The sequence below is a fragment of the Oncorhynchus keta genome, chromosome 8 (genome assembly GCF_023373465.1).
Source record: "Oncorhynchus keta strain PuntledgeMale-10-30-2019 chromosome 8, Oket_V2, whole genome shotgun sequence".
Classification (NCBI taxonomy): Eukaryota; Metazoa; Chordata; class Actinopteri; order Salmoniformes; family Salmonidae; genus Oncorhynchus; species Oncorhynchus keta.
Window position 1 is genome coordinate 43323290 of NC_068428.1, and position 141582 is coordinate 43464871.

The 141582-nt window shown below is 44.3% G+C and overlaps 3 protein-coding genes and 1 long non-coding RNA gene across 11 annotated transcripts; 2 read left to right on the forward strand and 2 right to left on the reverse strand.

Annotated features, from left to right (window-relative positions):
• Nucleotides 1-20224: 20224 nt before the first annotated feature.
• Nucleotides 20225-24577, reverse strand: LOC118380800 (vertnin-like). Of its 3 annotated transcripts, none has more exons than XM_052524325.1 (6): nt 24317-24577; nt 23105-23418; nt 22234-22850; nt 21909-22001; nt 21339-21677; nt 20225-21185 (listed from the first exon to the last, which is right to left on the reverse strand). In XM_052524325.1, the coding sequence occupies exons 2-6, from the start codon at nt 23414-23416 to the stop codon at nt 20324-20326; spliced, it is 2223 nt and encodes a 740-aa protein (XP_052380285.1). In that variant the 5' UTR covers nt 23417-23418; nt 24317-24577; the 3' UTR covers nt 20225-20323. The 3 variants fall into 3 exon arrangements, with proteins under 3 accessions (XP_052380285.1, XP_035623669.2, XP_052380286.1); XM_035767776.2 differs by having other exon boundaries at nt 23105-23421; XM_052524326.1 differs by lacking the exon at nt 24317-24577 and adding an exon at nt 23947-24029 and having other exon boundaries at nt 23105-23421.
• Nucleotides 24578-24611: 34 nt separating this feature from the next.
• Nucleotides 24612-83796, forward strand: LOC127931470 (uncharacterized). 3 transcript variants are annotated; one of them, XM_052524329.1, is made up of 3 exons: nt 24612-24701; nt 64600-64745; nt 83055-83796. In XM_052524329.1, the coding sequence occupies exon 3, from the start codon at nt 83093-83095 to the stop codon at nt 83693-83695; it is 603 nt and encodes a 200-aa protein (XP_052380289.1). In that variant the 5' UTR covers nt 24612-24701; nt 64600-64745; nt 83055-83092; the 3' UTR covers nt 83696-83796. The 3 variants fall into 3 exon arrangements, with proteins under 3 accessions (XP_052380289.1, XP_052380288.1, XP_052380287.1); XM_052524328.1 differs by having other exon boundaries at nt 24626-24712; XM_052524327.1 differs by lacking the exon at nt 64600-64745 and having other exon boundaries at nt 24635-24712.
• A 15660-nt stretch (nt 83797-99456) lies between these two features.
• LOC118376702 (stathmin-4-like) lies at nt 99457-121383 on the forward strand. The gene is made up of 8 exons (XM_052524330.1): nt 99457-99586; nt 103447-103518; nt 110280-110378; nt 113223-113428; nt 113967-114158; nt 119385-119636; nt 119887-120078; nt 121089-121383. The coding sequence occupies exons 2-8, from the start codon at nt 103506-103508 to the stop codon at nt 121146-121148; spliced, it is 1014 nt and encodes a 337-aa protein (XP_052380290.1). The 5' UTR covers nt 99457-99586; nt 103447-103505; the 3' UTR covers nt 121149-121383.
• A 2305-nt stretch (nt 121384-123688) lies between these two features.
• Nucleotides 123689-124995, reverse strand: LOC127931471 (uncharacterized). 4 transcript variants are annotated; one of them, XR_008141331.1, is made up of 2 exons: nt 124394-124995; nt 123689-124162 (listed from the first exon to the last, which is right to left on the reverse strand). It is a non-coding gene; the product is annotated as an uncharacterized LOC127931471 (long non-coding RNA). The 4 variants fall into 4 exon arrangements; XR_008141328.1 differs by having other exon boundaries at nt 123689-124116; nt 124348-124995; XR_008141329.1 differs by having other exon boundaries at nt 124348-124995.
• Between the last annotated feature and the right edge of the window lie 16587 nt (nt 124996-141582).

Here is a 141582-nt window from a genome sequence, read left to right on the forward strand (position 1 = left end):
GATGTTAGGAGTAGTGAATAAAGATGTTAGGAGTAGTGAATAAGGATGTAGTGAATAAGGATGTTAGGAGTAGTGAATAAGGATGTTAGGAGTAGTGAATAAAGATGTTAGGAGTAGTGAATAAGGATGTAGTGAATAAGGATGTTGGGAGTAGTGAATAAGGATGTAGTGAATAAGGATGTAGTGAATAAAGATGTTAGGAGTAGTGAATAAGGATGTAGTGAATAATGATGTTAGGAGTAGTGAATAAGGATGTAGTGAATAAGGATGTTAGGAGTAGTGAATAAAGATGTTAGGAGTAGTGGATAAGGATGTAGTGAATAAGGATGTTAGGAGTAGTGAATAAGGATGTAGTGAATAAGGATGTTAGGAGTAGTGGATAAGGATGTAGTGGATAAGGATGTTAGGAGTAGTGAATAAGGATGTTAGGAGTAGTCGATAAGGATGTAGTGAATAAGGATGTTAGGAGTAGTGGATAAGGATGTAGTGAATAAGGATGTTAGGAGTAGTGGATAAGGATGTAGTGAATAAGGATGTTAGGAGTAGTGGATAAAGATGTAGTGAATAAGGATGTTAGGAGTAGCGAATAAGGATGTTAGGAGTAGTGAATAAAGATGTTAGGAGTAGTGAATAAGGATGGTAGGAGTAGTGAATAAGGATGTTAGGAGTAGTGAATAAGGATGTAGTGAATAAGGATGTTAGGAGAAGTGGATGAGGACAAGAGGAGAAATGGATAAAGATGTCCCTCTCTCCGCTCTTTCTCCCCCCCTTAATCTCCAGCCTCTCTCTCCCCCTCTTCCTCTCTTAATTTTCTCCCCCCCTCAATTTCTCATCTATTTGGTGTAAAACGAGACACCTAATTATCCATGCAGTTAATTTTTATTCAAATCAGAAACAAGCAATTAACAGCCTCCTCCCTCCACTGCAGCGACAGACTGAAACACACCAGCCCCTCCCTCCACTGCAGCAACAGACTGAAACACACCAGCCCCTCCCTCCACTGCAGCAACAGACTGAAACACACCAGCCCCTCCCTCCACTGCAGCGACAGACTGAAACACACCAGCCCCTCCCTCCACTGCAGCAACAGACTGAAACACACCAGCCCCTCCCTCCACTGCAGCGACAGACTGAAACACACCAGCCCCTCCCTCCACTGCAGCAACAGACTGAAACACACCAGCCCCTCCACTGCAACGACAAACTGAAACACACCAGCCCCTCCACTGCAGCGACAGACTGAAACACACCAGCCCCTCCCTCCACTGCAGCGACAGACTGAAACACACCAGCTCCTCCACTGCAACGACAGACTGAAACACACCAGCCCCTCCCTCCACTGCAGCGACAGACTGAAACACACCAGTCCCTCCACTGCAGCGACAGACTGAAACACACCAGCCCCTCCCTCCACTGCAGCGACAGACTGAAACACACCAGCCCCTCCACTGCAACGACAGACTGAAACACACCAGCCCCTCCACTGCAGCGACAGACTGAAACACACCAGACCCTCCACTGCAGTAACAGACTGAAACACACCAGCCCCTCCCTCCACTGCAGCGACAGACTGAAACACACCAGCCCCTCCACTGCAACGACAGACTGAAACACACCAGCCCCTCCCTCCACTGCAGCGACAGACTGAAACACACCAGCCCCTCCCTCCACTGCAGCGACAGACTGAAACACACCAACCCCTCCACTGCAACGACAGACTGAAACACACCAGCCCCTCCACTGCAACGACAGACTGAAACACACCAGCCCCTCCCTCCACTGCAACGACAGACTAAAACATGCCAGCCCCCTCCCACCACTGCAGCGACAGACTGAAACACACCAGCCCCTCCCTCCACTGCAACGACAGACTGAAACACGCCAGCCCCCTCCCTCCAGTGCAGCGACAGACTGAAACACACCAGCTTCCTCCCTCCACTGCAGCGACAGACTGAAACACACCAGCCCCTCCCTCCACTGCAGCGACAGACTGAAACACACCAGCCCCTCCACTGCAGCGACAGACTGAAACACACCAGCCCCTCCACTGCAAAGAAAGACTGAAACACACCAGCCTCTCCACTGCAATGACAGACTGAAACACACCAGCCCCTGCACTGCAGCGACAGACTGAAACACACCAGCCCCTCCCTCCACTGCAGCGACAGACTGAAACACACCAGCCCCTCCACTGCAATGACAGACTGAAACACACCAGCCCCTCCCTCCACTGCAGCGACAGACTGAAACACACCAGCCCCTCCACTGCAGCGACAGACTGAAACACACCAGCCCCTCCCTCCACTGCAACGACAGACTGAAACACACCAGCCCCTCCACTGCAACGACAGACTGAAACACACCAGCCCCTCCACTGCAACGACAGACTGAAACACACCAGCCCCTCCCACCACTGCAACGACAGACTGAAACACACCAGCCCCTCCACTGCAGCGACAGACTGAAACACACCAGCCCCTCCCTCCACTGCAACGACAGACTGAAACACACCAGCCCCTCCACTGCAACGACAGACTGAAACACACCAGCCCCTCCACTGCAACGACAGACTGAAACACGCCAGCCCCCTCCCTCCACTGCAGCGACAGACTGAAACACACCAGCTTCCTCCCTCCACTGCAGCGACAGACTGAAACACACCAGCCCCTCCCTCCACTGCAGCAACAGACTGAAACACACCAGCCCCTCCCTCCACTGCAGCGACAGACTGAAACACACCTGCCCCTCCACTGCAACGACAGACTGAAACACACCAGCCCCCTCCCACCACTGCAACGACAGACTGAAACACGCCAGCCCCCTCCCTCCACTGCAGCGGCAGACTGAAACACACCAGCTTCCTCCCTCCACTGCAGCGACAGACTGAAACACACCAGCCCCTCCCTCCACTGCAGCAACAGACTGAAACACACCAGCCCCTCCACTGCAGCGACAGACTGAAACACACCAGCCCCTCCACTGCAACGACAGACTGAAACACACCAGCCCCTCCACTGCAGCGACAGACTGAAACACACCAGCCCCTCCACTGCAGCGACAGACTGAAACACACCAGCCCCTCCACTGCAGCGACAGACTGAAACACACCAGCCCCTCCACTGCAGCGACAGACTGAAACACACCAGCCCCTCCACTGCAGCGACAGACTGAAACACACCAGCCCCTCCCTCCACTGCAGCGACAGACTGAAACACACCAGCCCCTCCACTGCAACGACAGACTGAAACACACCAGCCCCTCCCTCCACTGCAGCGACAGACTGAAACACACCAGCCCCTCCACTGCAGCAACAGACTGAAACACACCAGCCCCTCCCTCCACTGCAGCGACAGACTGAAACACACCAGCCCCCTCCACTGCAGCGACAGACTGAAACACACCAGCCCCTCCACTGCAGCGACAGACTGAAACACACCAGCCCCTCCACTGCAAAGAAAGACTGAAACACACCAGCCTCCCACCACTGCAATGACAGACTGAAACACACCAGCCCCTGCACTGCAGCGACAGACTGAAACACACCAGCCTCTCCCTCCACTGCAGCGACAGACTGAAACACACCAGCCCCCTCCACTGCAATGACAGACTGAAACACACCAGCCCCTCCCTCCACTGCAGCGACAGACTGAAACACACCAGCCCCTCCACTGCAGCGACAGACTGAAACACACCAGCCCCTCCCTCCACTGCAGCGACAGACTGAAACACACCAGCCCCTCCACTGCAACGACAGACTGAAACACACCAGCCCCTCCACTGCAACGACAGACTGAAACACACCAGCCCCTCCCTCCACTGCAACGACAGACTGAAACACACCAGCCCCTCCCTCCACTGCAGCGACAGACTGAAACACACCAGCCCCTCCTCCACTGCAACGACAGACTGAAACACACCAGCCCCTCCACTGCAACGACAGACTGAAACACACCAGCCCATCCCTCCACTGCAACGACAGACTGAAACAAGCCAGCCCCCTCCCTCCACTGCAGCGACAGACTGAAACACACCAGCTTCCTCCCTCCACTGCAGCGACAGACTGAAACACACCAGCCCCTCCCTCCACTGCAGCAACAGACTGAAACACACCAGCCCCTCCCTCCACTGCAGCGACAGACTGAAACACACCTGCCCCTCCACTGCAACGACAGACTGAAACACACCAGCCCCCTCCCACCACTGCAACGACAGACTGAAACACGCCAGCCCCTCCACTGCAGCGACAGACTGAAACACACCAGCTTCCTCCCTCCACTGCAGCAACAGACTGAAACACACCAGCCCCTCCCTCCACTGCAGCGACAGACTGAAACACACCTGCCCCTCCACTGCAACGATAGACTGAAACACACCAGCCCCTCCACTGCAATGACAGACTGAAACACACCAGCCCCTCCACTGCAGCGACAGACTGAAACACACCAGCCCCTCCACTGCAGCGACAGACTGAAACACACCAGCCCCTCCACTGCAGCGACAGACTGAAACACACCAGCCCCTCCACTGCAGCGACAGACTGAAACACACCAGCCCCTCCACTGCAGCGACAGACTGAAACACACCAGCCCCTCCCTCCACTGCAGCGACAGACTGAAACACACCAGCCCCTCCACTGCAACGACAGACTGAAACACACCAGCCCCTCCCTCCACTGCAGCGACAGACTGAAACACACCAGCCCCTCCACTGCAGCGACAGACTGAAACACACCAGCTTCCTCCTTCCACTGCAATGACAGACTGAAACACACCAGCTTCCTCCCTCCACTGCAGCGACAGACTGAAACACACCAGCCCCTCCCTCCACTGCAGCGACAGACTGAAACACACCAGCTTCCTCCCTCCACTGCAACGACAGACTGAAACACACCAGCCCCTCCCTCCACTGCAGCAACAGACTCATAAACAAAGTAGAATAGTGTAACAGTATAACTTTAGTCCGTCCCCTCGCCCATACCTGGGCTCGAACCAGGGACCCTCTGCACACATCAACTACTGACACCCACGAAGCATCGTTACCCAATTCTCCACAATAGCTGTGGCCCTTGCAGAGCAAGGGGAACCACTACTTCAAGGTCTCAGAGCAAGTGACGTTACCGATTGAAACGCTATTAGCGCGCACCACCGCTAACTAGCTAGCCAATTCACATCCATTACAATAGCATCTGTAATACAGTATTATAAAGTACTGACACACACATACAGTAATGACTCACAGTATTATACAGTACTCGCACACACATACTGTCACGCTCGTCGTACGAACTGGAAATATAATCAGACCAACGTGCAGCATGATTTGGGTTTTAAATAAGGAAACTCACAAAAAAAACAAAAAACAGCAAACGAAACGTGAAGTCCAAGCAGTGCTCACAGGCAACTACAACAGAACAAGACCCTACAAAACCAGTGGGGAAATGGCTGCCTAAATATGATCCCAAATCAGAAACAACAATAAACAGCTGCCTCTGATTGGGAACCATACCAGGCCAACATAGAAATAAATGCACTGGATATCATCTCCGGATGCTCTGGTCACTATCTCCGGATGCTCTGGAATAGAGAATAAAAAGGCTCTCTATGGTCAGGGTGTGACAGTACACTGGGAACTATCTCCGGATGCTCTGGACTGGGAACTATCTCCGGATGCTCTGGACTGGGAACTATCTCCGGATGCTCTGGACTGGGAACTATCTCCGGATGCTCTGGACTGGGAACTATCTCCGGATGCTCTGGACTGGGAACTATCTCCGGATGCTCTGGACTGGGAACTATCTCCGGATGCTCTGGACTGGGAACTATCTCCGGATGCTCTGGACTGGGAACTATCTCCGGATGCTCTGGACTGGGGATCTTCAAAGGAAGCCTGGTGCATACTGGAGGACTGATGCGTGGGGCAGGTACAGATGGTACCGGACTGGTGACATGCACTTCAAGGCGAGTACGGGGAGGCGGCACAGGACGTACTAGGCTGTGGATGCGCACTGGAGACCTAGTGCGTAGAGCTGGCACAGATGGTGCCGGAACGATGACACACTTCGAGATGGAGGGAGGATGTGTGGATGGATGGAGGGAGGGAGGGTGGATGGATTTAGGGAGGGAGGGTGGATGGATGGAGGGTGGGAGGGAGGGTGGATGGAGTGCAGACGGAGGGACGGCAGATAGAGGGAGGGCGGATGGGTGAATGGATGGAGGGTGGATAGATGGAGGGAGGGAGGGAGGGAGGGAGGGAGGGAGGGAGGGAGGGAGGGAGGGAGGGAGGGAGGGTGGGTGGGTGCATGGGCACTACTAACTATCCTATTCCCTCATGCTCTATTGTTCTTTCCTGTGATATTGACTAAGATTCTGGATGATGTTTTATGGAGATTTCAAGCTATTTAGGAACACTAGGCTTCCACCCCAGCCAAAGGTACAACACGATACCACAAGCAATAGGATAATTGATTAATTGTCTAAATCAATGTGTGTGTGACCGAGCCGAGAGCTCACCTTTCCACACAGCCAGAGAGTTGAGTTCACCTTTCTACACAGCCAGCCCAGCACTCTTCATCATTGTGGGGTGAGGAGCATCACTACCCCCTAGTGGACAAATAATGCACATACAGTACCTCTTTGTCTCTAGTAAAATGTTGGTTGATGAGTGGACTGCTGTAGTATTGTATTTAGAGATTGTAGTTTATGATGGTAGTTCTCATGTTTTATTTGTTTACTGAGAAGCTAATTGGTATCCATGAAAACAGCTTTACCGCTCAGTCTGAGAGACACAAACGTTTATGCACGCCACACACACACACACACACACACACACACACACACACACACACACACACACACACACACACACACACAACTCTCTCTGTTATATGCTAATGCAGGAAGGCTCCAACTCCCACAGCCCCCAGCCAAACCAGATAAACAAAGTGCTGTTTAGCACCTCAGACAGACTCTATAATCTGGGGGGGGAGAACAGTGTGATTAGAAATGATTAGATTGGGGTACACAAGATTGGCGGGGGGGACTCCACATTTATGGTGACCAGAAAAGGTTACAGAAGATGGTGAAATTACCTAGCCTATCAGAGGCCAAGTTGGAGCCATTACCTATATGTCCTATACTGAAGTTTTGGAAAAGGAGTTTCTCCTGACCACATGACCATATAAGGAAAACCATCTGTTCAAGTTGGTCAGTACATGAAGTGTGTCGGCAGTGTGGTTTACTAGGTGTTGCAAGGTCAAGCAAAAAGAGAGTCCACCACTCCTCGATAGTCTCCTCCCAGCGAGGAAGTTCAAGTGTGTCCAGCTCTCTATCACAGGAAGACTTTGGTATTTGATTAGGATCCCCCATTAGCTGTTGCAAAAAAAAACAGCAGCTACTCTTCCTGGAGTCAACATGAAACATGATATAATACAGAACATTAATAGACAAGAACAGGACAGAACTACATCAAAACAATGTTTTAAATGCACACGCAGCCTACATACCAATACATACACACACTATCTACAATGGCAAGAAAAAAGTATGTGAACCTGTTTGATATTACATGGATTTCTGCATATATTTCATCATAAAATTTGATCTGATCTTCATCTAAGTCACAATAATAGACTAACAGTCTGCTTAAACTATTAACAGACCATATTGTCCATATTGAATACATACATCATTTAAATATTCACAGTGTGGGTTGGGGGAAAGTATGTGAACCCCTAGCTAGGCTAATGACTTCTCCAAAACCTAAATGGAGTCAGTAGTCAGCTAACCTTTAGTCCAATCAATGAGATGAGATCGGAGATGTTGATTAGAGCTGCCCTGCCCTATAAAAAACACTCACAAAATTTGAGCTTGCTATTCACAAGAAGCATTGCCTGATGTGAACCATGCCTCGGACAAAAGAGGTCTCAGAAGAACTAAAAGTAAGAATTGTTGACTTGCATAAAGCTGGAAAGGGTTACAAAAGTATCTCTAAAAGCCTTGGATGTTCATCAGTCCACGGAAAGACAAATTGTCTATAAATGGAGAAAGTTCAGCACAGTTGCTACTCCCTAGGAGTGGCTGTCCTGCAAAGATGGCTGCAAGACCACAGCACAGAAAGCTCAATGAGGTTAGGAAGAATCCTAGCGTGCTGCTAAAGACTTACAGAAATCTCTGGAACATGCTAACATCTCTGTTGACGAGTCTACGATACGTAAAACACTAAACAAGAATGTTCATGGGAGGACACCACGGAAAAAGCCACTGCTGTCCAAAAAAACATTGCTGCACGTCTGAAGTTTGCAAAAGAGCACCTGGATGTTCCACAGCGCTACTGGAACAATATCCTGTGGACAGATGAAACTACAGTTGTTTGGAAGGAACACACAGTAGTTTGTGTGGAGAAGAAAAAGGCACAGCACACCAATATTAAAACCCCATCCCAATGGTAAAGTTTGGTGGAGGGAGCATGATGTCCTGACTTAGAGCATCTGGACGGTTCGGACTTATATGTGTGAACAACTACAAATACGCAGGTGTCTGGCTAGACTGTAAACTCTCCTTCCAGACTCATTAAGCATCTCCAATCAAAAAATTAAATCCAGAATAGGCTTCCTATTTCACAACAAAGCATCCTTCACTCATGCTGCCAAACATACCCTCGTAAAACTGACTATCCTACCGATCCTTGACTTCGGCGATGTCATTTACAAAATAGCCTCCAACACTCTACTCAGAAAATTGGATGCAGTCTATCACAGTGCCTTTCGTTTTGTCACCAAAGCCTCAAATACTACCCACCACTGCAACCTGTACGCTCTTGCTGGCTGGCCCTCGCTTCATACTCGTCGCCAAACCCACTGGCTCCAGGTCATCTACAAGACCCTGCTAGGTAAAGCCCCGCATTATCTCAGCTCACTGGTCACTATAACAACACCCACCCGTAGCACGCGCTCCAGCAGGTATATCTCACTGGTCACTATAACAACACCCACCCGTAGCACGCGCTCCAGCAGGTATATCTCACTGGTCACTATAACAAGCAGGTATATTCACTGGTCACCCACCCTCCAGCAGGTATATCTCACTGGTCACTATAACAACACCCACCCATAGCACGCTCCAGCAGGTATATTTCACTGGTCACTATAACAACACCCACCCATAACAACGCACGCGCCAGCAGGTATATCTCACTGGTCACTATAACAAAATCCACCAGTAGCACGCGCTCCAGCAGGTATATCTCACTGGTCACCATAACAACACCCACCCGTAGCACGCGCTCCAGCAGGTATATCTCACTGGTCACCATAACAACACCCACCCGTAGCACGCGCTCCAGCAGGTATATTTCACTGGTCACTATAACAACACCCACCCGTAGCACGCGCTCCAGCAGGTATATCTCACTGGTCACTATAACAACATCCACCCGTAGCACGCGCTCCAGCAGGTATATCTCACTGGTCACTATAACAACATCCACCCGTAGCAGGCGCTCCAGCAGGTATATTTCACTGGTCACTATAACAACACTCACCCGTAGCACGCGCTCCAGCAGGTATATTTCACTGGTCACCATAACAACACCCACCCGTAGCACGCGCTCCAGCAGGTATATTTCACTGGTCACCATAACAACACTCACCCGTAGGACGCGCTCCAGCAGGTATATTTCACTGGTCACCATAACAACACCCACCAGCAGGTATATCTCACTGGTCACATAACAACACCCACCCGCGCTCCAGCAGGTATATCTCACTGGTCACTATAACAACATCCACCCGTAGCACGCGCTCCAGCAGGTATATCTCACTGGTCACTATAACAACACCCACCCGTAGCACGCGCTCCAGCAGGTATATTTCACTGGTCACCATAACAACACTCACCCGTAGGACGCGCTCCAGCAGGTATATTTCACTGGTCACCATAACAACACCCACCAGTAGCACGCGCTCCAGCAGGTATATCTCACTGGTCACTATAACAACATCCACCCGTAGCACGCGCTCCAGCAGGTATATCTCACTGGTCACTATAACAACACCCACCCGTAGCACGCGCTCCAGCAGGTATATCTCACTGGTCACTATAACAACACCCACCCGTAGTACGCGCTCCAGCAGGTATATCTCACTGGTCACTATAACAACATCCACCCGTAGCACGCGCTCCAGCAGGTATATCTCACTGGTCACTATAACAACACCCACCCGTAGCACGCGCTCCAGCAGGTATATCTCACTGGTCACCATAACAACACTCACCCGTAGCACGCGCTCCAGCAGGTATATCTCACTGGTCACCATAACAACACTCACCCGTAGCACGCGCTCCAGCAGGTATATCTCACTGGTCACCATAACAACATCCACCCATAGCACGCGCTCCAGCAGGTATATCTCACTGGTCACCATAACAACACCACCCGTCACCCCAGCAGGTATATTTCACTGGTCACTATAACAACACCACCCGTAGCTCCAGCAGGTATATTTCACTGGTCACTATAACAACATCCACCCATAGCACGCGCTCCAGCAGGTATATCTCACTGGTCACCATAACGCGCTCCAGCAGGTATATTTCACTCACCCAACACCCACCAGTAGCACGCGCTCCAGCAGGTATATTTCACTGGTCACTATAACAACACCCACCCGTAGCACGCGCTCCAGCAGGTATATCTCACTGGTCACCATAACAACATCCACCCATAGCACGCGCTCCAGCAGGTATATCTCACTGGTCACCATAACAACACTCACCCGTAGCACGTGCTCCAGCAGGTATATTTCACTGGTCAACATAACAACATCCACCCATACCGCGCGCTCCAGCAGGTATATCTCACTGGTCACCATAACAACACTCACCCGTAGCACGCGCTCCAGCAGGTATATTTCACTGGTCACTATAACAACACCCACCCGTAGCACGCGCTCCAGCAGGTATATCTCACTGGTTACTATAACAACATCCACCCATAGTACACGCTCCAGCAGGTATATCTCACTGGTCACCATAACAACACTCACCCGTAGCACGCGCTCCAGCAGGTATATCTCACTGGTCACCATAACAACACTCACCCGTAGCACGCGCTCCAGCAGGTATATTTCACTGGTCACTATAACAACACCCACCCGTAGCACGCGCTCCAGCAGGTATATCTCACTGGTTACTATAACAACATCCACCCGTAGCACGCGCTCCAGCAGGTATATCTCACTGGTTACTATAACAACACTCACCCGTAGCACGCGCTCCAGCAGGTATATCTCACTGGTCACTATAACAACACCCACCCATAGCACGCACTCCAGCAGGTATATCTCACTGGTCACTATAACAACATCCACACGTAGCACGCGCTCCAGCAGGTATATCTCACTGGTCACTATAACAACATCCACCCGTAGCACGCGCTCCAGCAGGTATATCTCACTGGTCACTATAACAACACCCACACGTAGCACGCGCTCCAGCAGGTATATCTCACTGGTCACTATAACAACACTCACCCGTAGCACGCGCTCCAGCAGGTATATCTCACGGGTCACTATAACAACACTCACCCATAGTACACGCTCCAGCAGGTATATTTCACTGGTCACTATAACAAAATCCACCAGTAGCACGCGCTCCAGCAGGTATATTTCACTGGTCACTATAACAAAATCCACCCGTAGCACGCGCTCCAGCAGGTATATTTCACTGGTCACTATAACAACACCCACCCGTAGTACGCGCTCCAGCAGGTATATCTCACTGGTCACTATAACAACACCCACAGGTAGCACGTGCTCCAGCAGGTATATCTCACGGGTCACCATAACAACATCCACCCGTAGCACGCGCTCCAGCAGGTATCTCTCACTGGTCACCATAACAACACCCACCCGTAGCAGGCGCTCCAGCAGGTATATTTCACTGGTCACCATAACAACACTCACCCGTAGCACGCGCTCCAGCAGGTATATTTCACTGGTCACTATAACAACACCCACCCATAGCACGCGCTCCAGCAGGTATATCTCACTGGTCACCATAACAACACCCACCCGTCCAGCACGGTCACTATAACATCCCACCCGCTCCAGCAAGTATATCTCACTGGTCACCATAACAACATCCACCCGTAGTACGCGCTCCAGCAGGTATATCTCACTGGTCACTATAACAACACCCACCCGTAGCACGCGCTCCAGCAGGTATATCTCACTGGTCACTATAACAACACCCACCCGTAGCACGCGCTCCAGCAGGTATATTTCACTGGTCACCATAACAACACTCACCCGTAGCACGCGCTCCAGCAGGTATATCTCACTGGTCACTATAACAACACTCACCCGTAGCATGCGCTCCAGCAGGTATATTTCACTGGTCACCATAACAACACCCACCCGTAGCACGCACTCCAGCAGGTATATCTCACTAGTCACTATAACAACATCCACCCGTAGCACGCGCTCCAGCAGGTATATCTCACTGGTCACCATAACAACACCCACCCGTAGCACGCACTCCAGCAGGTATATCTCACTAGTCACTATAACAACATCCACCCGTAGCATGCGCTCCAGCAAGTATATTTCACTGGTCACCATAACAACACCCACCCGTAGCACGCGCTCCAGCAGGTATATCTCACTGGTCACCACAACAACACCCACCCGTAGCACGCGCTCCAGCAGGTATATTTCACTGGTCACCATAACAACACCCACCCGTAGCACGCGCTCCAGCAGGTATATCTCACTGGTCACTATAACAACACCCACCCGTAGCACGCACTCCAGCAGGTATATCTCACTGGTCACCACAACAACACCCACCCGCGCTCCAGCAGGTATATTTCACTGGTCACTCCACCCACCCGCAGGTATATTTCACTGGTCACCATAACAACACCCACCCGTAGCACGCGCTCCAGCAGGTATATCTCACTGGTCACTATAACAACACCCACCCGTAGCACGCGCTCCAGCAGGTATATCTCACGGGTCACCCCCAAAGATAACACCTATTTTGCCATCTTTCCTTCCAGTTCTCTGCTGCTGATGACTGGAACTAATTGCAAAAATAAATTGGAGACATATCTCCCTTACTTAACGTTAAGCATCAGCTGTCAACACAGCCCGTCTGTAAATAGCCCATCCAACTACCTACCTCATCCCTATATTTGTTTTTGTCTTTCTACTCTTTTGCACACCAGTATTTGTACTTGCACATTATCACTCCAGTGTTAATTTGCTAAATTGTAATTACTTCGCCACTATGGCCTATTTATTGCCTTACTTCATTTTCACTGTATACATATTTTTCTATTGTGTTATTGTTATATTGACTGTACATTTGTTTATCCCATGTGTAACTCTGTGTTGTTGTTTGTGTCGCACTGCTTTGCTTTATCTTGGCCAGGTCACAGTTGTAAATGAGAACTTGTTCTCAACTGGCCTTCCTGGTTAAATAAAGGTGAAATAAATTTTTAAAAATACATTTTTTTTTTTTTATGTTTTGGGGCTGCTTTGCAGCGTCAAGGCCTGGACAGTTTGCTATCAGACAGAAAAGTGAATACCCAAGTTTATCAAGACATTTTGCAGGAGAATGTTAGGCCATCTGTCTGCCAATTGAAGCTCAAAAGGAAGTTGGGTGATGCAACAGGACAACGACTGTCTCAGCCTCCAGTATTTATGCTGCAGTAGTTTATGTGTCGGGGGGCTAGGGTCAGTTTGTTATATCTGGAGTACTTCTCCTGTCCTATTCGGTGTCCTGTGTGAATCTAAGTGTGCGTTCTCTAATTCTCTCCTCTCTTTCTTTCTCTCTCTCGGAGGACCTGAGCCCTAGGACCATGCCCCAGGACTACCTGACATGATGACTCCTTGCTGTCCCCAGTCCACCTGGCCATGCTGCTGCTCCAGTTTCAACTGGCCTGGGCCCTAGGACCATGTCCCAGGACTACCTGACATGATGACTCCTTGCTGTCCCCAGTCCACCTGGCCATGCTGCTGCTCCAGTTTCAACTGTTCTGCCTTACTATTATTCAACCATGCTGGTCATTTATGAACATTTGAACATCTTGGCCACGTTCTGTTATAATCTCCACCCGGCACAGCCAGAAGAGGACTGGCCACCCCACATAGCCTGGTTCCTCTCTAGGTTTCTTCTATAGGTTTTGGCCTTTCTAGGGAGTTTTTCCTAGCCACTGTGCTTCTACACCTGCATTGTTTGCTGTTTGGGGTTTTAGGCTGGGTTTCTGTACAGCACTTTGAGATATCAGCTGATGTACGAAGGGCTATATAAATACATTTGATTTGATTTGACCCAAAACACAGAAGTAAATCAACAACAAGAAAAATACTGGAGTGGACCAGAGTCTGACCGTTTGAGATGCTGTGGCATGACCTCAAGAGAGGGGTTCACACCAGACATCCCAATAATATTGTGGTACTGAAACAGTTTTGTAAAGAGGAATGTTCCAAAATTCCCCCTGACCGTTGTGCCAGTCTGATCTGAAACTACAGAAAACGTTTGGTTGAGGTTATTGCTGCCAAAGGAGGGTCAACCAGTTATTAAATCCAAGGGTTCACATACTTTTCCCAACCTGCACTGTGAAGGTTTACACGGTGTGTTCAATAAAGACATGAAAACATATAATTGTTTGTGTGTTAGTTTAAGCACACTGTCTATTGTTGTGACCTAGATGAAGATCAGATCTCATTTGATGATAGAATTACCTGGATTTCTGCATAAATTGTAAAGGGCTCACATACTTTTTCTCGCCACTGTAGGTTAAAAATCTGCCACACTGTCTTTGAATCAGCTGTTGTTTTCTCAGAGAAGAAACACATTTACAATTGGCTCATTCATCCCCCTCCCCTCCCCTGTAGCTATTCCCCAGGTCGTTGCTGCAAATGAGAACGTGTTCTCAGTCAACTTACCTGGTAAAATAACAGATAAATAAATAAATAAATAATTGTTTTAAAATCAAAACCACACACTACTTATCCTTTTATGTATGCAAGGTCTTTCACAACGAGCTCAATTCCTTTTCATTATTTACACATTTCTTTGGGATTCCACCTATATAAACGGAATTTGCCTTATGACGCATCAGCAGAGGAGGAGTTATTTCATGCCAATGCGTTTGTTTCCATGTTTTCCTCTCCTCCATTACCTTTGACCTTTTTCAAAGTGTTGAGGAGAGGACGGAGGACAGGAGGCAAAGCAAAACCAAAACTGGGATCCTTTCACAGCGGAAGCTCCACAAGATGGCGAAAGCTATCCGAGGGAACGACGGAGCTATTTTCACGTGAGTAGAAAATACTGTACAAGGCCAATCTGTTCAGATCAACAGAACACGAGGAGCCTTTGGATAGGCTGTAGGGTTCTCTGATGGCCCTCCTGATACCCAATCTGGTCTCTCCCTCCCACAAAGATTGGATAGGTTTCCCCTTCCTCCCCCACCATCACTACCCAGGCCCCAGATCTTTCTCTCTGCACCTCTGGAACTCTCATCTACTTACACCTCTCTCCCCATGCATACAATTACACCCCCACCCCTCCCCAATGCATACAATTACACCCCCACCCCTCCCCGCATACAATTACACCCCTCCCCTCCCCGCCAGACATTCCCTTCATTAGCACAAGTACAGTAGAGCAGACAGAAAGGAGACTAGGCAGAAATCATCATGGTCAAAGATTGAGTTGTGCATTTCATGCACTGTAAATCCCTATGGGGGTGGGGGGGAAAACAGAGTTGCTGAGTTTGGCTTTACTACCATCTCTCTCTTATGCGGTCAGACAATCTCGTCTGAACGTTAAGACAATTAAATAAACACCATGGTTGTGTACCTGTAATACGACCGGAGCATTAGACAATAGAAACACTATGGTTGTGTACCTGTAATACGACCGGAGCATTAGACAATAGAAACACTATGGTTGTGTACCTGTAATACGACCGGAGCATTAGACAATAGAAACACTATGGTTGTGTACCTGTAATACGACCGGAGCATTAGACAATACAATAGAAACACTATGGTTGTGTACCTGTAATACGACCGGAGCATTAGACAATAGAAACACCATGGTTGTGTACCTGTAATACGACCGGAGCATTAGACAATAGAAACACTATGGTTGTGTACCTGTAATACGACCGGAGCATTAGACAATAGAAACACTATGGTTGTGTACCTGTAATACGACCGGAGCATTAGACAATAGAAACACTATGGTTGTGTACCTGTAATACGACCGGAGCATTAGACAATACAATAGACCTGAAGAACCTATCTATTCCTACTTCCTCACACCATTTGCACACAATGTATATAGACTTTTTCTATTGTGTTATTGACTGTACGTTTGTTTATTCCAGGTGTAACTCTGTTGTTGTTGTTGTTGTCACACTGCTTTTGCTTTATCTTGGACAGGTCCTAGTTGTAAATGAGAACTTGTTCTTAACTGGCCTACCTGGTTAAATAAAGGTGAAATAAATAAATAAAATTCAACTGGTCCACTGCCCTCAGCTTTGATAATGGTAATTATGACATGATATACACATTACATTCTGCCACTCAGAAATCATGATGGGTGAGAAAAATCTGTTGATTTTTTGAGCATAGTTAAAAAGAGACATTTAGAAAATGAACAACCAAACTATGACTCATTGACATAGCAGTGGGAGAAAGCCATTAATTGAGAACACCCCCCCTTGAAGCGGATTGGTCAATACCACTGACGCAGAAGCGGATTGGTCAATACCACTGACGCCGAAGCGGATTGGTCAATACCACTGACGCCGAAGCAGATTGGTCAATACCACTGACGCCGAAGCGGATTGGTCAATACCACTGACGCCGAAGCAGATTGGTCAATACCACTGACGCCGAAGCGGATTGGTCAATACCACTGACGCCGAAGCGGATTGGTCAATACCACTGACGCCGAAGCAGGTTGGTCAATACCACTGACGCCGAAGCAGGTTGGTCAATACCACTGACGCCGAAGCGGATTGGTCAATACCACTGACGCCGAAGCAGATTGGTCAATACCACTGACGCCGAAGCGGATTGGTCAATACCACTGACGCCGAAGCGGATTGGTCAATACCACTGTGATCACTGTATTTTGTGTCTTTTAAACAGATTAGTCCATCATAGTCTCCTCAAGATAGGGGGACAATGAACTACAACAGAATAAAATCACACTAAACTAAAGCAAGATAACCTGCTGCCAGGTATATGAATGGAGCTTGAAGCTCTAGGAGTCATCCAATCAAGAACAAGCAGCGTTTGAGTTGGTGGTTTATTGTTATTCTGCCTTGCAGCAACAAAAGAACATTTTAAAAGAAAATATTTAAAAAAAAAAAAAAATGGAGAAAACAATATTTTCACTTTGTGAGTGAAAAAAATATAGTTGTTGTACACTCCAACAGACAAAACAAATAAATATGCAGAAATTGAAATGTAAAAATGTTTGGTTAAGTTTGATGGCAGTTATACACCAGTGTCTAAAATGTCAGAAAAAAAATGTTTTGAGATATAACTGGACATTTTAAAAAATGTAAAAGACAAAAACATAATTAAATCAAAACTAACATACCACAGTTTAAGACATTTACATTACATTTACATTTAAGTCATTTAGCAGACGCTCTTATCCAGAGCGACTTACAAATTGGTGCATACACCTTATGACAACCAGTGGAACAGCCACTTGCATCTAAATCTTGTTGGGGGTGAAAGGGGGTGAGAAGGATTACTTACCCTTACTTACCCTATCCTAGGTATTCCTTGAAGAGGTGGGGTTTCAGGTGTCTCCGGAAGGTGGTGATTGACTCCGCTGTCCTGGCGTCGTGAGGGAGTTTGTTCCACCATTGGGGGCCAGAGCAGCGAACAGTTTTGACTGGGCTGAGCGGGAACTGTACTTCCTCAGTGGTAGGGAGGCGAGCAGGCCAGAGGTGGATGAACGCAGTGTCCTTGTTTGGGTGTAGGGCCTGATCAGAGCCTGGAGGTACTGAGGTGCCGTTCCCCTCACAGCTCCGTGGCGATTACCATGGTCTTGTAGCGGATGCGAGCTTCAACTGGAAGCCAGTGGAGAGAGCGGAGGAGCGGGGTGACGTGAGAGAACTTGGGAAGGTTGAACACCAGACGGGCTGCGGCGTTCTGGATGAGTTGTAGGGTTTAATGGCACAGGCAGGGTAGCCCAGCCAACAGCGAAACAGTAATCAAGACGGGAGATGACAAGTGCCTGGATTAGGACCTGCGCCGCTTCCTGTGTGAGGCAGGGTCGTACTCTGCGGATGTTGTAGAGCATGAACCTACAGGAACGGGACACCGCCTTGATGTTCACATGTCAAGAAGATACTTCACAGTATAGTTACCAGATAAAAATATTGGTAGTTAAAAAATAAAAAGCATGGTAAATCAGCAAGAAAATAGAGATTCATAACAGAAATATATACTTAAATGAGGCCAATTAGTACATTCTAAGTACATGTTCTGGTAGTGAGTCCAGAAGTGTTGTAAAACCTTCATTAGTAAACAAATCAATGAAAATAAAACAAAATGTCTTGAACCCTGTAACATATGCTGGAAAACCAATGAACCCTCTCATACTGTAAGTAGCATTGGGGTGGCAGGTAGCCTAGTGGTGAAAGCATTGGACTAGTAACCGAAAGGTTGCTAGATCGAATCCCTGAGCTGACAAGGTAGAAATCTGTCATTCTGCCCCTTGAACAAGGCAGTGGATGAACACTTCAATTGTTAAAAAAAATGTGTGTGGGTGGAATCAAAACTCGGTGTTTGCAGAACACGCTTGGAAAACGCTTGGAAAACAAAAGGGAGTTAAACAATAAAGGAGAAACTTGATTCCTGAAGCCTTTCCCGATAAGACTTCTTTCAACGCTTCACATTTTAAACAAAATCTAATAAAAAAAAGGTCAACCACTATGAATCTTCTAGAACAGATAGACATCAAATGGATGAACAAAAACAGCACACCTTGAGAAACAATTAACGAACTAAAATGAGAACATGGACATAAAGTGGTGCTGAACACAAAATACTGAGAGATGAAAACCCATCATACTGAGAGAGGAATTAAAACCAACATTACTGAGAGATAAAAACCCATCATACTGAGAGAGGAATTAAAACCAACATTACTGAGAGATAAAAACCCATCATACTGAGAGAGGAATTAAAACCAACATTACTGAGAGATGAAAACCCATCAGAATGAGAGAGAGATGGGATTATAAAACCCATCATGAGAGAGATGGGATTAAAACGAATCATACTGAGAGAGAGATGGGATTAAAACAAAGACTCGAGAGACAAGAGAAGCAGAAACAACCAGCCTCAAACAAAGAGCCATTTAAATAAAGCGCCACTGTCACCATCATGGTGACTTTCAACTGCCTTTTGCCTGGAGGCCAGCGGAACATTAGTGGAACAGTGTCTTTTCACACACATGCAAATGTCCATGAGCTGAAGGTGATAGGTAAAGGAATGGAGGGAGGAGGGGAACAGACAAGGAGAGAAGGACAAATGAAGATTAAAGATGCATTTAGCTACAATTCCAATGCATTAGGCTTCACCCATGTGCTCTACCCAAACAAATAGTGTGTCCAGTTGAAGAAAAATCAACATTTTTAAAGAGGGTGAGATGATACTGATGGCTCTGTTTGAGGAAGTGAAGGAGGGAGAAGGGATTGTTTAGGATTCTGAAGAGACAAGAGAGCATTTCAGTTTGTTACAGGGGCATCGTTCTGCTTAAATCTAGTGTAACAGAGTATGCCCTCTCTCTCTCAGCCATGCCCTCTCCCTCTCTCTCTCAGCCATGCCCCCTCTCTCAGCCATGCCCTCTCTCTCAGCCATGCCCTCTCTCTCTCTCTCAGCCATGCCCTCTCTCTCTCTCTCTCAGCCATGCCCTCTCTCTCTCTCTCTCAGCCATGCCCTCTCTCTCTCTCACCCATGCCCTCTCTCTCTCTCAGCCATGCCCTCTCTCTCTCTCTCAGCCATGCCCTCTCTCTCTCTCAGCCATGCCCGCTCTCTCTCTCTCAGCCATGCCCTCTCTCTCTCTCAGCCATGCCCTCTCTCTCTCAGCCATGCCCTCTCTCTCTCTCTCTCTCTTAGCCATGCCCTCTCTCAGCCATGCCCTCTCTCAGCCATGCCCTCTCTCTCAGCCATGCCCTCTCTCTCTCAGCCATGCCCTCTCTCAGCCATGCCCTCTCTCAGCCATGCCCTCTCTCTCTCTCTCTCAGCCATGCCCTCTCTCTCAGCCATGCCCTCTCTCTCTCAGCCATGTACCAGTGGCACTCCGTGATGCAGGGCTCTCTTCCACATATAGTAGGTGGAACGGGGAGTCAGGGGGAAGAAGGACCTGAACTCTTTGAAGGTGGGGAAGGACTTCTCCTCGAAGCGTTTCTGGAGGAACAGTTTGGCCTTGGCCTTGAAGTTAGCCAGGGCCACCAGATCCATCACAAACATCTGGTCGTCTGTTGTGGTGGTGGTGGTAGACATCTTGGTTGGGTTGGGGAGGGGCAAAGGGGACATGGGTAAAGGGAGGGGAGCATCGAACGTGGGTGTCACGAAAGTCATTGTGGAAGGGCCTCTCAGACCCTCTGTTGGATCCCCCCCCAAGAACAACACGTCCTGAGTCACGTCCTGAGTCACGTCCTGAGTCAGACCCCTCGGCTTTATCTCCGTCTCGCCGTTAACATTCTCCGTTACTGCGTTGTTGTTTTCCATAATATTCTCAGGCCTGTTCACCTCTAGAGACAGAGACGGATGGGTGCTTTTCTCCTTCCCGTTTTGACTCGGGCCGTTGCGCCACATCCAATAGAAACAGAGTGACAGGGAGGGGTAGTTCACTTTGAACTTGGACATCGGCCATCTTGACATCCACACCTTCGCCTTGGCTGCTTCTCTCAGCTTCTTCCTGTGTAGGAACGCCATCCTGAACCCTTTGTGGTTGTTTCTACAGATCTTCATTCTGGGGAAGACAGCAGCAGCATGACCATGTCTCTCAGTACCTCCGACAGGGGACAGTCCACCAGTGGAACTACTCTTATCCACATCAGAGTTGTCTTCACTACTCCTAGCCTTGTAGCCTCTATTGAACAGCATGGCTTCCCTTCTCCAGTTGTAGTAAGTGGATCTGTATTCATTCAAATTAAACTTGTGTTAAATTGCATTTAAAATTGTAACACACTTAGTAAAATCTATAAAATGAAGGAGATGAATAAAATAACAAAAAGACAATGATTGATTAAAGGCCACGCTATATAGCAGTTAAATCCTTGTCACTGACCTGGAGATGCCTGGGAAGCTCCTCTTGAAGATCCTGAAGGGGAACGAGGTGTTCATAGCGATGCAGTTCTGAAGAACTTTCTTGGCTTCCTGCATCAGCGCCAGGTTCTGGGCCCGTTCCCCGTCCACCTTATCATTGTTGTAGTTCAGGCCGAACATACCGGCCACGCTGTCTTGGTGCTCTGGGTCTGGCTCTACCTCTTTGTCCTCCTCCTGCCTGGGCTTGGACTCTGGGGAGGACCAGGACTCTTGCTCCGTGCTGTCCCCTGGACTCACCTCGTCCGTGGAGAAACTACCACCGGACGAGATCAGCTCGTGCTTCCAGGCATAGTAGGTGGACCTGGGAGAGAATGACATTGTTGTTGTCCCAAAAGGAAAGGTAATTCAGAGGCAACAGAAGTATACAAGACAGCGGTAGCATAACTACAGCATTCTGGGCACAGAAAAGTCAAGTTAAAAATCTCGATATTTTTTTAACCATTTAAGTTTTTTTTTTGTAAATACATCATAAATACATCATGCCATGTGGTGATCTCAACTGTATTGACAATGCTTTCAGTATCTTATTTACCGGGAGATCTCAGGGAAGAACTCTTTAAACTGGTGCAGAGGCATAAGTTTCCCTTTCAGATAACACGCCTGGACGAAGTGCTTGGCCTCGTACCTTCATAGAAAGAGATTGAATTAGTATTCAATCTGTCTATGTCAGCAGAAGGTTAAATATACAGACCAAACGACACCACAATAAACACAGCACCACAAACACCAGAAAAAAACACCACAACAAAATACCACAACAAAACACAAGCCATTGAAGTGCGAATGACCCAGAGTGCCGTGACGCCGTCACCACTATCTACGACTGATAAAGAGTATTGAGCTGTATAGACGTGGACCTGGCAGCTGATTTCTTGCGGTGCTCCTGTGTCTGCCGTCTCCAGCGGTAGAAGGTACTCTTGGTGACGTTGTACTTGTCCTTCAGACTGGAGTAGGATAGGCGAGAGTCCTGCTTGAGAAGCTCCTGGGTCTTCAACAGAGGGGGGGCCCTCTTTTCCGTGTTAGGACTGCCCATCCGGAGGTCACTAGCCTGGACTAACGCTACAAAGATTATGGGTCTAAATCTGGAGCTGGTGGAGCCCACCTCTAGCTCTCCAGACCACATAATGTGCAAGGTGATAGGATCCATGTCTTTGGGGTAGGACCTGGGTCTTATCAGGCGGTTGAAGTAGGGTCGTATCTTGAGGTTATACATGGGGTAGACAGAATAGATGTTGCACTGGAGGACAGAGGAGAGGGCATAGAGGTGCCACATGTTGGCGTAGGATCCAGAGAAGCAGGAGGCTTTGACATCAGCGTCAAATATAGCCTCGAGGACGGACAGGGGCAGGTTGAGCATGTCCTGGGACTCCTCGGCACACAAGCTGAACCTGGCTGCCTGCAGCATCACCTTAGAGTCGATCATACCACACAAGTAGTACCTCTTCCACAGCAGCATGTCGACCACTGTACGCACCTGGAGGGGACAGAGTACATGTTTCTGTACTTGTCAAAATACAGATTAGGCTACAAACCAGTATAGTAACTAATTATATATTTCTAAAATGCGTTGTCAGAATACAGTATTTTTTTTTATTTTGAAAACACAGAAAAATTACATTTTTTTTTATCTCCGAGTTATCCACATTCAAAAGGACATAATTATAACCTTCATGCCTTGGAAATACAAATCCACAGAAGCAAATACAATGTGAAACACTTGCTGCTCACCTGTAGCTCCAGACTGAGACTAGTCGTCCCTACTAGCAGCATGCTGGCTGCATCAAACAACAGGTTCCCCTCTCCCTTACAGACCAGAGGCAGCAGGCCTCTGGGGGCGTCAGCAGGGTACAGGCTATGGGCTACGCCGTCGATGCCCGCCCAGCCGGGGAACTCCTGGCAAGGGGAGGAGGGCAGGGTGAAGGGGGTCAGTACCTGGTGGACCTCCAGGGCTACCCTGGTGAGGGAGTGCAGGCCGGAGCTCTCTGTAGCATCCTGAAGCTGTCCTAGAACTGACAGAACCACATCCTTCCTCTGAATCATACCTGCTGGGATACGGAGACAGAACAGAGATCGTTATATAGGAAGATGCACAAAAACCTTACAGAAAGATATTGTACAGAAACTGGACAGAAACTTTCCAGTAAATTAATTCAATGTAGTGTTGTCTCTCTTGTCATGATGTGCGTTTTGTCCTATATTTATATTTTGAATCAGACCCTGTCCCCGCAGGAGGCCTTATGCTTTTTAGTAGGCCTTCATTGTAAATAAGAAAACTGACGTGCCTAGTCAAGGCAAAATAAATAAAATGAATGAAAAATGTAATTCTGCTGTTGCATGAAACATTTTCAAGAGTAGACTTAACAAGACAACAGTTTACGGTTTTTATTGAATAGGCCTTGACATGTATGACATACATACATTTATAACTGACTGCGAATGATTGAATTCTAGTGTCCCGATGAATGTTCAAACTAACGAGAACTACACTGTTTCGTGAAGGCATATGTCTGTGACAATGTTGTTTTAAAGCATTTAAAATATGTATTAAATTCCATATTAGAAAATGTAACCTGTGCAAAACACCCAATAGCAGTCTCCACCGAGATAAGTCGTTTATTTACCGTACTAAGTGAAGTGCAATAATTTCAGCCTAATGCAACGCACGAAGAAGACGTGTGGCACGCAGTACAATAATACGTGCTGAACCGAGGAACTATGGGTCATTACAATTATAATTATTTAATTAAAAAAGGAAACAAACAATCTCTACACTACTGATTCATGGTCATTAATAAACGCGTGCGCAAAATTGCACCAGCCAACTTGGCCTGAAAACAGTTTCGGACTATGTGCCAATTTTTTCTCCCGATTAGATCTCTGCGGTACTTTAAACACTGCAACAGCAACAACAAAAAATAGTCATTCGGGCACATTCCTTACCTGAAATATTTGGTATAAATAGTTTTCCAAGAGGACGTCACTCACTTCTGGAGTGGTAAAATGCACAGCATAGATTTTGAGCTTTCGTTCCAGTTTCCCCCTCAGATAGTTAGTCCATTGTGTGTGCGTGTAACAATGTAATCTGCGTGCTTGCGCCAATTCAGCCAACCTAGGTCCACTCCAGATGGGTCACTTTGGAGAGAAATTTGAGAGTGATTGGCCCAACCTCCCTTCAGGAAATTGTCAATTGCTTAATAGTTTTTTTTTTTTTTTAGCCTGTGGCTTCCGCACTCCTTCCTTCGCTCAGGGCCACGGTCAATATCAACGTGAAGTGTGAACAAAAGCCACGGTGTCAAAGGCTATCTGTAGAGGAACAGTTATATGGGTATATATCGGGTTGGTGACTTACTTTAGGATTTTTACAATGTTGTTATGGGTTTGTTTTGTTTGGAGTGTTTATGTTTGTGGGTTTTTTTCACGCTGTTGCTTAATAATTAGGCCTGGTTCATTTACAAGTTTATTTCATTTACAAGTTCTAGGGCTTTCCCAAAACATACATGTTTTACTCATCATGCTTGTAGAATATTGAATAATTTACACAGAACATGGATTCTTTAACTTGAGTTTACAACAGCACATGTTGTGATGTGTGGTGACCTGGCCTCCCTGTTTCTCCTTAGACAAGGCCTTCTTCATGGAAGTGCAGAAAAGTCCTCCGAATAACAGTGACCTCACTTTGTACTTTCTGTAACTTGTGCATATTAACATTGATATTCTGATGACTCATGTCCAACCTCTCCCATTGACACGTCAGGCCAGTATCACTCTCAGAACCTGTACTGAACAGACTAGAGGCATTGTCCCATGTGGCTCAGTTGGTAGAGCATGGCATTTGCAAAGCAAGGGTTGTGGGTTTGATTTCCATGGAGGACCAGTATGAAAATGTATGCACTCACTACTGTAGTGGCTCTGGATAACAGAGTCTGCTGAATGACTCACTACTGTCGTGGCTCTGGGCAAGAGAGTCTGTTAAATGACTCACTACTGTAGTGGCTCTGGGTAAGAGAGTCTGTTAAATGACTCACTACTGTAGTGGCTCTGGGTAAGAGAGTCTGTTAAATGACTCACTACTGTAAGTGACTGGGTAAGAGAGTCTGTTAATTAAATGACTCACTACTGTAGTGGCTCTGGATAAGAGAGTCTGTTAAATGACTCACTACTGTAGTGGCTCTGGGTAAGAGAGTCTGTTAAATGACTCACTACTGTAGTGGCTCTGGGTAAGAGAGTCTGTTAAATGACTCTACTGTAGTGGCTCTGGGTAAGAGAGTCTGTTAAATGACTCACTACTGTAGTGTCTCTGGATAAGAGAGTCTGTTAAATGACTCTACTGTAGTGGCTCTGGATAAGAGAGTCTGTTAAATGACTCTACTGTAGTGGCTCTGGATAAGAGAGTCTGTTAAATGACTCACTACTGTAGTGGCTCTGGATAAGAGAGTCTGTTAAATGACTCACTACTGTAGTGGCTCTGGATAAGAGAGTCTGTTAATTAAATGACTCACTACTGTAGTGGCTCTGGATAAGAGAGTCTGCTAAATGACTCACTACTGTAGTGGCTCTGGATAAGAGAGTCTGTTAAATGACTCACTACTGTAGTGGCTCTGGGTAAGAGAGTCTGTTAAATGACTCACTACTGTAGTGGCTCTGGATGAGAGAGTCTGTTAAATGACTCTACTGTAGTGGCTCTGGATAAGAGAGTCTGTTAAATGACTCACTACTGTAGTGGCTCTGGGTAAGAGAGTCTGTTAAATGACTCTACTGTAGTGGCTCTGGGTAAGAGAGTCTGTTAAATGACTCACTACTGTAGTGGCTCTGGATAAGAGAGTCTGTTAAATGACTCACTACTGTAGTGGCTCTGGATGAAGAGAGTCTGTTAAATGACTCTACTGTAGTGGCTCTGGATGAGAGAGTCTGTTAAATGACTCACTACTGTAGTGGCTCTGGATGAGAGAGTCTGTTAAATGACTCTACTGTAGTGGCTCTGGGTAAGAGAGTCTGTTAAATGACTCTACTTAGTGGCTCTGGGTAAGAGAGTCTGTTAAATTACTCTACTGTAGTGGCTCTGGATAAGAGAGTCTGTTAAATGACTCACTACTGTAGTGGCTCTGGATGAGAGAGTCTGTTAAATGACTCTACTGTAGTGGCTCTGGGTAAGAGAGTCTGTTAAATGACTCTACTGTAGTGGCTCTGGGTAAGAGAGTCTGTTAAATGACTCTACTGTAGTGGCTCTGGGTAAGAGAGTCTGTTAAATGACTCACTACTGTAGTGGCTCTGGATGAGAGAGTCTGTTAAATGACTCTCTGTAGTGGCTCTGGATAAGAGTCTGTTAAATGACTCTCTACTGTAGTGGCTCTGGGTAAGAGAGTCTGCTAAATGACTACTGTAGTGGCTCTGGATAAGAGAGTCTGCTAAATGACTCACTACTGTAGTGGCTCTGGATAAGAGAGTCTGTTAAATGACACAGTACTGTAGTGGCTCTGGATAAGAGAGTCTGTTAAATGACTCTACTGTAGTGGCTCTGGATAAGAGAGTCTGTTAAATGACTCTACTGTAGTGGCTCTGGATAAGAGAGTCTGTTAAATGACTCTAAAATGACTCACTACTGTAGTGGCTCTGGATAAGAGTGTCTGTTAAATGACTCACTACTGTAGTGGCTCTGGGTCAGAGAGTCTGTTAAATGACTCACTACTGTAGTGGCTCTGGATAAGAGAGTCTGTTAATTAAACGACTCACTACTGTAGTGGCTCTGGATAAGAGAGTCTGTTAAATGACTCACTACTGTAGTGGCTCTGGATAAGAGAGTCTGTTAATTAAATGACTCACTACTGTAGTGGCTCTGGATAAGAGAGTCTGTTAAATGACTCACTACTGTAGTGGCTCTGGATAAGAGAGTCTGTTAATTAAATGACTCTCTACTGTAGTGGCTCTGGGTAAGAGAGTCTGTTAAATGACTCACTACTGTAGTGGCTCTGGGTAAGAGTGTCTGTTAAATGACTCACTACTGTAGTGGCTCTGGATAAGAGTGTCTGCTAAATGACTCACTACTGTAGTGGCTCTGGGTAAGAGAGTCTGTTAAATGACACACTACTGTAGTGGCTCTGGATAAGAGAGTCTGTTAAATGACTCACTACTGTAGTGGCTCTGGATAAGAGAGTCTGTTAATTAAATGACTCACTACTGTAGTGGCTCTGGATAAGAGAGTCTGTTAAATGACTCACTACTGTAGTGGCTCTGGATAAGAGAGTCTGTTAATTAAATGACTCTCTACTGTAGTGGCTCTGGGTAAGAGAGTCTGTTAAATGACTCACTACTGTAGTGTCTCTGGATAAGAGAGTCTGTTAAATGACTCACTACTGTAGTGGCTCTGGGTAAGAGAGTCTGTTAATTAAATGACTCACTACTGTAGTGGCTCTGGATAAGAGAGTCTGTTAATTAAATGACTCACTACTGTAGTGGCTCTGGGTAAGAGAGTCTGTTAATTAAATTATTCACTACTGTAGTGGCTCTGGATAAGAGAGTCTGTTAAATGACTCACTACTGTAGTGGCTCTGGATAAGAGAGTCTGTTAAATGACTCACTACTGTAGTGGCTCTGGGTAAGAGAGTCTGTTAATTAAATGACTCACTACTGTAGTGGCTCTGGATAAGAGAGTCTGTTAATTAAATGACTCACTACTGTAGTGGCTCTGGGTAAGAGAGTCTGTTAATTAAATTATTCACTACTGTAGTGGCTCTGGATAAGAGAGTCTGTTAATTAAATGACTCACTGCTGTAGTGGCTCTGGGTAAGAGAGTCTGTTAATTAAATGACTCACTACTGTAGTGGCTCTGGATAAGAGAGTCTGTTAAATGACTCACTACTGTAGTGGCTCTGGATGAGAGAGTCTGTTAAATGACTCACTACTGTAGTGGCTCTGGATAAGAGAGTCTGTTAAATGACTCACTACTGTAGTGGCTCTGGATAAGAGAGTCTGCTAAATGACTCACTACTGTAGTGGCTCTGGGTAAGAGAGTCTGCTAAATGACTACTGTAGTGGCTCTGGATCAGAGAGTCTGTTAAATGACTCACTACTGTAGTGGCTCTGGGTAAGAGAGTCTGTTAAATGACTCACTACTGTAGTGGCTCTGGATAAGAGAGTCTGCTAAATGACTCTACTGTAGTGGCTCTGGGTAAGAGAGTCTGCTAAATGACTCACTACTGTAGTGGCTCTGGGTAAGAGAGTCTGTTAAATGACTCACTACTGTAGTGGCTCTGGGTAAGAGTGTCTGTTAAATGACTCACTACTGTAGTGGCTCTGGATAAGAGAGTCTGTTAAATGACTCACTACTGTAGTGGCTCTGGATAAGAGAGTCTGTTAATTAAATGACTCACTACTGTAGTGGCTCTGGGTAAGAGAGTCTGTTAAATGACTCACTACTGTAGTGGCTCTGGGTAAGAGAGTCTGTTAAATGACTCTACTGTAGTGGCTCTGGGTAAGAGAGTCTGTTAAATGACTCTACTGTAGTGGCTCTGGGTAAGAGAGTCTGTTAAATGACTCACTACTGTAGTGGCTCTGGATAAGAGAGTCTGTTAAATGACTCACTACTGTAGTGGCTCTGGATGAGAGAGTCTGTTAAATGACTCTACTGTAGTGGCTCTGGATGAGAGAGTCTGTTAAATGACTCACTACTGTAGTGGCTCTGGATGAGAGAGTCTGTTAAATGACTCTACTGTAGTGGCTCTGGGTAAGAGAGTCTGTTAAATGACTCTACTGTAGTGGCTCTGGGTAAGAGAGTCTGTTAAATTACTCTACTGTAGTGGCTCTGGATAAGAGAGTCTGTTAAATGACTCACTACTGTAGTGGCTCTGGATGAGAGAGTCTGTTAAATGACTCTACTGTAGTGGCTCTGGGTAAGAGAGTCTGTTAAATGACTCTACTGTAGTGGCTCTGGATGAGAGAGTCTGTTAAATGACTCTACTGTAGTGGCTCTGGGTAAGAGAGTCTGTTAAATGACTCACTACTGTAGTGGCTCTGGATGAGAGAGTCTGTTAAATGACTCTACTGTAGTGGCTCTGGATGAGAGAGTCTGTTAAATGACTCACTACTGTAGTGGCTCTGGATAAGAGAGTCTGTTAAATGACTCACTACTGTAGTGGCTCTGGATAAGAGAGTCTGTTAAATGACACAGTACTGTAGTGGCTCTGGATAAGAGAGTCTGTTAAATGACTCTACTGTAGTGGCTCTGGGTAAGAGAGTCTGTTAAATGACTCTACTGTAGTGGCTCTGGATAAGAGAGTCTGTTAAATGACTCTACTGTAGTGGCTCTGGGTAAGAGAGTCTGTTAAATGACTCTACTGTAGTGGCTCTGGATAAGAGAGTCTGTTAAATGACTCTACTGTAGTGGCTCTGGATAAGAGAGTCTGTTAAATGACTCTACTGTAGTGGCTCTGGGTAAGAGAGTCTGTTAAATGACTCACTACTGTAGTGGCTCTGGATAAGAGAGTCTGTTAAATGACTCACTACTGTAGTGGCTCTGGATAAGAGTGTCTGCTAAATGACTCACTACTGTAGTGGCTCTGGGTAAGAGAGTCTGTTAAATGACACACTACTGTAGTGGCTCTGGATAAGAGAGTCTGTTAAATGACTCACTACTGTAGTGGCTCTGGATAAGAGAGTCTGTTAAATGACTCACTACTGTAGTGGCTCTGGATAAGAGAGTCTGTTAAATGACTCACTACTGTAGTGGCTCTGGATAAGAGAGTCTGTTAAATGACTCACTACTGTAGTGGCTCTGGATAAGAGAGTCTGTTAAATGACTCACTACTGTAGTGGCTCTGGGTAAGAGAGTCTGTTAAATGACTCACTACTGTAGTGGCTCTGGATAAGAGAGTCTGTTAAATGACTCACTACTGTAGTGGCTCTGGGTAAGAGAGTCTGTTAAATGACTCACTACTGTAGTGGCTCTGGATAAGAGAGTCTGTTAAATGACTCACTACTGTAGTGGCTCTGGATAAGAGAGTCTGTTAAATGACTCACTACTGTAGTGGCTCTGGGTAAGAGAGTCTGTTAAATGACTTACTACTGTAGTGGCTCTGGATAAGAGAGTCTGTTAAATGACTCACTACTGTAGTGGCTCTGGATAAGAGAGTCTGTTAAATGACTCACTACTGTAGTGGCTCTGGATAAGAGAGTCTGTTAAATGACTCACTACTGTAGTGGCTCTGGATAAGAGAGTCTGTTAAATGACTCACTACTGTAGTGGCTCTGGATAAGAGAGTCTGTTAAATGACTCACTACTGTAGTGGCTCTGGGTAAGAGAGTCTGTTAAATGACTCACTACTGTAGTGGCTCTGGATAAGAGAGTCTGTTAAATGACTCACTACTGTAGTGGCTCTGGATAAGAGAGTCTGTTAAATGACTCACTACTGTAGTGGCTCTGGATAAGAGAGTCTGTTAAATGACTCACTACTGTAGTGGCTCTGGATAAGAGAGTCTGTTAAATGACTCACTACTGTAGTGGCTCTGGATAAGAGAGTCTGTTAAATGACTCACTACTGTAGTGGCTCTGGATGAGAGAGTCTGTTAAATGACTCACTACTGTAGTGGCTCTGGATAAGAGAGTCTGTTAAATGACTCACTACTGTAGTGGCTCTGGATAAGAGAGTCTGTTAAATGACTCACTACTGTAGTGGCTCTGGATAAGAGAGTCTGTTAAATGACTCACTACTGTAGTGGCTCTGGGTAAGAGAGTCTGTTAAATGACTCACTACTGTAGTGGCTCTGGGTAAGAGAGTCTGTTAAATGACTCACTACTGTAGTGGCTCTGGATAAGAGAGTCTGTTAAATGACTCACTACTGTAGTGGCTCTGGATAAGAGAGTCTGTTAAATGACTCACTACTGTAGTGGCTCTGGATAAGAGAGTCTGTTAAATGACTCACTACTGTAGTGGCTCTGGATAAGAGAGTCTGTTAAATGACTCACTAATGTAGTGGCTCTGGGTAAGAGAGTCTGTTAAATGACTTACTACTGTAGTGGCTCTGGATAAGAGAGTCTGTTAAATGACTCACTACTGTAGTGGCTCTGGATAAGAGAGTCTGTTAAATGACTCACTACTGTATTATCTCTGGATAAGAGAGTCTGTTAAATAACTCACTACTGTAGTGGCTCTGGATAAGAGAGTCTGTTAAATGACTCACTACTGTAGTGGCTCTGGGTAAGAGAGTCTGTTAAATGACTCACTACTGTAGTGGCTCTGGATAAGAGAGTCTGTTAAATGACTCACTACTGTAGTGGCTCTGGATAAGAGAGTCTGTTAAATGACTCACTATTGTAGTGGCTCTGGATGAGAGAGTCTGTTTAATGACTCACTACTGTAGTGGCTCTGGATGAGAGAGTCTGTTAAATGACTCACTACTGTATTATCTCTGGATAAGAGAGTCTGTTAAATAACTCACTACTGTAGTGGCTCTGGATAAGAGAGTCTGTTAAATGACTCACTACTGTAGTGGCTCTGGGTAAGAGAGTCTGTTAAATGACTCACTATTGTAGTGGCTCTGGATAAGAGAGTCTGTTAAATGACTCACTACTGTAGTGGCTCTGGGTAAGAGAGTCTGTTAAATGACTCACTACTGTAGTGGCTCTGGATAAGAGAGTCTGTTAAATGACTCACTACTGTAGTGGCTCTGGATAAGAGAGTCTGTTAAATGACTCACTACTGTAGTGGCTCTGGATAAGAGAGTCTGTTAAATGACTCACTACTGTAGTGGCTCTGGGTAAGAGAGTCTGTTAAATGACTCACTACTGTAGTGGCTCTGGATAAGAGAGTCTGTTAAATGACTCACTACTGTAGTGGCTCTGGATAAGAGAGTCTGTTAAATGACTCACTATTGTAGTGGCTCTGGATGAGAGAGTCTGTTTAATGACTCACTACTGTAGTGGCTCTGGATGAGAGAGTCTGTTAAATGACTCACTACTGTATTATCTCTGGATAAGAGAGTCTGTTAAATAACTCACTACTGTAGTGGCTCTGGATAAGAGAGTCTGTTAAATGACTCACTACTGTAGTGGCTCTGGGTAAGAGAGTCTGTTAAATGACTTACTACTGTAGTGGCTCTGGATAAGAGAGTCTGTTAAATGACTCACTACTGTAGTGGCTCTGGATAAGAGAGTCTGTTAAATGACTCACTACTGTAGTGGCTCTGGATAAGAGAGTCTGTTAAATGACTCACTACTGTAGTGGCTCTGGATAAGAGAGTCTGTTAAATGACTCACTACTGTAGTGGCTCTGGATAAGAGAGTCTGTTAAATGACTCACTACTGTAGTGGCTCTGGGTAAGAGAGTCTGTTAAATGACTTACTACTGTAGTGGCTCTGGATAAGAGAGTCTGTTAAATGACTCACTACTGTAGTGGCTCTGGATAAGAGAGTCTGTTAAATGACTCACTACTGTAGTGGCTCTGGATAAGAGAGTCTGTTAAATGACTCACTACTGTAGTGGCTCTGGATAAGAGAGTCTGTTAAATGACTCACTACTGTAGTGGCTCTGGATAAGAGAGTCTGTTAAATGACTCACTACTGTAGTGGCTCTGGATAAGAGAGTCTGTTAAATGACTCACTACTGTAGTGGCTCTGGATAAGAGAGTCTGTTAAATGACTCACTACTGTAGTGGCTCTGGATAAGAGAGTCTGTTAAATGACTCACTACTGTCGTGGCTCTGGATAAGAGAGTCTGTTAAATGACTCACTATTGTAGTGGCTCTGGATGAGAGAGTCTGTTAAATGACTCACTACTGTAGTGGCTCTGGATGAGAGAGTCTGTTAAATGACTCACTACTGTATTATCTCTGGATAAGAGAGTCTGTTAAATAACTCACTACTGTAGTGGCTCTGGATAAGAGAGTCTGTTAAATGACTCACTACTGTAGTGACTCTGGATAAGAGAGTCTGCTAAATGACTCACTACTGTAGTGGCTCTGGATGAGAGAGTCTGTTAAATGACTCACTACTGTAGTGGCTCTGGATGAGAGAGTCTGTTAAATGACTCACTACTGTAGTGGCTCTGGATGAGAGAGTCTGTTAAATGACTCACTACTGTAGTGGCTCTGGATAAGAGAGTCTGTTAAATGACTCACTACTGTAGTGGCTCTGGATAAGAGAGTCTGTTAAATGACTCACTACTGTAGTGGCTCTGGGTAAGAGAGTCTGCTAAATGACTCTCTACTGTAGTGGCTCTGGATAAGAGAGTCAAATCAAATCAAATTTTATTTGTCACATACACATGGTTAGCAGATGTTAAATGCGAGTGTAGCGAAATGCTTGTGCTTCTAGTTCCGACAATGCAGTGATAACCAACAAGTAATCTAACTAACAATTCCAAAACTACTGTCTTATACACAGTGTAAGGGGATAAGGAATATGTACATAAGGATATATGAATGAGTGATGGTACAGAGCAGCATACAGTAGATGGTATCGAGTACAGTATATACATATGAGATGAGTGTGTAGACAAAGTAAACAAAGTGGCATAGTTAAAGTGGCTAGTGATACATGTGTTACATAAGGATGCAGTCGATGATGTAGAGTACAGTATATACATATGCATATGAGATGAATAATGTAGGGTAAGTAACATTATATAAGGTAGCATTGTTTAAAGTGGCTAGTGATATATTTACATAATTCCCATCAATTCCCATTATTAAAATGGCTGGAGTTGGGTCAGTGTCAATGACAGTGTGTTAAGCAGCCACTCACACTGTTAGTGGTGGCTGTTTAACAGTCTGATGGCCTTGAGATAGAAGCTGTTTTTCAGTCTCTCGGTCCCAGCTTTGATGCACCTGTACTGACCTCGCCTTCTGGATGATAGCGGGGTGAACAGGCAGTGGTTCTGGTTGATGTCCTTGATGATCTTTATGGCCTTCCTGTAACAACGGGTGGTGTAGGTGTCCTGGAGGGCAGGTAGTTTGCCCCGGTGATGCGTTGTGCAGTCCTCACTACCCTCTGGAGAGCCTTACGGTTGAGGGCGGAGCAGTGCCGTCCAGGCGGTGATACAGCCCGCCAGGATGCTCTAAATGATCTGTAGAAGTTTGTAGTGCTTTTGGTGACAAGCCGAATTTCTTCAGCCTCCTGAGGTTGAATGGCGCTGCTGCGCTTCTTCACGACGCTGTCAGTGGCCAATTCAGTTTGTCTGTGATGTGTATGAACTTAAAACTAGCTACCCTCTCCACTACTGTTCCATCGATGTGGATAGGGGTGTTCCCTCTGCTGTTTCCTGAAGTCCACAATCATCTCCTTAGTTTTGTTGACGTTGAGTGTGAGGTTATTTTCCTGACACCACACTCCGAGGGCCCTCACCTCCTCCCTGTAGGCCGTCTCGTCGTTGTTGGTAATCAAGCCTACCACTGTTGTGTCGTCCGCAAACTTGATGATTGAGTTGGAGGCGTGCGTGGCCACGCAGTCGTGGGTGAACAGGGAGTACAGGAGAGGGCTCAGAACGCACTGTAGGGCCCCGTGTTGAGGATCAGCGGGGAGAGATGTGTTAAATACCCTCACCACCTGGGGGCGGCCCGTCAGGAAGTCCAGTACCCAGTTGCACAGGGCGGGGTCGAGACCCAGGGTCTCGAGCTTGATGACGAGCTTGGAGGGTACTATGGTGTTGAATGCCGAGCTGTAGTCGATGAACAGCATTCTCACATAGGTATTCCTCTTGTCCAGGTGGGTTAGGGCAGTGTGCAGTGTGGTTGAGATTGCATCGTCTGTGGACCTATTTGGGCGGTAAGCAAATTGGAGTGGGTCTAGGGTGTCAGGTAGGGTGGAGGTGATATGGTCCTTGACTAGTCTCTCAAAGCACTTCATGATGACGGAAGTGAGTGCTACGGGGCGGTAGTCGTTTAGCTCAGTTACCTTTAGCTTTCTTGGGAACAGGAACAATGGTGGCCCTCTTGAAGCATGTGGGAACAGCAGACTGGTATAGGGATTGATTGAATATGTCCGTAAACACACCGAGCTGGTCTGTGCTCTGAGGGTGCGGCTGGGGATGCCGTCTGGGCCTGCAGCCTTGCGAGGGTTAACACGTTTAAATGTCTTACTCACCTCGGCTGCAGTGAAGGAGTCACTACTGTAGTGTAAATGACTCACTACTGTAGTGGCTCTGGATAAGAGAGTCTGTTAAATGACTCACTACTGTAGTGGCTCTGGGTAAGAGAGTCTGTTAAATGACTCACTACTGTAGTGGCTCTGGATAAGAGAGTCTGTTAAATGACTCTCTACTGTAGTGGCTCTGGATAAGAGAGTCTGTTAAATGACTCACTACTGTAGTGGCTCTGGATAAGAGAGTCTGTTAAATGACTCACTACTGTAGTGGCTCTGGATGAGAGAGTCTGTTAAATGACTCACTACTGTAGTGGCTCTGGATGAGAGAGTCTGTTAAATGACTCACTACTGTAGTGGCTCTGGATGAGAGAGTCTGTTAAATGACTCACTACTGTAGTGGCTCTGGATAAGAGAGTCTGTTAAATGACTCACTACTGTAGTGGCTCTGGATAAGAGAGTCTGTTAAATGACTCACTACTGTAGTGGCTCTGGATAAGAGAGTCTGTTAAATGACTCACTACTGTAGTGGCTCTGGATGAGAGAGTCTGTTAAATGACTCACTACTGTAGTGGCTCTGGGTAAGAGAGTCTGTTAAATGACTCACTACTGTAGTGGCTCTGGATAAGAGAGTCTGTTAAATGACTCACTACTGTAGTGGCTCTGGGTAAGAGAGTCTGTTAAATGACTCACTACTGTAGTGGCTCTGGGTAAGAGAGTCTGTTAAATGACTCACTACTGTAGTGGCTCTGGGTAAGAGAGTCTGTTAAATGACTCACTACTGTAGTGGCTCTGGATAAGAGAGTCTGTTAAATGACTCACTACTGTAGTGGCTCTGGGTAAGAGAGTCTGTTAAATGACTCACTACTGTAGTGGCTCTGGATAAGAGAGTCTGTTAAATGACTCACTACTGTAGTGGCTCTGGATAAGAGAGTCTGTTAAATGACTCACTACTGTAGTGGCTCTGGATAAGAGAGTCTGTTAAATGACTCTCTACTGTAGTGGCTCTGGATAAGAGAGTCTGTTAAATGACTCACTACTGTAGTGGCTCTGGATAAGAGAGTCTGTTAAATGACTCACTACTGTAGTGGCTCTGGATAAGAGAGTCTGTTAAATGACTCACTACTGTAGTGGCTCTGGATGAGAGAGTCTGTTAAATGACTCACTACTGTAGTGGCTCTGGATGAGAGAGTCTGTTAAATGACTCACTACTGTAGTGGCTCTGGATAAGAGAGTCTCTTAAATGACTCACTACTGTAGTGGCTCTGGATAAGAGAGTCTGTTAAATGACTCACTACTGTAGTGGCTCTGGATAAGAGAGTCTGTTAAATGACTCACTACTGTAGTGGCTCTGGATGAGAGAGTCTGTTAAATGACTCACTACTGTAGTGGCTCTGGGTAAGAGAGTCTGTTAAATGACTCACTACTGTAGTGGCTCTGGATAAGAGAGTCTGTTAAATGACTCACTACTGTAGTGGCTCTGGGTAAGAGAGTCTGTTAAATGACTCACTACTGTAGTGGCTCTGGGTAAGAGAGTCTGTTAAATGACTCACTACTGTAGTGGCTCTGGGTAAGAGAGTCTGTTAAATGACTCACTACTGTAGTGGCTCTGGGTAAGAGAGTCTGTTAAATGACTCACTACTGTAGTGGCTCTGGATAAGAGAGTCTGTTAAATGACTCACTACTGTAGTGGCTCTGGGTAAGAGAGTCTGTTAAATGACTCACTACTGTAGTGGCTCTGGGTAAGAGAGTCTGTTAAATGACTCACTACTGTAGTGGCTCTGGGTACTCGGCCTTGTCTCATAATCTGGTTGAAGATATCCCTCTAGTGGTGTGGGGGAGAGAGTCTGTTAAATGACTCACTACTGTAGTGGCTCTGGATAAGAGAGTCTGTTAAATGACTCACTACTGTAGTGGCTCTGGGTAAGAGAGTCTGTTAAATGACTCACTATTGTAGTGGCTCTGGATAAGAGAGTCTGTTAAATGACTCACTACTGTAGTGGCTCTGGGTAAGAGAGTCTGCTAAATGACTCTCTACTGTAGTGGCTCTGGGTAAGAGAGTCTGTTAAATGACTCTCTACTGTAGTGGCTCTGGATAAGAGAGTCTGTTAAATGACTCACTACTGTAGTGGCTCTGGATAAGAGAGTCTGTTAAATGACTCACTACTGTAGTGGCTCTGGATGAGAGAGTCTGTTAAATGACTCACTACTGTAGTGGCTCTGGATGAGAGAGTCTGTTAAATGACTCACTACTGTAGTGGCTCTGGATGAGAGAGTCTGTTAAATGACTCACTACTGTAGTGGCTCTGGATAAGAGAGTCTGTTAAATGACTCACTACTGTAGTGGCTCTGGATAAGAGAGTCTGTTAAATGACTCACTACTGTAGTGGCTCTGGATAAGAGAGTCTGTTAAATGACTCACTACTGTAGTGGCTCTGGATGAGAGAGTCTGTTAAATGACTCACTACTGTAGTGGCTCTGGGTAAGAGAGTCTGTTAAATGACTCTACTGTAGTGGCTCTGGGTAAGAGAGTCTGTTAAATGACTCTACTGTAGTGGCTCTGGGTAAGAGAGTCTGTTAAATTACTCACTACTGTAGTGGCTCTGGATGAGAGAGTCTGTTAAATGACTCACTACTGTAGTGGCTCTGGATAAGAGAGTCTGTTAAATGACTCTCTACTGTAGTGGCTCTGGATAAGAGAGTCTGTTAAATGACTCTCTACTGTAGTGGCTCTGGGTCAGAGAGTCTGTTAAATGACTCTCTACTGTAGTGGCTCTGGATAAGAGAGTCTGTTAAATGACTCACTACTGTAGTGGCTCTGGATAAGAGAGTCTGTTAAATGACTCTCTACTGTAGTGGCTCTGGATAAGAGAGTCTGTTAAATGACTCTCTACTGTAGTGGCTCTGGATAAGAGAGTCTGTTAAATGACTCACTACTGTAGTGGCTCTGGATAAGAGAGTCTGTTAAATGACTCACTACTGTAGTGGCTCTGGATGAGAGAGTCTGTTAAATGACTCACTACTGTAGTGGCTCTGGATGAGAGAGTCTGTTAAATGACTCACTACTGTAGTGGCTCTGGATGAGAGAGTCTGTTAAATGACTCACTACTGTAGTGGCTCTGGATAAGAGAGTCTGTTAAATGACTCACTACTGTAGTGGCTCTGGATAAGAGAGTCTGTTAAATGACTCACTACTGTAGTGGCTCTGGATAAGAGAGTCTGTTAAATGACTCACTACTGTAGTGGCTCTGGATGAGAGAGTCTGTTAAATGACTCACTACTGTAGTGGCTCTGGATAAGAGAGTCTGTTAAATGACTCACTACTGTAGTGGCTCTGGATAAGAGAGTCTGTTAAATGACTCACTACTGTAGTGGCTCTGGGTAAGAGAGTCTGTTAAATGACTCACTACTGTAGTGGCTCTGGGTAAGAGAGTCTGTTAAATGACTCACTACTGTAGTGGCTCTGGGTAAGAGAGTCTGTTAAATGACTCACTACTGTAGTGGCTCTGGATAAGAGAGTCTGTTAAATGACTCACTACTGTAGTGGCTCTGGGTAAGAGAGTCTGTTAAATGACTCACTACTGTAGTGGCTCTGGATAAGAGAGTCTGTTAAATGACTCTACTGTAGTGGCTCTGGATAAGAGAGTCTGTTAAATGACTCACAGCTCTGTCCTGCAAGGAATTTGTCCCCCCCCCCACACACTGCACAACAACCCTGTATGTCAACCACACCAGACTAAACCCATCTAATCTATGCACAGACACACACATCCATCTAAAACAAATGTATAAACCCCCACCTTTGTCTCCCCTCTGTCCAATGCCGTCCTGGGTAGACGTGCTGGTGCCTGGGTGTTCAAGGGATTGACCTGCTGGGAGGGAGATAGAGATTACACAACAATATATCTGGGGGTTCAGGTCAAACTACAGCTATATGTAAGTGAACAGATATTAGGTACAGGTAGATGGGAATATTCAAACCTATTTTAGGATATATTATAGACAGGCAAGTCTAAACTGGTCTCTCACACAACTCTCTGTTTATGTTTCCTTCATTTAACTAGGCAAGTCAGTGAAGAACAAATTCTTAGTTACAATGACGGCTTACCCTGGGCTAATTGTGCACCGCCCTATGGGACTCCCAATCACGGCCAGATGGGATACAGCCTGGATTTGAACCAGGTACTGCAGTGACACATCTAGCACTGAGATGCAGTGTCTTGGACCACTGAGCCACTCGGGAGCCCACTGGCTTGCTCTCTCTCTCATTATGTTTTCCACTTTTGATTGGACTGGCATTGATGTGTTAGGAGTATTGGCTTCCAGAATGATTGAATAGCTCTGTGTAATATTTTCAGATTCCTCACATCAAAAGAAGCTATTTCCGAATATAGTACAGGCTATAGTAAAGGCCCATAGCAATAGAATACTCTTGACCTTGTAGATACTACACAGCTAGTCTGCAGGAGGCCCTTGATTTAAAACCAAGTACTTTCATTCTTTAATTTAATTTCAACCCGTGGAGTTTCCCTACATCCCAACAGATATCTTCCACAGGGAAGAAGGTATTGGCCACATCCCAGGGAAGGTATTGGTCACATCCCAGGGCAGGTATTGGCCACATCCCAGGGAAGAAGGTATTGGTCACATCCCAGGGAAGGTATTGGTCACATCCCAGGGAAGGTATTGGCCACATCCCAGGGAAGAAGGTATTGGTCACATCCCAGGGAAGGTATTGGCCACATCCCAGGGAAGAAGGTATTGGTCACATCCCAGGGAAGAAGGTATTGGTCACATCCCAGGGAAGAAGGTATTGGTCACATCCCAGGGAAGAAGGTATTGGTCACATCCCAGGGAAGAAGGTATTGGTCACATCCCAGGGAAGGTATTGGTCACATCCCAGGGAAGAAGGTATTGGTCACATCCCAGGGCAGGTATTGGCCACATCCCAGGGCAGGTATGGGCCACATCCCAGGGAAGGTATTGGCCACAACCCAGGGAACATATTGGCCACATCCCAGGGCAGGTATTGGCCACAACCCAGGGAACATATTGGCCACATCCCAGGGCAGGTATTGGCCACAACCCAGGGAACATATTGGCCACATCCCAGGGCAGGTATTGGCCACAACCCAGGGAACATATTGGCCACATCCCAGGGCAGGTATTGGCCACAACCCAGGGAACATATTGGCCACATCCCAGGGCAGGTATTGGCCACAACCCAGGGAAAATATTGGCCACATCCCAGGGAACATATTGACCTAATTTTTCCCCATTTGCTTCAAATCTGCCAAGTCTGGTTCTGTCTTTGGGAAACTTGTGGATGTTTGTAATTTTCTAATGTAAGTCTTATATTTGCGTGTGGGGGTGGGGTGTTACTTGCTTGATATTAATATTTAAGTTTGTTTTAACATGTCTAATGTTTAAAATGCTGTGTTTTGTAGTTAAGTTTTCAACTGACCCCAGCAACCCTTTTCATTGGTGATCTGTACTTGAGCTGTTGAACTGACTCTTCTTGGCGAAATATATCCTGCTGTGTTTTTATTCACTTCCCATTGGCTGAGCAGATTGATATTCTGGTCTTGTGGAGTCCATTGACTGGGGTCAGCCCCACACCTTAAGTGTGTTGATTAGCTGTACTGTGCTACACTGTGGACACAGGAGGGAGGGCTGGCCAAAGGTGTTTGAATGCAAATAGAGCAACACTGAGATCGGCTCCGATAGTCTCTCACATGCTGTGTGTGTGTGTGTGTGCGTGCGTGTGTGTGTGTGTGTGTGTGTGTGTGTGTGTGTGTGTGTGTGTGTGTGTGTGTGTGTGTGTGTGTGTGTGTGTGTGTGTGTGTGTAGGGGGAAGGGGAGACGGCAGATCAGTGAAGACAGTCCACTTAGTTTTAGTTTAGTTTATTAATTCGACCATTTAAAAAAAAAGGCACACATAAAACTTAAAGGTCATACATGCACATGAATAAAATCATGGAGGATGACACACTATACAGTCTGGGACTTATTTCCATTGTTAAATCATGGAGGATAACACACTATACAGTCTGGGACTTATTTCCATTGTTAAATCATGGAGGATAACACACTATACAGTCTGGGACTTATTTCCATTGTTAAATCATGGAGGATAACACACAATACAGTCTGGGACTTATTTCCATTGTTAAATCATGGAGGATAACACACTATACAGTCTGGGACTTATTTCCATTGTTAAATCATAGAGGATAACACACTATACAGTCTGGGACTTATTTCCATTGTTAAATCATAGAGGATAACACACTATACAGTCTGGGACTTATTTCCATTGTTAAATCATGGAGGATAACACACAATACAGTCTGGGACTTATTTCCATTGTTAAATCATAGAGGATAACACACTATACAGTCTGGGACTTATTTCCATTGTTAAATCATAGAGGATAACACACTATACAGTCTGGGACTTATTTCCATTGTTAAATCATAGAGGATAACACACAATACAGTCTGGGACTTATTTCCATTGTTAAATCATAGAGGATAACACACAATACAGTCTGGGACTTATTTCCATTGTTAAATCATAGAGGATAACACACTATACAGTCTGGGACTTATTTCCATTGTTAAATCATAGAGGATAACACACAATACAGTCTGGGACTTATTTCCATTGTTAAATCATAGAGGATAACACACTATACAGTCTGGGACTTATTTCCATTGTTAAATCATGGAGGATAACACACTATACAGTCTGGGACTTATTTCCATTGTTAAATCATAGAGGATAACACACTATACAGTCTGGGACTTATTTCCATTGTTAAATCATGGAGGATAACACACAATACAGTCTGGGACTTATTTCCATTGTTAAATCATGGAGGATAACACACAATACAGTCTGGGACTTATTTCCATTGTGGTCCTCTTGAGACAAGATGGCTACACAAGATGGAACACAGTATGGCAGTGAAATATTAAAACAAAAACATAGGAGAACATCTATGTCATCACAAACAGAGAAGAAGAACATCTATCTCATCATTCCAGTTACATCACAGGGGTTATTCATATAGACACAGAAGACATCAAACATATAATAATAATAATAATATATGCCATTTAGCAGACGCTTTTATCCAAAGCGACTTACAGTCATGTGTGCATACATTCTACGTATGGGTGGTCCCGGGAATCGAACCCACTACCCTGGCGTTACAAGCGCCATGCTCTACCAACTGAGCCACATAGGACCCTAATACATATTTTGACTTTATTTTTTAAGCTGTCCAGAGCAGGCATTGTTTTAATAGGCAGAGGCAACTCATTCCAATCTGAGGCTCCAGTACACAAGAAACTGGTTCACCTTTGTGCCCAGGGGCCCTGGACTCCAGGGGGGCCCCATTGATTTTGTTAGTCACTCTAACTCAGATATCATATGAACATGGCAAAATGAGTAGAATTGCATAACATTTGTTTTAAAACAGCAACATTGTCTTTACATGCCATGGAAAATTAGTAGAATTGCAGAGAATTGACTTTTAACGTTGCAGATTACACATTTTGGCCCACCACGCATATTACACATTTTGGCCCACCACTCAGATTACACATTTTGGCCCACCACTCAGATTACACATTTTGGCCCACCACGCAGATTACACATTTTGGCCCACCACTCAGATAAACACATTTTGGCCCACCACTCAGATTACACATTTTGGCCCACCACGCATATTACATTTTGGCCCACCACGCAGATTACACATTTTGGCCCACCACTCAGATTACACATTTTGGCCCACCACTCAGATTACACATTTTGTCCCACCACGCATATTACATTTTGGCCCACCACTCAGATTACATTTTGGCCCACCACGCAGATTACATTTTGGCCCACCACGCAGATTACACATTTTGGCCCACCACGCATATTACATTTTGGCCCACTTTATTACACATTTTGGGCCACCACGCATATTACATTTTGGCCCACCACGCAGATTACACATTTTGGCCCACCACTCAGATTACACATTTTGGCCCACCACGCAGATTACACATTTTGGCCCACCACGCATATTACATTTTGGCCCACCACGCAGATTACATTTTGGCCCACCACGCAGATTACACATTTTGGCCCACCACTCAGATTACACATTTTGGCCCACCACGCAGATTACACATTTTGGCCCACCACTCAGATTACACATTTTGGCCCACCACGCATATTACATTTTGGACCACCACTCAGATTATATTTTGGGCCACCACGCAGATTACACATTTTGGCCCACCACGCAGATTATATTTTGGGCCACCACGCAAATTACATTTTGGCCCACCACGCAGATTATATTTTGGCCCACCACGCAGATTATATTTTGGCCCACCACGCAGATTATATTTTGGCCCACCACTCAGATTATATTTTGGCCCACCACACAGATTATATTTTGGCCCACCACGCAGATTACACATTTTGGCCCACCACTCAGATAAACACATTTTGGCCCACCACTCAGATTACACATTTTGGCCCACCACTCAGATTACACATTTTGACCCACCACGCATATTACATTTTGGCCCACCACGCAGATTACACATTTTGGCCCACCACGCATATTACATTTTGGCCCACCACGCAGATTACACATTTTGGCCCACCACGCATATTACATTTTGGCCCACCACGCATATTACACATTTTGGGCCACCACGCAGATTACACATTTTGGCCCAACACTCAGATTACACATTTTGGCCCACCACGCAGATTACACATTTTGGCCCACCACGCATATTACATTTTGGCCCACCACGCAGATTACATTTTGGCCCACCACGCAGATTACACATTTTGGCCCACCACTCAGATTACACATTTTGGCCCACCACGCAGATTACACATTTTGGCCCACCACTCAGATTACACATTTTGGCCCACCACGCATATTACATTTTGGCCCACCACTCAGATTATATGTTGGGCCACCACGCAGATTACACATTTTGGCCCACCACGCAGATTATATTTTGGGCCACCACGCAAAATTACATTTTGGCCCACCACGCAGATTATATTTTGGCCCACCACGCAGATTATATTTTGGCCCACCACGCAGATTATATTTTGGCCCACCACTCAGATTATATTTTGGCCCACCACACAGATTATATTTTGGCCCACCACGCAGATTACACATTTTGGCCCACCACTCAGATAAACACATTTTGGCCCACCACTCAGATTACACATTTTGGCCCACCACTCAGATTACACATTTTGACCCACCACGCATATTACATTTTGGCCCACCACGCAGATTACACATTTTGGCCCACCACGCATATTACATTTTGGCCCACCACGCAGATTACACATTTTGGCCCACCACGCATATTACATTTTGGCCCACCACGCATATTACACATTTTGGGCCACCACGCAGATTACACATTTTGGCCCACCACTCAGATTACACATTTTGGCCCACCACGCAGATTACACATTTTGGCCCACCACGCATATTACATTTTGGCCCACCACTCAGATTACATTTTGGCCCACCACGCAGATTACATTTTGGCCCACCACGCAGATTACACATTTTGGCCCACCACGCAGATTACACATTTTGGCCCACCACGCAGATTACACATTTTGGCCCACCACTCAGATTACACATTTTGGCCCACCACGCATATTACATTTTGGCCCACCACTCAGATTATATTTTGGGCCACCACGCAGATTACACATTTTGGCCCACCACGCAGATTATATTTTGGGCCACCACACAAATTACATTTTGGCCCACCACGCAGATTATATTTTGGCCCACCACGCAGATTATATTTTGGCCCACCACGCAGATTATATTTTGGCCCACCACTCAGATTATATTTTGGCCCACCACACAGATTATATTTTGGCCCACCACGCAGATTATATTTTGACCCACCACTCAGATTATATTTTGGCCCACCACGCAGATTATATTTTGACCCACCACTCAGATTATATTTTGGCCCACCACGCAGATTATATTTTGACCCACCACTCAGATTATATTTTGGCCCACCACGCAGATTATATTTTGACCCACCACTCAGATTATATTTTGGCCCACCACGCAGATTGTATTTTGGCCCACCACGCAGATTTGGCCCATAGCCTGGTGGACTGTCTTCACTGATCTGCAGTCCTGCTACAACCTGTCCTGTAGAGTGACATCCTGTCCTGTAGAGTGACATCCTGTCCTGTAGAGTGACATCCTGTCCTGCAGAGTGACATCCTGTCCTGTAGAGTGACATCCTGTCCTGTAGAGTGACATCCTGTCCTGTAGAGTGACATCCTGTCCTGTAGAGTGACATTCTGTCCTGCTACATCCTGTCATGCAGAGTGACATCCTGTCCAACAGAGTGACATCCTGTCCTGTTACATCCTGTCCAACAGAGTGACATCCTGTCCTGCTACATCCTGTCCTATAGAGTGACATCCTGTCCTGTAGAGTGACATCCTGTCCTGCAGAGTGACATCCTGTCCTGTAGAGTGACATCCTGTCCTGTAGAGTGACATCCTGTCCTGTAGAGTGACATCCTGTCCTGCAGAGTGACATCCTGTCCTGCAGAGTGACATCCTGTCCTGTAGAGTGACATCCTGTCCTGTAGAGTGACATCCTGTCCTGCAGAGTGACATCCTGTCCTGCAGAGTGACATCCTGTCCTGTAGAGTGACATCCTGTCCTGCAGAGTGACATCCTGTCCTGTAGAGTGACATCCTGTCCTGCAGAGTGACATCCTGTCCTGCAGAGTGACATCCTGTCCAACAGAGTGACATCCTGTCCTGCTACATCCTGTCCTGTAGAGTGACATCCTGTCCTGTAGAGTGACATCCTGTCCTGTAGAGTGACATCCTGTCCTGCAGAGTGACATCCTGTCCTGCAGAGTGTCATCCTGTCCTGTAGAGTGACATCCTGTCCAACAGAGTGACATCCTGTCCTGCTACATCCTGTCCTGTAGAGTGGCATCCTGTCCTGTCCAGCAGTGTGATGTCCTGTAGTGTCGCGTCCTGTAGTGCATAGGCAGAAATCCCAGGGGGGATGGGGGAACACAAACCCGTGTCACAGCCACAGCAGGACCAACCTTGTTGCCAGAAGCACCAATATAGGGGACAGTGGCACAGCATTGTCCAGTTACCTCGCACAAAACCAAAACACCCACCCAATTTATAGAACCGCAAAACTCTTTCCAACAGAGTATGGCGATTTCCCCTGGCTACATTATAATCCATCAATAAAAGGAGTGTTGGCCATCTTTTGGCCAAAGAGCGGATGCTGCCTTCATTAGTGCAGGATTTAGGAAATGGAGAAAAGCCATTGTAAAATTCACAGCACATCAAAACTGCTAAACCCACCGCCACTTTGTAACTGTAACAGCACATCAACTACAGGGCAAAAAAAGTATTTAGTCAGCCACAAATTGTGCAAGTTCTCCCACTTAAAAATATGAGAGAGGCCTGTAATTTTCATCAAAGTACACATCAACTATGACAGACAAAATGAGAAAAAAAATCCAGAAAATCACATTGTAGGATTTTTAATGAATTTATTAGCAGATTATGATGGAGAATAAGTATTTGGTCAATAACAAAAGTTTATCTCAATACTTTGTTATATACCATTTGTTGGCAATGACAGAGGTCAAACGTTTTCTGAAAGTCTTCACAAGGTTTTCACACACTGTGGCCCATTCCTCCATGCATATCTCCTCTAGAGCAGTGATGTTTTGGGGCTGTTGCTGGGCAACATGGACTTTCAACTCCCTCCAAAGATTTTCTATGGGGTTGAGATCTGGAGACTGGCGAGGCCACTCCAGGACCTTGAAATGCTTCTTAAGAAGCCACTCCTTTGTTGCCCGGGCGGTGTGTTTGGGATCATTGTCATGCTGAAAGACCCAGCCACGTTTCATCTTCAATGCCCTTGCTGATGGAAGGAGGTTTTCACTCAAAATCTCACGATACATGGCCCCATTCAATCTTTCCTTTACACGGATCAGTCGTCCTGGTCCCTTTGCAGAAAAACAGCCCCAAAGCATGATGTTTCCACCCCCATGCTTCACAGGAGGTATTGTGTTCTTTGGATGCAACTCAGCATTCTTTGTCCTCCAAACATGACGAATGGAGTTTTTACCAAAAAGTAATATTTTAGTTTCATGTGACCATATGACATTCTCCCAATCTTCTTCTGGATCATCCAAATGCTCTCTAGCAAACGTCAGACGGGCCTGGACATGTACTGGCTTAAGCAGGGGGACACATCTGGCACTGCATGATTTGAGTCCCTGGCGGCGTAGTGTGTTACTGATGGTAGGCTTTGTTACTTTGGTCCCAGCTCTCTGCAGGTCATTCATTAGGTCCCCCCGTGTGGTTCTGGGATTTTTGCTCACCGTTCTTGTGATCATTTTGACCCCACGGGGTGAGATCTTGCGTGGAGCCCCAGATCGAGGCAGATTATCAGTGGTCTTGTATGTCTTCCATTTCCTAATAATTGCTCCCACAGTTGATTTCTTCAAACCAAGCTGATTACCTATTGCAGATTCAGTCTTCCCATTCTACAATTTTGTTTCTGGTGTCCTTTGACAGCTCTTTGGTCTTGGCCATAGTGGAGTTTGGAGTGTGACTGTTTGAGGTTGTGGACAGGTGTCTTTCATACTGATAACAAGTTCAAACAGGTGCCATTAATACAGGTAACGAGTGGATGACAGAGGACAGAGGAGCCTCTTAAAGAAGGTCTGTGAGAGCCAGAAATCTTGCTTGTTTGTAGGTGACCAAATACTTATTTTCCACCATAATTTGCAAATAAATTCATAAAAAATCCTACAATGTGATTTTCTGGTTTTGTCTGTCATAGTTGAAGTGTACCTATGATGAAAATTACAGGCCTCTCTCATCTTTTTAAGTGGGAGAACTTGCACAATTGGTGGCTGACTAAATACTTTTTTGCCCCACTGTAAATCCAATCAGTGTCCAGTTATCCAGCGTGTGGGGTAAACAGAAGGAGCCATTGCTTGATGAAAATTGTTAGTTCGTTGTGGCATGTGGCAAAACAGGGACAAGCCATTTAAGGGCCACATGGATGACAATGGGAATGTATAAATCTGATTACACAGGCTGGCTGCTCAGCCTCTCTACTGATCCAGGATTCCTTTCTTGGGTCCATCAGTTAGTTGTCCTCTATGGCCAGTCAGGAAAGTTTAAGAGCATGTTTGAATCAATTGCCACATCCGATGATACACATCTGACCACCCTGAAACCACCCAATAAGGTGGACTGTGTATAATACTGCTATTAGAGCTGTGCTAGGGCAGTATGAACCGCTACTATGCAGCCTAGAGGAGATGGCAAAAATCTGCATCCAAGACAGCTTCAACTGCCAGTGGCTTATTCGAGCACTTCAGCAAAGGCAAGATTGTGTTGGGCCTCACACTTGCCTCTGCTGTTCTCGGAGAGCTTGAATGCCTAAACATTTCACTGCAACAGAAAACTCAGACTGCCTCTGGTGTGCAGGTTACACACTCAAGACGATTTGCTGGCAAAGCAGTGGATCACTATAGGGCAGAATGTTTTTTAAGTGTTGGATGGTTGGGAGGTTCAGTTTGGCGACCGTTTTGACCAGGACAGTCTAAACGTCCTGCTTCTCACGGTGGAGTTGGATGAGTCTCTAGATCAGTACCCTGAGCTGAACATAGATTCTCTTTCAGTGCAGTTGCCTCTCTTTCGCAACAAATACCCCTGTAGTAGCAGTGGAGAGGCAGCAGAGGTCCTCAGGAGGCTTCCAGTGGAGGTGTGGGGGTTGTTTGACCAAGTTGAGATGCTGATCAGAATTTTGTTTGTGGTGCCAGTGTCAAATCAATCAAATGTATTTATAAAGCCCGTCTTACATCAGCTGATATCTCAAAGTGCTGTACAGAAACCCAGCCTAAAACCCCCAAACAGCAAGCAATGCAGGTGTAGAAGCACGGTGGCTAGGAAAAAGTCCCGAGAAAGGCCAGAACCCAGGAAGAAAACTAGAGAGGAACCAGGCTATGAGGGGTGGCCAGTCCTCTTCTGGCTGTGCCGGGTGGAGATTACAACAGAACATGGCCAAGATGTTCAAATGCTCATAAATGACCAGATTGGTCAAATAATAATGATCACAGTAATTGTCGAGGGTGCAACAGGTCAGCACCTCAGGAGTAAATGTCAGTTGGCTAGCCGATCATAGCCGATCAGGCTCAGGTCCTAGGGCTCAGGTCCTAGGGCTCAGGTCCTAGGGCTCAGGTCCTAGGGCTCAGGTCCTAGGGCTCAGGTCCTCCGAGAGAGAGAGAGAGAGAGAGAGAGAGAGAGAGAGAGAGAGAGAGAGAGAGAGAGAGAGAGAGAGAGAGAGAGAGAGAGAGAGAGAGAGAGAGAGAGAGAGAGAGAGAGACAAAGAGAGAGAGAGACAAAGAGAGAGAAAGAAAGAAAGAAAGAAAGAAAGAAAGAAAGAAAGAAAGAAAGAAAGAAAGAAAGAAAGAAAGAGAGAGAGAGAGAGAGAGAGAGAGAGAGAGAGAGAGAGAGAGAGAGAGAGAGAGAGAGAGAGAGAGAGAAAGAGGGAAGGAAGGAAGGAAGGAAGGAAGGAAGGAAGGAAGGAAGGAAAGAGAGAGAGAATTAGAGAGAGCATATTTAAATGCACACTGGACACCGGATAAGACAGGAGAAATACTCCAGATATAACAGACTGACCCTAGCCCCCGACAGCATCGGGGCAGCATAAATACGTGTCTTCATGTGAGGCTGAGAGGAGTTTCAGTGCACTCTGCAGGTTACAAACTTGACTACGGGCTAGCATGGGCCAAGAGAGACTGAACAGCACAGTTGTCTGTAACCAAATCAAAACAGTTTATTTGTTGTAGTCCACAATCATCTCCTTAGTCTTGGTTACGTTGAGGGATAGGTTGTTGTTCTGGCACCACCCAGGACTCTGTCCTCCTCTCTATAGGCTGTCTCGTTGTTGTAAGGTGATCAGGCCTACCAATGTTGTGTCGTCTGCAAACTTAATGATGGTGTTGGAGTTGTACCTGGCCACGCAGTAGTGGGTGAACAGGGAGTACAGGAGGGGACCGAGTACGCACCCCTGCTGAGGGGCTCCAGTGTTGAGGATCACCATGGCAGATGTGTTGCTACCTACCCTCACCACCTGGGGATGACCCATCTGGAATTTCAGGATCCAGTTGCAGAGGGAGGTGTTTAGTCCTAGGATCCTTAGCTTAGTGATGAGCTTTGAGGGTACTATGGTGTTGTCAATGAATAGCATTCTCACATAGGTGTTCCTTTTGTCCAGGTGGGAAAGGGCAGTGTGGAGTGCAATAGAGATTGCATCATCTGGTGATCTGTTTGTGCGGTATGTAAATTGGAGTGGGTCTAGGGTTTCTGGGATAATGGTATTGATGTGAGCCATTACCAACCTTTCAAAGCACTTCATGGCTACGGACGTGAGTGCTACGGGTCTGTAGTCATTTAGGCTGGTTGCCTTTGTGTTCTTGGGCACAGGGACTATGGTGGTCTCCTTGAAACATGTTGATATTACAGACTCAATCAGGGACATGTTGGAAATGTCAGTGAAGACACCTGCCAGTTGGTCAGCACATGCCCGGAGCACACGTCCTGGTAATCCGTCTGGCCCCGCGGCCTTGTGAATGTTGACCTGTTTAAAGGTCTTACTCACGTCGGCTACGGAGAGCGTGATCACACAGTCGTCCGGAACAGCTGATGCTCTTATGCATGCCTTAGTGTTGCTTGCCTCGATGCGAGCATAGAAGTGAATAAGTTTGTCTGGTGAGCTCGTGTCACTGGGCACGAGCTCAATGTACATAAAGACTGGACAGTCTCAAGAGGTAAAATATCTGCTAGTAATTTGTTGGATCCATTGAAATCCGCAAACATTTTGTTTGGTTCTTTTGTTCATTAGTTCAGTAGTGTGTATAGCAGTGGTTCTCAAGCTTTTTTGGGTACTGGAACCCATATTTTGAGGCAAGGCAGGCAAGGTTTTGAGTGGTCCTCAGGGACCACCACCCCCTCTATATTATATGTAAAGTTACTGGAAACCTTGTGAGAGTAAAAAGAGCAGGTTTCTGGGCACGATAGCATAGATTCAAGGCATAGTGTACAGACAAAGGTAAGGTAGGATGTGAGTAAATTGGAGGTAAACCTAGGCATTGAGTAATGAAGAGAGAGATATAGTCTCTAGAGATGTTTAAACCAGGTGATGTCATCGCATATGTAGGAGATGGAACAACATGGTTGGTTAAGGCATATTGAGCAGGGCAAGAGGCTCTACAGTGAAATAAGACAGTAATCACTAACCAGGACAGTAATGGACAAGGCATATTGATATTAGAGAGAGGCATGTGTAGCCAAGTGAACATATGGGTCCAGTGAGTGGTTGGGCTGGCTGGGGACACGGCGATTCAGACAGTTAGCAGGCCGATGCTAACCAGCTAACAGTTAGTAGTCCGGGGCAAGCTAGCAGTTAGCAGGCCGGGTTAGCAAGCAAACAGTTAGCAGGGGCTAGCAGGTAGCAGACCGGGTTAGCAAGCAAGCAGTTAGCAAGGGCTAGCAGTTAGCAGACCGGGCAGGCAAGCTAGCAGTTAGCAGACCGGGCACGGCAAGCTAGCAGTTAGTAGGGGCTAGCAGTTAGCAGACCAGGTTAGCAAGCAAGCAGTTAGCCGACCGGGCAGGCAAGCTAGCAGTTAGCAGACCGGGTTAGCAAGCAAGCAGATAGCAGGGGCTAGAAAGTTAGCCTTTGGGGGATGTCGCGATGGGGGTAAGTCTGTTTTTGCCTCTTTGTGCGGTGACGTCGATAGACCAGTCGTGGAATTAGTAGGGTTCCAAGTAGCTCTAGGTAGCTAGCAGGCCTAGCTGGTTAGCATAATGGGCCTTCAGCGGGCGTCGCGCCTGAGGGGCCTGTTGGAGTCCTCAGGCAGATTATGTCGGTATTCCAGTCGTAGGGGATCTACGGGGTTCCATGCCCCGTACCGGCTGTAGAAGGGGTCCGGGTATTGTAGTCCAGGAGTATTCTTCGGTGGTAGCACAGGAGCCCTGGCCGGGCTAGCTTCAAGCTAATTGGTGCTTGCTCTGGGATGGAAACGCTAGCCAGCTAACCGCAATCATCCGGGATTGCGGTTAGCTAGTTGTGAAGATCCAGATGAAAATGTTCAGTTTGCGGTAGGAAACCGCGGTTAAAAATAATAGGTCCGTTATGCTCTGGTTAGAGTCACGTTGTTCGAACTGACGAGAGCTTTTCCGAGCTGAAGGTTAGCTGATGACCGCTGGCAATGAATTCCAGATCCGAAGTAAATATAAATACTTTAGAAAAAAAAGCAGATCCACGCCACATTGGGTGAGGTGGGTTGCAGGAGAGTATTTAGATGCTGAGGTTTAGCAAAATATTTTAAAGGATATGCGACGAAGAAGATGTAAAACGATATATACAAGGGACATGACAGGACAAAGACGTCTGACTGCTACGCCATCTTGGATTGATGTCCTGTACTGTAGTGTCCTATAGTATCCTGTCTTGTAGTATTCTGTCCTGTAGTGTCCTGTCCTGTAGTGTCCTGTCCTGTAGGGTCCTGTCCTGTAGTGTCCTGTACTGTAGTGTCCTGTCCTGTAGGGCCCTGTCCTGTAGTGTCCTGTCCTGTAGTGTCATGTCCTGTTGTGTCATGTCCTGTAGTGTCATGTCCTGTAGTGTCCTGTCTTGTAGTATTCTGTCTTGTAGTGTCCTGTCCTGTAGTGTCCTGTCCTGTAGGGTCCTGTCCTGTAGTGTCCTGTACTGTAGTGTCCTGTCCTGTAGGGTCCTGTCCTGTAGTGTCCTGTCCTGTAGTGTCATGTCCTGTTGTGTCATGTCCTGTAGTGTCATGTCCTGTAGTGTCCTGTCTTGTAGTATTCTGTCTTGTAGTGTCCTGTCTTGTAGTGTCCTGTCCTGTAGTGTCCTGTCCTGTAGTGTCCTGTCCTGTAGTGTCCTGTCCTGTAGTGTCATGTCCTGTAGTGTCCTGTCCTATAGTGTCATGTCCTGTAGTGTCCTGTCTTGTAGTATTCTGTCCTGTAGTGTCCTGTCCTGTAGTGTCCTGTCCTGTAGGGTCCTGTCCTGTAGTGTCCTGTACTGTAGTGTCCTGTCCTGTAGGGTCCTGTCCTGTAGTGTCCTGTCCTGTAGTGTCCTGTCCTGTAGTGTCATGTCCTGTAGTGTCATGTCCTGTAGTGTCATGTCCTGTAGTGTCCTGTCTTGTAGTATTCTGTCTTGTAGTGTCCTGTCTTGTAGTGTCCTGTCCTGTAGTGTCCTGTCCTGTAGTGTCCTGTCCTGTAGTGTCCTGTCCTGTAGTGTCATGTCCTGTAGTGTCCTGTCTTGCAGTATTCTGTCCTGTAATGTCCTGTCCTGTAGTGTCCTGTCCTGTAGTGTCCTGTCCTGTAGTGCTCTGTCCTGTAGTGTCATGTCCTGTAGTGTCCTGTCCTGTAGTGTCATGTCCTGTAGTGTCCTGTCTTGTAGTATTCTGTCCTGTAGTGTCCTGTCCTGTAGTGTCATGTCCTGTAGTGTCCTGTCCTGTAGTGTCATGTCCTGTAGTGTCCTGTCTTGTAGTATTCTGTCCTGTAGTGTCCTGTCCTGTAGTGTCCTGTCTCGTAGTGTCCTGTCCTGTAGTGTCCTGTCCTGTAGTGTCCTGTCCTGTAGTGTAGTGTCATGTCCTGTAGTGTCATGTCCTGTAGTGTCATGTCCTGTAGTGTCCTGTCTTGTAGTATTCTGTCTTGTAGTGTCCTGTCTTGTAGTGTCCTGTCCTGTAGTGTCCTGTCCTGTAGTGTCCTGTCCTGTAGTGTCCTGTCCTGTAGTGTCATGTCCTGTAGTGTCCTGTCTTGCAGTATTCTGTCCTGTAATGTCCTGTCCTGTAGTGTCCTGTCCTGTAGTATCCTGTCCTGTAGTGTCCTGTCCTGTAGTGCTCTGTCCTGTAGTGTCATGTCCTGTAGTGTCCTGTCCTGTAGTGTCATGTCCTGTAGTGTCCTGTCTTGTAGTATTCTGTCCTGTAGTGTCCTGTCCTGTAGTGTCATGTCCTGTAGTGTCCTGTCCTGTAGTGTCATGTCCTGTAGTGTCCTGTCTTGTAGTATTCTGTCTTGTCATGTCCTGTAGTGTCCTGTCCTATAGTGTCATGTCCTGTAGTGTCCTGTCTTGTAGTATTCTGTCCTGTAGTGTCCTGTCCTGTAGTGTCCTGTCTCGTAGTGTCCTGTCCTGTAGTGTCCTGTCCTGTAGTGTCCTGTCCTGTAGTGTCCTGTCCTGTAGTGTCCTGTCTTGCAGTATTCTGTCCTGTAGTGTCCTGTCCTGTAGTGTCATGTCCTGTAGTGTCCTGTCCTGTAGTGTCATGTCCTGTAGTGTCCTGTCTTGTAGTATTCTGTCTTGTAGTATTCTGTCCTGTCCTGTAGTGTCATGTCCTGTAGTGTCATGTCCTGTAGTGTCCTGTCCTGTAGTGTCCTGTCTTGTAGTATTCTGTCCTGTCCTGTAGTGTCCTGTCCTGTAGTGTCATGTCCTGTAGTGTCCTGTCCTGTAGTGTCATGTCCTGTAGTGTCCTGTCCTGTAGTGTCCTGTCCTGTAGTGTCCTGTCCTGTAGTGTCATGTCCTGTAGTGTCCTGTCCTGTAGTGTCCTGTCCTGTAGTGTCCTGTCCTGTAGTATTCTGTCCTGTAGTGTCATGTCCTGTAGTGTCATGTCCTGTAGTGTTCTGTCCTGTAGTATTCTGTCCTGTCCTGTAGTGTCCTGTCCTGTAGTGTCCTGTCTTGTAGTATTCTGTCTTGTCCTGTAGTGTTCTGTCCTGTAGTGTCCTGTCCTATAGTGTCATGTCCTGTAGTGTCATGTCCTGTAGTGTCATGTCCTGTAGTGTCCTGTCTTGTAGTATTCTGTCTTGTCCTGTAGTGTCCTGTCCTGTAGTGTCTTGTCCTGTAGTGTCCTGTCCTGTAGTGTCCTGTCTTGTAGTATTCTGTCTTGTCATGTCCTGTAGTATCATGTCCTGTAGTGTCCTGTCCTGTAGTATTCTGTCCTGTAATGTCATGTCCTGTAGTATCATGTCCTGTAGTGTCCTGTCCTGTAGTGTCCTGTCCTGTAGTGTCCTGTCCTGTAGTGTCCTGTCTTGTAGTATTCTGTCCTGTCCTGTAGTGTCCTGTCCTGTAGTGTCATGTCCTGTAGTGTCCTGTCCTGTAGTGTCATGTCCTGTAGTGTCCTGTCCTGTAGTGTCCTGTAGTGTCCTGTCCTGTAGTGTCATGTCCTGTAGTGTCCTGTCCTGTAGTGTCCTGTCCTGTAGTGTCCTGTCCTGTAGTATTCTGTCCTGTAGTGTCATGTCCTGTAGTGTCATGTCCTGTAGTGTCCTGTCCTGTAGTATTCTGTCCTGTCCTGTAGTGTCCTGTCCTGTAGTGTCCTGTCTTGTAGTATTCTGTCTTGTCCTGTAGTGTTCTGTCCTGTAGTGTCCTGTCCTGTAGTGTCATGTCCTGTAGTGTCCTGTCCTGTAGTGTCCTGTAGTGTCCTGTCCTGTAGTGTCATGTCCTGTAGTGTCCTGTCCTGTAGTGTCCTGTCCTGTAGTGTCCTGTCCTGTAGTATTCTGTCCTGTAGTGTCATGTCCTGTAGTGTCATGTCCTGTAGTGTCCTGTCTTGTAGTATTCTGTCTTGTCCTGTAGTGTCCTGTCCTGTAGTGTCTTGTCCTGTAGTGTCCTGTCCTGTAGTGTCCTGTCTTGTAGTATTCTGTCTTGTAATGTCATGTCCTGTAGTATCATGTCCTGTAGTGTCCTGTCCTGTAGTATTCTGTCCTGTAATGTCATGTCCTGTAGTATCATGTCCTGTAGTGTCCTGTCCTGTAGTGTCCTGTCCTGTAGTGTCCTGTCTTGTCCTGTAGTGTCCTGTCCTGTAGTGTCCTGTCCTGTAGTGTCCTGTCCTGTAGTATTCTGTCTTGTCCTGTAGTGTCCTGTCCTGTAGTGTCCTGTCCTGTAGTGTCCTGTCCTGTAGTGTCCTGTCCTGTAGTGTCCTGTCTTGCAGTATTCTGTCCTGTAGTGTCCTGTCCTGTAGTGTCATGTCCTGTAGTGTCCTGTCCTGTAGTGTCATGTCCTGTAGTGTCCTGTCTTGTAGTATTCTGTCTTGTAGTATTCTGTCCTGTCCTGTAGTGTCATGTCCTGTAGTGTCATGTCCTGTAGTGTCCTGTCCTGTAGTATTCTGTCCTGTAATGTCATGTCCTGTAGTATCATGTCCTGTCCTGTAGTGTCCTGTCCTGTAGTGTCCTGTCCTGTAGTGTCCTGTCTTGTAGTATTCTGTCCTGTCCTGTAGTGTCCTGTCCTGTAGTGTCATGTCCTGTAGTGTCATGTCCTGTAGTGTCATGTCCTGTAGTGTCCTGTCCTGTAGTGTCCTGTGGTGTCCTGTCCTGTAGTGTCATGTCCTGTAGTGTCATGTCCTGTAGTGTCCTGTCCTGTAGTGTCCTGTCCTGTAGTATTCTGTCCTGTAGTGTCATGTCCTGTAGTGTCATGTCCTGTAGTGTCCTGTCCTGTAGTATTCTGTCCTGTCCTGTAGTGTCCTGTCCTGTAGTGTCCTGTCTTGTAGTATTCTGTCTTGTCCTGTAGTGTTCTGTCCTGTAGTGTCCTGTCCTATAGTGTCATGTCCTGTAGTGTCATGTCCTGTAGTGTCATGTCCTGTAGTGTCCTGTCTTGTAGTATTCTGTCTTGTCCTGTCCTGTAGTGTCTTGTCCTGTAGTGTCCTGTCCTGTAGTGTCCTGTCTTGTAGTATTCTGTCTTGTAATGTCATGTCCTGTAGTATCATGTCCTGTCGTGTCCTGTCTTGTAGTATTCTGTCCTGTAATGTCATGTCCTGTAGTATCATGTCCTGTAGTGTCCTGTCCTGTAGTGTCCTGTCCTGTAGTGTCCTGTCCTGTAGTGTCCTGTCTTGTAGTATTCTGTCTTGTCCTGTAGTGTCCTGTCCTGTAGTGTCCTGTCCTGTAGTGTCCTGTCCTGTAGTATTCTGTCTTGTCCTGTAGTGTCCTGTCCTGTAGTGTCCTGTCCTGTAGTGTCATGTCCTGTAGTGTCCTGTCCTGTAGTGTCCTGTCTTGTAGTATTCTGTCTTGTCCTGTAGTGTCCTGTCCTGTAGTATTCTGTCATGTAATGTCATGTCCTGTAGTATTCTGTCCTGTAATGTCATGTCCTGTAGTATCATGTCCTGTAGTGTCCTGTCCTGTCGTGTCATGTCCTGTAGTATCCTGTCCTGTCCTGTAATGTCATGTCCTGTAGTATCATGTCCTGTCGTGTCATGTCCTGTAGTATCCTGTCCTGTCCTGTAGTGTCCTGTCCTGTAGTATTCTGTCCTGTAATGTCATGTCCTGTAGTATCATGTCCTGTAGTGTCCTGTCCTGTAGTGTCATGTCCTGTAGTGTCCTGTCCTGTAGTGTCCTGTCCTGTAGTATTCTGTCCTGTAATGTCATGTCCTGTAGTATCATGTCCTGTAGTGTCCTGTCCTGTAGTGTCCTGTCCTGTAGTGTCCTGTCCTGTCCTGTAGTGTCCTGTCCTGTCCTGTAGTGTCCTGTCCTGTAGTGTCCTGTCCTGTCCTGTAGTGTCCTGTAGTGTCCTGTCCTGTAGTGTCCTGTCCTGTAGTGTCCTGTCCTGTACTGTGGAGTACATTGGACTGAATTCAAATACATTGAAGAAGGAAAAGCATGTTAATTGGGCCTACTAAGGAAGGACAACGGAAGCATTACCTCTTGGATACGTCCCAAATGGCCCCCTGTTCCCTACAAAGAGCCCTAGGGCACTATAAAGGAAATAGAGTTCCATTTGGGATGCAGTCCTTGGCTGAGGCCCAAAATGGATGGAAAGATTTGTATCCTCCTCATCATTATTGCCATCTGTGTTTCTAAATATTACGTTCCACTGTCAGAGGAACTGAGGGACGGACACACACTTTCCACGGTTGATCCTCGACCCCTGTGGCTGTAGTAGAGGTTCGTCTGAGAAGGAATCTTTCTGAAGTCCTTGGACACATTAATGGAATGTTCGTCAAATGTTCTATCTTTAGTTCTGGAACACCAACTCATGATGATCAATAGAACAATAGAACAACAGGCCGTATTACTCCCCGACCTTGACCTTTCTTTGTTACTTGAGAAAAATGTGCTTATTCAGAGGCATCATACCCACGTTGCCCCTGTGCCCCCTATGGGTTTGTCCTGTTAAAAATAGTATAATTCTTCAAAAAAAAATGTTTAGTTGTTTCTCTGTTATACTACTAGACCTGATAGGTTCCCAATCTCCCCAACCTCATAACTAGCCAATTCAGTCTATCAATCAAGTTAGAGTAGCTAGCTTGTCTCACTATCTTAGCTGGCATGCCTGATGGCAAGGTTGGTAGACTTTCGAAAAGCAAGCAATAACGAAATATACTGAATAATACTGTCAATATTTTACCCCGATTTTAGCAGAGATGCAGAGAAGCAAGATACAAACAGCTCGAGGGTGATGGTTAGATATGCAGAAATAAATATAGATTTTTTTTACCTACAATTAGTCATAATGATTATGGCTCTAGATTGCAGGAAAAAACGCTATTTCAGGTGTTTGAAAAATACAGAAATCTCCAACTTCTCCAAGACCACCCCGCCCACCCTCCGGATGACCCTCCCAGCCATCCTCACATATTTTCCATCCCCTCAGCCATCCCAGAGTCATATTTGTGGATGTAAAATATTTTTTATTCTTAAAACTAGTTTGCTTTGAACTTTAAGAATATGCCAGCTTATGATGACAACTGACACATGAAACATTCAAGTTTATATTGACGAACAAACTTTTGAATTAGTCAAATGTAAAACCCTGCAGTGTCTTCTCCTTTCAACGGAAATTAATTTCAATTAATAAAATCTAATGGCTTTTTGTTCCGATTAATCTTTTCTTTTAAGCTGTGAAACAAATCAAATGGATTAAAGAACACTTCCTCAACTTCATGTTTTATTCATAAAGACAGAGTTATATCTTCATCATTGATTCAACCTTGATCTCAGACAATGTCTCTGTAAGCACCATCAGACTCATCCTTCTTGTACAAACCATCCAATCAAATGGCCTCAAAATGACAATCCAGCCAGCCAGGGGGAGAGAGTGGTGTTAACCTAGCTGGACCTCGTACCAGGGGAGAGAGGTGTGTTCATGTTGATGGACCTGGTACCAGGGGAGAGAGGTGTGTTCATGTTGCTGGACCTGGTACCAGGGGAGAGAGGTGTGTTCATGTTGCTGGACCTGGTACCAGGGGAGAGAGGTGTGTTCATGTTGCTGGACCTGGTACCAGGGGAGAGAGGTGTGTTCATGTTGCTGGACCTGGTACCAGGGGAGAGAGGTGTGTTCATGTTGCTGGACCTGGTACCAGGGGAGAGAGTGGTGTTTACCTAGCTGGACCTGGTACCAGGGGAGAGAGGTGTGTTTATCCAGCTGGACCTGGTACCAGGGGAGAGAGTGGTGTTTACCTAGCTGGACCTGGTACCAGGGGAGAGAGGTGTGTTCATGTTGCTGGACCTGGTACCAGGGGAGAGAGGTGTGTTTATCCAGCTGGACCTGGTACCAGGGGAGAGAGTGGTGTTTACCTAGCTGGACCTGGTACCAGGGGAGAGAGGTGTGTTTATCCAACTGGACCTGGTACCAGGGGAGAGAGGTGTGTTCATGTTGCTGGACCTGGTACCAGGGGAGAGAGTGGTGTTTACCTAGCTGGACCTGGTATCAGGGGAGAGAGGTGTGTTTATCCAGCTGGACCTGGTACCAGGGGAGAGAGGTGTGTTTATCCAGCTGGACCTGGTACCAGGGGAGAGAGGTGTGTTTATCCAGCTGGACCTGGTACCAGGGGAGAGAGTGGTGTTTACCTAGCTGGACCTGGTACCAGGGGAGAGAGGTGTGTTCATGTTGCTGGACCTGGTACCAGGGGAGAGAGGTGTGTTCATGTTGCTGGACCTGGTACCAGGGGAGAGAGGTGTGTTCATGTTGCTGGACCTGGTACCAGGGGAGAGAGGTGTGTTCATGTTGCTGGACCTGGTACCAGGGGAGAGAGGTGTGTTCATGTTGCTGGACCTGGTACCAGGGGAGAGAGGTGTGTTCATGTTGCTGGACCTGGTACCAGGGGAGAGAGGTGTGTTCATGTTGCTGGACCTGGTACCCGGGGGAGAGAGGTGTGTTCATGTTGCTGGACCTGGTACCAGGGGAGAGAGGTGTGTTCATGTTGCTGGACCTGGTACCAGGGGAGAGAGGTGTGTTCATGTTGCTGGACCTGGTACCAGGGGAGAGAGGTGTGTTCATGTTGCTGGACCTGGTACCAGGGGAGAGAGGTGTGTTCGTGTTGCTGGACCTGGTACCAGGGGAGAGAGGTGTGTTCATGTTGCTGGACCTGGTACCCGGGGAGAGAGGTGTGTTCATGTTGCTGGACCTGGTACCAGGGGAGAGAGGTGTGTTCATGTTGCTGGACCTGGTACCAGGGAGAGAGGTGTGTTCATGTTGCTGGACCTGGTACCAGGGGAGAGAGGTGTGTTCATGTTGCTGGACCTGGTACCAGGGAGAGAGGTGTGTTCATGTTGCTGGACCTGGTACCAGGGGAGAGAGGTGTGTTCATGTTGCTGAACCTGGTACCAGGGGAGAGAGGTGTGTTCATGTTGCTGGACCTGGTACCAGGGGAGAGAGGTGTGTTCATGTTGCTGGAACTGGTACCAGGGGAGAGAGGTGTGTTCATGTTGCTGGACCTGGTACCAGGGGAGAGAGGTGTGTTCATGTTGCTGGACCTGGTACCAGGGGAGAGAGGTGTGTTCATGTTGCTGGACCTGGTACCAGGGGAGAGAGGTGTGTTCATGTTGCTGGACCTGGTACCAGGGGAGAGAGGTGTGTTCATGTTGCTGGACCTGGTACCAGGGGAGAGAGGTGTGTTCATGTTGCTGGACCTGGTACCAGGGGAGAGAGGTGTGTTCATGTTGCTGGACCTGGTACCAGGGGAGAGAGGTGTGTTCATGTTGCTGGAACTGGTACCAGGGGAGAGAGGTGTGTTCATGTTGCTGGACCTGGTACCAGGGGAGAGAGGTGTGTTCATGTTGCTGAACATGATACCAGGGGAGAGAGGTGTGTTCATGTTGCTGGACCTGGTACCAGGGGAGAGAGGTGTGTTCATGTTGCTGGACCTGGTACCAGGGGAGAGAGGTGTGTTCATGTTGCTGAACATGATACCAGGGGAGAGAGGTGTGTTCATGTTGCTGGACCTGGTACCAGGGGAGAGAGGTGTGTTCATGTTGCTGGACCTGGTACCAGGGGAGAGAGGTGTGTTCATGTTGCTGGACCTGGTACCAGGGGAGAGAGGTGTGTTCATGTTGCTGGACCTGGTACCAGGGGAGAGAGGTGTGTTCATGTTGCTGGAACTGGTACCAGGGGAGAGAGGTGTGTTCATGTTGCTGGACCTGGTACCAGGGGAGAGAGGTGTGTTCATGTTGCTGAACATGATACCAGGGGAGAGAGGTGTGTTCATGTTGCTGGACCTGGTACCAGGGGAGAGAGGTGTGTTCATGTTGCTGGACCTGGTACCAGGGGAGAGAGGTGTGTTCATGTTGCTGGACCTGGTACCAGGGGAGAGAGGTGTGTTCATGTTGCTGGACCTGGTACCAGGGGAGAGAGGTGTGTTCATGTTGCTGGACCTGGTACCAGGGGAGAGAGGTGTGTTCATGTTGCTGGAACTGGTACCAGGGGAGAGAGGTGTGTTCATGTTGCTGGACCTGGTACCAGGGGAGAGAGGTGTGTTCATGTTGCTGGACCTGGTACCAGGGGAGAGAGGTGTGTTCATGTTGCTGGAACTGGTACCAGGGGAGAGAGGTGTGTTCATGTTGCTGAACCTGGTACCAGGGGAGAGAGGTGTGTTCATGTTGCTTAACCTGGTACCAGGGGAGAGAGGTGTGTTCATGTTGCTGGACCTGGTACCAGGGGAGAGAGGTGTGTTCATGTTGCTGGACCTGGTACCAGGGGAGAGAGGTGTGTTCATGTTGCTGAACCTGGTACCAGGGGAGAGAGGTGTGTTCATGTTGCTGGACCTGGTACCAGGGGAGAGAGGTGTGTTCATGTTGCTGGACCTGGTACCAGGGGAGAGAGGTGTGTTCATGTTGCTGGACCTGGTACCAGGGGAGAGAGGTGTGTTCATGTTGATGGACCTGGTACCAGGGGAGAGAGGTGTGTTCATGTTGCTGGACCTGGTACCAGGGGAGAGAGGTGTGTTCATGTTGCTGGACCTGGTACCAGGAGAGAGAGGTGTGTTCATGTTGCTGGACCTGGTACCAGGGGAGAGAGGTGTGTTCATGTTGCTGGACCTGGTACAAAGACCTTGGTGAAGACTACAGTTCCTCCCCTGGCCTGAAGGCGGGTCAGAGCTGCTCAGAAGGACAAACGAGGAACATGGGTATCTGATCCAGCTGGACCTGGTATCAGGGGAGAGAGATGTGTTTATCCAGCTGGACCTGGTACCGGGGGAGAGAGGTGTGTTTATCCAGCTGGACCTGGTACCGGGGGAGAGAGGTGTGTTTATCCAGCTGGACCTGGTATCAGGGGAGAGAGGTGTGTTTACCCAGCTGGACCTGGTACCGGGGGAGAGAGGTGTGTTTATCCAGCTGGACCTGGTATCAGGGGAAAGAGGTGTGTTTACCCAGCTGGACCTGGTACCGGGGGAGAGAGGTGTGTTTATCCAGCTGGACCTGGTATCAGGGGAGAGAGGTGTGTTTACCCAGCTGGACCTGGTATCAGGGGAGAGAGGTGTGTTTATCCAGCTGGACCTGGTACCGGGGGAGAGAGGTGTGTTTATCCAGCTGGACCTGGTACCGGGGGAGAGAGGTGTGTTTATCCAGCTGGACCTGGTACCGGGGGAGAGAGGTGTGTTTATCCAGCTGGACCTGGTATCAGGGGAGAGAGGTGTGTTTACCCAGCTGGACCTGGTACCGGGGGAGAGAGGTGTGTTTATCCAGCTGGACCTGGTATCAGGGGAGAGAGGTGTGTTTATCCAGCTGGACCTGGTACCGAGGGAGAGAGGTGTGTTTATCCAGCTGGACCTGGTATCAGGGGAGAGAGGTGTGTTTATCCAGCTGGACCTGGTATCAGGGGAGAGAGGTGTGTTTACCCAGCTGGACCTGGTACCGGGGGAGAGAGGTGTGTTTATCCAGCTGGACCTGGTATCAGGGGAGAGAGGTGTGTTTACCCAGCTGGACCTGGTACCAGGGGAGAGAGATGTGTTTATCTAGCTGGACCTGGTATCAGGGGAGAGAGGTGTGTTTACCCAGCTGGACCTGGTACCGGGGGAGAGAGGTGTGTTTATGTTGCTGGTCCTGATATCAGGGGAGAGAGGTGTGTTAACCTAGCTGGACCTGGTATCAGGGGAGAGAGCTGTGTTTATCCAGCTGGATCTGGTACCAGGGGAGAGAGGTGTGTTTATCCAGCTGGATCTGGTACCAGGGGAGAGATGGGTGTTTATCCAGCTGGACCTGGTACCGGGGGAGAGAGGTGTGTTTATGTTGCTGGTCCTGATATCGGGGGAGAAAGGGGTGTGTTAACCTAGCTGGTCCTGATATCTGGGGAGAGAGGTGTGTTTACAGATATTGATGTATCATAAAACAATAGGCCTTCACATTGGTGGCGTTAGTTAAAGCACAGCCTATGTAGATGTACTACCATAAAACACAATACAGGACTCAGATTACCAAAAGGCTACAGTACAGTACAATACACAACATACGAACAAACCTAAATAGTCAAATTCAGGATTGGATGAGAGAGTAATCACACGGTGCTTTCCTGCTAACATTATCACTGAAGAGATACACAAACACACCTTCTTCACCTCTCAGACCTGGGATGAAATAACACATGTAAAGAAGAAATAACAGAACACTGATTTAGTTCATTTTAGAATTTATTTCATTTTTAGTACAGTGATGGTTATTATAACTTTTGTCAGTATTTTTTCACTTTTATAAGATTTGGGAGAAATTGAAACCCTGCATTGTGCATATGCCACTGTCACATCCTTTCCAGAGCTTCTGTATCACTTGGTGAAGATCAAAATGTGTGTTTGTTTCAGCTGGAGGTCCCAGGGGCCCCTTCTTGCCAGGTTTTCCTTGGGACCCTTCTTCTCCTTGGGGATCCCATTGGTGCCGGTAGTCCAGAGTAGTCCCTCTCTCCCATTGGACCGGGCAGACCAGGGGAACCTTACACATGGAACACAGGGTGTGTTATTTTACATTTACATTTACATTTAAGTCATTTAGCAGATGCTCTTATCCAGAGCGACTTACAAATTGGTGCATTCACCTTATGACATCCAGTGGAACAGCCACTTTACAATAGTGCATCTAAATCTTTTAAGGGGGGGGGGTGAGAAGGATTACTTTATCCTATCCTAGGTATTCCTTAAAGAGGTGGGGTTTCAGGTGTCTCCGGAAGGTGGTGATTGACTCCGCTGTCCTGGCGTCGTGAGGGAGTTTGTTCCACCATTGGGGGCCAGAGCAGTGAACAGTTTTTACTGGGCTGAGCGGGAACTGTACTTCCTCAGTGGTAGGGAGGCGAGCAGGCCAGAGGTGGATGAACGCAGTGCCCTTGTTTGGGTGTAGGGCCTGATCAGAGCCTGGAGGTACTGAGGTGCCGTTCCCTTCACAGCTCCGTAGGCAAGCACCATGGTCTTGTAGCGGATGCGAGCTTCAACTGGAAGCCAGTGGAGAGAGCAGAGGAGCGGGGTGACGTGAGAGAACTTGGGAAGGTTGAACACCAGACGGGCTGCGGCGTTCTGGATGAGTTGTAGGGGTTTAATGGCACAGGCAGGGAGCCCAGCCAACAGCGAGTTGCAGTAATCCAGACGGGAGATGACAAGTGCCTGGATTAGGACCTGCGCCGCTTCCTGTGTGAGGCAGGGTCGTACTCTGCGGATGTTGTAGAGCATGAACCTACAGGAACGGGCCACCGCCTTGATGTTAGTTGAGAACGACAGGGTGTTGTCCAGGATCACGCCAAGGTTCTTAGCGCTCTGGGAGGAGGACACAATGGAGTTGTCAACCGTGATGGCGAGATCATGGAACGGGCAGTCCTTCCCGGGAGGAAGAGCAGCTCCGTCTTGCCGAGGTTCAGCTTGAGGTGGTGATCCGTCATCCACACTGATATTTCTGCCAGACATGCAGAGATGCGATTCGCCACCTGGTCATCAGAAGGGGAAAGGAGAAGATTAATTGTGTGTCGTCTGCATAGCAATGATAGGAGAGACCATGTGAGGTTATGACAGGGCCAAGTGACTTGGTGTATAGCGAGAATAGGAGAGGGCCTAGAACAGAGCCCTGGGGACACCAGTGGTGAGAGCGCGTGGTGAGGAGACAGATTCTCGCCACGCCACCTGGTAGGAGCGACCTGTCAGGTAGGACGCAATCCAAGCGTGGGCCGCGCCGGAGATGCCCAACTCGGAGAGGGTGGAGAGGAGGATCTGATGGTTCACAGTGTCGAAGGCAGCCGATAGGTCTAGAAGGATGAGAGCAGAGGAGAGAGAGTTAGCTTTAGCAGTGCGGAGCGCCTCCGTGATACAGAGAAGAGCTGTCTCAGTTGAATGACTAGTCTTGAAACCTGACTGATTTGGGTCAAGAAGGTCATTCTGAGAGAGATAGCGGGAGAGCTGGCCAAGGACGGCATGTTCAAGAGTTTTGGAGAGAAAAGAAAGAAGGGATACTGGTCTGTAGTTGTTGACATCGGAGGGATCGAGTGTAGGTTTTTTCAGAAGGGGTGCAACTCTCGCTCTCTTGAAGACGGAAGGGACGTAGCCAGCGGTCAGGGATGAGTTGATGAGCGAGGTGAGGTAAGGGAGAAGGTCTCCGGAAATGGTCTGGAGAAGAGAGGAGGGGATAGGGTCAAGCGGGCAGGTTGTTGGGCGGCCGGCCGTCACAAGACGCGAGATTTCATCTGGAGAGAGAGGGGAGAAAGAGGTCAGAGCACAGGGTAGGGCAGTGTGAGCAGAACCAGCGGTGTCGTTTGACTTAGCAAACGAGGATCGGATGTCGTCGACCTTCTTTTCAAAATGGTTGACGAAGTCATCTGCAGAGAGGGAGGAGGGGGGATTCAGGAGGGAGGAGAAGGTGGCAAAGAGCTTCCTAGGGTTAGAGGCAGATGCTTGGAATTTAGAGTGGTAGAAAGTGGCTTTAGCAGCAGAGACAGAGGAGGAAAATGTAGAGAGGAGGGAGTGAAAGGATGCCAGGTCCGCAGGGAGGCGAGTTTTCCTCCATTTCCGCTCGGCTGCCCGGAGCCCTGTTCTGTGAGCTCGCAATGAGTCGTCGAGCCACGGAGCGGGAGGGGAGGACCGAGCCGGCCTGGAGGATAGGGGACATAGAGAGTCAAAGGATGCAGAAAGGGAGGAGAGGAGGGTTGAGGAGGCAGAATCAGGAGATAGGTTGGAGAAGGTTTGAGCAGAGGGAAGAGATGATAGGATGGAAGAGGAGAGAGTAGCGGGGGAGAGAGAGCGAAGGTTGGGACGGCGCGATACCATCCGAGTAGGGGCAGTGTGGGAAGTGTTGGATGAGAGCGAGAGGGAAAAGGATACAAGGTAGAGGTCGGAGACTTGGAGGGGAGTTGCAATGAGGTTAGTGGAAGAACAGCATCTAGTAAAGATGAGGTTGAGCGTATTGCCTGCCTTGTGAGTAGGGGGAAGGTGAGAGGGTGAGGTCAAAGAGGAGAGGAGTGGAAAGAAGGAGGCAGAGAGGAATGAGTCAAAGGTAGACGTGGGGAGGTTAAAGTCGCCCAGAACTGTGAGAGGTGAGCCGTCCTCAGGAAAGGAGCTTATCAAGGCATCAAGCTCATTGATGAACTCTCCGAGGGAACCTGGAGGGCGATAAATGATAAGGATGTTAAGCTTGAAAGGGCTGGTAACTGTGACAGCATGGAATTCAAAGGAGGCGATAGACAGATGGGTAAGGGGAGAAAGAGAGAATGACCACTTGGGAGAGATGAGGATCCCGGTGCCACCACCCCGCTGACCAGAAGCTCTCGGGGTGTGCGAGAACACGTGGGCGGACGAAGAGAGAGCAGTAGGAGTAGCAGTGTTATCTGTGGTGATCCATGTTTTCGTCAGTGCCAAGAAGTCGAGGGACTGGAGGGAGGCATAGGCTGAGATGAACTCTGCCTTGTTGGCCGCAGATCGGCAGTTCCAGAGGCTACCGGAGACCTGGAACTCCACGTGGGACCACCAGATTAGGGTGGCCGCGGCCACGCGGTGTGGAGCGTTTGTATGGTCTGTGCAGAGAGGAGAGAACAGGGATAGACAGACACATAGTTGACAGGCTACAGAAGAGGCTACGCTAATGCAAGGAGATTGGAATGACAAGTGGACTACACGTCTCGAATGTTCAGAAAGTTAAGCTTACGTAGCAAGAATCTTATTGACTAAAATGATTAAAATGATACAGTACTGCTGAAGTAGGCTAGCTGGCAGTGGCTGCGTTGTTGACTTTGTAGGCTAGCTGGCAGTGGCTGCGTTGTTGACACTACAGTAATCAAGTCGTTCCGTTGAGTGTAATAGTTTCTACAGTGCTGCTATTCGGGGGCTAGCTGGCTAGCTAGCAGTGTTGATTACGTTACGTTGCGTTAAAATAACGACAATAGCTGGCTAGCTAACCTAGAAAATCGCTCTAGACTACACAATTATCTTTGATACAAAGACGGCTATGTAGCTAGCTATGCAACCTAGCTACGATCAAACAAATCAAACCGTTGTGCTGTAATGAAATGAAATGAAAGTGTGATACTACCTGTGGAGCGAAGCGGAATGCGACCGGGTTGTTGAGTGCGGAAGTTCTATTCGGTAGACTTTGGCTAGCTGTTGGCTAGCTAGCAGTGTCTCCTACGTTAAGGACGACAAATAGCTGGCTAGCTAACCTCGGTAAATTAAGATAATCACTCTAAGACTACACACTCTAAACTACACAATTATCTTGGATACGAAGACAGCAAAGACAACTATGTAGCTAGCTAACACTACACTAATCAAGTCGTTCAGTTGAGTGTAATAGTTTCTACAGTGCTGCTATTCGGTAGACGGTGGACGTTTGCTAGCTGGCTAGCTGCTGGGCAGATAGCAGTGTAGACTACGTTAGGACGACGAAATACGATAATTACGCAATTATCTTTGATACAAAGACGGCTATGTAGCTAGCTAAGAAGAAATTGCTAAGATTAGACAAATCAAAACGTTGTACTATAATGAAATGTAATGAAAAGTTATACTACCTACTACCTTAGGACAGCTAATGCACGCACACGTAATTCTTCTCTGGAAATATACCTTTTCTAGTTTTGTTGTTGGTGCTTACCAATACAGAATGAGTATGTGGGCACAGAGTGTCACAGGTAATGACATAGGATGCCACAGGTAATGACATAGGATACCACAAGTAATGACATAGAGTGTCACAGATAATGACATAGAGTGTCACAAGTAATGACATAGGATGTCACAGGTAATGACATAGAGGGTCACAGGTAATGACATAGAGTGTCACAGGTAATGACATAGAGTGTCACAGGTAATGACATAGGATACCACAAGTAATGACATAGAGTGTCACAGATAATGACATAGAGTGTCACAAGTAATGACATAGAGTGTCACAGGTAACGACATAGAGTGTCACAGGTAATGACATAGAGTGTCACAGACCAGACCAGTCAGACTGAGGGTTATTAGAGGTATAGATTAGACCAGTCAGACTGAGGATTATTAGAATAGAGGTATAGATTAGACCAGTCAGACTGAGGGTTAATAGAGGTATAGATTAGACCAGTCAGACTGAGGGTTAATAGAGGTATAGATTAGACCAGTCAGACTGAGGGTTAATAGAGGTATAGATTAGACCAGTCAGACTGAGGGTTAATAGAGGTATAGTTTAGACCAGTCAGATTGACAGTTAATAGAGGTATAGATTAGACCAGTCAGACTGAGGGTTAATAGAGGTATAGATTAGACCAGTCAGACTGAGGATTATTAGAATAGAGGTATAGATTAGACCAGTCAGACTGAGGGTTAATAGAGGTATAGATTAGACCAGTCAGATTGAGGGTTAATAGAGGTATAGATTAGACCAGTCAGACTGAGGATTATTAGAATAGAGGTATAGATTAGACCAGTCAGACTGAGGATTATTAGAATAGAGGTATAGATTAGACCAGTCAGACTGAGGGTTAATAGAGGTATAGATTAGACCAGTCAGACTGAGGGTTAATAGAGGTATAGATTAGACCAGTCAGACTGAGGGTTAATAGAGGTATAGATTAGACCAGTCAGACTGAGGATTATTAGAATAGAGGTATAGATTAGACCAGTCAGACTGACAGTTAATAGAGGTATAGATTAGACCAGTCAGACTGAGGGTTAATAGAGGTATAGATTAGACCAGTCAGACTGACAGTTAATAGAGGTATAGATTAGTCCAGTCAGACTGACATTTAACACCATTAAGCATGTTTTTTTAAAAATGCTACACTGTAACCATGGCAACAGTCTGATACAGGAGGGTTTGGCCAGTTCAACAGAACGACCTGGTCAGATACAGATACAATACGTATCAACGATATCATGATGACAATTCTGTAAAAAACCTTCAATTTACATTGCATCATTCAGCGTGTTCACTGTGGTAACACAGGGTTTTCAGTGTAATAGAGTCAGTGTTATAGAGTCAGTGTTATAGAGTCAGTGTTATAGAGTCAGTGTTATAGAGTCAGTGTTATAGAGTCAGTGTTATAGAGTTATAGAGTCAGTGTTATAGAGTCAGTGTTATAGAGTCAGTGTTATAGAGTCAGTGTTATAGAGTCAGTGTTATAGTGTTATAGAGTCAGTGTTATAGAGTCAGTGTTATAGAGTCAGTGTTATAGAGTCACTGTTATAGAGTCACTGTTATAGAGTCAGTGTTATAGAGTCAGTGTTATAGAGTCAGTGTTATAGAGTCAGTGTTATAGAGTCAGTGTTATAGAGTTATAGAGTCAGTGTTATAGAGTCAGTGTTATAGAGTCAGTGTTATAGAGTCAGTGTTATAGAGTTATAGAGTCAGTGTTATAGAGTCAGTGTTATAGAGTCAGTGTTATAGAGTCAGTGTTATAGAGTTATAGAGTCAGTGTTATAGAGTCAGTGTTATAGAGTCAGTGTTATAGAGTCAGTGTTATAGAGTTATAGAGTCAGTGTTATAGAGTCAGTGTTATAGAGTCAGTGTTATAGAGTCAGTGTTATAGAGTTATAGAGTCAGTGTTATAGAGTCAGTGTTATAGAGTCAGTGTTATAGAGTCAGTGTTATAGAGTCAGTGTTATAGAGTTATAGAGTCAGTGTTATAGAGTCAGTGTTATAGAGTCAGTGTTATAGAGTCAGTGTTATAGAGTTATAGAGTCAGTGTTATAGAGTCAGTGTTATAGAGTCAGTGTTATAGAGTTATAGAGTCAGTGTTATAGAGTCAGTGTTATAGAGTCAGTGTTATAGAGTCAGTGTTATAGAATCAGTGTAATAGAGTTATAGAGTCAGTGTTATAGAGTCAGTGTTATAGAGTCAGTGTTATAGAGTCAGTGTTATAGAGTTATAGAGTCAGTGTTATAGAGTCAGTGTTATAGAGTCAGTGTTATAGAGTTATAGAGTCAGTGTTATAGAGTCAGTGTTATAGAGTCAGTGTTATAGAGTCAGTGTTATAGAGTCAGTGTTATAGAGTTATAGAGTCAGTGTTATAGAGTCAGTGTTATAGAGTCAGTGTTATAGAGTCAGTGTTATAGAGTCAGTGTTATAGAGTTATAGAGTCAGTGTTATAGAGTCAGTGTTATAGAGTCAGTGTTATAGAGTCAGTGTTATAGAGTTATAGAGTCAGTGTTATAGAGTTATAGAGTCAGTGTTATAGAGTCAGTGTTATAGAGTCAGTGTTATAGAGTCAGTGTTATAGAGTCAGTGTTATAGAGTTATAGAGTCAGTGTTATAGAGTCAGTGTTATAGAGTTATAGAGTCAGTGTTATAGAGTCAGTGTTATAGAGTCAGTGTTATAGAGTCAGTGTTATAGAGTTATAGAGTCAGTGTTATAGAGTCAGTGTTATAGAGTCAGTGTTATAGAGTCAGTGTTATAGAGTTATAGAGTCAGTGTTATAGAGTCAGTGTTATAGAGTCAGTGTTATAGAATCAGTGTAATAGAGTTATATATTCAGTGTTATAGAGTCAGTGTTATAGAGTCAGTGTTATAGAGTCAGTGTTATAGAGTTATAGAGTCAGTGTTATAGAGTCAGTGTTATAGAGTCAGTGTTATAGAGTTATAGAGTCAGTGTTATAGAGTCAGTGTTATAGAGTCAGTGTTATAGAGTCAGTGTTATAGAGTCAGTGTTATAGAGTTATAGAGTCAGTGTTATAGAGTCAGTGTTATAGAGTCAGTGTTATAGAGTCAGTGTTATAGAGTTATAGAGTCAGTGTTATAGAGTCAGTGTTATAGAGTCAGTGTTATAGAATCAGTGTAATAGAGTTATATATTCAGTGTTATAGAGTCAGTGTTATAGAGTCAGTGTTATAGAGTCAGTGTTATAGAGTTATAGAGTCAGTGTTATAGAGTCAGTGTTATAGAGTCAGTGTTATAGAGTCAGTGTTATAGAGTTATATATTCAGTGTTATAGAGTCAGTGTTATAGAGTCAGTGTTATAGAGTTATAGAATCAGTGTTATAGAGTCAGTGTTATAGAGTCAGTGTTATAGAGTCAGTGTTATAGAGTTATATATTCAGTGTTATAGAATCAGTGTTATAGAGTCAGTGTTATAGAGTCAGTGTTATAGAGTTATAGAGTCAGTGTTATAGAGTCAGTGTTATAGAGTCAGTGTTATAGAGTCAGTGTTATAGAGTTATATATTCAGTGTTATAGAATCAGTGTTATAGAGTCAGTGTTATAGAGTCAGTGTTATAGAGTTATATATTCAGTGTTATAGAATCAGTGTTATAGAGTCAGTGTTATAGAGTCGGTGTTATAGAGTCAGTGTTATAGAGTTATATATTCAGTGTTATAGAATCAGTGTTATAGAGTCAGTGTTATAGAGTCAGTGTTATAGAGTTATAGAGTCAGTGTTATAGAGTCAGTGTTATAGAGTCAGTGTTATAGAGTCAGTGTTATAGAGTTATATATTCAGTGTTATAGAATCAGTGTTATAGAGTCAGTGTTATAGAGTCAGTGTTATAGAGTTATATATTCAGTGTTATAGAATCAGTGTTATAGAGTCAGTGTTATAGAGTCAGTGTTATAGAGTTATAGAGTCAGTGTTATAGAGTCAGTGTTATAGAGTTATATATTCAGTGTTATAGAATCAGTGTTATAGAGTCAGTGTTATAGAGTCAGTGTTATAGAGTTATATATTCAGTGTTATAGAATCAGTGTTATAGAGTCAGTGTTATAGAGTCAGTGTTATAGAGTTATAGAGTCAGTGTTATATATTCAGTGTTATAGAATCAGTGTTATAGAGTCAGTGTTATAGAGTCAGTGTTATAGAGTCAGTGTTATAGAGTTATATATTCAGTGTTATAGAATCAGTGTTATAGAGTCAGTGTTATAGAGTCAGTGTTATAGAGTTATAGAGTCAGTGTTATAGAGTCAGTGTTATAGAGTTATATATTCAGTGTTATAGAATCAGTGTTATAGAGTCAGTGTTATAGAGTCAGTGTTATAGAGTCAGTGTTATAGAGTTATATATTCAGTGTTATAGAATCAGTGTTATAGAGTCAGTGTTATAGAGTCAGTGTTATAGAGTTATAGAGTCAGTGTTATAGAGTCAGTGTTATAGAGTTATATATTCACTGTTATAGAATCAGTGTTATAGAGTCAGTGTTATAGAGTCAGTGTTATAGAGTCAGTGTTATAGAGTTATATATTCAGTGTTATAGAGTCAGTGTTATAGAGTCAGTGTTATAGAGTCAGTGTTATAGAGTTATAGAGTCAGTGTTATAGAGTCAGTGTTATAGAGTCAGTGTTATAGAGTCAGTGTTATAGAGTTATAGAGTCAGTGTTATAGAGTCAGTGTTATAGAGTCAGTGTTATAGAGTTATAGAGTCAGTGTTATAGAGTCAGTGTTATAGAGTCAGTGTTATAGAGTCAGTGTTATAGAGTTATATATTCATTGTTATAGAATCAGTGTTATAGAGTCAGTGTTATAGAGTCAGTGTTATAGAGTTATATATTCAGTGTTATAGAATCAGTGTTATAGAGTCAGTGTTATAGAGTCAGTGTTATAGAGTTATAGAGTCAGTGTTATAGAGTCAGTGTTATAGAGTTATATATTCAGTGTTATAGAATCAGTGTTATAGAGTCAGTGTTATAGAGTCAGTGTTATAGAGTTATATATTCAGTGTTATAGAATCAGTGTTATAGAGTCAGTGTTATAGAGTCAGTGTTATAGAGTTATAGAGTCAGTGTTATATATTCAGTGTTATAGAATCAGTGTTATAGAGTCAGTGTTATAGAGTCAGTGTTATAGAGTCAGTGTTATAGAGTTATATATTCAGTGTTATAGAATCAGTGTTATAGAGTCAGTGTTATAGAGTCAGTGTTATAGAGTTATAGAGTCAGTGTTATAGAGTCAGTGTTATAGAGTTATATATTCAGTGTTATAGAATCAGTGTTATAGAGTCAGTGTTATAGAGTCAGTGTTATAGAGTCAGTGTTATAGAGTTATATATTCAGTGTTATAGAATCAGTGTTATAGAGTCAGTGTTATAGAGTCAGTGTTATAGAGTTATAGAGTCAGTGTTATAGAGTCAGTGTTATAGAGTTATATATTCACTGTTATAGAATCAGTGTTATAGAGTCAGTGTTATAGAGTCAGTGTTATAGAGTCAGTGTTATAGAGTTATATATTCAGTGTTATAGAGTCAGTGTTATAGAGTCAGTGTTATAGAGTCAGTGTTATAGAGTTATAGAGTCAGTGTTATAGAGTCAGTGTTATAGAGTCAGTGTTATAGAGTCAGTGTTATAGAGTTATAGAGTCAGTGTTATAGAGTCAGTGTTATAGAGTCAGTGTTATAGAATCAGTGTTATAGAGTCAGTGTTATAGAGTCAGTGTTATAGAGTTATATATTCACTGTTATAGAATCAGTGTTATAGAGTCAGTGTTATAGAGTCAGTGTTATAGAGTTATATATTCAGTGTTATAGAGTCAGTGTTATGGAGTCAGTGTTATGGAGTTATATATTCAGTGTTATAGAGTCAGTGTTATAGAGTCAGTGTTATAGAGTCAGTGTTATAGATTTATATATTCAGTGTTATAGAGTCAGTGTTATAGAGTCAGTGTTATAGAGTCAGTGTTATAGAGTTATATATTCAGTGTTATAGAGGCAGTGGTATAGAGTCAGTGTTATATAGTCAGTGTTATAGAGTTATATATTCAGTGTTATAGAGTCAGTGTTATAGAGTCAGTGTTATAGAGTTATATATTCAGTGTTATAGAGTCAGTGTTATAGAGTCAGTGTTATAGAGTTATATATTCAGTGTATACAATCAGTGTTATTGAGTCAGTGTTATAGAGTCAGTGTTATAGAGTTATAGAGTCAGTGTTGTAGAGTTATATATTCAGTGTTATAGATTCAGTGTTATATAGTTATAGAGTCAGTGTTATAGAGTTATATATTCAGTGTTATAGAGTCAGTGTTATAGAGTCAGTGTTATAGAGTTATAGAGTCAGTGTTGTAGAGTTATATATTCAGTGTTATATATTCAGTGTTATAGAGTCAGTGTTATAGAGTTATATATTCAGTGTTATAGAGTTATATATTCAGTGTTATAGAGTCAGTGTTATAGAGTTATATATTCAGTGTATACAATCAGTGTTATAGAGTTATAGAGTCAGTGTTATATATTCAGTGTTATAGATTCAGTGTTATAGATTCAGTGTTTTAGAATCAGTGTTATATATTCAGTGTTATAGAGTCAGTGTTATAGAGTCAGTGTTATAGAGTTATATATTCAGTGTATACAATCAGTGTTATAGAGTCAGTGTTATGGAGTCAGTGTTATGGAGTTATATATTCAGTGTTATAGAGTCAGTGTTATATATTCAGTGTTATAGAGTCAGTGTTATAGATTCAGTGTTATAGAGTCAGTGTTATAGAGTTATATATTCAGTGTATACAATCAGTGTTATAGAGTCAGTGTTATAGAGTTATAGAGTCAGTGTTATAGAGTTATATATTCAGTGTTATAGAGTCAGTGTTATAGAGTCAGTGTTATATATTCAGTGTTATACATTCAGTGTTATATATCCAGTGTTATATATTCAGTGTTATAGAGTCAGTGTTATAGATTCAGTGTTATATATTCAGTGTTATATATTCAGTGTTATATATCCAGTGTTATATATTCAGTGTTATAGAGTCAGTGTTGTAGAGTCAGTGTTATAGAGTTATAGAGTCAGTGTTATAGAGTTATATATTCAGTGTTATAGATTCAGTGTTATAGAGTTATATATTCAGTGTTATAGAGTCAGTGTTATAGAGTCAGTGTTATAGAGTTATATATTCAGTGTTATATAGTCAGTGTTATAGAGTTATATATTCAGTGTATACAATCAGTGTTATAGAGTTAGTGTTATAGAGTTATAGAGTCAGTGTTATAGAGTCAGTGTTTTAGAATCAGTGTTATATATTCAGTGTTATAGATTTATATATTTAGTGTTTTAGAGAGTCAGTGTTATCAAATCAAATGTATTTATATAGACCTTATTACATCAGCTGATATCTCAAAGTGCTGTACAGAAACCCAGCCTAAAACCCCAAACAGCAAGCAATGCAGGTGGCTAGGAAAAACTCCCTAGAAAGGCCAAAACCTAGGAAGAAACCTAGAGAGGAACCAGGCTCTGATGGGTGGCCAGTCCTCTTCTGGCTGTGCCGGGTGGAGATTATAACAGAACATGGCCAAGATGTTCAAATGTTCATAAATGACCAGCATGGTCAAATAATAATTATCACAGTAGTTGTCGAGGGTGCAACAGGTCAGCACCTCAGGAGTAAATGTCAGTTGGCTTTTCATAGCCGGTCATTAAGAGTATCTCTACCGCTCCTGCTGTCTCTAGAGAGTTGAAAACAGCAGGTCTGGGACAGGTAGCACGTCCGGTGAACAGGTCAGGGTCCCATAGCCGCAGGCAGAACATTTGAAACTGGAGCAGCAGCACGGCCAGGTGGACTGGGGACAGCAAGGAGTCATCATGCCAGGAAGTCCTGAGGCATGGTCCTAGGAATCAGGTCCTCCGAGAGTGAGTGAGAAGAAAGAAAGAAAGAAAGAAAGAAAGAAAGAAAGAAAGAAAGAAAGAAAGAAAGAAAGAAAGAAAGAAAGAATTAGAGAGAGCATACGTGAATTCACACAGGACACTGGAGAAATACTCCAGATAGAACAAACTGACCCTAGCCCCCCGACACATAAACTACTGCAGCATAAATACTGGAGGCTGAGACAGGATGGGTCAGGAGACACTGTGGCCCCATCCAATGATACTCCGGACAGGGCAAAACAGGCAGGATATAACCCCACCCATTTTGCCAAAGCACAGCCCTCACACCGCTAGAGGGATAGCTTCAACCACCAACTTACCATCCTGAGACAAGGCCGAGTATAGCCTACAAAGATCTCCGCCACGGCACAACCCAAGGGGGGGGCGCCAACCCAGACAGGAAGACCACGTCAGTGACTCAACCCACTCAAGTGACGCACCCCTCCTAGGGACGGCATGGAAGTGCACCAGTAAGCCAGTGACTCAGCCCCTGTAATAGGGTTAGAGGCAGAGAATCCCAGTGGAGAGAGGGGAACCGGCTCGGCAGAGACCTGGGCCAGACTACACTCAATCATAGGACCTACCGAAGAGATGAGTCTTCAGTAAAGACTTAAAGGTTGAGACCGAGTCTGTGTCTCTCACATGTTAGGCAGACCATTCCATAAAAATGTAGCTCTATAGGAGAAAGCCCTGCCTCCAGCTGTTTGCTTAGAAATTCTAGGGACAATTAGGAGGCCTGCGTCTTGTGACCGTAGCGTATGTGTAGGTATGTACGGCAGGACCAAATCAGCAAGATAGGTAGGAGCAAGCCCATGTAATGCTTTGTAGGTTAGCAGTAAAAACCTTGAAATCAGCCCTTGCCTTAACAGGAAGCCAGTGTAGGGAGGCTAGCACTGGAGTAATATGATCAAATGTTTTGGTTCTAGTCAGGATTCTAACCGTAGCCGTATTTAGCACTAACTGGAGTTTATTTAGTGCTTTATCCAGGTAGCAGGAAAGTAGAGCATTGTAGTAGTCTAACCTAGAAGTAACAAAAGCATGGATACATTTTTCTGCATCAATTTTGGACAGAACATTTCTGATCTTTGCGATGTTATGCAGATGTAGAAAAGCTGTCGTGTCACGTTCACGGTCTTCAAACTCCCTGTCATAGATGAGCCAAGGCTCAATGTGCATGTAATTCCACATCTTTTAATAAAGTGAAACTTTCACAAAAAAACAGGTAAACAGAAACCGACCGTGACGCAACCGTGGTGCACACAAACACACACAGAAAATAAATAATTACCCACAACATTAGGTGGAGAAAAGGCTGCCTAAGTTTGATTCCCAATCAGAGACAACGATAGACAGCTGCCTCTGATTGGGAACCACACTCGGCCAAAAACAAAGAAATAGAAAACATAGAATGCCCACCCAAATCACACCCTGACCTAACCAAATAGAGAAATAAAACATCTCTCTAAAGTCAGGGCATGACCTTGAAACAATCTTGATATGTTCGTCAAAAGAGAGATCAGGGTCCAGCGTAGTGGCGAGGTCCTTCGCAGTTTTATTTGAGTTGACTGTACAACCATCAAGATTAATTGTCAGATTCAACAGAAGATCTCTTTGTTTCTTGGGACCTAGAACAAGCATCTCTGTTTTAAAAGTTTAAAAGTAGACCAACCACTTCCTTATGTCAGAAACACAGTCTTCTAGGGAGGGCAATTTTGGGGCTTCACCTTGTTTCATTGAAATGTACAGCTGTGTGTCATCCGCATAGCAGTGAAAGTTAACATTATGTTTTCGAATGACATCACCAATAGGTAAAATATATAGTGAAAACAATAGTGGTCAAAAAACGGAACCTTGAGGAACACCGACATTTACAGTTGATTTGTCAGAGTTGATTTGTCAGAGGACAAACCATCCACAGAGACAAACTGATATCTTTCCGACAGATAAGATCTAAACAAGGCCAGAACTTGTCTGTGTAGACCAATTTGGGTTTCCAATCTCTCCAAAAGAATGTGGTGATCGATGGTATCAAAAGCAGCACTAAGGTCTAGAAGCACGAGGACAGATGCAAAGCCTCGGTCTGCCTCGGTCTGACGCCATTAATAGGTAATTTATCACGTTCACAAGTGCAGTCTCAGTGCTATGATGGGGTCTAAAACCAGACTGAAGAATTCCGTATAGATTGTCTTCAGGAAATCAAATCAAATCAAATCAAATCAAATCAAATTTTATTTGTCACATACACATGGTTAGCAGATGTTAAATGCGAGTGTAGCGAAATGCTTGTGCAAGGAAGGCAGTGAGTTGCTGCGCAACGGCTTTTTCTAAAATGTTTGAGAGGAATGGGAGATTTGATAAAGGCTGATAGTTTTTATATTTTCTGGGTCAAGGTTTGGCTTTTTCAAGAGAGGCTTTATTACTGCCACTTTAAGTGAGTTTGGTACACATCCGGTGGATAGAGAGCCATTTATTATGTTCAACATAGGAGGGCCAAGCACAGGAAGCAGCTCTTTCAGTAGTTTAGTTGGAATAGGGTCCAGTATGCAGCTTGAAGGTTTAGAGGCCATGCTTATTTTCATCATTGTGTCAAGAGATATAGTACTAAAACACTTGACTGTCTCCCTTGATCCTAGGTCCCGGCAGAGTTGTGCATATATATATATAAAGCTCAGTTATCCTATATATATATAAAGTTATATATTCAGTGTTATAGAGTCAGTGTTATAGATTTATAGAGTCAGTGTTATAGAGTCAGTGTGCCCTAGGTGATTTAATTAAAGATGATTTCATTGTGAAGAATCAGGGATGACATCAGATTTAAAGATTGCTTCAAACTAGCCCTCTCTCTGGCCGCCCTATCTGTTTTGTCTTAGGCTAGAGTGAGATAGAGAGAGACAGAGAGAGAGAGAGAGACGGAGAGAGAGAGAGAGAGAGAGAGAGAGAGAGAGAGAGAGAGAGAGAGAGAGAGAGAGAGAGAGAGAGAGAGAGAGAGAGAGAGAGAGAGAGAGAGAGAGAGAGAGAGAGAGAGAGAGAGAGAGAGAGAGAGAGAGAGGGAGACGGAGAGAGAGAGGAGAGAGAGGAGAGGGAGAGAGAGGGAGACAGAGAGTGAGAGAGAGAGAGAGAGAGAGAGAGAGAGAGAGAGAGAGAGAGAGAGAGAGAGAGAGAGAGAGAGAGAGAGAGAGATAGAGAGAGAGAGAGAGAGAGAGAGAGAGAGAGAGAGAGAGAGAGAGAGAGAGACCCTTCTTTTACTGTTTTGAAACTGTTGTATGTGTAATGTTTACTGTTAATTTTTGTTGTTTTTCACTTTATATATTCACTTTGTATGTTGTCTACCTCACTTGCTTTGGCAATGTTAACACATGTTTCCCATGCCAATAAAGCCCTTGAATTGAATTTAATTGAATTGAGAGAGAGAGCATTCTGTTATGTGTGTACTGCTACTATCTGCTCACACACACAGTTTCCTCCCATCTCTGACTCTCTCCTCTACCTTTTCTCTCTCTCCTCCCCTCTCCCCCGTTCTCTCGCTCTCCTCCCCTCGCTCCGTTCTCTCTCCTCCCATCTCCCTGTTCTCACTCTCCCCGTTCTCTCTCTCTACTCTCCTCTCCCTTTTCTCTCTCTCCTCCCCTCTCCCCGTTCTCTCGCTCTCCTCCCCTCGCTCCGTTCTCTCTCCTCCCATCTCCCTGTTCTCACTCTCCCCGCTCTCTCTCTACTCTCCTCTCCCTTTTCTCTCTCTCCTCCCCTCTCCCCCGTTCTCTCGCTCTCCTCCCCTCGCTCCGTTCTCTCTCCTCCCATCTCCCTGTTCTCACTCTCCCCCGCTCTCTCTCTACTCTCCTCTCCCTTTTCTCTCTCTCCTCCACTCTCCCCCGTTCTCTCTCTCTACTCTCCTCTCCCTTTTCTCTCTCTCCTCCCCTCTCCCCCGTTCTCTCGCTCTCCTCCCCTCGCTCCATTCTCTCTCCTCCCATCTCCCTGTTCTCACTCTCCCCCGCTCTCTCTCTACTCTCCTCTCCCTTTTCTCTCTCTCCTCCCCTCTCCCCCGTTCTCTCGCTCTCCTCCCCTCGCTCCGTTCTCTCTCCTCCCATCTCCCTGTTCTCACTCTCCCCCCACTCTCTCTCTACTCTCCTCTCCCTTTTCTCTCTCTCCTCCCCTCTCCCCCATTCTCTCGCTCTCCTCCCTCGCTCCGTTCTCTCTCCTCCCATCTCCCTGTTCTCACTCTCCCCCGCTCTCTCTCTACTCTCCTCTCCCTTTTCTCTCTCTCCTCCCCTCTCCCCCGTTCTCTCGCTCTCCTCCCCTCGCTCCGTTCTCTCTCCTCCCATCTCCCTGTTCTCACTCTCCCCGCTCTCTCTCTACTCTCCTCTCCCTTTTCTCTCTCTCCTCCCCTCTCCCCCGTTCTCTCGCTCTCCTCCCCTCGCTCCATTCTCTCTCCTCCCATCTCCCTGTTCTCACTCTCCCCCGCTCTCTCTCTACTCTCCTCTCCCTTTTCTCTCTCTCCTCCCCTCTCCCCCGTTCTCTCGCTCTCCTCCCCTCGCTCCGTTCTCTCTCCTCCCATCTCCCTGTTCTCACTCTCCCCCACTCTCTCTCTACTCTCCTCTCCCTTTTCTCTCTCTCCTCCCCTCTCCCCCATTCTCTCGCTCTCCTCCCCTCGCTCCGTTCTCTCTCCTCCCATCTCCCTGTTCTCACTCTCCCACGCTCTCTCTCTACTCTCCTCTCCCTTTTCTCTCTCTCCTCCCCTCTCCCCCGTTCTCTCGCTCTCCTCCCCTCGCTCCGTTCTCTCTCCTCCCATCTCCCTGTTCTCACTCTCCCCCCACTCTCTCTCTACTCTCCTCTCCCTTTTCTCTCTCTCCTCCCCTCTCCCCCCATTCTCTCGCTCTCCTCCCTCGCTCCGTTCTCTCTCCTCCCATCTCCCTGTTCTCACTCTCCCCCCGCTCTCTCTCTACTCTCCTCTCCTTTTCTCTCTCTCCTCCCCTCTCCCCCGTTCTCTCGCTCTCCTCCCCTCGCTCCGTTCTCTCTCCTCCCATCTCCCTGTTCTCACTCTCCCCCGCTCTCTCTCTACTCTCCTCTCCCTTTTCTCTCTCTCCTCCCCTCTCCCCCGTTCTCTCGCTCTCCTCCCCTCGCTCCATTCTCTCTCCTCCCATCTCCCTGTTCTCCTCTCCCCGCTCTCTCTCTCTCTCCTCTCCCTTTTCTCTCTCTCCTCCCCTCTCCCCCGTTCTCTCGCTCTCCTCCCCTCGCTCCGTTCTCTCTCCTCCCATCTCCCTGTTCTCACTCTCCCCCACTCTCTCTCTCTCTCTCTCTCCCTTTTCTCTCTCTCCTCCCCTCTCCCCCATTCTCTCGCTCTCCTCCCCTCGCTCCGTTCTCTCTCCTCCCATCTCCCTGTTCTCACTCTCCCACGCTCTCTCTCTCTCTCTCCTCTCCCTTTTCTCTCTCTCCTCCCCTCTCCCCCGTTCTCTCGCTCTCCTCCCCTCGCTCCGTTCTCTCTCCTCCCATCTCCCTGTTCTCACTCTCCTCCGCTCTCTCTCTACTCTCCTCTCCCTTTTCTCTCTCTCCTCCCCTCTCCCCCGTTCTCTCGCTCTCCTCCCCTCGCTCCGTTCTCTCTCCTCCCATCTCCCTGTTCTCACTCTCCCCCGCTCTCTCTCTACTCTCCTCTCCCTTTTCTCTCTCTCCTCCCCTCTCCCCCGTTCTCTCGCTCTCCTCCCCTCGCTCCGTTCTCTCTCCTCCCATCTCCCTGTTCTCACTCTCCCCCGCTCTCTCTCTACTCTCCTCTCCCTTTTCTCGCTCTCCTCCCCTCGCTCCGTTCTCTCTCCTCCCATCTCCCTGTTCTCACTCTCCCCTGCTCTCTCTCTACTCTCCTCTCCCTTTCCTCTCTTTCCTCCCCTCTCCCTTTTCTCTCTCTCCTCCCCTCTCCCCATTCTCTCTCTCCTCCCCCCTCTCCCCCTTCTCTCTCTCCTCCCATCTCCCCCTCTCTCTCTCTCTTCTCCCGTCTCCCCGTTCTCTCTCTCTACTCTCCTCTCCCTTTCCTCTCTCTCCTCTCCTCTCCCTTTTCTCTCTCTCCTCCCCTCTCCCCGTTCTCTCTCTCCTCCCCCCTCTCCCCCTTCTCTCTCTCCTCCCATCTCCCCCACTCTCTCTCTCTCTCCTCCCGTCTCCCCGTTCTCTCTCTCCTCCCCTCTCCCCGCTCTCTCGCTCTCCCACGCTCTCTCTCTCCTCCCCTCTCGCCCGTTCAATCTCTCTCCTCCTCTCTCCCCCGTTCTCTCTCTCTACAGCCATCTTGACACAACTGTGGGAAGCATTGGAGCCTTGCATGGGCCAGCATCCAGCCAACCTGACACAACTGTGGGAAGCATTGGAGCCTTGCATGGGCCAGCATCCAGCCAACTTGACACAACTGTGGGAATCATTGGAGCCTTGCATGGGCCAGCATCCAGCCAACTTGACACAACTGTGGGAAGCATTGGAGCCTTGCATGGGCCAGCATCCAGCCAACTTGACACAACTGTGGGAATCATTGGAGCCTTGCATGGGCCAGCATCCAGCCAACTTGACACAACTGTGGGAAGCATTGGAGCCTTGCATGGGCCAGCATCCAGCCAACTTGACACAACTGTGGGAATCATTGGAGCCTTGCATGGGCCAGCATCCAGCCAACTTGACACAACTGTGGGAATCATTGGAGCCTTGCATGGGCCAGCATCCAGCCAACTTGACACAACTGTGGGAAGCATTGGAGCCTTGCATGGGCCAGCATCCAGCCAACTTGACACAACTGTGGGAAGCATTGGAGCCTTGCATGGGCCAGCATCCAGCCAACTTGACACAACTGTGGGAAGCATTGGAGCCTTGCATGGGCCAGCATCCCTGTGGAACACTTTTGACACCTTGTAGAGTCCCTGCCCCGATGAACTGAAGCTGTTCTGAGGGGAAAAGGGAGGCATGAAACTCAATATTAGGAAGTTGATCTTAATGTTTTGTACAATCAGTGTATGTTTACATTGCCAAAGCCACAGAAACAAACAATAAACAAAAGTGAGAAGAAACAAACAACAACAACAAAATGAAATGAACAGTAAATATTACACTCAAGAAGATTTGTGAAAAGATAGACAATTCAAAATGTTAAACAGATAAATATTGACGTTATTTAAAACGTCTTTCTTTCTCTCTCTCTCTCTCTCTCTCTCTCTCTCTCTCTCTCTCTCTCTCTCTCTCTCTCTCTCTCTCTCTCTCTCTCTCTCTCTCTCTCTCCCCCTCTCCTATCCCTCGAGTGAGCTCATTTCCAGGATGTGTGTGATGTCTGATCTGAGGCGTGTATTTCCTGTCAGAGGCTATAGGCTCAAGTAGAGTTGAACAGAGAGGAGGAGAAGAGGAGAAGAGAGAGGTTGGAGCAGAGGACAGTGACAATAGGACACTCCTTAAAATGACCCCCTCCCTCATCTGTCCTTCTGTCTTGCACTACCTCTCCCTTCTATTCCTCCCTCTGTCTCTCTCTCACTGCGATTACAATGTCCTGCCTGCAGACAGCGTGGCGACATCATCTGGTACCGGTAATATTATGAGGGTTATGTGAGGTGAATAACAGATCAAAGGGCTGCAACACCACAATATAATACCTATCAACACCACAATATAATATAATACGTATCAACACCACAATATAATACCTATCAACACCACAATATAATATAATACCTATCAACACCACAATATAATATATTATAATACCTATCAACACCACAATATAATATAATACGTATCAACACCACAATATAATACCTATCAACACCACAATATAATACCTATCAACACCACAATATAATATAATACCTATCAACACCACAATATAATATAATACCTATCAACACCACAATATAATACCTATCAACACCACAATATAATATAATACCTATCAACACCACAATATAATATAATACCTATCAACACCACAATATAATATAATACCTATCAACACCATAATATAATATAATACCTATCAACACCACAATATAATATAATACCTATCAACACCACAATATAATATAATACCTATCAACACCACAATATAATATAATACCTATCAACACCACAATATAATACCTATCAACACCACAATATAATATAATACCTATCAACACCACAATATAATATAATACCTATCAACACCACAATATAATATAATACCTATCAACACCATAATATAATATAATACCTATCAACACCAGAATATAATATAATACCTATCAACACCATAATATAATATAATACCTATCAACACCACAATATAATATAGTACCTATCAACACCACAATATAATATAATACCCATCAACACCACAATATAATATAATACCTATCAACACCACAATATAATATAATACCTATCAACACCACAATATAATACCTATCAACACCACAATATAATACCTATCAACACCATAACATAATATAATACCTATCAACACCACAATATAATATAATACCTATCAACACCACAATATAATATAGTACCTATCAACACCACAATATAATATAATACCTATCAACACCACAATATAATATAATACCTATCAACACCACAATATAATATAATACCCATCAACACCACAATATAATATAATACCTATCAACACCACAATATAATATAATACCTATCAACACCACAATATAATATAATACCTATCAACACCACAATATAATATAATACCTATCAACACCATAATATAATATAATACCTATCAACACCATAATATAATATAATACCTATCAACACCATAATATAATACCTATCAACACCACAATATAATATAATACCTATCAACACCATAATATAATATAATACCCATCAACACCACAATATAATATAATACCTATCAACACCACAATATAATATAATATCAACACCACAATATAATATAATACCTATCAACACCACAATATAATATAATACCTATCAACACCATAATATAATACCCATCAACACCACAATATAATATAATACCTATCTACACAATATAATATAATATAATATCAACACCATAATATAATACCTATCAACACCATAATATAATATAATACCTATCAACACCATAATATAATACCCATCAACACCATAATATAATATAATACCTATCAACACCATAATATAATACCTATCAACACCATAATATAATATAATACCTATCAACACCATAATATAATATAATACCTATCAACACCATAATATAATACCCATCAACACCACAATATAATATAATACCTATCAACACCACAATATAATATAATACCTATCAACACCATAATATAATACCTATCAACACCATAATATAATATAATACCTAATATAATATAATACAAACACCATAATATAATACCTATCAACACCACAATATAATATAATACCTATCAACACCTACAATATAATATAATACCTATATCAACACCACAATATAATATAATACCTATCAACACCACAATATAATAATACCTATCAACACCACAATATAATATAATACCTATCAACACCACAATATAATATAATACCTATCAACACCATAATATAATATAATACCCATCAACACCACAATATAATATAATACCTATCTACACCACAATATAATATAATACCTATCAACACCATAATATAATACCTATCAACACCATAATATAATATAATACCTATCAACACCATAATATAATACCCATCAACACCATAATATAATATAATACCTATCAACACCATAATATAATACCTATCAACACCATAATATAATATAATACCCATCAACACCATAATATAATATAATACCTATCAACACCACAATATAATACCTATCAACACCACAATATAATATAATACCTATCAACACCACAATATAATATAATACCTATCAACACCACAATATAATATAATACCTATCAACACCATAATATAATATAATACCTATCAACACCACAATATAATATAATACCTATCAACACCACAATATAATATAATACCTATCAACACCACAATATAATATAATACCTATCAACACCACAATATAATACCTATCAACACCACAATATAATATAATACCTATCAACACCACAATATAATATAATACCTATCAACACCACAATATAATATAATACCTATCAACACCATAATATAATATAATACCTATCAACACCAGAATATAATATAATACCTATCAACACCATAATATAATATAATACCTATCAACACCACAATATAATATAATACCTATCAACACCACACAATATAATATAATATAATATAATACCTATCAACACCACAATATAATATAATACCTATCAACACCACAATATAATATAATACCTATCAACACCACAATATAATACCTATCAACACCACAATATAATACCTATCAACACCATAACATAATATAATACCTATCAACACCACAATATAATATAATACCTATCAACACCACAATATAATATAATACCTATCAACACCACAATATAATATAATACCTATCAACACCACAATATAATATAATACCTATCAACACCACAATATAATATAATACCCATCAACACCACAATATAATATAATACCTATCAACACCACAATATAATATAATACCTATCAACACCACAATATAATATAATACCTATCAACACCACAATATAATATAATACCTATCAACACCATAATATAATATAATACCTATCAACACCATAATATAATATAATACCTATCAACACCATAATATAATATAATACCTATCAACACCATAATATAATACCTATCAACACCACAATATAATATAATACCTATCAACACCATAATATAATATAATACCCATCAACACCACAATATAATATAATACCTATCAACACCACAATATAATACCTATCAACACCACAATATAATATAATACCTATCAACACCACAATATAATATAATACCTATCAACACCATAATATAATACCCATCAACACCACAATATAATATAATACCTATCTACACCACAATATAATATAATACCTATCAACACCATAATATAATACCTAATATAATATATCAACACCATAATATAATATAATACCTATCAACACCATAATATAATACCCATCAACACCATAATATAATATAATACCTATCAACACCATAATATAATACCTATCAACACCATAATATAATATAATACCCATCAACACCATAATATAATATAATACCTATCAACACCATAATATAATACCCATCAACACCACAATATAATATAATACCTATCAACACCACAATATAATATAATACCTATCAACACCATAATATAATACCTATCAACACCATAATATAATATAATACCTATCAACACCATAATATAATACCCATCAACACCACAATATAATATAATACCTATCAACACCACAATATAATATAATACCTATCAACACCACAATATAATATAATACCTATCAACACCACAATATAATACCTATCAACACCACAATATAATATAATACCTATCAACACCACAATATAATATAATACCTATCAACACCATAATATAATACCCATCAACACCACAATATAATATAATACCTATCTACACCACAATATAATATAATACCTATCAACACCATAATATAATACCTATCAACACCATAATATAATATAATACCTATCAACACCATAATATAATACCCATCAACACCATAATATAATATAATACCTATCAACACCATAATATAATACCTATCAACACCATAATATAATATAATACCCATCAACACCATAATATAATATAATACCTATCAACACCATAATATAATACCCATCAACACCACAATATAATATAATACCTATCAACACCACAATATAATATAATACCTATCAACACCATAATATAATACCTATCAACACCATAATATAATATAATACCTATCAACACCATAATATAATACCCATCAACACCACAATATAATATAATACCTATCAACAATATAATACCTATCAATAATATAATATAATACCTATCAACACCACCTAATATAATATAATACCTATCAACACCACAATATAATATAATACCTATCAACACCACAATATAATATAATACCTATCAACACCACAATATAATATAATACCTATCAACACCACAATATAATATAATACCTATCAACACCACAATATAATATAATACCTATCAACACCACAATATAATACCTATCAACACCACAATATAATATAATACCTATCAACACCATAATATAATACCTATCAACACCACAATATAATATAATACCTATCAACACCATAATATAATATATAATATAATACCTATCAACACCACAATATAATATAATACCTATCAACACCACAATATAATACCTATCAACACCACAATATAATATAATACCTAATCAACACCACAATATAATATAATACCTATCAACACCATAATATAATACCCATCAACACCACAATATAATATAATACCTATCTACACCACAATATAATATAATACCTATCAACACCATAATATAATACCTATCAACACCATAATATAATATAATACCTATCAACACCATAATATAATACCCATCAACACCATAATATAATATAATACCTATCAACACCATAATATAATACCTATCAACACCATAATATAATATAATACCCATCAACACCATAATATAATATAATACCTATCAACACCATAATATAATACCCATCAACACCACAATATAATATAATACCTATCAACACCACAATATAATATAATACCTATCAACACCATAATATAATACCTATCAACACCATAATATAATATAATACCTATCAACACCATAATATAATACCCATCAACACCACATATATAATATAATATAATATATCAACACCACAATATAATATATATACCTATCAACACCACAATATAATATAATACCTATCAACACCACAATATATATACCTATCAACACAATATAATATAATACAACACCACAATATAATATAATACCTATCAACACCACAATATAATATAATACCTATCAACACCATAATATAATACCCATCAACACCACAATATAATATAATACCTATCTACACCACAATATAATATAATACCTATCAACACCATAATATAATACCTATCAACACCATAATATAATATAATACCTATCAACACCATAATATAATACCCATCAACACCATAATATAATATAATACCTATATAATATAATACATCAACACCATAATATAATACCTATCAACACCATAATATAATATAATACCCATCAACACCATAATATAATATAATACCTATCAACCTATCAAACACCATAATATAATATAATACCTATCAACACCACATATAATATAATACCTATCAACACCACAATATAATATAATACCTATCAACACCACAATATAATATAATACCTATCAACACCATAATATAATACCTATCAACACCACAATATAATATAATACCTATCAACACCACAATATAATATAATACCTATCAACACCACAATATAATATAATACCTATCAACACCACAATATAATATAATACCTATCAACACCACAATATAATATAATACCTATCAACACCACAATATAATATAATACCTATCAACACCACAATATAATATAATACCTATCAACACCATAATATAATATAATACCTATCAACACCATAATATAATATAATACCTATCAACACCATAATATAATATAATACCTATCAACACCATAATATAATACCTATCAACACCACAATATAATATAATACCTATCAACACCATAATATAATATAATACCCATCAACACCACAATATAATATAATACCTATCAACACCACAATATAATACCTATCAACACCACAATATAATATAATACCTATCAACACCACAATATAATATAATACCTATCAACACCATAATATAATACCCATCAACACCACAATATAATATAATACCTATCTACACCACAATATAATATAATACCTATCAACACCATAATATAATACCTATCAACACCATAATATAATATAATACCTATCAACACCATAATATAATACCCATCAACACCATAATATAATATAATACCTATCAACACCATAATATAATACCTATCAACACCATAATATAATATAATACCCATCAACACCATAATATAATATAATACCTATCAACACCATAATATAATACCCATCAACACCACAATATAATATAATACCTATCAACACCACAATATAATATAATACCTATCAACACCATAATATAATACCTATCAACACCATAATATAATATAATACCTATCAACACCATAATATAATACCCATCAACACCACAATATAATATAATACCTATCAACACCACAATATAATATAATACCTATCAACACCACAATATAATATAATACCTATAACACCACAATATAAACCTACCACAATATAATATAACACCACCTATCAACACCACAATATAATATAATACCTATCAACACCACAATATAATATAATACCTATCAACACCATAATATAATACCCATCAACACCACAATATAATATAATACCTATCAACACCACAATATAATATAATACCTATCAACACCATAATATAATACCTATCAACACCATAATATAATATAATACCTATCAACACCATAATATAATACCCATCAACACCATAATATAATATAATACCTATCAACACCATAATATAATACCTATCAACACCATAATATAATATAATACCCATCAACACCATAATATAATATAATACCTATCAACACCATAATATAATACCCATCAACACCACAATATAATATAATACCTATCAACACCACAATATAATATAATACCTATCAACACCATAATATAATACCTATCAACACCATAATATAATATAATACCTATCAACACCATAATATAATACCCATCAACACCACAATATAATATAATACCTATCAACACCACAATATAATATAATACCTATCAACACCACAATATAATATAATACCTATCAACACCACAATATAATATAATACCCATCAACACCACAATATAATATAATACCTATCAACACCACAATATAATATAATACCTATCAACACCACAATATAATATAATACCTATCAACACCACAATATAATATAATACCTATCAACACCACAATATAATACCTATCAACACCACAATATAATATAATGCCTATCAACACCACAATATAATATAATACCTATCAACACCACAATATAATACCTATCAACACCACAATATAATATAATACCTATCAACACCACAATATAATATAATACCCATCAACACCACAATATAATAACTATCAACACCACAATATAATATAATACCTATCAACACCACAATATAATATAATACCCATCAACACCACAATATTAACCCTATCAACACCATAATATTAACCCTATCAACACCATAATATTAACCCTATCAACACCACAATATAATATAATACCTAGAAGAGAGAGAAGAGAGAGGTTGGAGCAGAGGACAGTGACAATAGGACACTCCTTAAAATGACCCCCTCCCTCATCTGTCCTTCTGTCTTGCACTACCTCTCCCTTCTATTCCTCCCTCTGTCTCTCTCTCACTGGGATTACAATGTCCTGCCTGCAGACAGCGTGGCGACATCATCTGGTACCGGTAATATTATGAGAGTTATGTGAGGTGAATAACAGATCAAAGGGCTGCAACACCACAATATAATACCTATCAACACCACAATATAATATAATACGTATCAACACCACAATATAATATAATACCTATCAACACCACAATATAATATAATACCTATCAACACCACAATATAATATAATACCTATCAACACCACAATATAATATAATACCTATCAACACCACAATATAATACCTATCAACACCACAATATAATATAATACCTATCAACACCAGAATATAATATAATACCTATCAACACCATAATATAATATAATACCTATCAACACCACAATATAATATAATACCTATCAACACCATAATATAATATAATACCTATCAACACCACAATATAATATAATACCTATCAACACCACAATATAATATAATACCTATCAACACCACAATATAATATAATACCTATCAACACCACAATATAATACCTATCAACACCACAATATAATGTAATACCTATCAACACCAGAATATAATATAATACCTATCAACACCATAATATAATATAATACCTATCAACACCAGAATATAATATAATACCTATCAACACCATAATATAATATAATACCTATCAACACCACAATATAATATAATACCTATCAACACCACAATATAATATAGTACCTATCAACACCACAATATAATATAATACCTATCAACACCACAATATAATATAATACCTATCAACACCACAATATAATATAGTACCTATCAACACCACAATATAATATAATACCTATCAACACCACAATATAATATAATACCTATCAACACCACAATATAATACCTATCAACACCACAATATAATATAATACCTATCAACACCACAATATAATAACTATCAACACCACAATATAATATAGTACCTATCAACACCACAATATAATATAATACCTATCAACACCACAATATAATACCCATCAACACCACAATATAATATAGTACCTATCAACACCACAATATAATACCTATCAACACCACAATATAATATAATACCTATCAACACCACAATATAATATAGTACCTATCAACACCACAATATAATATAATACCTATCAACACCACAATATAATATAGTACCTATCAACACCACAATATAATATAGTACCTATCAACACCACAATATAATATAATACCTATCAACACCACAATATAATATAGTACCTATCAACACCACAATATAATACCTATCAACACCACAATATAATATAGTACCTATCAACACCACAATATAATAACTATCAACACCACAATATAATACCTATCAACACCACAATATAATATAATACCTATCAACACCACAATATAATATAATACCTATCAACACCACAGTATAATATAATACCTATCAACACCACAATATAATACCTATCAACACCACAATATAATACCTATCAACACCACAATATAATATAATACCTATCAACACCACAATATAATATAATACCTATCAACACCACAATATAATATAATACCTATCAACACCACAATCTAATATAATACCTATCAACACCACAATATAATACCTATTAACACCACAATATAATATAATACCTATCAACACCACAATATAATATAATACCTATCGACACCACAATATAATATAATACCTATCAACACCACAATATAATACCTATCAACACCACAATATAATATAATACCCATCAACACCACAATATAATATAATACCTATCAACACCACAATATAATACCTATCAACACCACAATATAATACCATCAACACCACAATATAATATAATACCCATCAACACCACAATATAATATAATACCTATCAACACCACAATATAATATAATACCTATCAACACCACAATATAATACCCATCAACACCACAATATAATATAATACCCATCAACACCACAATATAATATAATACCTATCAACACCACAATATAATATTACACCTATCAACACCACAATATAATATAATACCTATCAACACCATAATATAATATAATACCCATCAACACCACAATATAATATAGTACCTATCAACACCACAATATAATAACTATCAACACCACAATATAATATAATACCTATCAACACCACAATATAATATAGTACCTATCAACACCACAATATAATATAGTACCTATCAACACCACAATATAATATAATACCTATCAACACCACAATATAATATAATACCTATCAACACCACAATATAATATAATACCTATCAACACCACAATATAATATAGTACCCATCAACACCACAATATAATATAGTACCTATCAACACCACAATATAATATAATACCTATCAACACCATAATATTAACCCTATCAACACCACAATATAATATAATACCTATCAACACCACAATATAATATAATACCTATCAACACCACAATATAATATAATACCTATCAACACCATAATATAATATAATACCTATCAACACCACAATATAATACCTATCAACACCATAATATAATATAATACCTATCAACACCATAATATTAACCCTATCAACACCACAATATAATATAGTACCTATCAACACCACAATATAATACCTATCAACACCACAATATAATATAATACCTATCAACACCACAATATAATATAATACCTATCAACACCACAATATAATATAATACCTATCAACACCACAATATAATATAATACCTATCAACACCACAATATAATATAATACCTATCAACACCACAATATAATATAATACCTATCAACACCACAATATAATATAATACCTATCAACACCACAATATAATATAATACCTATCAACACCAAAATATAATATAATACCTATCAACACCATAATATTAACCCTATCAACACCACAATATAATACGTATCAACACCACAATATAATATAATACCTATCAGCACCACAATATAATATAATACCTATCAACACCACAATATAATACCTATCAACACCACAATATAATACCTATCAACACCACAATATAATATAATACCTATCTACACCACAATATAATATATTATAATACCTATCAACACCACAATATAATACCTATCAACACCACAATATAATACCTATCAACACCATAATATAATACCCATCAACACCACAATATAATATAGTACCTATCAACACCACAATATAATACCTATCAACACCACAATATAATACCTATCAACACCACAATATAATATAATACCTATCAACACCACAATATAATATAATACCTATCAACACCACAATATAATATAATACCTATCAACACCACAATATAATATAATACCTATCAACACCACAATATAATATAATACGTATCAACACCACAATATAATATAATACCCATCAACACCACAATATAATATAATACCTATCAACACCACAATATAATATAATACCTATCAACACCACAATATAATATAATACCTATCAACACCACAATATAATAACTATCAACACCACAATATAATATAATACCTATCAACAACACAATATAATATAATACCTATCAACACCACAATATAATATAATACCTATCAACAACACAATATAATATAGTACCTATCAACACCACAATATAATACCTATCAACACCACAATATATTACCCATCAACACCACAATATAATATAGTACCTATCAACACCACAATATAATATAATACCTATCAACACCATAATATTAACCCTATCAACACCACAATATAATATAATACGTATCAACACCACAATATAATATAATACCCATCAACACCACAATATAATATAATACCTATCAACACCACAATATAATATAATACCTATCAACACCACAATATAATATAATACCTATCAACACCACAATATAATAACTATCAACACCACAATATAATATAATACCTATCAACAACACAATATAATATAATACCTATCAACACCACAATATAATATAATACCTATCAACAACACAATATAATATAGTACCTATCAACACCACAATATAATACCTATCAACACCACAATATAATACCCATCAACACCACAATATAATATAGTACCTATCAACACCACAATATAATATAATACCTATCAACACCATAATATTAACCCTATCAACACCACAATATAATATAATACCTATCAACACCACAATATAATATAATACCTATCAACACCACAATATAATATAATACCTATCAACACCACAATATAATATAATACCTATCAACACCACAATATAATATAATACGTATCAACACCACAATATAATATAATACCCATCAACACCACAATATAATATAATACCTATCAACACCACAATATAATATAATACCTATCAACACCACAATATAATATAATACCTATCAACACCACAATATAATAACTATCAACACCACAATATAATATAATACCTATCAACAACACAATATAATATAATACCTATCAACACCACAATATAATATAATACCTATCAACAACACAATATAATATAGTACCTATCAACACCACAATATAATACCTATCAACACCACAATATAATACCCATCAACACCACAATATAATATAGTACCTATCAACACCACAATATAATATAATACCTATCAACACCATAATATTAACCCTATCAACACCACAATATAATATAATACCTATCAACACCACAATATAATATAATACCTATCAACACCACAATATAATATAATACCTATCAACACCATAATATAATATAATACCTATCAACACCACAATATAATACCTATCAACACCATAATATAATATAATACCTATCAACACCATAATATTAACCCTATCAACACCACAATATAATATAGTACCTATCAACACCACAATATAATACCTATCAACACCACAATATAATATAATACCTATCAACACCACAATATAATATAATACCTATCAACACCACAATATAATATAATACCTATCAACACCACAATATAATACCTATCAACACCACAATATAATATAATACCTATCAACACCACAATATAATACCTATCAACACCACAATATAATATAATACCTATCAACACCACAATATAATACCTATCAACACCACAATATAATATAATACCTATCTACACCACAATATAATATATGATAATACCTATCAACACCACAATATAATACCTATCAACACCACAATATAATATAGTACCTATCAACACCACAATATAATACCTATCAACACCATAATATAATACCCATCAACACCACAATATAATATAGTACCTATCAACACCACAATATAATACCTATCAACACCACAATATAATATAATACCTATCAACACCACAATATAATACCTATCAACACCACAATATAATATAGTACCTATCAACACCACAATATAATATAATACCTATCAACACCACAATATAATACCTATCAACACCACAATATAATACCTATCAACACCACAATATAATATAATACCTATCAACACCATAATATTAACCCTATCAACACCACAATATAATATAATACCTATCAAGACCATAATATTAACCCTATCAACACCACAATATAATATAATACCTATCAACACCATAATATTAACCCTATCAACACCACAATATAATATAGTACCTATCAACACCACAATATAATATAATACCTATCAACACCTTAATATTAACCCTATCAACACCACAATATAATATAATACCTATCAACACCACAATATTATACCTATCAACACCATAATATAATATAATACCTATCAACACCACAATATAATATAATACCTATCAACACCACAATATAATATAATACCTATCAACACCATAATATAATATAATACCTATCAACACCACAATATAATATAATACCTATCAACACCACAATATAATATAATACCCATCAACACCACAATATAATACCCATCAACACCACAATATAATATAATACCTATCAACACCATAATATAATATAATACCTATCAACACCATAATATAATATAATACCTATCAACACCACAATATAATATAATACCTATCAACACCACAATATAATATAATACCTATCAACACCACAATATAATATAATACCCATCAACACCACAATATAATATAATACCTATCAACACCACAATATAATATAATACCTATCAACACCACAATATAATATAATACCTATCAACACCACAATATAATATAATACCTATCAACACCACAATATAATATAATACCTATCAACACCACAATATAATATAATACCTATCAACACCACAATATAATATAATACCTATCAACACCACAATATAATATAATACCTATCAACACCACAATATAATATAATACCTATCAACACCACAATATAATATAATACCTATCAACACCACAATCTCTCTCTCACACACACTCTCTGTCACACACACACTCTCTCTCTCTCACATACACACACTCTCTCTGTCACACACACACACTCTCTGTCACACACACACTCTCTCTCACACACACACTCTCTCTGTCACACACACACTCTCTCTCTCACACACACACTCTCTCTCCCTCAAACACTCTCTCTCCCTCACACACACCTCTCTCTCTCACACACACTCTCTCTCACACACACACTCTCTCTCTGTCACACTCTCTGTCACACACACACTCTCTCTCTCACACACACACTCTCTGTCACACACACACTCTCTCTCTCACACACACACTCTCTCTCCCTCAAACACTCTCTCTCCCTCACACACAGTCTATCTCCCTCACACACACACACACACACACACACACACACACACACACACACACACACACACACACACACACACACACACACACACACACACACACACACACACACACACACACACCTCCCTACTGTATAATTCTGGATGATGCCCCCTGCAGTATACAACCCAAAGGGTTAACAGCCCTTCCCCTTCCCTGCTCTCTCACCTGATAGGCTGCTAGGGCTGGATGCTGCCATTCCTCTTAGCCAATAGTAGGCCTCGGTGGTGATGTCATGGGGTAGGAGAGGGGCTGTGGCTGATGCTGCTGCTAGCCTGTATCCAAGGGGCCAGACAGACAGAGAAGGAGACAGACAGCCTGAAAATTGGGACCCACACAGGCACCACCATCATCATCTCAACACTGATCTGGAGGAGGGTAAGGCTAAACAACGCTAGATATAGAGAGGGAGGTTGATATTACAGAGTTATTAAACTAGTTATGGGATGTTACAATGCAATGTTTTGTAGATGTAGTGCAGACATCATCTCAGCACACTGCTCTGGAGGGGGGGGGTCAGAATGCATCTCTGCTAAACACAACCTAGAAAGAGATGAAGGAGGTGATATTGGCTGTTATTAGTGTCGATGTTGTAGCTGGATCATGTCGTCTATGGTACTCCATTTACCCTCGACTACACGCTGTGTCCCCCTGTCTGTCTCCATTGCAGCTCTCTGTCTGTGTGTGTGTGTGTGTGTGTGTTGTGTGTGTGTGTGTGTGTGTGTGTGTGTGTGTGTGTGTGTGTGTGTGTGTGTGTGTGTGTGTGTGTGTGTGTGTGTGTGTGTGTGTGTGTGTGTGTGTGTGTGTGTGTGTGTGTGTGTGTGTGTAAACTTGCAGGGTGTGTGTATGTGTATTGTTTTGTTTGTTATCGAGTCTAAGATGTGTATGTAAGTAGTGTACCTATCGGTATATGTGTTATGGACACGTCTGTCTGGGTGGGAGAACAGATATTTGCCAACATCTTCATAACCATGTGTTCGAAAACAGCATTTGCTGCTGAACAATATCGCTCACAAATTACATGTAGATTAATGTCATTTGGATCATCTGTGAGTGGATATCATCTTTGGTGCACTGGCTTCACTCTGGGTGTGTTTGGAGGACATCGGGTAATAGGATAATGAAAGGAGAGAGAGATAGGCAGGCAGGTACCCTAGTGGTTAGAGCGTTGGAAAGGTTTCAAGATCGAATCCCCGAGCTGACAAGGTAAAAATCTGTCGTTCTGCCCCCGAACAAGGCAGTTAAACTACTGTTCCTAGGCCGTCATTGAAAATAAGAATTTGTTCTTAACTGACTTGCCTAGTTAAATAAAGGTTAAAAGAGAGAGAGTTATGTCACATTGTAGGTTTGTTCTGTATAGAAAGGTATTGGGCAGACTGCCTAAGTAAAAAAAAAACACAATTACATACAAATCATTTTCGGGATGGTAAACCCATTTTAGTGTAAACATAAACAACTACAACCAGATATAAGTAAGTGTCGGCTGTTTTCGACTTGCTCTACCGCACCTGCTGTCTCGACCTCTGAATGCCCAGCTATGAAAAGCCAACTGACATTTACTCCTGAGGTTTCATCTGTTTCACCCTCTACAACCACTGTGATTATTATTTGACCCTGCTGGTCATCTATGGATGTTTGAACATCTTGAAGAACAATCTGGCCTTAATGGCCATGTACTCTTATAATCTCCACCCGGCACAGACAGAAGAGGACTGGCCACCCCTCAGAGCCTGGTTCCTCTCTAGCTTCCTTCCTAGGTTCCTGCCTTTCTAGGGAGTTTTTGCCACCGTGCTTCTACAGCTGCATTGTTTGCTCTTTGGGGTTTTAGGCTGGGTTTCTGTAAAGCACTTTGTGACATCATCTGCATTGTTTGCTCTTTTGGGGATTTAGGCTGGGTTTCTGTAAATCACTTTGTGACATCATCTGCATTGTTTGCTGTTTGGGGTTTTAGGCTGGGTTTCTGTACAGCACTTTGTGACATCATCTGCATGGTTTGCTGTTTGGGGTTTTAGGCTGGGTTTCTGTAAATCACTTTGTGACATCATCTGCATTGTTTGCTCTTTTGGGGATTTAGGCTGGGTTTCTGTAAATCACTTTGTGACATCATCTGCATTGTTTGCTGTTTGGGGTTTTAGGCTGGGTTTCTGTACAGCACTTTGTGACATCATCTGCATGGTTTGCTGTTTGGGGTTTTAGGCTGGGTTTCTGTACAGCACTTTGTGACATCATCTGCATGGTTTGCTGTTTGGGGTTTTAGGCTGGGTTTCTGTACAGCACTTTGTGACATCATCTGCATGGTTTGCTGTTTGGGGTTTTAGGCTGGGTTTCTGTACAGCACTTTGTGACATCATCTGCATTGTTTGCTGTTTGGGGTTTTAGGCTGGGTTTCTGTACAGCACTTTGTGACATCATCTGCATTGTTTGCTCTTTTGGGGTTTTAGGCTGGGTTTCTGTAAAGCACTTTGTGACATCATCTGCATTGTTTGCTCTTTTGGGGTTTTAGGCTGGGTTTCTGTAAATCACTTTGTGACATCATCTGCATGGTTTGCTGTTTGGGGTTTTAGGCTGGGTTTCTGTACAGCACTTTGTGACATCATCTGCATTGTTTGCTGTTTGGGGTTTTAGGCTGGGTTTCTGTACAGCACTTTGTGACATCATCTGCATTGTTTGCTCTTTTGGGGTTTTAGGCTGGGTTTCTGTAAAGCACTTTGTGACATCATCTGCATTGTTTGCTCTTTTGGGGTTTTAGGCTGGGTTTCTGTAAATCACTTTGTGACATCATCTGCATGGTTTGCTGTTTGGGGTTTTAGGCTGGGTTTCTGTACAGCACTTTGTGACATCATCTGCATTGTTTGCTGTTTGGGGTTTTAGGCTGGGTTTCTGTACAGCACTTTGTGACATCATCTGCATTGTTTGCTCTTTTGGGGTTTTAGGCTGGGTTTCTGTAAAGCACTTTGTGACATCATCTGCATTGTTTGCTCTTTTGGGGTTTTAGGCTGGGTTTCTGTAAATCACTTTGTGACATCATCTGCATGGTTTGCTGTTTGGGGTTTTAGGCTGGGTTTCTGTACAGCACTTTGTGACATCATCTGCTGATGCAAAAAAGGCTTTATAAAAACATTTGATTGACAAAGAAAAGGTAATGGACCTATATATTTGAAAAAATTAGGTCATCTTTGAGAATTTAACAATTACCAACAACATAAAATACGAGACAGTCAGGGAGAATCTAAAATTCCAGAAACTAGGAATATTTTTATCATAGTATATGGCCCCCCTTGATTTTGTTATATTGTTTGTGTCAGTCAGACAACATTATAATATGGCATAAGCTGTGACAAAATGTGAAAATTTGCTTAAAAACTGTAAAATGTTCTCTCAAAGTGCGTAGAATTGCAATTATGCGATTAACCACGCCCACTACCACGCCCAGCCACGCCCACTACCACGCCCCAACCACGCCCACTACCACGCCCCCAGCCACGCCCACCACCTAAGCCTCATTTTGATCCAGTAAAAAAATCCTGTTTGTTGACAGGCACAGAGACAGAACGGCTTTGAACCTAAAGGAGACACGTTGTAGTGCAGTGTTTTCTATCACTGTACTATGGATGATACTGTTCAGGATGGAGGCCCTACTTCAGCTGTAGCAGTATGGCAGGGTTTGATCGTGTTTATTTGGCTATATCTTTAAACCCGGCATTGATCCAAACGAGGAAAAAGGTATTAATTCTATTTTCAATCTATAGCCATTTTTAGGCCCCTTTTGTTGTGGAATATCATTTCAGTGTTGAGGATTCCATCTGAAGGTCTGGGGGTGGAGTCAGACACCTGCCGTTCCCTCTGCATGTCGCACAACTTTGATTCATCACTATGCAGGGGTGACAGTTCCACCCCCCCCCCCCCCCCACCTCAATCTGTATATATATTTCACCACCATAGACACCCTGATTATAAACACATTCATGATGATTACCACCATAAACACCCAGATTTTAAACATTCGTGATAATGATCCAAACCCCACTTTCCAAACAACTCTATACAGTTTGAGTTTCTCTAACTTTTAATCTCTGTTTTTATTACCTGAGTCTTCCTTGAAATAATTTTTCTATTTGAAGCAATTTTTTTGTCACTACGACATCAAGCATCGGTCTCTTGAACATAGTTAAACCCCAGAATATTTTAATATTCATTCTTAGAAAGTAAATCCTCATTGAAGCCCTTTTTATCTACAGGAGCAGCATTGTGAGGATCTGAGCTAATCTCTGGTGAGGAACACAGACACATTGGAAACATGACCCTAGCAGGTAAGATATAACTTGAAATATACTGTATATTTATTGTTTACTAACTATCTATTATAATTTCAGACAGTATATACAGAGACACACAATACAGAGATACACAATACCTTATACCTACCATGACCAAAATTATGTGGGCATTAATATGGAGTTGGACCCCCTTTGCTGCTATAACAGCCTCCACTATTCTGGGAAGGCTTTCCACTAGATGTTGGAACATTGCTGCGGGGACTTGCTTCCATTCAGCCACAAGAGCATTAGTGAGGTCGGCCCTGATGTTGGGCGATTAGGCCTGGTTCGCAGACGGCGTTCCAGTTCATCCCAAAGGTGTTCGATGGGGTTGAGGTCAGGGCTCTGTGCAGGCCAGTCAAGTTCTTCCACACCGATTACAACAAACCATTTCTGTATGGACCAAGCTTTGTGCACGGGGGCATTGTCTTGCTGAAACATGAAAGGACCTTCCCCAAACTTTTGCCACAAAGTTGGAAGCACAGAACTGTCTAGAATATCACTGTATGCTGTAGCGTTAAGATTTCCCTTCACTGGAACTAAGGGGCTTAGCCTGAACCATGAAAAACAGCCCCAGACCATTATTCCTCCTCCACCAAACTTTACAGTTGGCACTATGCATTCGGGCAGGTAGTGTTCTCCTGGCATTCACCAAACCCAGATTTGTCCATCGGACTGCCAGATGGTGAAGGGTGATTCATCACTCCAGAGAACCCGTTTCCACTGCTCCAGCTGACACTTGGCAATGTGTATGGTGATCTGAGGCGTGTGTGAGGCTGCTCGGCCATGGAAACCCATTTCATGAAGCTCCTGACCAACAGTTCTTGTGCTGACGTTGCTTCCAGAGGCAGTTTGAGCAGTTGTTGCTCATATATGTTTCCACTTCACAATTACGGCACTTAGAGTTGACCGGGGCACCTCTAGCAGGGCAGAAATTTGATTAACTGACTTGTTGGAAAGGTGTTGAACGATGATCCTGCTTATACAGTAGCTACTGTGTTAAGCCATGTTTGGGAGGTGTTGATTTAAACTGTAAACTAAAAGGGGTGGGGGTAATGCTTATCTCTCTCTCTCATCCTAGGAGCAGTAGACGGATGATCTTATCTCTCTCCTCCTAGGAGCAGTAGACGACTGGTCTTATCTCTCTCTCCTCCTAGGAGCAGTAGACGGCTGGTCGATTATAATCACAGCCGTATATATCCCCCCCCAAGCAGACACATCGATGGCTCTGAACGAACTTTATTTAACTCTTTGCAAACTGGAAACCATTTATCCGGAGGCTGCATTCATTGTAGCTGGGGATTTTAACAAAGCTAATCTGAAAACAAGACTCCCTAAATTTTATCAGCATATCGATTGCGCAACCAGGGGTGGTAAAACCTTGGATTATTGTTACTCTAACTTCCGCGACGCATATAAGGCCCTGCCCCGCCCCCCTTTCGGGAAAGCTGACCACGACTCCATTTTGCTGATCCCTGCCTACAGGCAGAAATTAAAACAAGAGGCTCCCACGCTGAGGTCTGTCCAACGCTGGTCAGATCAAGCTGACTCTACACTCCAAGACTGCTTCCATCACGTGGACTGGGACATGTTTCATATTGCGTCAGATGGAAATATTGACGAATACGCTGATTCGGTGTGCGAGTTCATTAGAACGTGCGTCGAAGATGTCGTTCCCATAGCAACGATAAAAACATTCCCAAACCAGAAACTGTGGATTGATGGCAGCATTCGCGTGAAACTGAAAGCGCGAACCACTGCTTTTAATCAGGGCAAGGTGTCTGGTAACATGTCCGAATATAAACAATGCAGCTATTCCCTCCGCAAGGCTATTAAACAAGCTAAGCGTCAGTACAGAGACAAAGTGGAATCTCAATTCAATGGCTCAGACACAAGAGGCATGTGGCAGGGTCTACAGTCAATCACGGACTACAAGAAGAAACCCAGCCCAGTCACGGACCAGGATGTCTTGCTCCCAGGCAGACTAAATAACTTTTTTACCCGCTTTGAGGACAATACAGTGCCACTGACACGGCCTGCAACGAAAACATGCGGTCTCCCCTTCACTGCAGCCGAGGTGAGTAAGACATTTAAACGTGTTAACCCTCGCAAGGCTGCAGGCCCAGACGGCATCCCCAGCCGCGCCCTCAGAGCATGCGCAGACCAGCTGGCCGGTGTGTTTACGGACATATTCAATCAATCCCTATACCAGTCTGCTGTTCCCACATGCTTCAAGAGGGCCACCATTGTTCCTGTTCCCAAGAAAGCTAAGGTAACTGAGCTAAACGACTACCGCCCGTAGCCCTCACTTCCGTCATCATGAAGTGCTTTGAGAGACTAGTCAAGGACCATATCACCTCCACCCTACCTGACACCCTAGACCCACTCCAATTTGCTTACCGCCCAAATAGGTCCACAGACGATGCAATCTGAACCACACTGCACACTGCCCTAACCCACCTGGACAAGAGGAATACCTATGTGAGAATGCTGTTCATCGACTACAGCTCGGCATTCAACACCATAGTGCCCTCCAAGCTCGTCATCAAGCTCGAGACCCTGGGTCTCGACCCCGCCCTGTGCAACTGGGTACTGGACTTCCTGACGGGCCGCCCCCAGGTGGTGAGGGTAGGCAACAACATCTCCTCCCCGCTGATCCTCAACACGGGGGCCCCACAAGGGTGCGTTCTGAGCCCTCTCCTGTACTCCCTGTTCACCCACGACTGCGTGGCCACGCACGCCTCCAACTCAATCATCAAGTTTGCGGACGACACAACAGTGGTAGGCTTGATTACCAACAACGACGAGACGGCCTACAGGGAGGAGGTGAGGGCCCTCGGAGTGTGGTGTCAGGAAAATAACCTCACACTCAACGTCAACAAAACTAAGGAGATGATTGTGGACTTCAGGAAACAGCAGAGGGAACACCCCCCTATCCACATCGACGGAACAGTAGTGGAGAGGGTAGCTAGTTTTAAGTTCCTCGGCATACACATCACAGACAAACTGAATTGGTCCACTCACACTGACAGCGTCGTGAAGAAGGCGCAGCAGCGCCAATTCAACCTCAGGAGGCTGAAGAAATTTGGCTTGTCACCAAAAGCACTCACAAACTTCTACAGATGCACAATCGAGAGCATCCTGGCGGGCTGTATCACCGCCTGGTACGGCAACTGCTCCGCCCTCAACCGTAAGGCTCTCCAGAGGGTAGTGAGGACTGCACAACGCATCACCAGGGGCAAACTACCTGCCCTCCAGGACACCTACACCACCCAATGTTACAGGAAGGCCATAAAGATCATCAAGGACATCAACCACCCGAACCACTGCCTGTTCACCCCGCTATCATCCAGAAGGCGAGGTCAGTACAGGTGCATCAAAGCTGGGACCGAGAGACTGAAAAACAGCTTCTATCTCAAGGCCATCAGACTGTTAAACAGCCACCACTAACATTGAGTGGCTGCTGCCAACACACTGTCATTGACACTGACCCAACTCCAGCCATTTTAATAATGGGAATTGATGGGAAATGATGTAAATATATCCCTAGCCACTTTAAACAATGCTACCTCATATAATGTTACTTACCCTACATTATTCATCTCATATGCATATGTATATACTGTACTCTACATCATCGACTGCATCCTTATGTAATACATGTATCACTAGCCACTTTAACTATGCCACTTTGTTTACTTTGTCTACACACTCATCTCATATGTATATACTGTACTCGATACCATCTACTGTATGCTGCTCTGTACCATCACTCATTCATATATCCTTATGTACATATTCCTTATCCCCTTACACTGTGTATAAGCCAGTAGTTTTGGAATTGTTAGTTAGATTACTTGTTGATTATCACTGCATTGTTAGAACTAGAAGCACAAGCATTTCGCTACACTCGCATTAACATCTGCTAACCATGTGTATGTGACAAATATAATTTGATTTGATTTGGTCTTATCTCTCTCTCTCTCCTCCCAGGAGCAGTAGACAGATGATCATATCTCTCTCATCCTAGGAGCAGAAGATCAGATGATCTTATCTCTCTCCTCATAGGAGCAGAAGATCAGATGATCATATCTCTCTCCTCCTAGGAGCAGAAGATCAGATGATCTTATCTCTCTCCTCCTAGGAGCAGAAGATCAGATGATCATATCTCTCTCCTCCTAGGAGCAGTAGACAGATGGTCTTATCTCTCTCTCCTCCTAGGAGCAGTAGACAGATGATCTTATCTCTCTCCTCCTAGGAGCAGTAGACGGCTGGTCTTATCTCTCTCTCCTCCTAGGAGCAGTAGACAGATGGTCTTATCTCTCTCTCTCCTCCTAGGAGCTGTAGACGGAGGGTCTTATCTCTCTCTCTCTCTCCTCCTAGGAGCAGTAGACAGATGGTCTTATCTCTCTCTCTCCTCCTAGGAGCTGTAGACGGAGGGTCTTATCTCTCTCTCTCTCTCCTCCTAGGAGCAGTAGACAGATGGTCTTATCTCTCTCTATCCTCCTAGGAGCTCTTTTTATTTTAATCCAGGCTTTATCTAAAAATTCTGTAAACAGAAATATACAACGGACAAAAAATATTTCAGTTTCTCCTCATGACTCAGCTACATAATTCCAGGGTATATACAGAGCATTCAGAAAGTATTCAGACCCCTTCACTTTTCCCACATTTTGTAATGTTACAAAAATGGATTGAAGAAAACACTCATCAATCTACACACAATACTCCATAAGGACAGAAGCGAAAACAGGATTTTAGACATTTTTGCAAATTTATGCCAAATAAAATACTGAAATACCTTATTTACATAAGTATTCAGATACTTTGCTATGAGACTCGAAATTGAGCTCAGCTACATCCTGTTACCATTGATCATCCTCGAGATGTTTCTAAAATTTGATTGGAGTCCACCTGTAGTAAATTCAATTGATTGGACATGATTTGGAAAGGCACACACCTGTCTATAAAAGGTCCCACAGTTGACAGTGCATGTCAGAGCAAAAACCAAGCCACGAGGTCGAAGGAATTGTCTGTAGAGCTCTGAGACAGGATTGTGTCAAAGCACAGATCTGGAGAAGGTACCAAAAAATGTCTGCAGCAGGGAAGGTCCCCAAGAACACAGTGGCCTCCATCATTCAATGGAAGAAGTTTGGAACCAGCAAGGCTCTTTCTAGATCTGTCCACCAGACCAAAACTGAGCAATCGGGGAAGAAGGGCCTTGGTCAGGGAGGTGACCTAGAACCTGATGGTCACTCTGACAGAGCTCCAGAATTCCTCTGTGGAGATGGAAGAAGAACCTTCCAGAAGGACAACCATCTCTGCAGCACTCCACCAATAGAGCTTTTATGGTAGAGTGGCCAGACAGAAGGCACTCCTCAGTAAAAGGCCCATAACAGCCTACTTGGAGTTTGCCAAAAAGCACCTAAAGGACTCTGACCATGAAAAACAAGATGCTTTGGTCTGATGAAACCAAGATTGAACTCTTTGGCCTGAATGCCAAGCCTCACGTCTGGAGGAAACCTGTCACCATCCCTACGTTGAAGCATGGTGGTGGCAGCATCATGTTGTAGGGATGTTTTTCAGCGGCAGGGACTGGGAGACTAGTCAGGATCGAGGGAAAGATGAACGGAGAAAAGCACAGACCGCTCAGGACCTCAGACTGAGGTGACTGGGGTGAAGGTTCACCTTCCAACAGGACAACAACCCTAAGCACACAGCCAAGACAACGCAGGAGTGGCTTCGGGGGCAAGTCTCTGAATGTCTTTCAGTAGCCCAGCCAGAGCTCGGATTTGAACCCGATCCAACATCTCTGGAGAAACCTGAAAATAGCTGTTCAGCAACACTCTCCATTGCAACCGGACAGAGCTTGAGAGGATCTGCAGAGGAGAATGGGAGAAACTGCCCAAGTGCAGGTGTGCCAAGCCTGTAGCGTCATACCAAAGAAGACTTGAGGCTGTAATCACTGCCAAAGGAACATCAACAAAAGTACTGAGCAAAGGGTCTGAATACTTAAGTAAATGTTATATTTCCGTGCGTTATTTTTCTAAATGTGCAAAGAAATGGGGTATTGTGATGTCATTATGGGGTATTGTGTGTAGATTGATGAGGATGTTTTATTTTATTTAATCAATTTTAGAGTAAGGCTGTAACTTAACAAAAATGTGGAAAAAGTCAAGAGGTCTGAATACTTTCCGAATGCTCTGTATATTATAGGGAGGTTGGGTTAACATTAGTCTGGCTTATTCTTGTGTTGGCTTGGAATGTGTGGCTAGGTTTACACTGTCAGAGTTAAACTGTACCCTACAGTTGACCGAGGCTAAGCTGAATACCAACGGCAGAGATTGGCTAGATGTGGATTTTGGTCTTGTTCTCTACTGAAAAAAAATCACTGTTGTTTTTTATTAAAGTACATGAATTGAAATATATAAGTCTATATCCTGACTGATCTTTTGATAATGATAGTAATTAGTGATGATGGGCTCTTGTCACCCAGAACCAAATATCTGTTCAACTATTCAATTTGCCATTGAGTTTAACATTTAAATGTGAACCGTCTCAAAAGATGATAACGATGATGATGATGATGACAATGACAAACTACTATGTGTCTGTGTCTATTCTTTATGATTAACTGTGTGTGTGTGCATGTGTGTGTGTGTGTGCGTGTGCGTGTGCGTGTGCGTGTGCGTGTGCGTGTGTGTGTGTGTGTGTGTGTGTGTGTGTGTGTGTGTGTGTGTGTGTGTGTCCTGCAGCGTACAAAGAGAAGTTGAAAGAGCTCCCCCTGGTGTCTCTGTTCTGCTCCTGCATCAACCCTCAGACCATCGACTGTAAGCCCATATACAAAGCAGAAGGTAAGACGACACGTTTAGACACTCAGTACACCTATCTTGCACCAGGTACTTTGCCTCCAGAATTCTTTGCGCCGTGGATTCTCCAAAGTGTGGCGTTCAAACACAAAAGCTCAACTGCTATCAAGATTGTAACTTGTGCCAGGAAAACATTCCCCTCACCATTACATTACACCATTACACCATTACACCACCAGTCTGTACCGTTGACACCAGGCAGGATGGGTCCATGCTGACGCTACACCACCAGTCTGTACCGTTGACACCAGGCAGGATGGGTCCATGCTGACGCTACACCACCAGTCTGTACCGTTGACACCAGGCAGGATGGGTCCATGCTGACGCTACACCACCAGTCTGTACCGTTGACACCAGGCAGGATGGGTCCATGCTGACGCTACACCACCAGTCTGTACCGTTGACACCAGGCAGGATGGGTCCATGCTGACGCTACACCACCAGTCTGTACCGTTGACACCAGGCAGGATGGGTCCATGCTGACGCTACACCACCAGTCTGTACCGTTGACACCAGGCAGGATGGGTCCATGCTGACACTACACCACCAGTCTGTACCGTTGACACCAGGCAGGATGGGTCCATGCTGACGCTACACCTCCAGTCTGTACCGTTGACACCAGGCAGGATGGGGCCATGGACTCATGCTGTTTACACCAAATCCTGACTCTGCCATCAGCATGACGCAACAAGAACCAAGATTCGTCGGACCAGGCAATGCTTTTCCACTCCACAGTTGTCCAGTGTTGGTGATGGCGTTGCCCACTGGAGCCTCTTCTTCTTGTGTTTAGCTGATAGGAGTGGAACCCGGTGTGGTCGTCTGCTGCAAAAGCCCATCCCTGACAAGGAACGACGAGTTCTGCATTCCGAGATTCCCCTCTGCACACCACTGTTTCACTTTGCCGTTATTTTGAGGCCTGCCTGTTAGCTTCCACGATTCTTGCCATTCACCTTAGACCTCACTCATCAACAAGCTATTTTCACCCACGGGACTGCCAATAACAGGATGTTTGTTTGTTTGGCGCACCGTTCTCAATAAACTCTAGACACTGTCATGCGTGAAAAGCCCAGGAGGCCGTCCGGTTATGAGGTATAGGAACCGGTGCGCCTGGCACCAACGGTCATACCACGCTCAGTCACGTAGTCACTCGTTTGGTCCATTCTAACGTTCAGTCCAACAGTAACTGAATGCCTTGATGCCCGTTTTCCTGCTTTATATATCAAGCCACGGCCACGTGTGACTCTGTCTGTAGGAGCAATACATTTTCAAGAAGGTTTGCTGTGTCTGTCCAGAGCATGGAGGCGCGACCAGGAGACAGGCCAGTACATCAGTACATTTTCATGAACGGTGTACCTAAGAAACTGCCCACTGATATTTAATTTATATACACTAAATAAAAATATAAACACAACATGTGTAGTGTTGGTCCCATGTTTCATAAGCTGAAATAAAAGGTCCCAGAAATGTTTCATATGCATTAAAAACATATTTTTCTTAAACTGTTTTCACAAATTTGTTTACATCTCTGTTAGTGAGCATGTCTCCTTTGCCAACATAATCCATCCACCTGACAGGTTTGGCATATCAAGAAGCTGATTCAACAGCATGCACATTACACAGGTGCACCTTGTGCTGGGGACAATAAAAGCCACTCTAAAATGTGCAGTTTTGTCACACAGCACAATACCACAGTTGTCTCAAGTTTAGAGGGGGCTTGCAATTGGCATGCTGACTGCAGGAATGTCCACCAGAGCGTTTACCAGAAAAGTGAATGTTAATTTATCTACCATAAGCCTCCACCAACATCGTTTTAGAGAATTTGGCAGTACGTCCAACCGGCCTCACAACCGCAGACCATGTGTATGGCGTCGTGTGGGCGAGCAGTTTGCTGTTCACAACGTTTACATCAGAGTGTCCCATGGTGGTGATCGGGTTATGGTATGGGTATGCGTAAGCTATGGACAACAAACACAATTGCATTTTATCGATGGCAATTTGAATGCACAGAGATACCGTGACGAGATCCTGAGGCCCATTGTTGTGCCATTCATCTGCCCCCATCACCTCATGTTTCAGGATGATAATGCACAGCCCCATGTCGCAATGATCTGTACACATTTCCTTGAAGCTGAAAATGTTTCAGTTCTCCATGACCTGCATACTCACCAGACATATCACCCATTGAGCATGTTTGGGATGCTCTGGATCGACGTGTACTAGAGCGTGTTCCAGTTCCCGCCAATATCCAGCAACTTTGCACAGCCATTGAAGAGGAGTGGGACAACGTTCCACATGCCACAATCAACAGCCTGATCAACTATATGCGAAGGAGATGAGATGTCGCGCTACATGAGGCAAATGGTGGTCACAGCAGATGCTGACTGGTTTTCTGATCCACACCCCCTACCTTTTTTAAAGGTATCAGTGACCAACAGATCGTTCCTGATTCCTAGTCATGTGAAAGATTAGGGCCTAATTCATTTATTTGAATTGACTGATTTCCTTATAGGAACTGTACGTCTGTAAAATCTTTGAAATTGTTGCATGTTGCGTTTATATTTTGGTTGGTACACTTGAGACTTGCTCCTGTATTAACCTGTATGGTTCCCTGATTATATTTTCTGTTCAGTATAGTTCCTGATGACATCACAGTACAACATATTCAGACAGAAATTAAGAAATTATATAGAAATTATATATATTATATTATATTATATTATATTATTTAAAAATATATGTATTGACATATATAACTAGTTATATAACTAGTTATCTAAAGGATTGTGTTTTTAAAGTGCTTACCTCCAGTCTCTCCTGTACCATCCCCAGATGCGGTGGATCTGGGCTGGTGTGTGATAAAGGACGTGGAGGTGATAGAGTTGAACAAGCGTGCGTCTGGCCAGGCCTTCGAGGTCATCCTGAAGCCCCCGTCGTTCGATGGCGTCCCAGAGCTCAACGTTACCATGCCCCAACGCAGGGAACTCTCCATGGAGGAGATCCAGAATAAACTAGAGGCTGCAGAGGAGAGGAGGAAGGTGAGGAGACATGAATTGAGGAAATATTAGTGTACACACACACACACACACACAAACCATAGGCATAGATAAAGGACTAGTGCCCAAAGGCCTGTTTTAGCATGGAAATAGCCATTGAGGACTTTCACAATTTTGAAGTAATTAAATGGGTGGGACTTATCGGTTAAGGAAGGATCGGTTAAGGAAGGATCGGTTAAGGAAGGATCGGTTAAGGAAGGATCACATAATTCCATCCAGGTCAACAGGAGAGATCAGCCAGTGAATTAAACTTGTGAACAAATATTCCATGACTCCAGGTGGCAGTAAATCGCCAACTTTTACTTTATACCTTTTCAAACAACACACTCCAGGTGGCAGTATGCACCCTTTCAGTTTACCAACTCATAGAAGAACTATGAAAAATGGAGATGGCCTCAACGGCGCTACCCATGCTCTCAAAGATGCTACAATGGGACAGATATAATGTCCTCTAACTATCTCTATGGCACAAACACACATGTCTGTATCCTGCTCCTGATACCCTCACACCGCCCTTTAGTGCCAGGAGGCTGAGCTGCTGAAGCACCTGGCAGAGAAGAGAGAGCACGAGAGAGAGGTGATCCAGAAGGCCTTTGAGGAGAACAACAACTTCATCAAGAACTCCAAGGAGAAGCTGGAGCAGAAGATGGAGGCCAACAAGGAGAACAGAGAGGCTCTGCTGGCGGCCATGTTGGAACGGCTGCAGGAGAAGGTAATGTTTAACTGTCTTCTCGTTCTTTCTCTTGAGTTTGTCTCTCTTTCTCTCTAGTCAGTCTTTCTGTTTCTGTCTATGTCTGTCTGTATCTCTCTCTCTCTCTTTGTCTCTTTCTTTAGTCTCTCTCTTTAGCGTCTCACTTCAGTTTGTCTAATCAGACTCACTCTTTAGTCTCCCTCTCTCTTCCTCTCACCAGTCTCTCACAATGATTCTATAAAGGAAGGTAGATAATATGACACGATGGTGCTGACAGACATGGTCTCCCTGTTTTTAGCTCTTTTGCCGACTTTGCAGTATTCTTGCTTTTATTAGTGTCATACCTTACATTATTTGCCCTGAACGGTTCTAGTATTATTTCCTACATTACATCAGCTGTCAATCACCAGACATTTTACCAGAACATTTGGACTTCCTTGACCTGGATCCTTTGTTCGGACTTCCCGAGGAAGACCCTTTCATCCCGGGTGCTACAACAAAACGTTGATGCCGGAGGATAGGGAGGAGGGAGATGGGGTTTCGAGTCAGGCGGCGAGCAAACCGTCCACCGCTTCTGAGTATATTACTCGCTAACTTTCAGTCCTTGGACAATAATGTAGACAAGATCAGGCCGAGGATCTCCCCCTGTTTTACGGAATCGTGGCTCTCCCCACGATATATTGTCCCCATCTATACAACCAGCGGGGTTCTCCGTACATCACAGGGACAGGAGGAAAGAACTCTCTGGGAAAAACAAAGGTGGAGGGGTATGTCTCATGGTTAACAACTCATGGTGTGATTTTTCTAACGTACAGAAACTCAAGTCCTTTTGGTCTCCCGATCTGGAAATCCTCACCATCAAATATTGACCGCATTACCTCCCAAGATAATTTTCTTTGGTTATTGTCACTGCGGTGTATATCCCCCCCAAACCGACACGGCTCTCAAGAAACGACACTGCACTTTGTGCAAACTGGAAACTGCATATCCTGAGGCCGCATTTATTGTAGCTGGAGACTTTAATAAAGTAAATCTGAGGAGAACGCTCCCAAAATTCTACCAACACATCTCCTGTGCTACACGTGGATAGAACACGCTTGACCATTGCTACTCTCCCTTCCGGGATGGCTACAAGGCCATCCCCAACCCCCACTTAGGCAAATCAGATCATGCCTCCATCCTGCTCCTCCAAACATAAACAGGAAGCACCCGTGGTAAGGACTGTTCAACATTTGTCTGACCAATCGGAATCCATGCTTCAGGATTGCTTTGATCAAGCGGACTGAAAAATGATCCGGGTCACCTCTAGGTATAGTATCGACGTATACACTGACTCGGTGACTGGGTTCATCAGGAAGTGCATAGAGGATGTTGTTCCCATGGTGACTGGGTTCATCAGGAAGTGCATAGAGGATGTTGTTCCCATGGTGACTGGGTTCATCAAGAAGTGCATAGGGGATGTTGTTCCCATGGTGACTGGGTTCATCGGGAAGTGCATAGGGGATGTTGTTCCCATGGTGACTGGGTTCATCGGGAAGTGCATAGAGGATGTTGTTCCCATGGTGACTGGGTTCATCAGGAAGTGCATAGAGGATGTTGTTCCCATGGTGACTGGGTTCATCAGGAAGTGCATAGAGGATGTTGTTCCCATGGTGACTGGGTTCATCAGGAAGTGCATAGAGGATGTTGTTCCCATGGTGACTGGGTTCATCAGGAAGTGCATAGAGGATGTTGTTCCCATGGTGACTGGGTTCATCAGGAAGTGCATAGGGGATGTTGTTTCTACTGTGACGATTAGAACTTATCCAAACCAAACACTGGATAGATGGCAGCATATGTGCAAAACTGAATGCGCAAACAACAAGCATTTAACCACGGCAAGGTGACTGGGAACATGGACAAACAGGCCAGCTATGACCTCTGTAAGGTAATCAAAGAGGGAAAATGACACTACAAGTTGCAATTCAATGGCAGGGACTCCAGAAAATCATGGATTATAAAAAGAAAGCCACGCGGACACCGACGCCTCACTCCCGGACAAGATAAACACCTTATTCGCCCGCTCCGAGGAAAACAACACAGAGCCACTCACGTGGGTCCCGCCACTCACGAGGACTGTGTGCTCCCGATCTCCTTGTCCAGCGTAAGACATTCAAGCTTGTTAACCCCTTGCTAACCCCTTACACAAGGCTACTGGTCCAGACAGCATCCTCAGAACAGTGCAGAACAGCTGGAGTGTCTACAGAATTTTAGTTGTTGTTGAAAACTCTGTTTATTCAGTTTTGCACACATAAGACGACACAAAACAATATGAATAATATACTCAATTAGAATAAAAAAAGAATAGCTATAAAGATACCGTACTTCAGACAAGTTAAACACACCGGGCAGAAGGCTACTATCTCGGTGGTCATAAAGAGGAGACCAAGGCGCAGCGTGGTGAGCGAGAACATAACTCTTTAATTAAGGAGAGAACACTGAACAAAACTAAACAACACAACAAAACGTGAAGCAATATGACTAGTGCAGAACAGGCAACTAAACATAGAAAAACAACCCACAAAATAACCAAGGAATATGGCTGCCTAAATATAGTTCCCAATCAGACACAACAATAAACACATGCCAACCATAGACATATAAACACCTAGACTAGGCAACCCCTAGACATACAAAAAACACCCTAGAAGAAAAAAAAACTAAACAAACCGCCCTTGTCACACCCTGACCTAACCAAATAATAAAGAAAAGAAAGATAACTAAGAATTCTTGACAGGGGGTTACCTATGGGCAGTACTCCAAAAAGGTCTGTCAGAGGAGACAGATCTATAACAGTGTCATATATATCAGAGAAACATTTAAATATTCATTCCCAGAAACCTGACAGTTTGTGACAGCCCCAAAACATATGATACAGTGTGGCTGGTTCCGTTTTACATCGGACACAGGTACAATCAAAATCAGAGAATATTCTTTCCAGTTTGGCCCCAGACCAGTGGATACGGTGAACCACCTTGAATTGAATGAGGCTGTGTCTAGTGCTAAAAGAGGACGAGTGCACCCTGTGCAGCACAGATTCCCCGGTGTCATCTGTAAGTTCCTCCCACAAATCCTTTTCCCATCGAGTCTTTAAAGGAAACAAAGAAGAGTTCTGTACATGATTAATGATATTATACCTGAAATTGCACCCATCGGAAGCTTGTTTAGCTCAAAGATGCTCTCTAAGATGCTCTCAAAGATGCTCTCAAAGATGCTCTATATAGCTGTATTCGAAGGCCTATGGGGAAATGCAGGTGTGTTAGCTCTGACAAAGTTCATGGTCTGGAGATAGCGGAAAAAAGTGGGATTTTGGGGAGGTTTAACTTTTCATGTAGTTGAGCAAAAGATGCAAATGTATCATCAAAGAATAATTGTGCTTAATGAGGAGAGGCCTAGTGAGTGCCACTTGCCAAAAAGCCCCATCATTTAAAGATGGAGGAAATCAAACAGAACTGATTCCAAATTTTAAGAGACTGCGTTACGATTGGGTTGACACACCTTTTGCCTAGGGACACTGGGAGAGACAAGCACAACGCAGAAGAAAGAGCAGCAGGTTTACATGATTCAGACACCATCTGGACCCAGAGTGGTTTTGGGCCAGTAGGTTCAGTCTGCAGCCAGTACAAAAGGGCTCTGAAATTTGCAGCCCAATAGTATGTATGAAAATTTGGAAGAGCTAAACCCCCCAATGCCTTAGGCTCCTGTAAATGTTTTATACCAATCCGTGGTACCATGCCATCCCAAATAAAATACATGAATGTTTGATCCAGTTAATTTTTTTAAAGATTTTGGAATAAAAATGGGTAAACATTGAAATAAATATAAACATTTGGGCAACACATTCATTTGAATGACATTAATCCTTCCAATAAGATAAAGAGGTAGAAACTTCCAAAAAGTTAGAGATTGTTTCAAACTGCTGGAGCAACAATGTTTTCCTTAAACAAATTGGAATATTTCAATGTCACTTTAACTCAAATGTATTTATATAGCCCTTCGTACATCAGCTGATATCTCAAAGTGCTTTACAGAAACCCAGTCTAAAACTCCATACAGCAAGCAATGCAGGTGTAGAAGCACGGTGGCTAGGAAAAACTCCCTAGAAAGGCCAAAACCTAGGAAGAAACCTAGAGAGGAACCAGGCAATGTGGGGTGGCCAGTCCTCTTCTGGCTGTGCCGGGTGGAGATTATAACAGAACATGGCCAAGATGTTCAAATGTTCATAAATGACCAGCATGGTCAAATAATAATAATCACAGGCAGAACAGTTGAAACTGGAGCAGCAGCACGGCCAGGTAGACTGGGGACAGCAAGGAGTCATCATGTCAGATAGTCCTGAGGCATGGTCCTAGGGCTCAGGTCCTCCGAGAGAGAGAAAGAAAGAGAGAAAGAGAGAGAGAATTAGAGAGAGCATACTTAAATTCACACAGGACACCGGATAGGACAGGAGAAGTACTCCAGATATAACAAACTGACCCTAGCCCCCCAACACATAAACTACTGCAGCATAAATACTGGAGGCTGAGACAGGAGGGGTCAGAAGACACTGTGGCCCCATCCGATGACACCCCCGGACAGGGCCAAACAGGAAGGATATAACCCCACCCACTTTGCCAAAGAACAGCCCCCACACCACTAGAGGGACTGTATTCTGGACATAGCTCATCCTATATAACTATTGCTGGGCATACCTTTTCCTACTTATCTACTGTACATACTGCCTTTACACTGTATTTACATCCTGGAGCCTGCTATTTCTTAATCTCTTGTTTATTCTTATTTTATTTTTCTTATTCTACTGTGCTCTTGGATATGTATTTCACTGCTGGAAACAAAAGCTGCACTTTATCATCTGCTCATCTGTGTACGTGACAAATACACTTTAAAAAATATATATATATATTATTCTAGAATGTATCATTTTTACATTTTTTATTTTTTTTTCATCATAACACATCATATCATAACAAAATCGAATCTATAATCCTCTCCACTAAGATCTCAACTCTAATTTTCACTCCACTGCTCGATTTTGTGCACCTGTTACCAACGGGTCTGGCTGAAATCCACTCATTTGAAGGGATGTCTAGATACTTTTGTTTATATAAGGATTTTATTTTGTTTCATGCAGTTTTTACATCTGGATATTATTCATGCCAATAGATTCCTGAATGTAAATATTGCTGTTGTTGTTTTCCTGTGTGGCAGGACAAACATGCAGAAGAGGTGAGGAAAAAGGTACTAGCTTTGGCAGATGCGGTGGATCTGAGCTGGTGTGTGATAAAGGACGTGGAGGTGATAGAGTTGAACAAGCGTGCGTCGGGCCAGGCCTTCGAGGTCATCCTAAAGCCCCCGTCGTTCGATGGCGTCCCAGAGCTCAACGTTACCATGCCCCAACGCAGGGAACTCTCCATGGAGGAAATCCAGAATAAACTAGAGGGTGCAGAGGAGAGGAGGAAGGTGAGGAGGACAGGGAGGAGAGGAGAAACAAACACACACATAAACGCATACACACACACACATTCACAAGCATACCAGTATACACACACACACGCTCACTTTCACAAAAATATGGAATGCACACACATACACCGACACACAGACACACACACACACACACACAAGCATGCATATACAGTACGTGTGCACAAACATACATAATCCATGTCTGTCTGTATCCTGCTCCTGATACCCTCACACCGCCCTTTAGTGTCAGGAGGCTGAGCTGCTGAAGCACCTGGCAGAGAAGAGAGAGCACGAGAGAGAGGTGATCCAGAAGGCCTTTGAGGACAACAACAACTTCATCAAGAACGTCAAGGAGAAGCTGGAGCACAAAATGGAGGCCAACAAGAAGAACAGAGAGGCTCTGCTGGCGGCCATGTTGGAACGACTGCAGGAGAAGGTAGTGTTTAGCTGTGATCTCTCTCTTTCTCTCTATTCTCTCTTCAGTCTGTGAGTCTCTCTCTCAGGAGAAGGTAGTGTTTAGCTGTGATCTCTCTATTCTCTCTTCAGTCTGTGAGTCTCTCTCTCAGGAGAAGGTAGTGTTTAGCTACTATCTGGCTCTCCTTTCGTTCTCTTGATTGTCTCTCTGTCTTTCCCTCATTGTCTCTGTGTCGGTCTGCCTGGCTTTCTCGCTCTCTCACACACTCTCTCGCACACACACACACACACACACACACACACACACACACACACACACACACACACACACACACACACACACACACACACACACACACACACACACACACACACACACACACACACACACACACACACACACACACACACTGTCCCGCTCTCTCTAGTCTTTCTCTCTAGTCACTCATTATCTCTGTCTGTCTGTCTGTCTGTCTGTCTGTCTGTCTGTCTGTCTGTCTGTCTGTCTGTCTGTCCCTCTCTCTCTCACACACTGTCCCTCTCTTTCCCTCTCTCTCACACACACACTGTCCCTCTCTCTCCCTCTCTCTCACACACACTCTGTCCCTCTCTCTCCCTCTCTCTCTCACACACTGTCCCTCTCTTTCCCTCTCTCTCACACACACACTGTCCCTCTCTCTCCCTCTCTCTCACACACTCTGTCCCTCTCTCTCACAGACACTGTCCCTCTCTCTCCCTCTCTCTCTCACACACACACTGTCCCTCTCTCTCCCTCTCTCTCACACACTCTGTCCCTCTGTCTCCCTCTCTCTCTCAACTACATACATTTTCAAACTTCTACAGTCTTGATGAATAATACATGGAGTATTATATATTTGTATTTCTCCCTTGTCTTAAGTTTTTTGTCTAATAATTCCCTTGTTGAGTACCTCCCTTCTTGAATGTTTTCAAGTTGAATCTGTTTACATCTGGATCATTAATGCTAATAGATTCCTGAATGTAAATATTGTTGTTGTTTTTGTTGTTTTTCAGGAAAAACACGCATTAGAGGTGAGGAAGAAAAAAGAACTGAAGGAGGAGGCCTGCCGTTAGACGAGCGGAAAGATAGAGGGAGAGAGAACGGAGGAGTGGTTTTGTGTCATTAAAAAAAAAACAAGAGATCAAGACAATGAGGAAAAAAAAGGAAAACCAAAAGCTGCCCCATCAGAGCGATGAAGACAGGAGTTGATGTACAGTACCAGTCAAAAGTTTGGACACAAATATTCATTCAAGGTTTGTTTTTTTGTGGGGTTTTTTAAAAACTATTTTCTACATTGTAGAATACATCAAAACTGTGAAATAACACATATGGAATCATGTAGTAACCAAAAAAGTGTTAAACAAATCAAAACATATTTTATATTTTAGATTCTTCAAAGTAGCCACGCTTTGCCTTGATGACAGCTTTGAACGCTCTTGCTATTCTCTCAACCAGCTTCATGAGGAATGTTTTTCCAACAGTCTTCAAGGAGTTCCCACATATATGCTGAGCACTTGTTGGCTGCTTTTCTTTCACTCTGCGTTCCAACTGATTCCAAACCATCTCAATTGGGTTGAAATCGGGTGATTGTGGAGGCCAGGTCATCTGATGCAGCATTCCATTACTCTTTGGTCAAATAGCTCTTACATAGCCTGGAGGTGTGTTGGGTCATTGTCCCGTTGAAAAACAAATGATTGTCCCTGTAAGCACAAACCAGATGGGATGGCGTATTGCTGCAGAATGCTGTGGTAGCCATGCTGGTAAAGTGTGCCTTGAATTCAAAATTATTCACAGTGTCATCAGCAAAGCACCCCCACACCATCACACCTCCTCCTCCATGCTTCATGGCGGGAACCACACATGCAGAGATCATCCGTTCATCTTCTCTGCATCTCACAAAGACACAGCAGTTGGAACCAAGAATCTCACATTTGGACTCATCAGACCAAAGAACAGATTTCCACTGGTCTAATGTCCATTGCTTGTGTTTCTTGGCCCAAGCAAGTCTCTTCTTATTATTGGTGTCCTTTAGTAGTGGTTTCTTTGCAGCAATTCAACCATGCAGGCTTGATTCACTCAGTGTCCTCTGAACAGTTGATGTTGAGATGTGTCTGTTACTTGAATTCTGTGAAGCATTTGTTTGGGCTGCAATTTGAGGTGCAGTTAACTCTAAATGAACTTATCCTCTGCAGCAGAGGTAACTCTGGGTCTTCCTTTCATGTCGCGGTCCTCATGAGAGACAGTTTCATCATAGCGCTTGATGTTTTTTGCGACTGCACTGGAAATGCATTCCCGGTGACTACCTCATGAAGCTGGTTGAGAGAAATGCCAAGAGTGTGCACAAAGCTGTCATCAAGGCAAAGGGTGGATACTTTGAAGAATCTCAATTATAAAATATATTTTGATTTGTTTAACACTTTTTTGGTTACTACATTATTCCATATGTGTTAATTCATAGTGTTGATGTCTTCACTATTATTCTACAATGTAGAAAGTAGTAAAAAATAAAGAAAAACACTTGAATGAGTAGGTGTGTCCAAACGTTTGACTGGTTCTGTATGCGTCAACGATTTGGAACAAGCGCACAAACTAAACAGTTTCTACTGGGGGGATTTGACTACATACAACAAAAACAGTGCGATGAAATGATGAAATACAAGAGAAAATAAGAAGCGAATGCAGTGCTTGTCTGGCTGGCTGGCAGATCAAGGTGCGCACGAATGAGGAAGTGGTCTGGTAGTGTGGGGGGGGGGTAAATGATTATGTTAGAATGGGTATGGTGCCTTAGTCAACTGCAGAACAGTTACTGTAAATCAGGCTACAACGCAACACCCTTAGAGAGCCCACTTTCCCATAGTTTACACGCCTCACATCTACGCTCATACACAATCTCTCTGTATCTCACATGCAAGCTCTGACACATAAAAGCTATTTATACCGTGCAACATTTTCCCTGTAGCTTCAACAGAATGCTGTAAATAGTTTAGGCACGTGTTCCATTCTACGTGTTCTATTTTGAATTTACCAGGAAACACTATAAATGATGAATGATTTGTGAATGACGGATAAAATATTGAGTTGTGTCATTGGAAAAAGCTCTCAAGTAAACTTTACCAACTTTAGTTAGTGATAGAGAATTGACTTCACCCATATAGCTACAGACTTAGAGTAGAAAATGTTTTAATGGACATATGATCATCACTTTCTTTTTTTTAACCACGACTCAATAAAAAAATCACTCCGATACAAAAGAACATGGAGCAGAACACATCTTGGACGTTAGGGAGGGTGAGGACCTGGTTCCGATTGGTTCATTGATTGATTGACAGGATGGTAAACTGCGCTGTCAGACCAGACCATCCAATGGGTACGCTTTGCTTTGGCATGTCACTGTACTTACTTGTTAACTGTGATTGTCTGTTGTTTTTTTGATGATAGAAGAAGAGAGAGAACGAAAGAATGAGAGAAGAGATTGATGTTAGCTGGAGCCACTCCGGGGACATCCTAAATGATTGGGGTTGATGTTAGCTAAAGCCACTCTGGGGACATCCTAAATGATTGGGGTTGATGTTAGCTGGACCACTCTGGGGACATCCTAAATGATTGGGGTTGATGTTAGCTAAAGCCACTCTGGGGACATCCTAAATGATTGGGGTTGATGTTAGCTAAAGCCACTCTGGGTACATCCTAAATGATTGGGGTTGATGTTAGCTAAAGCCACTCTGGGGACATCCTAAATGAATGGGGTTGATGTTAGCTGGACCACTCCGGGGACATCCTAAATGATTGGGGTTGATGTTAGCTGAAGCCACTCTGGGTACATCCTAAATGATTGGGGTTGATGTTAGCTGAAGCCACTCTGGGTACATCCTAAATGATTGGGGTTGATGTTAGCTGAAGCCACTCTGGGTACATCCTAAATGATTGGGGTTGATGTTAGCTGAAGCCACTCTGGGTACATCCTAAATGATTGGGGTTGATGTTAGCTGAAGCCACTCTGGGTACATCCTAAATGATTGGGGTTGATGTTAGCTGAACCCACTCTGGGTACATCCTAAATGATTGGGGTTGATGTTAGCTGAAGCCACTCTGGGTACATCCTAAATGATTGGGGTTGATGTTAGCTGGAACCACTCTGGGTACATCCTAAATGATTGGGGTTGATGTTAGCTGGAGCCACTCTGGGTACATCCTAAATGATTGGGGTTGATGTTAGCTGGAGCCACTCTGGGTACATCCTAAATGATTGTGGTTGATGTTAGCTGGAACCACTCTGGGTACATCCTAAATGATTGGGGTTGATGTTAGCTGGAGCCACTCTGGGTACATCCTAAATGATTGGGGTTGATGTTAGCTGAAGCCACTCTGGGTACATCCTAAATGATTGGGGTTGATGTTAGCTGAACCACTCTGGGTACATCCTAAATGATTGGGGTTGATGTTAGCTGAAGCCACTCTGGGTACATCCTAAATGATTGGGGTTGATGTTAGCTGAAGCCACTCTGGGTATGTCCTAAATGATTGGGGTTGATGTTAGCTAAAGCCACTCTGGGTACATCCTAAATGATTGGGGTTGATGTTAGCTGAAGCCACTCTGGGTATGTCCTAAATGTCTCCTTACTCCCTAAATAGGCTTCATTTACACAGGCAGCCCAATTCTAATATTTTTTTCTCTCACTTATTTGTCTTTTGACTAATCACATCAGATCTTTTTACATCAGATATGTTTCAGATCTGATTGGTCAAACGCAGACAGGAATAGGGAATAGGGAATAGAGTGCTATTTAGGACGTAAGTCTCTGTTTTCATTGTGGCGTTGTGTGAAATGTTTGTTGGGGGAATGTGGGGTTTTGACTTGCGATGTGTGTATTTGTTATGTTCTAATCTACTCTTTGGCATGGTCAGTAAACGCTTCTCTTGACTGAACTCGTTTTCGTATTTTTTTTAATTTATTTATAGAAATATAGAAATCTTTCATTTTGGTATTTTAGCAGATGCTCTTATCCAGAGCGACTTGTGACAATTGTCTAACAAAATAATAACAGACGTGAAAATCTGTCATGATTTTCTTTTTGACAGAATAAGTGGTAAGATGTTTTACAATTAAGGTGAACACATTCTACTGTAAATTAGGGTAGACACATTCTACTGTAAACTAAGGTAAACACATTCTACTGTAAATTAGGGTAAACACATTCTACTGTAAACTAGGGTAAACACATTCTACTGTAAACTAGAGTAAACACATTCTACTGTAAACTAGGGTAGACACATTCTACTGTAAATTAGAGTAAACACATTCTACTGTAAACTAGGGTAAACACATTCTACTGTAAATTAGAGTAAACACATTCTACTGTAAACTAGGGTTAACACATTCTACTGTAAATTAGGTAGACACATTCTACTGTAAACTAGGGTTGACACATTCTACTGTAAACTAGGGTGGACACATTCTACTGTAAAACTAGGGTGGACACATTACTGTAAAACTAGGGTAAACACATTCTACTGTAAACTAAGGTAAAAACATTCTACTTTAAACTAAGGTAAAGACATTCTACTTTAAACTAGGGTAGGCACATTCTACTGTAAACTAGGTTGGACACATTCTACTGTAAAACTAGGGTGGACGCATTACTGTAAACTACGGTAGAAACATTCTACTGTAAACTAAGGTAAAGACATACAACTGTAAACTAGGGTGGATACATTCTACTGTAAAACTAGGGTAGGCACATTCTACTGTAAACTAAGGTAAAGCCATTCTACTGTAAACTAGGGTAGGCACATTCTACTGTAAACTAGGGTGGACACATTCTACTGTAAACTAAGGTAAAGACATTCTACTGTAAACTAGGGTAGGCACATTCTACTGTAAACTAGGGTGGACACATTCTACTGTAAAACTAGGGTAAACACATTCTACTGTAAACTAAGGTAAAAACATTCTACTGTAAACTAGGGTAGGCACATTCTACTGTAAACTAGGGTAGGCACATTCTACTGTAAACTAGGGTAGGCACATTCTACTGTAAACTAAGGTAAAGACATTCTACTTTAAACTAGGGTAGGCACATTCTACTGTAAACTAGGTTGGACACATTCTACTGTAAAACTAGGGTAGGCACATTCTACTGTAAACTAAGGTAAAGACATTCTACTGTAAACTAGGGTAGGCACATTCTACTGTAAACTAGGGTGGACACATTCTACTGTAAACTAGGGTGGACACATTCTACTCTAAACTAGGTTGGACACATTCTCGTCATTTCAATTAAAAAAGCAGTAGGAAAACTCTCTCTTTTCTATGCTTGTCTGTTTCTTCAGAATGGAACGTTGCTGTGATAGAATGTTTTATGTTGCCTTTGTTCTAGAAGCATTTATGTCGTCAGTGTTCCAATGCATTTCCACCAGATTGTCATTGATCAAGAGCACTTAAAGCACAGATCTAAAAGATACACACTGAGTGTACAAAACATTAAGAACACCTGCTCTTTCCATGACATCCAGGTGAAAGCTATGATCCCTTAGCGATGTCACTTGTTAAATCCACTTCAAATCAGTGGATTTTATGAAGAGGCAATTGAGACATGGATTGTGTATGTGTGCCATTCAAAGGGTGAACGGGCCAGACAAAAGATGTAAGTGCCTTTGAACAGGGTATGGTAGTTTTGTGTTTGAGTGTGTCAAGAACTGCAACGCTGCTGAATTATTCACACTCAAAAAGTTTCCTGTGTGTATGAAAAATGGTCCACTACCCAAAGGATACCCAGCTAACTGGACACAACTGTGGAAAGCACTGGAGTCAACATGAGCCTGTATCCCTGTGGAACACAGGGACGAGGCAAGTCAGTTTAACAAATGCTTATTTACAATGAAGGCCTACCACGGCCAAACCCTAACACGGACGACGCAGGGCCAATTGTGCGCGGTCCTTGTAGAGTCCATGCCCCGAAGAATTGAGGCTGTTCTGAGGGCAAAAGAGACACCGGACTACTTATGATCTATACCATTAGCCTTTGCAAATATACGAGGCAGGCGAAATCAACGCGCTCTCTGATTTTTCTATTTAAGACTACTCCGCTCCTCAAACTAGGCTCTGTATGTTTGTTCCACTAAATTATGCAAATTAACCTTTAGACAATAAGCATGACTGACTGGTCAAATGTTTTTTCAGCAGCTAACCAGGTGAGTACTGGAAGGTATTCACAGGACTTGTTTTTCAGCGGACATTGCGAAAACTCACTTCTTAATCTCCACTATGCGTATAAAGCACAGGAGGTTGGTGACACCTTAATTGGGGAGGACGGGCTCGTGGTAATGGCTGGAGTGGAATCAGTGGAATGGGATCAAACACATTAAACACATGGTTTCCATGTGTTTGATGCCATTCCATTTCCCCCCCGTTCCAGCCATTATTTTGAGCCGTCCTCCCCTCAGCAGCCTCCACTGGTATCAAAGTAGTGTAGTGGAGGTATATGCTGTATCTATCAATTCATAAGGCTGATGGAACCAATCAGAATGTTTCACTTAAAATGTTGATGAACGATTATTTCTTCACATTTCAGGCGCAGCGATGTGCACACGGCGCCGATGTTCCTGTGTGCACTCCGGTAACCAACTGTTCCGTACACTTATCCGGAACATTTATTCCTTTGTCCCCCTTTTCCCAGCTCTGTGCCCCAACAACAATTACTCACCCTCATGTGGGCCAACATGTGGACTTCCCCATTACCTTCCCAATGCTTCCAGTCGGTGGTGTGAATTCGACATTCGTTTTTGTAATGAGTTCTGCTATTTTCTCCCATGACCCCCTGCCTGTGGGCCACTTCTTTACCCTTTAGCACCCTCATAACCATTTTCCTCCCAAATCCCCAGATCCTCCTTCAGTGTCCTTGGACAATAATCACTATCAATTATCAAGTAACTGCTTAATCTATCCGCTTTTCAGCCTCCAGTATTGCTCCTACCTCTCACCTGTTTGGGTTGAGCCAACGGTGGTACCTCTCGCCTGTTTGGGATGAGCCAACGGTGGTACCTCTGGCCTGTTTGGGTTGAGCCAATGGTGGTACCTGGCCTGTTTGGGTTGAGCCAACGGTGGTACCTCTCGCCTGTTTGGGTTGAGCCAACGGTGGTACCTCTCGCCTGTTTGGGTTGAGCCAACGGTGGTACCTGGCCTGTTTGGGTTGAGCCAACGGTGGTACCTCTCGCCTGTTTGGGTTGAGCCAACGGTGGTACCTGGCCTGTTTGGGTTGAGCCAACGGTGGTACCTCTCACCTGTTTGGGTTGAGCCAACGGTGGTACCTCTCGCCTGTTTGGGTTGAGCCAACGGTGGTACCTCTCGCCTGTTTGGGTTGAGCCAACGGTGGTACCTGGCCTGTTTGGGTTGAGCCAATGGTGGTACCTCTCGCCTGTTTGGGTTGAGCCAACGGTGGTACCTCTCGCCTGTTTGGGTTGAGCCAACGGTGGTACCTGGCCTGTTTCGGTTGAGCCAACGGTGGTACCTCTCGCCTGTTTGGGTTGAGCCAACGGTGGTACGTCTCGCCTGTTTGGGTTGAGCCAACGGTGGTACCTGGCCTGTTTGGGTTGAGCCAACGGTGGTACCTGGCCTGTTTGGGTTGAGCCAACGGTGGTACCTGGCCTGTTTGGGTTGAGCCAACGGTGGTACCTCTGGCCTGTCTGGGTTGAGCAAACGGTGGTACCTCTCGCCTGTTTGGGTTGAGCCAACGGTGGTACCTCTCGCCTGTTTGGGTTGAGCCAACGGTGGTACCTCTCCTGTTTGGGTTGAGCCAACGGTGGTACCTCTGGCCTGTTTGGGTTGAGCCAACGGCGGTACCTGGCCTGTTTGGGTTGAGCCAACGGTGGTACCTGGCCTGTTTGGGTTGAGCCAACGGTGGTACCTATCGCCTGTTTGGGTTGAGCCAACGGTGGTACCTGGCCTGTTTGGGTTGAGCCAACGGTGGTACCTGGCCTGTTTGGGTTGAGCCAACGGTGGTACCTCTCACCTGTTTGGGTTGAGCCAACGGTGGTACCTCTGGCCTGTTTGGTTTGAGCCAACGGTGGTACCTCTCGCCTTTTTGGGTTGAGCCAACGGTGGTACCTCTGGCCTGTTTGGGTTGAGCCAACGGTGGTACCTGGCCTGTCTGGGTTGAGCCAACGGTGGTACCTCTGGCCTGTTTTGGTTGAGCCAACGGTGGTACCTGGCCTGTTTGGGTTGAGCCAACGGTGGTACCTCTCGCCTGTTTGGGTTGAGCCAACGGTGGTACCTCTGGCCTGTTTGGGTTGAGCCAACGGTGGTACCTGGCCTGTTTGGGTTGAGCCAACGGTGGTACCTGGCCTGTTTGGGATGAGCCAACGGTGGTACCTCTCGCCTGTTTGGGTTGAGCCAACGGTGGTACCTGGCCTGTTTGGGTTGAGCCAACGGTGGTACCTGGCCTGTTTGGGTTGAGCCAACGGTGGTACCTCTCGCCTGTTTGGGTTGAGCCAACGGTGGGACCTCTCGCCTGTTTGGGTTGAGCCAACGGTGGTACCTCTGGCCTGTTTGGGTTGAGCCAACGGTGGTACATGGCCTGTTTGGGTTGAGCCAATGGTGGTACCTCTCGCCTGTTTGGGTTGAGCCAACGGTGGTACCTCTCGCCTGTTTGGGTTGAGCCAACGGTGGTACCTGGCCTGTTTGGGTTGAGCCAACGGTGGTACCTGGCCTGTTTCGGTTGAGCCAACGGTGGTACCTCTCGCCTGTTTGGGTTGAGCCAATGGTGGTACGTCTCGCCTGTTTGGGTTGAGCCAACGGTGGTACCTGGCCTGTTTGGGTTGAGCCAACGGTGGTACCTGGCCTGTTTGGGTTGAGCCAACGGTGGTACCTGGCCTGTTTGGGTTGAGCCAACGGTGGTACCTCTGGCCTGTCTGGGTTGAGCAAACGGTGGTACCTCTCGCCTGTTTGGGTTGAGCCAACGGTGGTACCTCTCGCCTGTTTGGGTTGAGCCAACGGTGGTACCTCTCCTGTTTGGGTTGAGCCAACGGTGGTACCTCTCGCCTGTTTGGGATGAGCCAACGGTGGTACCTCTGGCCTGTTTGGGTTGAGCCAATGGTGGTACCTGGCCTGTTTGGGTTGAGCCAACGGTGGTACCTGGCCTGTTTGGGTTGAGCCAACGGTGGTACCTCTCACCTGTTTGGGTTGAGCCAACGGTGGTACCTCTGGCCTGTTTGGTTTGAGCCAACGGTGGTACCTCTCGCCTGTTTGGGTTGAGCCAACGGTGGTACCTCTCACCTGTTTGGGTTGAGCCAACGGTGGTACCTCTGGCCTGTTTGGGTTGAGCCAACGGTGGTACCTCTGGCCTGTTTGGGTTGAGCCAACGGTGGTACCTGGCCTGTCTGGGTTGAGCCAACGGTGGTACCTCTGGCCTGTTTGGGTTGAGCCAACGGTGGTACCTGGCCTGTTTGGGTTGAGCCAACGGTGGTACCTCTCGCCTGTTTGGGTTGAGCCAACGGTGGTACCTCTCGCCTGTTTGGGTTGAGCCAACAGTGGTACCTGGCCTGTTTGGGTTGAGCCAACGGTGGTACCTGGCCTGTTTGGGTTGAGCCAACGGTGGTACCTGGCCTGTTTGGGTTGAGCCAACGGTGGTACCTCTCGCCTGTTTGGGTTGAGCCAATGGTGGTACCTGGCCTGTTTGGGTTGAGCCAACGGTGGTACCTGGCCTGTTTGGGTTGAGCCAACGGTGGTACCTCTCACCTGTTTGGGTTGAGCCAACGGTGGTACCTCTGGCCTGTTTGGGTTGAGCCAACGGTGGTACCTCTCGCCTGTTTGGGTTGAGCCAACGGTGGTACCTCTCACCTGTTTGGGTTGAGCCAACGGTGGTACCTCTGGCCTGTTTGGGTTGAGCCAATGGTGGTACCTCTGGCCTGTTTGGGTTGAGCCAACGGTGGTACCTCTGGCCTGTCTGGGTTGAGCCAACGGTGGTACCTGGCCTGTTTGGGGTGAGCCAATGGTGGTACCTCTGGCCTGTTTGGGTTGAGCCAACGGTGGTACCTCTCCTGTTTGGGTTGAGCCAACGGTGGTACCTCTGGCCTGTTTGGGTTGAGCCAACGGTGGTAACTGGCCTGTCTGGGTTGAGCCAACGGTGGTACCTCTGGCCTGTTTGGGTTGAGCCAACGGTGGTACCTGGCCTGTTTGGGTTGAGCCAACGGTGGTACCTCTGGCCTGTTTGGGTTGAGCCAACGGTGGTACCTCTGGCCTGTTTGGGTTGAGCCAACGGTGGTACCTGGCCTGTTTGGGTTGAGCCAACGGTGGTACCTGGCCTGTTTGGGTTGAGCCAACGGTGGTACCTGGCCTGTTTGGGTTGAGCCAACGGTGGTACCTCTCGCCTGTTTGGGTTGAGCCAACGGTGGTACCTGGCCTGTTTGGGTTGAGCCAACGGTGGTACCTGGCCTGTTTGGGTTGAGCCAACGGTGGTACCTCTCACCTGTTTGGGTTGAGCCAACGGTGGTACCTCTGGCCTGTTTGGGTTGAGCCAACGGTGGTACCTCTCGCCTGTTTGGGTTGAGCCAACGGTGGTACCTCTCACCTGTTTGGGTTGAGCCAACGGTGGTACCTCTCACCTGTTTGGGTTGAGCCAACGGTGGTACCTCTGGCCTGTTTGGGTTGAGCCAACGGTGGTACCTCTCACCTGTTTGGGTTGAGCCAACGGTGGTACCTCTGGCCTGTTTGGGTTGAGACAATGGTGGTACCTCTGGCCTGTTTGGGTTGAGCCAACGGTGGTACCTCTGGCCTGTCTGGGTTGAGCCAACGGTGGTACCTGGCCTGTTTGGGGTGAGCCAATGGTGGTACCTCTGGCCTGTTTGGGTTGAGCCAACGGTGGTACCTCTCCTGTTTGGGTTGAGCCAACGGTGGTACCTGGCCTGTTTGGGTTGAGCCAACGGTGGTACCTCTCCTGTTTGGGTTGAGCCATCGGTGGTACCTCTCCTGTTTGGGTTGAGCCAATGGTGGTACCTCTCCTGTTTGGGTTGAGCCAACGGTGGTACCTGGCCTGTTTGGGTTGAGCCAACGGTGGTACCTCTCGCCTGTTTGGGTTGAGCCAACGGTGGTACCTCTGGCCTGTTTGGGTTGAGCCAACGGTGGTACCTCTCTCCTGTTTGGGTTGAGCCAATGGTGGTACCTGGCCTGTTTTGGTTGAGCCAACGGTGGTACCTCTCGCCTGTTTGGGTTGAGCCAACGGTGGTACCTGGCCTGTTTGGGTTGAGCCAACGGTGGTACCTCTCCTGTTTGGGTTGAGCCAATGGTGGTACCTCTCCTGTTTGGGTTGAGCCAACGGTGGTACCTCTGGCCTGTTTGGGTTGAGCCAACGGTGGTACCTGGCCTGTTTGGGTTGAGCCAATGGTGGTACCTGGCCTGTTTGGGTTGAGCCAACGGTGGTACCTCTCACCTGTTTGGGTTGAGCCAACGGTGGTACCTCTGGCCTGTTTGGGTTGAGCCAACGGTGGTACCTCTCGCCTGTTTGGGTTGAGCCAACGGTGGTACCTCTCACCTGTTTGGGTTGAGCCAACGGTGGTACCTCTCACCTGTTTGGGTTGAGCCAACGGTGGTACATCTGGCCTGTTTGGGTTGAGCCAACGGTGGTACCTGGCCTGTTTGGGTTGAGCCAACGGTGGTACCTCTCACCTGTTTGGGTTGAGCCAACGGTGGTACCTCTGGCCTGTTTGGGTTGAGCCAACGGTGGTACCTCTCACCTGTTTGGGTTGAGCCAACGGTGGTACCTCTGGCCTGTTTGGGTTGAGCCAACGGTGGTACCTCTCCTGTTTGGGTTGAGCCAACGGTGGTACCTGGCCTGTTTGGGTTGAGCCAACGGTGGTACCTCTCCTGTTTGGGTTGAGCCAACGGTGGTACCTCTCCTGTTTGGGTTGAGCCAATGGTGGTACCTCTCCTGTTTGGGTTGAGCCAACGGTGGTACCTGGCCTGTTTGGGTTGAGCCAACGGTGGTACCTGGCCTGTTTGGGTTGAGCCAACGGTGGTACCTGGCCTGTTTGGGTTGAGCCAACGGTGGTACCTCTCCTGTTTGGGTTGAGCCAATGGTGGTACCTCTCCTGTTTGGGTTGAGCCAACGGTGGTACCTGGCCTGTTTGGGTTGAGCCAACGGTGGTACCTCTCCTGTTTGGGTTGAGCCATCGGTGGTACCTCTCCTGTTTGGGTTGAGCCAATGGTGGTACCTCTCCTGTTTGGGTTGAGCCAACGGTGGTACCTGGCCTGTTTGGGTTGAGCCAACGGTGGTACCTCTCACCTGTTTGGGTTGAGCCAACGGTGGTACCTCTGGCCTGTTTGGGTTGAGCCAACGGTGGTACCTCTCTCCTGTTTGGGTTGAGCCAATGGTGGTACCTGGCCTGTTTGGGTTGAGCCAACGGTGGTACCTCTCGCCTGTTTGGGTTGAGCCAACGGTGGTACCTGGCCTGTTTGGGTTGAGCCAACGGTGGTACCTCTCCTGTTTGGGTTGAGCCAATGGTGGTACCTCTCCTGTTTGGGTTGAGCCAACGGTGGTACCTCTGGCCTGTTTGGGTTGAGCCAACGGTGGTACCTGGCCTGTTTGGGTTGAGCCAATGGTGGTACCTGGCCTGTTTGGGTTGAGCCAACGGTGGTACCTCTCACCTGTTTGGGTTGAGCCAACGGTGGTACCTCTGGCCTGTTTGGGTTGAGCCAACGGTGGTACCTCTCGCCTGTTTGGGTTGAGCCAACGGTGGTACCTCTCACCTGTTTGGGTTGAGCCAACGGTGGTACCTCTCACCTGTTTGGGTTGAGCCAACGGTGGTACCTCTGGCCTGTTTGGGTTGAGCCAACGGTGGTACCTCTCACCTGTTTGGGTTGAGCCAACGGTGGTACCTCTGGCCTGTTTGGGTTGAGCCAATGGTGGTACCTCTGGCCTGTTTGGGTTGAGCCAACGGTGGTACCTCTGGCCTGTCTGGGTTGAGCCAACGGTGGTATCTGGCCTGTTTGGGGTGAGCCAATGGTGGTACCTCTGGCCTGTTTGGGTTGAGCCAACGGTGGTACCTCTCCTGTTTGGGTTGAGCCAACGGTGGTACCTGGCCTGTTTGGGTTGAGCCAACGGTGGTACCTCTCCTGTTTGGGTTGAGCCAACGGTGGTACCTCTCCTGTTTGGGTTGAGCCAATGGTGGTACCTCTCCTGTTTGGGTTGAGCCAACGGTGGTACCTGGCCTGTTTGGGTTGAGCCAACGGTGGTACCTCTCGCCTGTTTGGGTTGAGCCAACGGTGGTACCTGGCCTGTTTGGGTTGAGCCAACGGTGGTACCTCTCCTGTTTGGGTTGAGCCAATGGTGGTACCTCTCCTGTTTGGGTTGAGCCAACGGTGGTACCTCTGGCCTGTTTGGGTTGAGCCAACGGTGGTACCTGGCCTGTTTGGGTTGAGCCAATGGTGGTACCTGGCCTGTTTGGGTTGAGCCAATGGTGGTACCTCTGGCCTGTTTGGGTTGAGCCAACGGTGGTACCTCTCCTGTTTGGGTTGAGCCAACGGTGGTACCTCTGTCCTGTTTGGGTTGAGCCAACGGTGGTACCTGGCCTGTTGGGTTGAGCCAACGGTGGTACCTCTCCTGTTTGGGTTGAGCCAACGGTGGTACCTCTCCTGTTTGGGTTGAGCCAACGGTGGTACCTGGCCTGTTTGAGTTGAGCCAACGGTGGTACCTCTCGCCTGTTTGGGTTGAGCCAACGGTGGTACCTCTGGCCTGTTTGGGTTGAGCCAACGGTGGTACCTCTCTCCTGTTTGGGTTGAGCCAATGGTGGTACCTGGCCTGTTTGGGTTGAGCCAACGGTGGTACCTCTCGCCTGTTTGGGTTGAGCCAACGGTGGTACCTGGCCTGTTTGGGTTGAGCCAACGGTGGTACCTCTCCTGTTTGGGTTGAGCCAATGGTGGTACCTCTCCTGTTTGGGTTGAGCCAAAGGTGGTACCTCTGGCCTGTTTGGGTTGAGCCAACGGTGGTACCTGGCCTGTTTGGGTTGTTTGGGTTGAGCCAATGGTGGTACCTCTGGCCTGTTTGGGTTGAGCCAACGGTGGTACCTCTGGCCTGTTTGGGTTGAGCCAACGGTGGTACCTGGCCTGTTTGGGTTGAGCCAACGGTGGTACCTCTCCTGTTTGGGTTGAGCCAACGGTGGTACCTCTGGCCTGTTTGGGTTGAGCCAATGGTGGTACCTCTGGCCTGTTTGGGTTGAGCCAACGGTGGTACCTCTGGCCTGTCTGGGTTGAGCCAACGGTGGTACCTGGCCTGTTTGGGGTGAGCCAATGGTGGTACCTCTGGCCTGTTTGGGTTGAGCCAACGGTGGTACCTCTCCTGTTTGGGTTGAGCCAACGGTGGTACCTGGCCTGTTTGGGTTGAGCCAACGGTGGTACCTCTCCTGTTTGGGTTGAGCCAACGGTGGTACCTCTCCTGTTTGGGTTGAGCCAATGGTGGTACCTCTCCTGTTTGGGTTGAGCCAACGGTGGTACCTGGCCTGTTTGGGTTGAGCCAACGGTGGTACCTGGCCTGTTTGGGTTGAGCCAACGGTGGTACCTGGCCTGTTTGGGTTGAGCCAACGGTGGTACCTCTCCTGTTTGGGTTGAGCCAATGGTGGTACCTCTCCTGTTTGGGTTGAGCCAACGGTGGTACCTCTGGCCTGTTTGGGTTGAGCCAACGGTGGTACCTGGCCTGTTTGGGTTGAGCCAATGGTGGTACCTGGCCTGTTTGGGTTGACCCAATGGTGGTACCTCTGGCCTGTTTGGGTTGAGCCAATGGTGGTACCTCTCCTGTTTGGGTTGAGCCAACAGTGGTACCTCTGGCCTGTTTGGGTTGAGCCAACGGTGGTACCTGGCCTGTTTGGGTTGAGCCAACGGTGGTACCTCTCCTGTTTGGGTTGAGCCAATGGTGGTACCTCTCCTGTTTGGGTTGAGCCAACGGTGGTACCTGGCCTGTTTGGGTTGAGCCAACGGTGGTACCTCTCGCCTGTTTGGGTTGAGCCAACGGTGGTACCTCTGGCCTGTTTGGGTTGAGCCAACGGTGGTACCTCTCTCCTGTTTGGGTTGAGCCAATGGTGGTACCTGGCCTGTTTGGGTTGAGCCAACGGTGGTACCTCTCGCCTGTTTGGGTTGAGCCAACGGTGGTACCTGGCCTGTTTGGGTTGAGCCAACGGTGGTACCTCTCCTGTTTGGGTTGAGCCAATGGTGGTACCTCTCCTGTTTGGGTTGAGCCAAAGGTGGTACCTCTGGCCTGTTTGGGTTGAGCCAACGGTGGTACCTGGCCTGTTTGGGTTGTTTGGGTTGAGCCAATGGTGGTACCTCTGGCCTGTTTGGGTTGAGCCAACGGTGGTACCTCTGTCCTGTTTGGGTTGAGCCAACGGTGGTACCTGGCCTGTTGGGTTGAGCCAACGGTGGTACCTCTCCTGTTTGGGTTGAGCCAACGGTGGTACCTCTCCTTTGCGTCACCGTTTTCCCCTGCTGTTTTAATACGTAACAGTCCCCTTACGGGAGACATCGGTATACAGTTCCTACTACTATCTCAGGCTCATTCACCTCCTTAGCTTCTCCGGTTCATCACTGTACACAAACTATAACTGTGGGTCCAACAGGATATTCTCCCATGCACCCTGCTCCGAGTGTGTTCTATGAGCTTCATTATCCTCTTCTAATAATGAGCCAGTACTGCCTATTCCTGCTTTGGTTGAACATATTTCTGCTCCACCGACCGTAATCTCCCAAGACCAAGGTGCTATTTATTAGCTCTTCTCCTTTATTTACCAAACTAGTTTCTGAACCCATTCCTTCCACACGGATCCTTACTTCTAGATCTTTGTCTTGGTCCCTATGTTCGAGTTCCGTGTATCTACCTACACTTCCGTTCAAAAGTTTGGGGTCACTTGGACATTTCCATGTTTTTGAAAGAAAAGTCTTTTTTTTGTCCATTAAAATAACATCAAATTGATCAGAAATACAGTGTAGACATTGTTAATGTTGTAAATGACTGTTGTAGCTGGAAACGGCTGATTTTATTATGGAATAGCTACATAGGCCCATTATCAGCAACCATCACTCCTATGTTCCAATGGCATGTTGTGTTAACTAATCCAAGTTTATCATTTTTTTTTAATGGATCATTAGAAAACCCTTTTTTGCAATTCATGTTAGCACAGCTGAAAACTGTTGTTCTGATTAAAGAAGCAATTAGTGGGTTAAATTGAGAGGCAGAGGTCAAAGGGTTACTGACCATGAATCTGTTTGATAGGTCAATACACCTGCCGTGCTTCCTTATTGACAGTGCCTTCAAACGTGGCCTGTGGGTTGATATCAGGTTAGCCTGGTGCGCCTTTCGTCCATCGATTCATGGCCCTTGTAATTAATCACAGCCCTCCATTCTTCCAGCTTGTCCACAATGAGATTCATCTCTTCCCGGGCCATTATCCATATCGTCTCTCTGTGGTGGACGGGCTCATCCATGAATTTCATGCTCATCTTCTCTCCCCAATCAACCAATCAGCAGTCGTTTTTGAACTTTGGCTTTGTGAAGTGTGACTTCCAATTGCCTTTTTCCCCTCTGTGCTGAGAGTTCACCCTTTTCCACCTTCTTTCGATTGTTTTGGTCTTCTAGATCCGGTTCCTTGTAATCACCTCACTTCATCACCTCACTTCGGTGCCTGCTCACTTGAATTAAAGGGTAACTACACCAAAATAAAATCTAAATTTTTAACGATTTTTCTCAGACCTCAAAAGTGTTTTCCTGATGTGGTTTAGGCATTTTTATGGATTTACAACATCCAATGTTGTTGTTTTTCTAATAATAAAGAGTGGCTTTGGGAAGAAGAAAAAAAAACTGAACTCATTTGGGGAAATCAGAAACCGGTGAATTTCTGCCTCAGTCGACAGACTAATTTATCTATTTCAATAGTAGACCTACTATTAGCCGACCTGCACAGTACAGCTTGGGTTGGCCTGACTGTTTATAGACTAATATGGGATTGATCATTTTAGGCCTTCAGAGTGTCACTGTTTCTCGTAGAATTATTCACACAGGGCACCTTTCCTTCAGCGGGCGGGCTGTTTGGGATTGTTGTTTTTTTTGCAAGATTTGAGGATACCCACTTCTCCTCGCACCACTGCAGCTAACCGGTTAACATCTCAAGAAGAGGCACAATCTTCACAGACACACTGTCATTGTCCCAAATGGCACCCTATTCCCTACAATAGTGCACTACATTTGACCAGAGTCCTATGGGCCCTGACCAAAAGTAGTGTACTAGAAAGGGAATAGGGTGCCATTTGGGATGTATAGACTGTCCACCCACATCTCTCTAGCCCGACCTATCCAGGTCACAGATATGCTGTTCAGTTTCTCAGGTCAAATCAGCATTACTCAGGTCAAGAGACCGAAAACGGAAAAGAGATTATATTTTGAGATTTGGGCCAATTGTTTTTTTTTTTTTTTACATTCTCATTCTACACATTCAGTTCCACAGCATAAACAACAACAACAACAACAAGATTCCCCGTGTATTGTTAATGGGGCGCAAATGGCTGCCTTATAATGCTCCAGTGTCATGTAAATCACAATACAGAATCCTCAATGTCCCAACACTAATACAAGGTACAAATCTGCCGTTCTGCCCCTGAGCAAGGCAGTTAACCCACTGTTCCCCCGGGCGACGAAGATGTGGATGACGATTAAGGCAGCCCCCCCCCCCCTTCCCCGCACCTCTCTGATTTAGAAGGGTTGGGTTAAATGCGGGAAGACACATTTCAGTTGAAGGCATTCAGTTGTACAACTGACTAGGTATCCCTCTTTCCTTACTATATTGTTCTGGGTCTAACTAACCCCGGCCCCTAGCCATTGGAAAGAATCACCGCTCGCCTTGATTATGGTTTGGGGCCCCGAGTTGAGTATTGTGTTAAATAGAAACTGCCAGCGTTGGGGAGTAACTGATTACAAGTAATCTATTACAGTATATGTAATCTGATTAGAAGTAATCTATTACAGTACAAGTAATCTGTTACAGTACATGTAATCTTATTCGAAGTAATCTATTATAGTACATGTAATCTGATTAAAAACTGCAGTCAGGTGTTGGGGGGGCTGATAATTTGTAAAAAAAGATATATATATTATTTAAAAAACTAACTAATTAGTTACGTTACCAGCAAACATATTGTAATCAGATTAGATACTTTGGAAAAACTAGATGATTACTTCTTGGATTACTTTTAAATTCAGAAAGGATGTTTGTTAAAAAATACATGAAATCTTTCTGTTTTCTCAATGACATTCAATTCAGCATTGAAATAAAAAAAAGGCGCAAGTTTAAGATTGTTTCATCTGAGTGAGTCTGACCACCAATCAGAGACCACTGTGATGACACACCAAATGATGACCACCAATCAGAGACCACTGTGATGACACACCAAATGATGACCACCAATCAGAGACCACTATGATGACACACCAAATGACGACCAGCAATCAGAGACCACTATGATGACACACCAAATGATGAACACCAATCAGAGACCACTATGATGACACACCAAATGATGACCACCAATCAGAGACCACTATGATGACACACCAAATGATGACCACCAATCAGAGACCACTGTGATGACACACCAAATGATGACCACCAATCAGAGACCACTGTGATGACACACCAAATGATGACCACCAATCAGAGACCACTATGATGACACACCAAATGACGACCAGCAATCAGAGACCACTATGATGACACACCAAATGATGAACACCAATCAGAGACCACTATGATGACCACCAATCAAGAGACTGTTGGGGCTATAAGGATAGAGGAGGGAAGGCAGGGTGTGGGTTGGGGCTATAAGGATAGAGGAGGAGAGGGAGGGTGTGGGTTGGGGGTATAAGGATAGATGAGGAGAGGCAGGTTGTGGGTTGGGGCTATAAGGATAGATGAGGAGTGGCAGGGTGTGGGTTGGGACTATTAAGGATAGATGAGGAGAGGCAGGGTGTGGGTTGAGGCTATAAAGATAGAGGAGGAGAGGCAGGGTGTGGGTTGGGGGTATAAGTATAGAGGAGAGGCAGGGTGTGGGTTGGGGCTATAAGGATAGATGAGGAGAGGCAGGGTTTTGGTTGGGGCTATAAGGATAGAGGAGGAGAGGCAGGGTGTGGGTTGGGGCTATAAGGGTAGAGGAGGAGAGGCAGGGTGTGGGTTGGGGCTATAAGGATAGATGAGGAGAGGCATGGTGTTGGTTGGGGCTATAAGGATAGATGAGAGGCAGGATGTGGGTTGGGGCTATAAGGATAGAGGAGGAGAGGCAGGGTGTGGGTTGGGGCTATAAGGATAGAGGAGGAGAGGCAGGGTGTGGGTTGGGGCTATAAGGATAGAGGAGGAGAGGAAGGGTGTGGGTTGGGGCTATAAGGATAGAGGAGGAGAGGCAGGGTGTGGGTTGGGGCTATAAGGATAGATGAGGAGAGGCAGGGTGTTGGTTGGGGCTATAAGGATAGAGGAGGAGAGGCAGGGTGTTGGTTGGGGCTATAAGGATAGAGGAGGAGAGGCAGGGTGTTGGTTGGGGCTATAAGGATAGAGGAGGAGAGGCAGGGTGTTGGTTGGGGCTATAAGGGTAGAGGCGAGGCAGGGTGTTGGTTGAGGCTATAAGGATAGAGGAGGAGAGGCAGCTTGTGGGTTGGGGCTATAAGGATAGAGGAGGAGAGGCAGGGTGTGGGTTGGGGCTATAAGGGTAGAGGCGAGGCAGGGTGTTGGTTGAGGCTATAAGGATAGAGGAGGAGAGGCAGGGTGTTGGTTGGGGCTATAAGGATAGAGGAGGAGAGGCAGGGTGTGGGCTGGGGCTATAATGATAGAGGAGGAGAGGCAGGGTGTGGGTTGAGGCTGTAAGGATAGAGGAGGAGAGGCAGGGTGTGGGTTGGGGCTATAAGGATAGAGGAGGAGAGGCAGGGTGTGGGTTGGGGCTGTAAGGATAGAGGAGGAGAGGCAGGGTGTGGGTTGGGGCTATAATGATAGAGGAGGAGAGGCAGGGTGTGGGTTGAGGCTGTAAGGATAGAGGAGGAGAGGCAGGGTGTGGGTTGGGGCTATAAGGATAGATGAGGAGAGGCAGGGTGTGGGTTGGGGCTATAAGGATAGAGGAGAGGCAGGGTGTGGGTTGAGGCTATAAGGATAGAGGAGAGGCAGGGTGTGGGTTGAGGCTATAAGGATAGAGGAGAGGCAGGGTGTGGGTTGGGGCTATACGGATAGAGGAGGAGAGGCAGGGTGTGGGTTGGGGCTATAAGGATAGAGGAGGAGAGGCAGGGTGTGGGTTGAGGCTGTAAGGATAGATGAGGAGAGGCAGGGTGTGGGTTGAGGCTATAAGGATAGAGGAGAGGCAGGGTGTGGGTTGGGGCTATACGGATAGAGGAGGAGAGGCAGGGTGTGGGTTGGGGCTATAAGGATAGAGGAGGAGAGGCAGGGTGTGGGTTGGGGCTATAAGGATAGATGAGGAGAGGCAGGGTGTGGGTTGGGGCTATA

Coding starts and splice junctions, on each gene's coding strand:
- LOC118376702 (XM_052524330.1), top strand. Junction 113,429..113,966: donor CTGCAGAGGAGAGGAGGAAG/GTGAGGAGACAT, acceptor ACCGCCCTTTAG/TGCCAGGAGGCTGAGCTGCT. Junction 114,159..119,384: donor TGGAACGGCTGCAGGAGAAG/GTAATGTTTAAC, acceptor CCTGTGTGGCAG/GACAAACATGCAGAAGAGGT.
- LOC118380800 (XM_052524325.1), bottom strand. CDS start 23,416: ATGATTCAGAGGAAGGATGTGGTTCTGTCAGTTCTAGGACAGCTTCAG. Junction 22,002..22,233: donor CGCAAGAAATCAGCTGCCAG/GTCCACGTCTAT, acceptor CTTTCTATGAAG/GTACGAGGCCAAGCACTTCG. Junction 21,678..21,908: donor TTCTTCCCTGAGATCTCCCG/GTAAATAAGATA, acceptor ATTCTCTCCCAG/GTCCACCTACTATGCCTGGA.
- LOC127931470 (XM_052524329.1), top strand. CDS start 83,093: ATGGGCCAGCATCCAGCCAACCTGACACAACTGTGGGAAGCATTGGAG.